The sequence below is a fragment of the Rhyacophila brunnea genome, unplaced genomic scaffold (genome assembly GCF_057557595.1).
Source record: "Rhyacophila brunnea isolate RB1 unplaced genomic scaffold, BYU_Rbru_1.0 scaffold_12, whole genome shotgun sequence".
Taxonomy (NCBI): Eukaryota; Metazoa; Arthropoda; class Insecta; order Trichoptera; family Rhyacophilidae; genus Rhyacophila; species Rhyacophila brunnea.
The window spans coordinates 797,309-912,290 of record NW_028232774.1 but is presented as its reverse complement, the minus strand read 5'-3'; the positions used below and the strand labels follow the sequence as shown (position 1 = coordinate 912,290).

Below are 114,982 nucleotides of genomic sequence, written 5' to 3'. Positions count from 1 at the left end.
GCTTGACTCAAAACGAGGAAAACAAATTAGCTGTCTTCCAGCACAAAATACTCCGCAAAATCTTTGGACCCACGTTGGAAAACGGGAACTACAGAATAAAAATTAACCACGAGTTGGAAGAGCTGATTGAACAGCAAACAATCATAAGGTTCTGTAAGTACCAAAGACTACGATGGGCGGGACATGTGGAGAGAATGCCTGAAGTTAGAGCGCCAAGGATCATAACAAAGTGGCTACCCCAACGGCAGAGACCCAGAAGCCGTCAAAGAAGGAGATGGGCTGACGCCGTAGAAGTGGACTAGCTTCATATAGGAAGACCCGGTAACTGGAGAAGTGTGGCGAGGGACCGGAGTGAGTGGAGAGCGGTTGTGGAGGAGGCCAAATCCCACCCCGGGATGTAGCGCCGTGGAAGAAGAAGGATTAAGAATAACAATAACTAATAATATTCATTTATTATAAACAATGATGTTGTTAGTGGGTAAAATGGCACTTTTGGGTAGAGTTACAATGCTTTTTTGTCAATTTAGAAGTGTCACACTTCAAAAAAGGGCGTGCGTAAATCATGTCAAGTTTATTATTAAAATAATCATCAATTTACTTACAGTTATGGAAAAACACAAATATCAGTAGATTTCATGAATTTCGAAAAAAAATCAAAAATTCAGTATATTGGCAAAAAATATCAGTGGATATACTGAAATTTCAGTAGACATAGCAACACTGTCTGTCACTCAAAAACTTATAATGGTATGACCAAGTGTAAATAATTCTCGATAACAATAATTATGTAAGTATAGATTTTTTTCCGAGACATTAATTTATATTTAATTTTTCATACCAATCTGGCTTGTGGGATATTGAAAGGAGTTTTACCTACCAATAAAACTCTTATTATTCATGTTGACTTTGAAGTCCTTGAGAGAGGGTTTGCTCTTTCTTCTCCGCGTGAGGTTATATTTTACTTATTTATTTTCCTTTTTCTTGTCGTTGGTCATTCCTCCCTTTTTATTTCCTGGTCATACCCGCGCGTCCATTTGTTATGTATGGAGTTTGGGACCCCTTTGTATTCATTTGATATGGCTCAAGGAATCAGGTGGAAGTTACCTGGACTTCAAAGTCAACATGAATAATAAGAGTTTTATTGATAGGTAAAACTCCTTTCATTATTCGAATTTGACTTTGAAGTCCTTGAGATATCTGTTTGATATCACCTGGTGTTGGGTATGCCAAATTCCTGTATGTGACAATGACCATCGTGATTTTCAATGTATATGGTTGAATAGAGAAGTTAATGGGTTCTTTTCCCCTTCTGATGGTGGTGTGTTCATTGTTCTCTGATAGTTGTCGTGAATTGTCGACTTACTACGCCAGTTACCTCTCTTTAAGATGTCATCTATTGGATATATTTACAGTTTAAGGAAGCCACCACTGAGCGGACACTGCCTGGTGGTTCTTGTACCCCTGCTTTCAACAGCACTGACCTTATCCAATTCCCTGTAACTGTCCTGGTGGTTGGTTTTGGTGGTCGTCTTGAAGATATAAATAATTCCGAAATATCCCCACCTTTCTCTCTCCTTGGGTTTGACATGCAGACGAGTTTCCGTAACTAAAATACTGGGTCGATGTTTTGACACGTGGAAGCGCTTAGCTTCCATTCCGATTGACGATGTTTGGCGGTATCTGTATTTGCGCCAAACATTGGCCATACAATTATGTGGTCACTTTTATCCACTATTTCATTGTCTACTATTACTGAGTAGTGTGAGGTCATGAACCCTTCGTCCCGATGCGAGAAGCAGCTGAGAGGTAGCTGTCCTGCGAGACGTTTCGAATAGGTTGTACTCCACCGGTGTTGTTTTCCTAAGATGATCTACCACTCGTCCTGGATCCCAAACCGGTGGTTTGACGGGTTTCGTTTTATGTACCGAAATTGCCTGTAACATATTGTGTTGTACTACCACGTTGATGCTGATATCTATAATGATAATCGGTTTGCAAAATGTGGCTATGGCTGACTTATGCACCAGGATGGTGTTGTACCACAAACCCTCCATGTTGTGCAAGTACCCTAGGTATCTGGCCAATTCCATTGGTTGAGGGCTATTATGATCCATTAGGTTCATGCTTACACCATGTCATTGTCTTCCGTTTGTTCCAAGCTGGTTTGTAAGTTTTTAGAGTCGAAGGCCGCCATCTGGAAGTAAGGAGTGCCCTTTTTTCCACCATTCAATTTGATGTTATTTCACCCCACCCGAAATTATCCATAGTTAAAGGGACAAGTCCTGGGTCCTTGGAGGTGGACGGTTGGTCTCCATACTTACTAGTGTCGTATGTAGGTGAGGCATCGTATAAGGAGGTACTATCGCCCTTTTTCGTAAGTCCACTCCCAAAAAGCATTGTTCCCAGCTCGGTACCACTAGTAAGTACTTCCCTTTTGCTGAGTTCAGGTGCGCTAGGACTCGTGAAAGTAAGTTTGGTGGGGGAAATATCCACGCCAGTCTGAAGTCCTACACTCGGCCGAAGGCGTCGTGAAACCGCGCGCCACTATCTGTAACGTCTCGTGACACATACGTTGTAATGACATGTGCTGTTTCGCTTGCGAATAAATCGACCTCGGGAACACCCCATCTTTGAAACAGGGTTGCGGTATTGATGAGGTGCCATTCGGGTATGAGTTGTCTGTGGGAGAGATGATCTGCCACGCAGTTGTAATTTCTGCGGAAATATTGTGCAGTAAACGTGATGTTGGCTCGACTGGTAAATACTAGTATCTGTTGGCATAGGTTTAGGAGGGTGACAGATTTTGTGCCACCCTCGTTGTTGATGTATGCCACCACTGTTTTGTTGTCTGTCTGCAGAAGCAGATCTGATCCTATGATTGATTGTACCCGAGATTGAATTGCAAACATTTCCTTCCTGTTGGAATGCCATGCCATGCTAACTGATCTTGTTCCCACGTACCTGATAGGTGGTGTTCATTCAGTTGGGCTCCCTAGCCTGTGTCGGCTGCGTCTGTCGTCAGGAAGTGATTGAATGTCGTTCTGTGTGTCAACTCTGAGGAGCCTATCACCTGCAGCCACCACATGATGTCCTGTTGGGCCTGTGGTGGGATTGTCATCAATTGGCGTGGATAGAACCTCGGCCATATTGACGACTGGAGCGTTGTAGCCGTCGGCAATGCAACCTTCCTCGTGGAGGTAGGATGTGAAGTTGAGTCGCCCCAGAAGGGATTGGATATGTGCCTGTCTGAGGGACAAACTGCCTTTTTGTACCTGCATTATCAGATAGTGACGGAGTGCTACACACTTCTCCGGCGACAGAAACCTCCGCTTGTTGTGTGTGTCCCACATGATGTCCAGGAACCCTCATTGTTGGCTTGGGTTCAGACAGGATCTTTCAATATTTATTAACCATCTTAAAGACTGTAGGAAGGTTATCCTGTATTCTACCTGAACCGAGACTGTTTCTCGGATTGGTTGGCTACTAAGAAGTCGTATAGGTAAGTGAATATTCTCAGCCATTCTTTCGTAGGCGTTCGGCGACCCAATTGGTCAGGAATGCCAACATAATCGGAGTGGCTGACAGCACGAACGGGAGACACGTGAATTGTAGGAGCTCTCCTTGGTAGCCTAGTCGAACGAATCGACGATGTTGAGAAGCCATGGGTACCTGGAGGTACGCCTGGCTTAGATCTATTATTACTAGCCAGTCTTCTATTTGTAAGACGGCGGAACCTCGTAATGGTGAATTAGTTTGAATGGCTTTGGCTGACGGAACGCATTTAAACGCTTTCGGTTGAAAACAGGGCATAGGGTCCCGTCTTTTTTCTTGATCAGAAACAGGGTTGAGAGAAAACTGGAGGTTGGACCCGCTTCTTCTAGAACCCCTGAGTTCCTTAAGTCCTCGATCTCGAGAGTGACCTCTGCTGATTGTTGCGTTTGAAATTCTTTCCGTAAAAGTAAAGAAGGACTTACGCGGGCTACGGCTATTATTTTTACCAATGTTGGTGGGGGGGGGGGGGTACACTACGCCATTCAGACTCCCCAAAAGTCTCTTAGGCTGCCCCCAATGTTGTTGGTCGTCCAGATGCGGTTACCTCCGCTTAGAGTACGGATCCCTGGTGAAGCCCGTACCTCCGATGGAGAACTTCCTTCCCACAAGACGTCGCCCCTTGGGAGTACCCCGGCCATAATATGAGGGTTCCGGGACTCTCAGCTCGAAGGAATCCTTGATAGTGCCTCCCGAGTGAAGGTATCTTTCCGCTAAGGATCTGAGTCATGTTCTCGCAAATTTTATTATGCGTTGTCCCCAAAACTCTCTTTGATTTTTTGGTACAGGCTCATCGCTGTTATGATGTTTTGAGGATTGGTTGCCCAATCCACTAACCCTTGCATACACTTTCAGAAGCTGTCCCGTTGGGAAAACATCGCATTCTGGAGGGCGGCGATGGTCCTCTACGTCAGATGGTTAGCTGATGACGAGTGGTCGCACCGACGCAACTTGTCATTAAGACCTAACTCGACGACCGTAGGGGCCACCAAGACTTTTTTTTGGGCGTTGTGCCACTCCTTGCCGGTTCTCCTTCTGAAATAAGGTACGTAACGAGGATACCTCAAACATCAGCATCTTAATCGACGTTCGTAGGTACGTTGAACTTTTCTTCCTGTAGCAGTTCTGCTTCGCCGTTTGGTGTCCGTTGCTTTTAGAATATCCTCCTCACAGTCATTCGGATGTTGCGCCATAATCACTGATCACTTAACGTTTACTTAACTATCACTTAACGTTCGTCCAAGATATTTTTTTGATAGTTAGAATGAACTGTCAAACGCAACATGTAAACAATAAGAAAGCCAAATCCAGAATGAATTCAAAGGGGTCCCAAACTCCATATATAAAAAATGGACGCGCGGGTATGATCAGTAAATAAAAACGGAGGAATGACCAACGACAAGAAAAAGGAAAATAAATTAGTAGAATATAACCTCACGCGGAGAAGAAAGAACAAATCCTCTCTCAAGGACTTCAAAGTCAAATTCGAATAATGGATTAATATTGAAAATTTGTATCTATTATGGTTAATTTCGTGTTAATATTTAAAATAGAAAAAATATTTTTTTTTATCGTGCTAATTAAAATGTATTTATTTTAGGAAGAAATCACAAAATCAATGCAAATAATACTGAATATTAAATTCCACCCTGGCAACACTGAGAAGCATAGATAATAATAATAAACTGACAAGTTCAAGTTCTTTTCACCTGACAGCTAGCGTCGTTTGAAAATTTTTGAAATTTTATGAAGTAAAACTGCCCATATTTATACATAATTTCTTAATTTTTTGTTATAAGTTATTGTGGATATATAACAATGTCAAACAAAAAGTGTGCCGTGGATGGATGTGTTGTTTTTAGACGTAAGTTGTGTACATTGTGTACAATATTACATTTGAATGTATGAGAATTCATACATCTGCACCAATTTCAATGTGGGACTTCGCGGTCCCAAAAAACGTTTCCACATACAATAATACGTCAAGCTTCCTCTCAAATATGAATATTATTCAAAGACCTGTAGAAAAGTCTGTAGGTATAAGCCCCGCTCCGTGGGGTCTCAAAAATATGTAGTAATTTTGTATTATTTTATATTTCAGGTGGAGTAGTGCTTCACAGATATCCACACCCAGAGACAGAAACAGCTAGATTTTTAAAGTGGGTACGAGTCAGCCGTGTCGATATAAAACAATTAGATGCGACTTTTATACGTAAGCACCGTCGGATATGTGATTCTCACTTTGAGTATAAGTATCGAATGCGTAATAATAGACTCAACATATTGGCGATACCAACGCTACATATTCCAGGTAAGAAAAAAATTATCAGTCCTAATTGTGTTGTGCTTCTTTAAGCTATTTGATTTACATTTGTTTCTTTATAAATATCAGATCAATAAATACTGTACAATTCGGCCCCTTAGAGTCAAAGAAACCCAGCGCTCGGAATGGAGCGGAACGCCCCGGAGCGCCGTTCCTGTTCGTGGGATTTCCAAGGATGGCGTTCCTGTTCGTTAAAACCTCGAAAATGGCGTACCGGTTCGTAAAATATCCGACAGACAGCGAGTCGTCTAGTAAAATCCTCAAGCGTCATACTTAATATTATTACGTTCCGGGTTAGATTTAAAATTTACGAAAATGAATTGATAGGTACAAAGGTACAAAAACATAAATAATTTTTTTTATTAAAAAATAATTTTACTGGTTTAGAACCACTGAATTTTCTATGACCCATACATAATGTACTTAAGTTTTTTTGTTTTTTTGAAATAGTGATAGAGTAAGTGTAAGACAACTTGTTTGAGAACTAACCTTTTTTCAAGACAATACTGTTTTCAAAGAATTTGGCCTTGAATGCAACAATAGACAGACCCTTTTTCCTCAATGGTGATAAAACAATAAAAATGTATACAAAGAAATGCACTGGGGCTGAGTAAGATTTATTGCATTGTCCCAGTATGGGACAATAATGTATTTTGAAAAAAAAAAGGTTTTTATGATTGTAAGGAAAGGTTGGAAGCTATTTTACATTGGAATGTAGATTTACTGTAGTAAACTCTTACTCCCAGCTGATTTAGCCTAGCATATTATGCGAAAACTCCCAAGCGTTTTTTGACAAAAAATCGTCGATTTAGTTTTTTTTAAATAACTAATTCTACACATGTTTTAAAAATTTGAAACTTTTTTTGTGTGTTCTCAATGGTGTATAAAGCAATAATAAGTAATAAAATTGATAGTTTACATCAATAAAACAAAAGAAAAAAATAATGTATCAATATTTATTTAGAAATGAACGGATAAAACTATGTTTGAACAACAAAACAAGTGTGACAACATTTTTTTATTTATAATTGATATATCAAATTTTATAATATAATCTATCCTTATGTAGTAACAGAAAAAAAATAAACATATTATTATTTCTCTATGAAATAGAATTTTTATAAAGTAATCAAAAAAAATCGTATACAGGAGGACCTCGACTTTCGCACATAATTGGTTCCTGAAAAGATGTGCGAATGTTGAATGTTCGAAAGTAGAGGGAAGTAAAAAAAAAATAAATTGTGTGTATTTTGAAATATGTATTTATCAAGTAAATATAAGATGTTTAAGAGACATGTTTAAGTGGGGTATGCGGGTGTTTCCATTAAAAAGTTATCAAGAGTTAACTGTTTGCCACTCTTCTTTTTCTTATTTTAAATGGTAAATCATTAACTTTACAATATTGCTTAACTGCTAGCACGAAATGTAAAGTGAACCAATCTTTTAATATTAACGCAGTAAACCCAGGCTTTTTTATTTGATTACTGGAAGCAATTCTTTATCCTTCCCTTTCAATGCTCTGGGATTTTCTGGTTGATAAATTAACATTGGCATCAATTTTAAATCACCAGCCAAGTTTCCACCAATAAGCAATGTCAATCGGTTTTTAGATGGTTTATGCCCAGGGGCAACTGATTCTTCCTTAGATAAGAATGTACGACTAGGCATTTTTTCCAAAATAAACCTGTGTCATCTACATTAAATATTTGGCTAGAGGAATATTCTCCATCTTCAATAATTTTGGATAGTGAGGAAATAAATTCTTTTGCAGCATCTTTATCCGCATCAGCCGATTCTCCAGTGAATTTAATATAAACCAACCGTTACTTGCTTGAAAAATCGTGTTAGAATCTTCTTTTTCTAGCCTTCCAATCTTCGTACAAACTAAGAGCCTTCGCTTGAATAATTGAAATATTCAGAGGCACATCATTTTGATGTTGGTCGTCGATCCATAATGACAAATATTTTTCCATTCCATCCATAACTATGCCGTGTCTTTTGGAAACAACCTTTAAAGATAATATATTTCCACAATTTTGAACGTATTCCTTAAGTTCATTTTTATTTTTCAAAATTGAACATATCGTAGTAGACCTATTTGTATCATACGAACGTCCGATTGAAGCAAAAGATTCACCGCAATCAGAACGTCATGTGAAGTTTATATGTCCTTGATTTCTTTTTGTTCGTATCAACACTGCAGTTTTTTCAATTCTCACTCATGTTTATAAATTTTTAGGGTGAAATATTTCAAATGAAGAAAATTAGCAAAACGCACAACACGACAACGCCTGCACGCGCTCCTGCGCAAGACTAAACCTATCCTAGCTAGCTCACAAGCAAAGTGACGGGTGTGAGCAGGATGCAAGTGACGCAAGAAATGCACTTGCTTGTGAGCGAGCGAGAAGGGGATATCTTAACCCCACGGCCAGCGCGACGTTTTAAAAAAACGATTTTTTTTTTGAAATGTGCGAAATAGCGAATTGTGCGAAAGTCGAACGTTCGTAAGTCGAGGTCCGCCTGTAGTGTCAAGGTATTCAAGAATATTATTCAATTCACGAAATTGCAAGAGAATACGATACAGTATCGAGGACTAACTGATATGGGAATGAAGTAATTTCAAAAAATAAGTCAAAGCACTAAATCATTTATAATAATATTTATATTCATGTATTTTTTCACCATCTTACCAAAAGTACAGTGGCATCCATTGTTAGTTCAAATATTACAAAATTTATTTTGTAATTTGATATATGAATCATAAAACAACTAAAAGAAATAACAGAATTTAAAATGTGTTTATATTAATTAACCGAATTAATAATGTTTTATTATTTTTATGACCCTCTTTGGTCTCAAGTTCGACAGCAGAGCAATTATGACTTGTGAGTTAATAGGGTAAGACATAATTATAAATAAAGCGGACACTAAAATAAATGCTACTCACACCCAACACACAGTGAATATAATGCTTTGTCTACACGAGACGAAATATGACGGGAAAAAATTTGGAATAAATCGTAAATTTGGTTCCAAACTTTCGGCCGATGGATCGGCCCAGATGGAGTTTTCGCATAGGTATGGTGGGCCGAAATATCGGCCGAATGGGAGTAAAAGGGTTAATTTATAAAAGGAGACACTTATTTTTTTGCAAGTTCATACATATTATTTTAACCCTTAACACTCGAGTGCCGCCATATCGGCGGCATTACAAGTTTCCCGTATTACTCGAGTGCCGCCGTAGCGGCGGCACGCTTATAAAATCATTTTTTGTAATATTTTCAGAATTTTTTATAATGCGATTTCAATCAAGTTAGAATGAATAATAATAGGTTATTACATTTATCTGAGAACGAAGTCGGCAAAAGAATACTGCGTGCGTAATTTCAACATAGTATTTTTATCGGAATCTTCTCTTTTTATTCGTAGGTCGTCGCTTTGCAAGCAATGTTTTTTTGTCACATAAATTTTATTTATTGAACGTTCCCAGACTAGAGTGAAGTGTTTGTCACGCATGATTTTGAAGTGTGTTTATATTTTTTATTGGTTCTCGCTTGCGCAGGGGCGTCTCGTATAGTTTACAGTTTTATATTTGAATAGACTGTTTTTGATGACAATACTTACTAGTATATTATGCCGATTCGGAACCTACATAATGTGAAATACTCTAATGAGTCAAATGAAAATTATTACGTATCGATTTATTATTTTTTGAGAAATCTTTTGATAATGTGTACCGCACTGGGATTGAGTTGTTATGAGCCCGAAACTAATTTAGGAAATTTACGAGACAGCCGCTTATATTACAAGTGTATTTGAAGGCAATTCATTTGTATCATATTTACAGTCATGACTCATAACTATATGTTTGGACGATTTACATAGCCACTTCTCTACATACCGCTATTTCATTACGATTCTGTGATAAGCCAGGATTACATATTGGAGATTGCTTTGTGAAATACCACACAATGAAGAATTATAAATAAACTAAAAATAAGTACAGTATATTCATTATAAATCTATTTTACAGAATAAAAAAAAAATTTTCTTTTTTACATTTTTGTCATCAATTAAATGTTTTATATTGAAATTATGCTTTGTACGGAAAAAAGTCTCGAGTGGGTGGTATGTACCTATAAAAAAAATCTCGAGTGGAAAAGGTTAATACAGTTAAGGTTAAGGTTCATGCCTAAATATAGTGAGTTAATAACGTAATAGTTATAATGCTCACTGGAACTTTTAATTTTTTAAATGAAACACATTAAATACATATATTATCTTTACTGTATAAATGACTTAATTAATTTGTTAAATATTGCACAAAAATAACATAGTAAAAATAGTGTGAATAAAACTACGTGCCCTACCTAAGTATCTACCGAGATATGTATACTATATCTGTCCTACCGAGGGTTGAAATTCTTGAGCACGTTTATGATCAATACGGCAGTGGTAGGCAATTTTTCTTTGTAATGAAACTTTAAATTTTGTATCGAGACAACCATAATTGACCGAATTGTCCATTTATCATATTATTATGTTAGCGAAATTTACATGGGTTTGACGCGTTCATAGTTTTTGTATTTCATAATGCAATCGGGGTCGTTCATTGGTCGTTTATCAATATTAAGTTGTATGCAGCCAATGATAAGCGTTTTCATCAGAGGAAGCGACAAAATTATGCTCCTTATTTTTCCAAATTTAATCATTTTAAGTTGTGTTTTTTTGGTTTCCCATTACCTAACCCCCATGCTTTGCTGCTCTACACTAATTTATTTTTTATATTTCTTACATTATTGGTGAATTGGTGAAGTTCAGCGGAAATACTTTGCAGTGAAAAACTAAGTAGGTACCGAGAGAGATGGAATAAAATAAGGGAGGCCTTCATCCAGCACTGGATCGACCAAGGTTGATGGTTTGGGTTCTAAATAATTATTATTGCATACATGAAAAAACCTAACTATTGCAGCTGCTTGCTAAATTTTTAAATTTCCGAAAAACTTGTGCTCTGACATCGTTTAAAAACTCTTTGTAGGTACCTACTTAATAGCTTAAATTGTTGTTTAATAATTTCTAAGGGGGTCAAATATTTCATATTAAATAGTAAATACAGTCATGCTTTTCCCTGTAACCAGAACATACGTATTTGCTGTTTTACCTACCTACTCATCGTTACGGAATCGCCAGTTAATAATTATTTATCCTAATCTATTATAATATTTTACATTGAGTGACAAAAAAAATAAATATCATTTCCTCATATATTTTTATTGTTTTAATTTTATATGGATATTTTTCGGGTTGAATGAACTGTGTTTTTAATGGTTAAACTAATATAATAATACATTTAATAATTTAAATCAAATAATTCCATAATAAATATAGATACATATTCGTGAACATCGTATGCATGTTAAAATTTTTTGTATTGTTTAAGGTACAATACGAAATAAAAATATTTAAATAAATCAATCAGAATCCAATGAGATAAATATATATGAAAAATTTCCCTGTATATAACAATTTCTATAACATTGGAAACCTATTAGAATAATTAATTATCCTACATGTCCACATGATGAAAATATTTTTTTTCTAATAATATGTACCTACACTTCTGAGGTTGTTTAAAATGATTCATATTTAATAAGAATGCTACATTTGTAAATCTTGCGTATTACATACTTTTTTAATTAATTTATTAAAAACCATGCCCTTGCTTTTTCGTATACGATGGATTTTAATTTGATTAAAAATAGTTTACCATAATCAAAATATTTCGAATTTACGAAAAATCAGAGCTTTGAAAAAAGCGGCATGTATTTTGTTTAAACCGAAGTATCTTCACTCATATTTCTATCCACTCCTAGTTGCATATTTTTATTCAAACTGCTAACAAAACCAATGGGAGATTGTGATTAGTTTGTCTATTATTTCATGTATTTTAATAATGTTTCCCACTCCAATTAGATTCATATACGTTTAGTTATTTATATTTGTATAATTATTAATGTATTTTTTAGAAAACGATTTCGTAAACTAAAATGACTCTATATTTGTATGTTACCACTAATTGTTATAGCCGACAGCGTATTGGGCGAAGATGATGATGAAAAAAGTACATCATGTAAAACTAAAAGATATTTTTATGTTACAGATATTATTATATCTAATATCACACATTTTTGGAAAATTGTCGAGCGTTCCCGTTCGTGAAATTTTCCATTTCGAGCACTGAAGAAACCTATCTTAATTTTTAACAATTTTGATTTATTTTCAATTTCAATTTTTCAATTTCAATTTTAATTTATTTTACATATTGTGGACATTACAAATTATAAGTTTAAGACGTTCACAACATGACATTTAGCAACAAATAAATATTATTAAAAAAGTATTATGTAATATTGTAATTATGCAATATTAAGTTATTCTATAGTATAAATGTGTAAATACAAAAAATATGAAGTATATAGGTACAAGGAAGTACACCGGATGAGTTAAGCAGACCCTATTTTAAGAATTTATAAAATAACGTCCACCTATACTCATTCTCACGTAGATGGAATATATCAACATCCGAAGCAATTTGGTTGAACAGAGTTATTGCTCTACCAATTGGCATCACCAATGGCAGGTTAGTTCTGCTCCTCGGGAGAACAAACAACTGATGCTCCCGATTTCTAAGATAGTTATCAGGGACACACAAGTCAATATTACCAAGAATGGCAGAGTTCTCATTCACACCACGTATTAGTCGAAAAAAATACGTGGCCAAATATTGATATCTTCTAGCACTTAAACTACAGTATGTTAGCATACCTAAGAGAAAGTCAGTTGGATAAAGCCATGGATAATATCCATATAACCTCAAATAAAGGAGTCTCAAAAATTTCTTTTGAACTCGCTCCACCATAAGGTCATATTTCAACTGATGCGGGGCCCAAACAATCGACCCACTCTCAAGCCGGCTTCTCACTAAGGAATTATAAAGAATTTTTAATACAGTAACATCCGAAAAGACCCGGGAAGTACGCAAGACGAAGCCCAACATTTGTAGCGCCTTTTTACAAATGATAGCTATATGACCACTAAATGACAGCTTACTGTCAAACGTAATGCCAAGATCCCTTACAGATGGTATTCGCGAAAGAACTCTGCCATTCATCGAATATTGGAAAAATAATACTCGCGAGGCTCCGGTAAATGATAAAATATTGCATTTTTCAATATTGAAGTCCAGTTTGTTACGCCTGCCCCAATCTAATATATTGTCTATATCAAGTTGGAGTTGACGACAATCGTCCAAGGTGACAACTTCCATGAAGAGTTTCAGGTCATCAGCGAACAACAAAAACATAGCATTTTTAATGACCATTGCTATGTCATTTATAAAAATCGTAAACAGCAATGGCCCCAAGTTTGAGCCCTGAGGGACACCAGAAAATGTATTGAACATCTGTGACTGATAGACGCCATACGATACGTATTGTTGACGATTCCTAAAATAGCTCCCGAATAACTTCAGAAAACGATCGGACAATCCAATTAGTTGGAGTTTTTCCAACAGGATGTCGTGATCGACTCTGTCAAACGCTTTTGAGAAGTCATTGTAGGAACAGTCAACCTGATGGCCTCTATCTAGTGCTGACGACACATAATCTACAAATACCATCAGGTTAGTTTCCGTTGATCGGCCAACTCTAAATCCATGCTGCTCATTCATTATAAATGACTCAATTTTTGGATAAATCATGTTATGCATGATCATCTCAAGAACTTTTGCGGGTGCCGAGAGAACAGCCACCGGCCTGTAGTTCTCCACTGATGACTCAGCACCACTCTTATGGATTGGAGTAACCTTTGACATCTTCCACAATTCGGGAAAGATACCCGTCTCCATCACAAGATTAAATATATATGAAAGCGGGCCTTTGATAAAGTCAATACACCCCTTTAAAAAAAATGTTGGGAGATTATCCGGCCCTAAAGATCGTGTGTTCTTTAGCTTTTTAATGAACCTAAACACAATAGCAACATCAATCGGAAGGATATCAATAGATTGGGCACCGCGTGATGGTTTTCTTGACGTTGAGGCAACATCCAGATTCGGACTACTACTTGCGTAGACAGACCTAAAGTGACCGGCAAATGCTTCTGCCACTCCAGATCCGGTCACCTCTTCGCCTTTCCAACTCATTGAATTGGCAAACCCACCATCCCTTCTTAAAGATTTAACATAGTCCCAAAACGATTTAGAATTTTCGCGGATGCAATTTTCTACCGTTTCTATATGCGCTCGATAGGCCAGTCGAACAGCTTGCCGCACTCTTGAGCGATAAAGACTAAACATTTCATAGTCTTGCTGAATATGCTTAGTCTTCCAAGTTCTATGGTAATAATGTTTGACCCTAATGTCCCCGACAATTTCCCGAGAAAACCACCTCGGGTATCGCCTTCCACCACGACATGGCGACTTCCTTGTAAAACACTGGTCAAAAATATTATAAATAATGTTGTAAAAGTGCTGTACCGCGTCATTTACGTCACAAATTTCATACAACTCACTCCAATCTACCTCACCCATTAATGAGTAAAGTAAATCGAAGTTTCCCCCTTCAAACTTCCACCCCCTCTGCAGATTTATTCTGTGTGAGGGAATGTTAGTCCTCTGAATGAGAGTTGGACGAAAATCGTGTAAAAAAGATAAAGTAGGGTGATACGCATCTTCTCGTACGATCGGTGATATACATCGCGAAATCGATATTTTAACGTTGCTAAAAATCCTGTCTAGAAACCCATTAGCAGAGTTAGGAACATCATTGTACTGGGAAAATCCAAAAACAGCACACAGAAATTCGAGTTCGCTCTTGACCCTTTCACTACTGCGCGCTGAATTCAGGTTAAAATCTCCCATTACAATAATCCTTCTATCCCTAATTAAGATGTCGCTAGACAACATTTTCCCAACAAATAGTTTAAACATCTCCAATTCACTCGCTGGAGGAAAATACACGACACAAACATACGTGGTCATTCCGTTACAGGTTAGTTTTACCCAAAGGTCCTCATTAAGAGTCTCCAAAACATGAAAACGTTCGGCCCGTAACCCTTCCATATTTCTAACTCCCAAAAGACAGCCTCCACCCTGCCGGTGGCCTGTTCCGGAGTCTCGATCCCTTCTGAAGACTGTATACTCACTACCAAAATATTCATGACTGAAAACACTGTTATTGAGCCACGTTTCTGTTAATGCTATGACATCATAATCATCAACCAAAACGCCACTCGAAAACTCCACAGTTTTAGTTCTCAAGCCACGGACATTTTGGTAGTAGAAAAACAGCTCATTAGAGCGGTTACTATTCCGAAATCAGCTACTTGGTAACCTCGGGGTTTCCACATTTGCCACCCATTCCTTTATAAATGAGTGACGTGGCCAATTTTCAGCCTTCAGAACAGTATCAGTAACGTCAGAAGGGATACCCACCTTGAATGATGCGTAGTCCCCTCTTGATTTAATCCGTACTACTGTAAATTCAGCGGTACATAACTTTTTTAAAAATGTCAGGAGATCATTGCTAGTAGTGTCTCGGTGAAACGGGTGAAAATGATAGTGTTTCATCACTGGCTTAACCCGTCCTTCGAGACTTCCACGTACGGCGACTCGGCGTTTCCGTGAAATGGTAGCCCATCCGTCGTCTGTTTTTGTTTTTGCTGCTGAGGTCTTATCTGAGGCCTTATCACACGGTTTTTTTATTAGAGGTTGTGAAGATGTTTCTACATTATTTGGCACGGTACTGGACCCTGGTTTAATATATGATCCTTCACATAGTATTTTTGTTTTAATTTTCGATTGCGACCGTGTCGTCCTTGCATAGGTTGGTGGCGGTGTTGCTCGCGGTGCCGGCACAGGAGGCGAGAGCGAGAAGCAAACAGTGTCTTTCGCTAGTGCACGCGCTGCCGGTGTAGGCGATGTCGCTGGCAATGGTGCGTCAACTACAATTGCACTGGGCTTAATTGCAGTTTTTATTGACACTGATTTATTTTTATTATAAATTTGGTGATCGGTTAGAATTTTTTCGATTGATTCTACCTTTTTTAACAAAATGGCAATCATTTCTGACTGCTTTCTTATGATACACAACAAATCCACATTTTCCACGGTATTGACGATGTTTTTAGACATTGTAATGCAGTTTTATAAGTGAATTATTGAATTTAAACTTAGAGCGTGTATGCTTGAATTTAAACTTAGAGCGCTTATGTATGGTACTCGACATTAAATGACATGTTATGTTAAGTGACAAAGAAACTTATCAAAAAATTCAATGGATAAAAGATAAGACAATACATATCTCCTGCAAACACTCTCTTGTTAATGTCTGTGGAATGTAAATTTACTTGTGTTTGAGGTCTTCTGTAAAGTAGAGAAAAATGAAATACGTTTCTTTGACTCTAAGGGGCCGAATTTATACTGCACACTACCAAAATAAGAAGGTATGGTAAACTATTTTTCAACGATTACTAATTATGGCGAACATTGCACGATTTCAGTTGAATGTGCAGAATCATCCTTGACGATGGGGCAACAGCCTCAGTTGCTGCGGCCTAGAACTTCTATTGTTTGGCAAGAGGAACGTGAGTAATATTTTTAAGTAACGTACCTACCAAACGGAATAGTCAGGGCTTGCTTGCCGGATATGCATTCGCAGTTGAACGATAGAAGCGAACCTTCCGGAAATAATACGAAGTACACGGCGGTGCGGAGCTTCTTTGACGTTTCCTAATTTTCACAACCTGTCAAATAGCACCGTACCTACTAAATAGTATGATCCATTCTGTATACACAAGTTAGAATGAATTTTTTTTTCGACCATGTCCGATCCTAATAGGATCATATGAGCCTCCACAGAGTAGAGGTTTGTATTAACAGATTTTGTTTTTTACGAGAAATGGATGTCAGCCACTTGCTCAATCTATTAGGTCAATACCCTGACTCACACACAAATTGAAAAACAATATGTGTACTTGCCAGACCCAGGATTCGAACCTGAGACCCACGGCGTGATAGTCCAACGCTTAAGCCGCGCGGCCACCGTGGGTGCACATAATAATCCGCGAAACAATAATTATGCTACTCAGTGAGTTAAACTTAATTCTATTTAAAAACAAGTTCAAATAAATGTTAAATTTTCAGCATTAAAAATCATGAGTTCTAAAAATGAATACGACCGAGTGTGGAAACTTTTCAAACGATTTGGAGATGAAGCAACATGTTTGAAATGCAATAAAATCATTATTACGCAGCCATTGACAGTCTGTGTTTTTTGAAATCCTATTTTAACCCATAGCCGACCATGCACGAGAATTTCACGTGCGGAATTTTTTTGTCTTTTGTACCAAGCACGAGAAATTCACGCGTCTGAGGAGGCACGTTTTCGTTAATTTTTTGGGACGTCCATAGGCATCTATCGAAAAAATAATGAATTAAATAAGTTTAAGAAGAAGATTTCTGTACCACATAAAATTATGATTAGCAAGGTTTCTTACCAAATAAATAAATTATTGTATTTTTAAATGTATCACCATGAGAAAGTGTCGCTGCGAATAACGTATTGAATTGAGTACCTTTTTAAATATATTTTTTTGTGATTATGTGACATCTATTGTTTAAATTGTTGATCTAATATATTTTAAAACAGCTTCCTATACTCTACAAATCAATGATTAGCGAAGTTTTCAACCAAATAATAAATTTAAAAAATACTTGAAAATATCGCGGGATTCCGAAGACCATTTTTTTTATGAGTTTCGCCCGTCAAGCGTAAACATCTGTCGAAACAGCCACTTGATATGCTATTTACAAATGCTTCGAAATATTTTTAGATGCAGGGTAAAACAGGGAACGTTTTTAAAAATTATCAATTTGTAATATTGATACATTTGAGAACAAAGGACCATACATAAATCATAGTTTGAGAGGATATGGCAGGAACTTCGCGCTCGTATACATTCGATGAAATTGCTCGTTTGGAAGACGCGGAAATTGAAAAATTTATGGAGGATTCGGATAATAGTGATTCGGAGGATATCGGCCTTCTTCTTAATCCACCTATCTCCGATGATTCCTCGGATTCTTCGTCCAACGATGAAAATTCCGACGGCGCAAGTGTGACAGTGCATAACAGTGCATGGCAGTGGAATGCAACTCCGGAAACGGAACTAATTCCATTTACTGGAGTTCCAGGAATTAGCAGGACTGCAGATCTAGCACTGGAGGCTGAGAAAATTGAATACACGGCCTATAGAATCTTCAAACAGCTGCATTTTGGCCTATGATCGCAACTGAAACTAACAGGTAATGATAATAACATATTTTGCAATTATTATGTCATGATACTATAAGTGATGTAAACAAATTGTTATGGTGAATGTATTTATTTATCATAATGTGGTTTCGTTGCCTCAGTTCGTATTTTTATCAATATAAATCGAATTCTAGTGTCTTACTGGATTCTTACTAGGATATTATTAGATCTAATTTTGGGCTGTGAAATAGATAATAAGATCGTATTTTACTCTATTTCCGTTTTTTTTTGTTTCAGATACGCCCAGGCAAGAATTTTACAGAAAGCGGAACCTACCTGGAAGGACACAACAGCTGATGAGCTAGAAGCTCATTTTGCTCTCAGCATTCTGATGGGAACCCAACTGAAGCCGACTGTGTACTCCTATTGGTCCATTAGGAAGTCACCCTTTTTTGGAACTGTAATGCCACGGAATCGATTTACATTGCTTTCTCGGTATCTGCATTTTGCTGATGATGCAATAGCAGCACCGGGAGATCGATCTAAAAAGATTTGTCCTGTTATTGATCATTTGAGGCATAGATTTCGAGAAGTTTATAAACCGGAGGTGAATATTTCACTGGATGAAAGTTTAATGAAGTTCCGGGGGCATCTTTCATATGTTCAATTTAACTGGAATAAGCCCGGTTCGGCATAAAATTTTATAAACTTTGCGAGTCTTCCTCGGGGTACGTGTTTGATTTCAATATTTATACTGGAGAAAAGGTCGGAGATCAGACCCTCCTGTCCAGTGAAGCAATTGTCCATCACCTATTGGCCGGGTATGAGTCTGATGGACATATCCTTTAACTGGATAATTGGTATTCATCTCCCGACCTTTATTTCAGACTAAAGAATGGAAAGACGAACCGCGGAAGTACAGTGAGACCGAACCGAAAAAACATGCCTGTTCAAATGAAAGGCAAAAAGAAGGTAAAACGAGGATCTGCATATTGTTAGTAGTCATGGGCTTATGGCAATACAGTGGATGGACCGTAAACTGGTCACAGTGATCTTCAACCACCATAAAGATTTGTCCATGACTGCGACAGGCAAGACAGATCGAAAAACTCTTCTACCAATCGTCAAACCCCAGGCTATTATTGACAATAATAAATGCATGGGTGTTGTCGATCGGCACGATCAAACTTTAGCTTCTTTTCAGATCATGCGCAGGTATGTTAAAGGCTATAAAAAAAAATTCTATTATATAGCTGATATGGCAATGTTCAATGTCCATCAGATATATAAAAAAAAATTTCAAGTCAATCTGCACTACAATGAATTTAGGGTAAACGTGGCAGAATAAATTCTAGAAAGGGTGACTCTACCAACGCACGCCACAGGTCGTCGCAGTTCAGGGGTCACTCCGATGAGACTAGAGGTGAAAAACTGGGGTCATTTTCCGATTCTCATCGCCAGCACCGTACAAAATAATACAAGTACAAATACAAGACTCGACAGTGCAAAGTGTGCAAGTAACAAAAAAAGGGGAGAAAGGAGTGTCGATGGGAGTGTGAAAAATGCAAAATCGCTCTCCATTTGCCAGAATGTTTTAAATTGTTTCACACCTAAACGGACTCTAATGTATAATTATATTTTTTTAAAGTACTAAACTATTTTTTATTTAGTTTAGCAACTTTAAACTATTTTATGTTTTTTTTTAAATGTCTTGTTTCTCCCTATCTCATTATATATACATATTTTAATGCTGTATATTTAACTATTATTTTATTTAGCTTTTAAATTAATATGTAAAAAAAAATATGTTTGTTAACGTTGAACCTCCCTATCTCATATTATATATGCTTTTTTTAATATTTTATGTGTAAATATAATTTTATTTAGCATAGAAGTTTAATCTGTCATAAAAAAATTAAAATAGGTTTGTTAACTTTGAACCTCCCTATCTCCATTTTCATGTGTTTTATTAATTTTATAACTCTGAAATTATAATATACCATCCTTTTTTTATATATGTTCCAAAAATCAATTGATATCAAGTACATATTCTGAGTTATTGATATTTGATTATTGGAAGTCATTTTACTGTTCTACAAACAAAAATAAACTTGGATTGAATGACCAATGTGTGTTTCGGAAAGTCGGACGCCTATGGGTTAATAAGCAACGTTTTGAATTATTTTTGTCTTCTTACTTATATAAACAAAAAAATATTTTTTTTTGGAATTTGTCTGTTTTTACACTGATTTTAGCATTTTTACAAGTTTTTTTTTTTAATATTCTCGATATCTCGAGAATTCTTTTCTGGAAATCCCGAATCTCGAGATCTAGATTTTCTATGGAAATACCCAAGTCTAGTCATGAGGTATCGAGATTGAAATCCCACCTTAAAATATAATATATATATTATACGGTCGACTATGGCTTGAAAAATATTTTTAGGATTGATTGAGTAAAAATAATTGTTAGGCACCTAGATAATGTTAATTGAATGGATACAAACCAAATTAAGCACCGAAAAGTTGTTAATATTTCATTCATCAATAATAAATTTAGTATTAATTGGTAAACACCCACGGTGGCCGTGCGGCTTAAGCGTTGGACTATAATGCCGTGGGTCCCACGTTTGAATCCTGGGTCTGGCAAGTACACATATTGTTTTTCAATTTGTGTCTGTCAGGGTATGGACCTAGAGCGGAATGCAGAAACATTTGTCATAACTAAAATTTCCTTAGCAGAAAACACTATGCAGAAACATTGTCGTTTTCTATTGAAAATAATATCATATTTAAAAATTCTCTTTCCTATAGTTTAGGTAAATTATTTTATAATTGTTAAACGATGACAAAAATATGACAACTGCATTTTATAAATGCAATAACTATAAATACATATTAATATTTAATTATAATACTCTTATGTTTCCGTTATAAGTCATTATACGAGGGTGGGTCAATAATTCCTTAGAAAAAAGCATTAAAACAGTTTTTATTTTTGGATTTTTTTTTATTTCTCAACATAATCTCCTTGGAGCTCAATACACTTGGTTAGACGTTTCTCAATTTTTTTTAAACCGTCAGAAAAATAAGTTTTCGGAAGGTCCTCAAAATAAGCATTTGTCCGATCGATGACTTCTTCATTTGAAAAAAAACGTTGTCCACTTAGCCATTTTTTTAAGTTTGGGAAAAAGTCACTGGGGGCTAAATCTGGCGAATACGGTGGGTGCTCGACCAATTCGAACTTCAATTCTTCAATTTTAGCCATTGATCGTAAACATGTGTGAACACGGGCATTGTCCTGATGAAAGAGGATTTTTTTCCTGTTTAAATGAGGCCGTTTTTCTTCAATTTTGTTTTTTAGCTGGTCCAATAAAGATGCATAATAATCCCCTGTTATTGTTTTTCCTTTTTCCAAATAGTCAACGAAAATAATTCCACGTGCATCCCAAAATACAGTAGCCATAACCTTACCAGCTGATTTTACGGTTTTCGCCTTCTTTGGACATGGTTCGCCTTTCGCAATCCACTGCTTTGACTGTTCTTTCGTCTCGGGAGTATAGTGGTGTATCCATGTTTCATCTACAGTCACAAAGCGACGAAAAAATTCATCCGGATTGCGTTGCATGAGCGACAACAGGGCTTTAGAGGCCACCACCCTATTGCGTTTATTGTCGACTGTGAGCAAACGCGGCACCCATCTTGCAGAAATTTTTGTAAAATAGAAATGACGCTACCTTTTGAGATCCCTGTAACCTCAATTATCTCACTCAACTTTAATCTTCGGTCACTTAACACCATATCGTGGATTTTATTGATCATTTCTGGTGTAGTCACCTCTACAGGACGTCCTGAGCGTGGTTCATCCTTTGTTGATGTACGACCACGTTTAAATTCATTTAACCAGTTATAAATAGTTGCAAGTGAAGGAGCAGATGTGCCGTGAACTAAATCCAACTCATTTTTTATTTCCTTTGCTGTTAACCCTTTTATATTAAAATGTTTAATAACAGCTCTAAACTCAATTTTCTCCATTTTTGTAAAGCAAATTTTTTTTTTAAATGTACGAGAAACACACAACAACCCGACCAATCTGATTGAAACTTCGCAGCATACTGAATCGGTAGTGCCGCTGCATGAAAACAAACCGCTTACAGTACTAGTCGCGCCACCTGTCGGCTTTTCTAAGGACTTATTGACCCACCCTCGTACATGATTCCACAGGCACCGCAAGATATTTTTTTAACATGGTAACACTAGCGTCAAGTGTCATTCTATCACGGCATCTTGTATTTCTGCGAGCTGGCGTATAAAAGTAAAATAATATTCTGCAAGTACATGCCAAATGAATTAACACTATCAATATCCATATTGAGATACATTGTTAAATGAATTTGAGTGTATGGACTGTTTTATAGACATGCGAATTTATTTTGACAGCAGCTGTCAGTGGTAAATGGTAATACAGAAGGGGGCGTGTTCATAACAAAAGTAGTCTATGGTTAAGGATTCCTTAACTCTATACTCAGGATTGTCTATAGTTAATTCCGCTCTTAATAGGTTGAGCAAGTGGCTGACATCCATTTCTCGTAAAAAAACAAAATCTGTTACTACAAACCTCTACTCTGTGGAGGTCCATATGATCCTATTAAAATCGGACATGGTCGAAAGAAAAAAAAATTAATTGGTTGTTTTTTACGATCAAAATTTTTTATGATCATAAGATACCCTTGTGTAGGAAAAGATGCCCTTTTGGAGTTAAATTACTGGTGAGATCGCAATTTTATCATTGATTCGCGATTTTCTGTGATGGAAAAAAATCATTATAATACCTATAATGATTTTACCTACTAGTATTATAATTCAGGAAAAGATGTTTTTTTCAAAAATTATATAGGTTTATTATACATATTATATTAGTCTTTTTGAAATCTACGACAGGCAATGATGAGTGTAAGTCGTACTGGAAATGAAACAACTACATAAAACACCCAAGCTTTGAGAAAGAATCACAATGCATTGTGATCTTACCGGGTATCGAACCCGCAGTCCGTTGATGAATGCTTACGCACTGGACTATAAGGGATTATAGAAGTAATGTGATTACTTTTTGTAATTTTTCCTCTTGTTCCAAACTATATTCATGCCCAATTACTTTGAATAATCGAGACTCTACCGTACTTACGTTTTCCATGTTTCAAGATGACAATAATTTATATTACTGCGTTAAACATTATTTATATTGACAGCCAATGACATATTAAATGGACGACTCACTTCATACCTGGCGCGCACGAGAAATTGTGCATGAAAGTCGTTCACAGATGTATAGGTAGATGTCACGTGACCATTGACGTATCCGTTTCCATTATGCGATACAAGCTTCGATAATTTATAGTAATATAACCTTTATTGTAATGGCGTATTAGTGTCATGACTCATTGCGTTAGAAACAGATTCTCGGTTACTTACGACTTCTCGGAGATTAAACGCCAGTGAGCTCAGCGAATCACAGGCGACTGACTGTCCAATGGTTCCTGTCATTCAATTGCATTGAATAAACATTCATCAATATCTCAAAATGGCATTTTATAAATAATACTAACACATGCAAAGTGATATCCCATCTTTCTTGGAGTGTTTAGTAGATTTTTTTACAATTTTTAACTAGGCACATTGGCATTTTGTAACACAATAATAACGGTGGAGTCGAAACCTGACAGTCAGAAATTTTGTATGGGCAGACCCAGCGGTGTCGCCAGACCGCTTGCAAGCAGAATGTTCATTTGAGCGTAGGATACCGATATTAAAATATGAATTTCGCCATCCGGCAGACCCGTCACAAAGTGAGTGTCATTTTATTTTCTAGATGCTTCGTCCATATTAATGTCATTGTTGACAGCTAAACATCATTTTTGGGATTGCCTTCTTGCTGTGGTTGATAAACTTGGATAACGGGAATTAAATTAAATCTTACAGTAATGTATGTGCTTGAATAAAAAATGAATTAGTAGCGTCTTACAAAACTCAGTTTCGCAAGACGCCGCCGCGCCGCGCCCGCCAAATCACTATGGCCGAGCACTGAGTTTCGCAAGACGTCCCCGCTCGACCACTACGTTCTTGCACTTATGAATTGCAGGCCAGGCCGTATATTTGGGTTGCTTCACCCGAAAAAAAGTCGGAAGATTGTAATGTGTTCGAGAGATAAATCGTCTGACTTGCGTGCCAGTGGAACAGGGGCATAAAATAATATCAAACGTTTGTGCCAAACCGCCTTCTATGGCCAAAAAAATACCAATAATTCTGTATATTAGTCTATGGATAATTCAAACTGAAGCGACATAAGTTGTTAGTACTTGATAGTCTATGGTCCTCATGAAATGTCATCTGAACGTAGAGAACGAACACAAATTTGTACATTATTATCTAATTGATCATTTAAAAGCACCTCTCTACAGATATATGATTACAATTTTATCCAATAATGTCAAAACTCTGTTGGGTGGACGGTTGTCAAAGGGATCGCGGTAGGTTATCGTACTCAAACGTACTCATTATTAAACACATTATATCCAATGTGTAATAAATATAAATGCAATATTAATTATTATAATATTTCTAATTTCAGACGTAACCTTACATCGTTATCCAAACCCTAAGAAGTTTTATGAACGTTTTGTGACATGGGTAGAAGCCAGCGGCAGAAGTGTTACAGACTTGGAGCCGTTTTTCGTCTATTTAAATCGAAGAATATGCTCACTCCACTTTGAACACCAGCACAGACTGCGTAACTCTAGACTCAGTGTATTGGCAAAACCATGTCTTTTCATCCCAAGTATGAAGACATTGTTAGTTATGTTTATTTGTAATATTGAGTAGCAGACCTATTCGATTGCAGTCGAAAATCTTAGAGCCGTTTCATATGAGACACTGGATATACATATAAATGAATGGGCACCTTCAGTTGGAGCCACTAGTGTCTCGTGCTACAGACACTGTCCCGTCAGTGGCTCATTCCTCGAGCTGCCTAGACCCATTTTGGTAAATGTGCCGCAGATGCCGTCATGAGATTTGATAACTTCCTTTTTAGACCAAACCAAACCTAACCTAACCTAATTTTACCTAATATAATCTTAGTTTGTGATAATGATGCATCAAAATGTATGAATACACAATCCATACTCTGAAAAAAACAATTATCGAAAACATTCCATTAAAATTTTCCAGACCTAGCATTCGAACCCGAAACCCACGATGTTATATGTCGACACGCTACCGCTCTGCTGGGCAATGAAGGCTATGTACCAAATAAATATTTCCAATTATTTTTATGCATTTATATTAATATAATATTATTTATAGGTACTTACATGCAATACTTAAAAATTAGGAAATAAATTCGTTTTTAGCATCTTTATCTGCACTGGTAGCTTCTCCATTGAATTAAATATTATATAAAGAATCTTCTTTTTCTTCGGCCATATCTGTCCCTTAGTTGAAGAAGCATATGGCGGTCATGCGGTGCCTAAAAAAATCCCTGTCACTCGCCAGTCTTCTTGCATCGTTCCAGTTTATACCAATATTCCGATAGATAGTATTTAGCGGCCTTCCAGGACGCCGGAATCCGGTTGGCTTAAAGAACAGGCAAGCCAGGTTGAGGTTCTCATATAAAGAATACCTCACTTAAAATTTTTTCGAACCAGCCATTACTTGCTTGAAATTCCATGTTAGACTTTTCTCTTAATCGAGTCTTCTTCACGCAAACTAAGAGCCATATCTTGAATAATTGAAAAACTCAGGGAAATCTTTTTGACGTTTATCATCAATTCATGATGGTAAAGAACTCTCCATTTCATCCATCACTGTGTCGTGCCTTTTGGAAACAATCTTTGAAGATATATTTCCATCATAGTCAAGTCATACGAATGGCCGATTGAAACAAAAAATTCGATTACTTTCAGAATGCCAAATTATTTCTATCTTTGTCTCGATCGTATGAAGAGAGTCCTTAATTTATTTTTGTCGGTATCAACATTGCAGTTTCTCCGTTTCTCACTCATGTTAATAAATTTATACAGTCGAAATATTTTGAGGAGCAGAGAAGAGGGTAGCGACTGCATGGAAGAATACAGTTTTTTGCATTATTGACAAACATCTAAATTTTAAGAAATGTATGAAATAGCGAATTGTACAAAAGTAGAATGTACGAAAGTCGTGGATCGCCTGTAATATATTTTCTGTGTACTGCTCCACTTTGGCCTTTAAATTCTTTAAAATTATAGATTAGGGCAGTGGTTTCCAAACTTTATGTTACTACGTCTCCCTTTTTAAAAAATCTAATCTTGGCGCCTCCCCCCCCTTTATTTCATTAAATAATCCAGACACCTTTTTAAATAACCAAAAATGTACTACTTAATACAACAAAGAAAAAAACTTAATTAAGTATAAAAATAAACAAGATTTTACTATTAACTACTTTTATTATATTAATTTTTAAATTAATTTGTTTTTCATGCGATGGATGTGCTTGTTTCTTAGCAAAAAAAGCGCATTTTCTACTAAACGGGCTCGATATTTGGATTTCATTGCAGCTAATGCAGAAAATCCCGTTTCACATAAAACTATGATGTTACGAATGGTATAGCAGTACTTAATTTACAACTTGCATTGCTTTTCTTGACAAAGTATAACATTATTTCTTCACTTTGATTCAATCAAAATTGAATTAGGGTTTTTTCAATGAATTATCACACGATAATTCTATCAATTTTTTCCTTTTCAATAGTAGTCAATCCAAATTCATCATCGTTCATTGACAAATGGATTCTATCATGGGCCCCACATCCTGAAGCGGGCCCACCTACCTATAACTGAGGTTAAGGGCAGTGTGGTGCTCTAAAGTAGTGTTTCCTAAATTATTTATGAGAGTTATCATTTAAGTACCTATAGCAATCATCATATAGGTATCACATCAAATTGCAATGCACAACTACATATTTAAAATATTTAATAGTCTTGGAACAAAGTTTTTTTAATGTTATGCCCGGGCCCCAGGATCTTTATAAACTATGCATTTGCAAACTGCAAACCTGTGGCTACATTTGTGATAAACTTTTCGCGCCTCCCTTTGCAACACTCCACGCCTCCCAGTTTGGAAATCGCTGGATTAGGGTTTGTTTTTTAAATAAAACATAAAATTGAACATACATAATTTTCTGAGAAAATATAGTATAACCAATAGAAAAAATCTTTTTGAAAAAAGGAAGACACCCGGCAGGAATCGAACCTGCATCTCTTGGGTTTACGCCCCGTGCGCATTGTCCACTATGCTACTAGGTGACATACTAATTACGACAAATTTTAACTATAGGCCCTTAACCTTTTTACTGCCGGTTAGTGTATGTATGGCAGTACCTTGCGCTCTGCGAGTTTTATTGCAAAAATAAAAAAATTTAATCAATTTACGTTTCAAGTGGTAAAAACGAATTCTGTTTCAATTCTGAGTATGTGACGATATTCCCAATATATGTTGTGTGTTCAACATATTTGTATGTTTAAAATAATTGCTTTACGTTAAATGTTTATGTAAAATCCCGTTTAAAGCGGGACGTCCAAAGACGTCATTTTTGTATGAGTGGCATTCTGTTCACGGAAAAGTTCGCGTTTTAAGACGTCATTGGCCGCCACCCGGTTAATACCTGCTCATCAGCGCTCTTCCAAATCAAGCTACTATTGGCAATTTTAATTAGAATAGTACATTCTTAAATCTTGTGAATTATTCGTTGAATAAAAGAAATAGTTAATTAAAAACATAAAATGATCTTCGTTTTACTTTCATTGATGCAAAGATGTTTTATCATTTCAGAACCGAAGAAACAATCCATCACAAAACCACCAGAATTGCCACAGTCTCTGCTACAATCCGATGATAATTGTACCGAGGAAACAGGAAGTAATAATATATCTTTTATTGTAATATCGACTAGCTACGCTAAAAGGGCAGTGGCGAGGGGTGGAGATAGGCTGTTAAGATTTGACATAAATAGTTCAAAGTAAACTTTGTCAGTCATACTTATTCGTTTTCATGCTGGTTAGTTTTTAAAATTCAATTAAACCCTGTCTAAACTAAGCCATAATAGTTAGGTATGCTGTGGGTGATCCGACAAAAATGGTGCACATTTTTTCATTCATACTTATTTTTTTTCGTTGAATTAAGAATACATATAGGTGGTGTTGGTTAGTTTTTACCATGTTTTTATTAGCTCGTATTCTTGTTTGTCCAGTAAAAAAAATTTCTTGTTTGACCAAGATTTGTATTGGAAGATTTAACTAACTTCCCGACTATCTAGACATTTGAAACTTATAGAATATATCAGAACACGACGACAATGCATTCTTTTAATACTTTTAGTCATCTTTAAGCAGAATTGAATACATTTTAGAGGTGGGGAAACTGGTCGATTTTGAAGACTAAGTATACTTACTACCAGTATTAAAAAATACTTAGTGTCGAAACTTGTTCCAAAATACTTACTAGTATTTGAAATATCGGCTATAATAGAATCGTTAAAAATACATCCGCTTTTCGAAAAGTCCCATTTTCGAGACAGGTACAGCTGGAACTATGGCACTAGTCACACCTGTTTCAGTAGAAAATACTGAAGCATTAAAAGCACTGGTTTCATTTGTCTGTAAAGCATTTTCATTTACAGGTGGAGCTATATTTTGCCTGGCAAATTCAATATGAATAGTTGGGTGCTTGCGCTGTAAAAGTTTCTTCAAATTTGACATTGACTTGTATGAATTTTTTATTTTACAAATATTACAGATGGCATAATTTGTAACTATTTCTTTGGAACGATTCCACACGAAACTTAACCTTTTAGTAGCCATTTTTACACAAATTGTTTATTAAGTATAATATAATTATTATCCATTTATACAATCACGCATACAATTTGAATTCAGTTTATGTTTATAAGTTCCAATTATAACACTAAAAAATCGAGAAACTCAACGTGACAAAACCAGATAAACGCGTAGTCAGTTAGCGTTATCAGAACTCGAATACTAGTACATATTCCTGGACTTGCGACTGACGTCAACTCGATGTAAATGTCATACTCAACTGAAACTAATTCCGTAGTATTACTAAACATACGCGAGTCGCGACGTCCGAGGTGATGATTTCATACGTAGCAAGACTACGAACTAGCTAGCGGACGGCAAGATCTCATACCATGCGTCGAACTTCAGACTAACGCCAACTCGATAAAGTCTCATACTCAACTGAAACTAAAACTCTTAAAACTAAAACTAAGACGAACTGTGTCTAAATGACATTTCAGTATTCTATATTTATTCAGTATTTCTATGAAGTACAAAAAAAAGTATTTATTAATACATAGAATTGTCAAGTTTATATGATTCAACGGAAAATTTAAAAACGTATATAAAAAGTTCTTTTTATCTTGTAATTATTTATATATCATTTAGCCCTGCATATTCCAAACTATTCTTCTTTTCTTTCTTCTTTCGACCATGTCCGATCATGTGGGACTCCACAGAGTCTTCCTCACACTTCACAGACTTCCAAACTAGATTCAATACAAAATATTCTTCTACTTGTCTATAAAATATCTACAATTATGTATGGTTTAATGTTAATGGCATAATTTTATATATTTTGTAGATAAATGAATATTTTTTAATTATTATTATAGGCTCGGATTAAGTCGCACTATAACACTATCTACACATTGTAGTATTAGTTCAATGAAAACAAATACATTCAACTGACAAAGTTAGTGTGCACTATTTATGGTGGATCTTAACAGCGTACCTCCACTCTTTGCCACTGCTATACGATGTCTTTTGTCAACTTCCCAATTATTCACAGTACATCAGTTGGAAAGCTCTGTTAAAGAGGATGGTCCAAGTTGAGATATAGTTTTTTTTTAATAAATTAATTACATAATATTTAAAATAAAAATACAATCTACTTATGTTAATACCAAATTGTTTTATCATTTCAGTTCAGCAAGGTGGACCCCCAGCACCAGCAATAAAATTGACAATGCCATGTCCATGTCTGAAATCTGATGACGCTTGTAACCAGAAAACCGAATCCTTTATAAGGGTTCATTATCAAAGGACTCCGTCATTAACTAATTGTAATTCATGATAATTTAATAGTATTTATATATATTATCACTAGCTGTCAGTGGTGGCCGGCGGTTCTCAAAATTGATTTCAGTGGGAGTGCACAAACAGTTACTTATGTTATTTTAAAAATAAGATCTATTTAATGTTATTTCTGCTTATCAAAACCCTCTACAACACGTAAAAACACCTTACGATTTCCACTGATATCAGTCGAGTCATGCAAATTATCTTTAAAAATTGACTACACTGTGTAAATGATTACATAAAACAGTTTTAAAGTAGCTACAGTACCATCCGTGTTTTAAAAACCGCCGCTATTGCAAACAACCGATAGTCTGTGTTAAAGTTAAAATTCAACATTAACAAACAACTCACGGTCTGCCATGCCATTTATTGTGGCACACCGGCTAAATCAAATTAGATACAACCAAGGCCCGAAAAAAAACGAACCATAAGTGCGAGTGAATAAGCATTAGGCACGCTTATATCTCCGCACTATGCATTAGAGCAGGGGGGGGCAAACTTTTTGGATGAAGGGCCAAATTCAAGAATTCAAAATGAGCGGCGGGCCGCAAGTAAAATACCATTTTTAGATATATACTATTTATTATCACGAAAAATAAACATTACAAAAAAATTAATGAGAAGAATGAAACTGTTGTACATTTTTTTAAATTCAGGTGTTAATTTTGTAGTTGATATTTTCAAAACTGCTTGTAAATGGGCATCGGAGATATTTGATCATAAAGAATTTTTATTGAGGTTCATGATCATAAATGTTTGTTCACATATATAAGTTGATCCAAAAATAACGAATTTGTGTGAATTAATGGTATTGTAAAATTTGGAGATTTCTTCACGACGATGCAAGCAGTGTCACACTGCAGATCAATAATCTCAAGTTGTAGCTCTGTCGGTACACTATCAATATCTATTGAAAATGGATCGCGTACTATTGCTAAACTTGTCTCAATTTTTCGGAAGTCACCAAATCTTTGTGAAAAATCGTCATTCAGAGCTTTAATAATTTTACCATATTCTTTAAATTTATATTCTGATATATTCAGCAACTTCAAAGTTGGAAAGTGGTCCACGTTGTTATTCGATAGTGTTGTCGAAGGAATAACTTGAGTTTAAATTGAAATCCATTCAAACTTTTTACCATATCATGGGCATATATTTTTTTTTCTTGCAACGCGGAGTTAAAGGTATTTAAATGTGTCACGATGTTCAACGTAGAAAATAGTGGTTACATAGTGTGAGACGAGACGCAAGGAAGACGTACTGAGATAATACATTTACGAAACAACAAATTTTTCAAATTTTAATATATTGTCAATTAATGATGGCGGGCCGCAAGAAAATACCCGGCGGGCCACATGCGGCCCGCGGGCCGCAGTTTGCCCCCCTCTGCATTAGAGTAAGATAGAATTTCTACGGCTGAATTAAATATTTTTTGGAAACGTCGCCGGTAAATATGGATTCGACTGATTACATTCATTTAAAAATTGCTAGCATGTGTTGCTGAAATTTATTGTTTTTGTGTTAAATATAAAGTGGTAATTATTTTAGTTATTTTAGTAGAACATGTGGTTAACTATGTTGTTTTTAAATTCGGTTGCCGTACTGAGAAGCAACATGATGGTATAACGTTTCATAGTTAAGCTGATAATAATAAAATTGAGGTTCTACTGTATGTTATATGCAAGAAACACGGCTTCATATTGCCGAACAATAGGTGCTATCTATATATCAGTAAACTGAGGATGCAACAATGAAACAATAACAACATTTTATACACAGGGTTCCGTGAACTGTAATCAAATCTTAGGAATAAAATGCTTATAAGTTTTCATACAGAGCAGTCACATGTTTGAATGTTGTGGTGGTGTGAAACGACTTTTATTTTTGAATTATATATCAATTGTATTGGCTTAATCTTCAGCAACTGTAGTTCCATTTCTGTAATGCCAATGTTTTGTTTATAATTGTGCAAATTTGATGTTTTATCATTCTAGGTCAGCTGGTTCCAGAAATACAATCTCTACAGCCGCTAGTACAGAACAATGCTACTTGTAACCAGGAAACCAAACGTAATTACACATATATATATACAGTCGAACTCGGTTATTACGATCACGGACATAGCGAGATCTCGGATGTAATGAGAAAACATTCGTTGACATTTTAGTTTATGATTTTCTCCATACGTTTATTCACTTTTATAACGAGCTAAAATATTGTCAAAAAATTTTCTTAAAACGTTAATGTGTCGATCGTTTAAAAACATTTCGACCCTAAGCAATAAAATCCGACTGGACAGGATGCCTGCCAGGGTTGGATTACTTTTATGACACTAGTTAAGTGTCTAAGTACCTACCTAATTGGTTGTTTCACCGACAATATTGAAAAAGTATCCACGCATATGGTTGAAATTCCATGTAAAAAATCCAAGGTTTGTGAAGTCGGTAGGTACCTACCAGCGTTTATTACAATAAACAACTTCTTTTGTAGTTTATGAATGCCATGCTTGTTTCGGGGAAAAATTCTGATTGTGTATTTTTGTTTGAATTACGACTTTTTGTGTTATGTGACCGTTCATTTAAAAATACTTATTCTCTCATATAACGAGTAACGCTTAGAATGAGCAAATTCAGTCGGTCCCATCTTCCTCGTAATAACCAAGTTCGACTGTATATCAATTGTATTGGCTTAATCTTTAGCAACTGTAGTTCCATTTCTGTAATGCCAATGTTTTGTTTAAAATTATGCAAATTTGATGTTTTATCATTCTAGGTCAGCTGGTTCTAGAAATACAACCTTTACAGCCGCTAGTACAGAACACTGCTGCTTGTAACCGGGAAACAAAACGTAATTACACATGTATATTATATATGTACAATCGAACTCGGTTATTACGATCACGGATGTAATGAGGAAACATTCGTTGAAATTTTAGTTTATGATTTTCTCCATACATTTATTTGCTTTTAGATTGAGCTACTTATCGGTTATACCGAGCTAAAGTATCGTCAAAAATTTTCTTAAAACTTAATGTGGCGATCGTTTAAAAACATTTCGACCCTAAGCAATAAAATCCGATTGGACAGGATGCTGCCGGTGTCGGATTACGTTTAAGACACTAGTTAAGTGTCTAAGTACCTACATAATTGGTTGTTTCGCCGACAATATTGAAAAAGTATCCACCCACATGGTTGAAATTCCATGTAAAAAATCCAAGATTTGTGAAGTCGGTAGGTACTAATACCTCAAGGAACTCACTGCGGTATGATGAGTGAAGTCCTGGTACTTTGGTGATGAGAGAGACATGTGTGTGTAGGTTTTGATGTCACATAATATTAGGCAGAAATTATAATATTGATAACACAGATATTTGGTTGTATAGCGGTCCGCGCGGACGAGTTTATTCATTGAAAAACATTGGGCATTTACACATAAGGGGTTAACATTGATTCAGTATAACTAAGATAATCGTAATTATTATGGGGCGCGTTTTTGCGCTAAAAACTCTTTGTCGCAAATTATGGAGGTCAGTTATTTAAGGGCACGTGATAATTAATTGGTTTGCACAGCACTGTCACTGAGGGGTTGATTAACCTTTGGGCATGACACTGGGCCACACTTTTTATCACTGAGGGATTAGTTGACTTTTATTTGATTACACGAGTCGCTGATTAGGATTATCATCAACACCGTAACGTTAAGGGGTATCGCTTTTATTAAGGTAGGATAACTATTGTTTGATTATTTTTAACGCGAGAATCCTAACTAAAACACGTCTTGGGAGCCCGCCCTGTCGCGGACGGACAGGGGTTGTTTTTGTCGACTTCACTGCCGAATCGGTACTGACTACTCTGTTATTTTTCGGAAGAACTAGATAAGGGAAGTAATTTGAGAGGGGTGCGGGGGGGTTACGTGAGAAATTTTTGAAACTGAACGGTAAATTCGGCCGAAACATTCAAGGTTGAATGTATTTTCTAAGAAAAGCGTTCAGGTACGTAGCCCTGTGTGAGGGAACACTGTCGAAATGCATGTTCGTTTGCGAAATATTTAGTTAGTGATATCTCTCTGGGGTTGCAAACTTGCGGGGCATATAGTGATTTTACGGGACGGTAGTTGTTTTATGTAAGGTTTCTGATATGGGATTGGCGACGTCTCTTCGCGAGGGGTTTTATTTGGTATCAGTACCTACCAGTATTCATTACAATAAACAACTTCTTTTGTAGTTTATGAATGCCATGCTTGTTTCGGGGAAAAATTCTAATTGTGTATTTTTGTTTGTATTGCGACTTTTTGTGTTACGTGACCGTTCATTTAAAAATAGTTATTCTCATATAAGGAGTAACGCTTATAATGAGCAAATTCAGTCGGTCCCATCTTCCTCGTAATAACCAAGTTCGAGTGTATATCAATTGTATTGGCTTAATCTTTAGCAACTGTAGTTCCATTTCTGTAATGCCAATGTTTTGTTTAAAATTATGCAAATTTGATGTTTTATCATTCTAGGTCAGCTGGTTCTAGAAATACAACCTCTACAGCCGCCAGTACAGAATAATGCCGCTTGTAACCAGGAAACAAAACGTAATTATACATACATATTATATATATATCTTTTATAATATAACAGTGGCGAAGACTCCATACTAGGCAATTATATAAAGCGTACCTTAAGAAAGACATTTCAAAGGTAAAAAAGTATCCATGCATATGGTTGAAATTCCATGTAAAAAATCCAAGGTTTGTGAAGTCGGTAGGTACCTACCAGCGTTTATTACAATAAACAACTTCTTTTGTAGTTTATGAATGCCATGCTTGTTTCGGGGAAAAATTCTAATTGTGTATTTTTGTTTGAATTGCGACATTTTGTGTTATGTGACCGTTCATTTAAAAATACTTATTCTGTCATATAACGAGTAACGCTTATAATGAGCAAATTCAGTCGGTCCCATCTTCCTCGTAATAACCAAGTTCGACTGTATATCAATTGTATTGGCTTAATCTTTAGCAACTGTAGTTCCATTTCTGTAATGCCAATGTTTTGTTTAAAATTATGCAAATTTGATGTTTTATCATTCTAGGTCAGCTGGTTCTAGAAATACAACCTCTACAGCCGCCAGTACAGAATAATGCCGCTTGTAACCAGGAAACAAAACGTAATTACACATACATATTATATATATATATCTTTTATAATATAACAGTGGCGAAGACTCCATACTAGGCAATTATATAAAGCGTACCTTAAGAAAGACATTTCAAAGGTAAAAAAATGCTAACAGATATAAACCTATTCTCTAAGCAGCAAAGTCATCCATCTCGAATAGGTTTCACACACACGTACTGTACTGTGCGTATACTGCACCTATCCATAATCCTATCGAATCTTTTAATAACACGTGGAAACAAGATATTATAATCCAAATTTTTGTTGTACAATCGCTGATGGTGTCTACTTTTAAACAGTGAATGCTTTTACGAAAAAGTTTACCTATCTTTGCGCATTGGCTATGTTATTATGACATCATTTTTTTTTTGTAAAATATCTATTTTAATGCATGTTGTCTTTTTTTAAAGAAATATGTTTTATAAAAAAGTAGAATATAATAGTACGTTCATTAAATTGCATCAGTAAAATACTGAAGATGAAACAAAATTCGACTCCTGTCCAAGGAGTTTTTTTTCAGTTACCTACCACAACCTACCTTACTTCAACAGACACCCTTCGCCACTGTAATATACTTCATATCTTTTTTAATTATCTACTTAAATTTGTAACTTATATTAAAACATTTTGTTAAATAAATTTTTCTATCCATTGTTTGTTTTGTGTAGAAAATCTTATTTAAATAGTTTTTATATTAATTATTGTTATTGTCCTAGAACCAAAACCTGTTGAAAGTGCTCCTGTCGTACGATCGTTGGATGAATTAACTAGAAGGCAAAAGCCACTTCAGCTAACAATCATTAACGATGTAGAAAATGTCAATTCGAAGAAAAAATGCGACCGGGAAAACAAGAAAGATATTATTTCAAGGTTCATTAATGTGGAAACGAAGCTTAAATGCCCAATGTGTCAGACTATGGAAACCAAGAATAAACTGTTGATTCATTATACCAATGTACACAAGTTGAAACTGAAGACTGTCATGAAAAAATTCTCCTCATTGGATGAATTTAAACAATGGAAAAAGAAGATTGAATGTCAGACGGCTTCACGATTCGTAAAAAAATACATGCCCAATTCAGGACTCCAGTTATCGTCACATGAACAATTCGCTTGTCATCGCAATGGACTTTTCAAATTAGGTACTTATTCATTTTAACATATTTTCGTTCATCTAATTTTTTGCCAATTTTGTAATACTTGCTCAAAAAATTCAGAATAATAATACATTTTCCATTAACACCTATCTCAAAATTTGACATTGAAAAAGGTGTATAATTATACCCCATTCACACGTGCATGGATTTACTGCTAACAGTATGTTTTATCGTGGCCATAATAAGAAAATGCACGTGTGAATACGTATTATCGTGCAAGTTGCAAGATTTCATGCATAGATCAAAAAAGTTTCTGAATTTCCACAACACAGTTGAAATTTGTGAGATATCTGCGCCTGCGCAATGGAACAATAGTGGCGGCGAACGTACCAAAAAAAAATTGAACTACACCGCACAAAACATTTTTGACGTTTACCATCATTTGATGCTAACACTGTCTTTTGATCTGTTCTTATCTTCTATCAAAAAAACTGCGATCTTTACCACTAATCGTAAATATTTTATGTTTCGTTTCAAAATGTCTTCAGTTTATTTGGTTTCAATGATTCATTACTTAATGTCTTAATACTTCACAACATAATGCATACTGTGGCTTGTCTTCTCCGTGATCATTAATGCAGGTGAAACGTATCTCTAAAAATGCTTTTTTGTATATACGTTTTGCCATTGTAGGTAGAATAAATTTTAAGAACTTTAATATAAGCAGACTATATAATGGTAACAAAGAAGAAAACGTTATCTCGAAAGAAAAGTTTTGACCACTGCGATTGCGTGAAATGCCAACTTTAAACAGTGTTGCCAGAATATTGTTTTGTTGAGCGACCCATAGGTTAAGAAACGCTATTGCAAGTTGACATTTGAATAAATATGTTGCTGTTTTAGAGACAAATAAAATATTCAATTCATTTTAGGTATTGCAACACTAATAAGTTGTTGAAAAACATGTTCCGGCATAATTTGTATCAAACCTTATCTGATTTCGAATTTGAATGGTTTGTAATGAAACTGTTGTGTTCGATGTGTGGGTTCACACTTTGGGAGTCGTCAATGTATCGTAGGTTATGGTATTGAGGATGATGATGAAGAAGTTGAAGATGTATGAGGTGCGAATTTTATTAGGAATAACGGTTGGTACAATAGTATGTTACAATACTAAACTTATAAAAGGTACGGATCCGAGGTCCGCATCTCGGTACAATCAGATGTTGGGCGAAACGATATAGAGACTGCGATGGTAACAGACTGGAAACGTATATTCGAGTGTCATTTTGATAAATCATTATTCGTAATTTATACAGTCGAAAGTAATACCTAAACATTATATTCTAGTACATAATTATATTAAACGAGTCAGCGGGTTAAATACGAGTAGCTGTGAATTTTATTTATTACAGTCATAATATAATATGGTAATATGGGAATGGACGTTAGACTAATTTTCCATTGCGATACCGTATTTAATATCGCCAATCAATCTGCTGACACAGGTAAACAGTTGTTTACCGGTATATGAATCGCTGGGAATTTATTATTGCGGTCGAATTATTTGATACATTAAAAATAGATATTTGATCATTAATATACTGACAGCTACAAAACAAACCAATTATTACATAAACTAACAATATATCATACACGTACATGTATAATAAATATTGTTTAAATATTATTATGTAATTGTTTTTAGGAAGATCAAGAAATAAATTGAAATATATTGGATCCAACAGGATTGATGGCTATTGTCCAGCTAAGATGCTGGTATATCTGCGTGGCTATGGCAGAGTAACTGTACTGTACACATCAACACATTTGGGTCATACAACTAATTGTAAAAATGACGCAGGACGGTCCAAAGAAGAGACGAAACGTGCATTTGATGCGATTCAAACTGAAGCCATCGATTCCATAACAAATGACTGCGATGAAAATGATAACGATGACAGGTATAATATTTTTTCTTCCAATATAGTATGTTTTCAAATCAAGAAATATACATACATACTATAAATAGAAGGAGCCATATAAATACATTATTTCTGTGATGACATTTGAAATTTTTAATGAACTATTCCTTTTATTCAAAGAATAAGACACAAGATTTCAAAATGTAACATTCTTTATACTGAATATACATAATTTGAAAACATCTCATGCATATGCACACTAGAAAAAATCATTTTTAGTTGTCAGTTAGTAATTAAGAAATTAATTTTATTAATACCTACCTTAAATTAATATACTAAAACCGATAGCCAACATTATAATGCAATTCGATAAGCATTTCATGTAATAAGTACTAGTTAAAAGTGTCGTGATTCAATAAGATTCCCGTAGCTTAATTGGAAAAGCATAGTGACGCGAATCCAGTAGATACAGGTTCAAGTCCCGTCGGATGTCATATTTTTCTACATAATGATTTTTTCTAGTGTGCATATTGATATACATGGGATGTTTTCAAATTATGTACTCTGATTTCGATGGTAACATCCTTTACCCTAAGTTTTTAAGTGAGTCACTTGAATAGTGATGTCTTCATTAGGAGGTCCATTTCTAACATTTATTGAAATAAATTCCAATATATATTTTAACCAATCAGCACTTTGTTGCTTCACAAAAGGCAAACAAGACAAAATGTCTTCCATTTACTTTGCATCCCATTGGATTTTATTTCCCATTTCCCAAAATTTGGAAAATAAATTATTTTGTTCAACGGCTGAAAAAAAACACAACTTCTGACAGCACTATCCGCATACATCAAAGTATATTTTCTTGATAATCTTTCCTTTAAAAGTTTAAAATTTTGACCACTATTCGTTTTTAACGTACCAATAATTAGTTTCATCAATGACACGCCTTTTTTTAGAACAAATAGATTCAGATTTTATGCTCTGAAGAGTAAATAAATATTTATCGCAATAACAAATGGAAATGCCGCGAACGTCCGTAAGCACGAATTGTGTGTACAGTGCCGCAAACTTATCTGAAGAATTGATAGGGGAACCACAGTCGAAAACTACCCAATCAAGACTCGCAACTGGACAGAATCTGACATTGGAATGGCGTCCATATGGGTTCTAGTAGTTCAATTTTTGACCATTATTCAGATAAGTTGGTTGGACTGTATGTCATGTACAGCATAGATATTATGGTATACGGATAAACAGCGTGGAACGCATGATCAGTTTGGACTGTCTACTACCACCTATTGTTAGAATATCAAAGTAATATTTCGTGAGTGCATGCAAAGGTGTATGCCACTTAATTTAAACCCATTTACCAAAAAACAGCATTATCGCGATAACGCTTGTTTTCCGGATATGGGCTCAATTGTTCTTTCAGTTAATGGAAGATTTAAAACATTCAAATTTAACAATTATTGGTAAAATTTGCCTTTAATCATCTTTTGAGTATTTAATATAAAAATCATCGTTTTATAACCTATACATGCGAATGTTTCATATTGGCCTGTGTAATCCTTTACTTGACATAACGTATTCAGGTGCTATTAATGGTCTTTATAGGCATCTTAAATCCTCCAAATCGTGAGGAAACAAAAACCCAATATTGTGCTACGTCAATCGGTCACGTCATGTTCGAACCTGCAACCCGCAACTTCATATTTATACAAAGATGGCAACTGTACGCAATCCTGCCGACATAAAATTACATAAAGTTATTTAAATTTGCATGTAAAAAATAATTACTTTGGGATTCATATTTTTTGTTTTGCCTTTAGGTCTACGCCTCTGAACCAGAGCTATTCAGAAGTGGAATCCACACCTGATGACAATCTTTTTTCTGAAAAGAAAAAAGTAAAGGATGACCTTCTCCGTATCATTAATTATATAGACAAATTAAAATCTGATGCCGATATAAGAATAATTAAGGAAATGCTGGCGCCTATAATGCTTGCTATATGTAATAATAGTCTGAAATCACTAAACATACCTCAGGCCTTAGTGCCATTGGTCGAGAAAACAATATCAACACCGGTACAACAAATTATCCAGCAGGTACATTACCCTGGTGTGCTGGATCATCGTCTGCTCACTGCATCACAACAGTTAAACACAAAGCCAGTTAGAGTAGTATCCGACAATTCAACTGCAGATAATGCAAATTTACAATTAATTTGTGCCCAGTCAGTGCCATTGGTCGAGAAAGCAATATCAACACCGGTACAACAAATTATCCAGCAGGTACATTACCCTGGTGTGCTGGATCATCGTCTGCTCACTGCATCACGACAGTTAAACACAAAGCCAGTTAGAGTAGTATCCGACAATTCAACTGCAGATAATGCAAATTTACAATTAATTTGTGCCCAGTCAGTGCCATTGGTCGAGAAAGCAATATCAACACCGGTACAACAAATTATCCAGCAGGTACATTACCCTGGTGTGCTGGATCATCGTCTGCTCACTGCATCACGACAGTTAAACACAAAGCCAGTTAGAGTAGTATCCGACAATTCAACTGCAGATAATGCAAATTTACAATTAATTTGTGCCCAGTCAGTGCCATTGGTCGAGAAAGCAATATCAACACCGGTACAACAAATTATCCAGCAGGTACATTACCCTGGTGTGCTGGATCATCGTCTGCTCACTGCACCACAACAGTTAAACACAGAGCCAGTTGGAGTAGTATCCGACAATTCAACTGCAGATAATGCAAATTTACAATCCAATTGTGCCCAGTCTGAAAAAAGATTTACAGACACAATCAATAGCTCCAAGACTATTTTAGCAAAAAGTGATACATCAAAGGTCTATAAGAGGAAATGTGTAGATGAAGAATTGCTTCCGAATTCGTTTACAGTGTCAGAACTTCCAGGGGAACAGACTGAAACACCTAATCTTCATAAAGTTCTTTCATCTTCAAATAATAAACAATATAATATAGTCTTCCAAAAAAATAATGCACATATTGTGGATAATAGTGGTCAGAAGATACCTATTATTATTGACCTGCGGAAGGTTTCGAAATTTCCTAAAATTCATGAAGGTCAACCGACCAAATATAAACCGCCATTGTTGCCGTCAGCCACCATGGCCAAAGAAAACATTTGCTCGTTGAATGATAATTATAAATGCTTACCTACTGTTAAAGAAGTTATATCGGGTGTTCAAATCGTCGATCAAGCGGCCCTTGAACGGTTGGCTCCGCAAAATGATCCAGTGGAATCTCGATTATCCAAACTATTTGACGATGAAAGTAGTCAGGGTAGTAACGAATCGGACTACTCAGAAAACAAAAAAAACATACAGTAAAACCTCGTTAATACAAATTCCATGGGATGTATGGGGGGAAAATATTAAAATTTTGAAAAAAAAAAATTTTTTTGATTTTCATTAATTTCATTTCCGATCATAGATGTGCCTACCGAATTGGGTCATAAAATGTCAGGATTATTTTTATTACCTTCATAAAATAAGTAATTTTTGATGTTGTAAGAAAAGTCTGTCACAATTTTCAATGACTGGCTCATGAAAATGTGTACTTTATTTTGATTTATTGAATATTTTTATATGCCAGGACTCTGAAATCATTTCGAATTACGAAATTTGAATTAAAGGTATGGTTTATATGAAAATAATGTTCACGGGACTTTTTTTTCGGGAAAATTTCGAATTAAATTATCAGTGTTCTTACTAACGAGGTTTTACTGTACTCCTGCAATAAATATTTTTTCATACTATTCTTTAAAATAAACACTATTTATTCACGACCAAGTACATAATCTCCCAGATATTCGAATCAATGACTACCTTCTTGAGTGTGTCGATAATTTTGTGTTTTTTGGTTACCTAATAACCAACAAGAATGTCATAAGGGAGGAAATAAAATGGAGAGTCATAACAGCGAACGGGTACTACTTTGGAGCATTTCATCAACCAAATTTAATAGTTTATTTTCAAGGCCTGAACAAAACGAACCATAAGTCCGAGTGAGTAAGCATTCGGCACGCTTATATCTCCGCACTATGCTTTGGAGTAATATAGAATTTCTACGGCTGAATTAAATATTTTTTCAAAACGTCACCGGTAAAAATGGATTAGACTGATTACATTCATTTAAAAACTGCGAACATGTGTTGCTAAAATTTATTGTTTTTGTGTTAGTCATTTATTGTTATTGTTAACACATTTTGCGCGGGCCTCAGTACAAAGGCACAGGTACACGCAGCGGGCGAAAACCAGTGGAAATTGAAATAAAATCGAATTTTACAAAAATCGCTCTATGTTCCAAATTATCAGTTATTTTTTAATGAAATTTGGAATTCACACTCACCATATACTGCTCCTCAGTGCTGTCTTTCTTTTTAGAACAAATTGTTTAAAATAACATAAGTACATGGTGCTAATCACATATTTACAGGGAGGTTTCGTAAAAAATATTCCATTCACTATAAATAAATTCCCGCACAAAAATTATTATTCTAATATTTGGATAAAGTATGATATTTATGAAAACACTCACCCCTGTGTAGGGGGACGTCACAAAATGTACACATATAACTAGTCAAACTTTTCTTTTTGTGCACCGAACACACTCGACACTGTCTTTGTGGGTATTTTTTTTACCATCTGTAACAATTTTTATCATTCGATGCTTCTTCATGACGAATGATCACCTACCAGGGTGATCACTTTTACCCACTCTTCTTGGTCATCGTGATGTAGATGGCCCCGCTTCTTCCAAAATTGCATCGGTTTCAACAATATGGTCGGCTATCCAAAATTTGCTTATACTACGCAAAAACTGTTTGTAAGTTAGCCTTTTGGTCGGATTTAATACTTTATAAACTTTAAAAGAATTAAAAAAAGCACAATTTAACAAATACATGACAACTCTCTTTGTCCATTTTTTTGTTCTTCGTATGATCGAGTAGTAAGAGAGATACTGATCCGCACGGTCAACCCCTTTCATATATTTATTTTATTCTATAACACATAGCGGTTTCCAAATGTGTAGTCTCGTATTCCAATCGATGTTGTGACTCTCTAAAATTGTAGATGGATGTATTGTTGAAATCATTCGAACATCTCTCTTTGATTTCCAGAGTTGTAACAATACATCCTTTCGCCGACGGAACATACTCTGTCCTGCACTAAGATTGACGTGTTTAAAACATTCTGGGAAGCCTCGGTTTATTCGCATTGTTCCACACGTCCTAATTTTATTTTCTAAAAGTGCTTCACTGGTTTTTGCAATATTATAATAATTATCCATATAGACATGATGCCACAAATTTATATACGGACCAAGAAGCAATTGGATGGTGTCTAATAGTGGTCTTCCTTGCCCACTGTAAATGATCAGATTACAGATGTATCCCGTAGTGGCTTCACTGACCATGCGCACTAGGATACCGTATTTTATTATCTTAGATGCATTATAGACTTTAAATACAAGTCTTCCCCGCCACGGTATAATACCTTCATCTAAAGAAAGTTCCCTTTGAGGCTTATAAACCGAAGAAAACCTCGGTATTAGGTATGTCATAATTGGCCTAATCTTTTCGAGGCGATCGCTGGAATCCGTAATGATATCGTTATTTGAAAAGTGCCACGATTGCCAAATTTGTCTAAAACGATCCCGACTCATTGTTTTAGAATATATTGGTGTTTCTATACTCGGATCAGTAGACCAATAATCATCTCTTGTGTCTTTTCGAACTTGTCCCATAAGCAAAATTAGTCCGAGGAATTTTTTCATCTCACCAAGATTTACAGGCTTCCATTTGATAGATTTCTTCATTTTCTTGATTCGGGATTCATTTTGTATGCGGTATCGATTGCTTTCTTCTACCATCATGTTAAGTAAATCATCTCCAATAAATAAACTAACTATATCCATCACATTTTCAGAATTGTTTGGTGCTACGCAAACACCAACGTTACCTAAAAATGGTTCAATATGCGGTGGGTTGTCTATTTCAGACCATTCCATGACTTCCTCTTCCTCCACTTCACTGACTTCAGAATCACTGATTTGTAACGGTATCACTGGTACCCTTCTCGTGCGAGGGAACTCTTCACTATCGCTGTCGCTATCACTGTCGATGCCTAATTCTGGAAAATCTTCACCAGAATAGGCAGACAAATTATCGGCAAATATTTCGTCATCGCTTTCATATTTGTCTGAAGCCATTTTTTAAAGATTAAATAAAATATCGATTACTTAAATATATTTCACTTGTAAAAACACACCCGTTCTATAGCGCCGTATTTAAAGACTGAAAATTCAATACTGATATTCAATATAGATCGTAGTAGATTACAGACATCTAAATAACATTGGTTTCCATTCATTTTATAATTTATTGCTCCGCTCGCATACCAGCGTTATCGCACCGCACAATATCACTTACAACAAGTGCGAAGAATGCATTCCGTCGATCACAAATTGTCGTCTTTTCACTCGCTCACAAAGGATAATATATAGTATGAAAAGGAGGCATAGTATTTATCACACATAAAAATATATATATAATCGCATTCACAGTACAGCGAACAAACCATGTTTAAAGAATACATCGATATTTCACAAAATGTTGTCTTCCTGCTCACCCATCAAAAAATAAACATGTGTAAAAAGAAGACGCATATAGTTTTAGCATTATCGTCAACAGAAATATAGTTCGCTGATTTATTGACTCTAAACAAATTTCCTTATTACGCACAAGCTCTCATATGGGCTGCGCAAGAGTGTGTGTGTAAGTAAATGAATCGACGGTAAATTATTTTTTTTTGTAGATGTGTGTATAGTTTGAAACATTTTCAAGCCGTTGACATAAAATATTCGTATTGAATAATCAGGTAGAAATACCTTTCCCGCACTTCAAGTGGAGCCGGCGTAAAAGGTATTTCTACCCGTCCCGCCGTCGAACACCGGTACGGCGCGCGGGTAGAAATACCCTTCCCGCTCAAAATGTGTTAATTTATGTTAAGTTATGTTATTGTTAATTATTTTTAGTTATTTTAGTAGAACATATGGTTAACTATGTTGTGTTTAAATTTGGTAGCCGTACTGAGAAGCAACATGATGGTATAACCATTGGCGGCCTTAGGCCCGAAAAAGTAGTAGGTCAATTTTGAATATATTATTATTTTAATTTGCCTTTTCGTTGTACACTTAAAAGACGTATTGCAAATTGGCTTTTTATACATTATAGAAGAAGTGCTAGAAATTGTTATAGGTAGATACTTACATACATTTTTCACATCGTTAACCAAAATTGCACACAACACGTTATAATTTTTTGTAAATTAGGTCCACTTGCCATGTCGCCAATGCCACAAAACTTCACAAGAATGTTATAAATCACTAAAAATCAAACTTTGTGTGTCTATTTATTATAACAACTGTACCAAATACTATTTAAATAAGATTAAAACAACTTATTCAACTGTCAGAAGTACGAGTCGTTGTCGCGTACTGTAGTAGGTACCTACTGTACGACCAGGAAACTTAGAAATAATTTTTTTCTGTGTGTACGATATAAAATATGCCTCTTCCATTTTCGGAAATGACCGAAATGAAGCCTAATGGTGCGGCAAAATAATATGAAGAAAAAAATGCTTTGAGCTTTCTCACCGTCTCACATATAAAAAGAGAGAGAAAGAAATAAAAAATATTTCCGGCAGATTGTAAATTGACCCAAGCGCGTTGAGATGAGAAGTTGGACGTTGCGTGCGAGACTTGTGTGTATTTTAACTACGTACACAATATGCATTAGCGTGCATCTAACATTGACGCTTTAGCGTAGCCGATAGGTAATAATAATTATTACTAGCTGATCTTCGCCAGCCTGTCTCGCTAGTAATAATTATAATCGACATTGTATAGATATTTTTGGAGGGTCAATGACCATTTGACCTAAAAAGCCAGCCGCCATTGGGTATAACGTTTCATAGTTAAGTTGATAATAATAAAATTAAGGTTCTATTGTGCGTTATACCCAAGAAACACGGTTTCATTTTGCCGAAAAGTAGGCACTCTATATATATCCATTACTGAGCTTATTTTCTTTTTATTTTATTGCCGTCTGGCATATTTTAGCCAATGACAGTTGGCAACATTTGACCTTATGGGTTGAGCTAATGGTTTACAACCGTTCTTTGTAAAATAACAATGTGTTAAGAAACCTCCGGTCCAGATCTATACCGGATTGACCAGTTTACTTGAATTTGAGTAGTTTTCTACTTGTTTATTTTATTATTTGATATTGTGAATAATCTTTCTATTTCACTCGTTGTTACCTGTACACTGTAAATTTGACTAATATATAAAATTGTACATAACAAATACATCTTTTTGTAAGTAAATGTTTGCTTTTTTTTCACACCAGTGTGTCTATTCTATACACAAGACTGCTTTTCGGCCTTTACGGCAGCTATCTAGAGTAGGTTTGTATCGACTTATAAGCACTTATTGTAACAATTACAATAAATTAGTTGTAACTGTTAGAATAAGTGCTAGGTTTTAACAGCACCTCTCTTGGCTGTGTTAACTTTAGAGCAAGATAGACAGTTTTGACTGTTTAGACAGACGGCTAACTTATTGTAACAATTATAATACCTCAATACATAAATATGTAAAGTGATAATATTTATCATTTTAGTGCTCGATAATCAGCCTTGTGTATAGAATAGACCCACAGATTCATTAACTATTAACCCCCTCCCCCCCAATCTGATGTGAAACTGCAACCCTAGTTGAAATGGCAGCCCAAGAGAGGGACCCGCGACACGTCATGCATGGGTATCTTTGATTTAATAAACAAAAACCGATTGCCAATAGTAACTTGATTTGGAATGGACGCTGATGAGCAGGTATTAAAAAGGCCAATAGTTAAAATTTGTCATCATTAGTATGTCACCTCGTAGCATATTGGATAATGGACGGACGGGGCGTAAACCCAAGAGATGCAGGTTCGATCCTGCCAGGTGTCTTACTTTTTTCAAAAAGATTTTTTCTATTGGTTATAACATATTTTCTCAAGTGTTTTTCTAAATTATGTATGGCTTACTTATTGTTATTAGTATTGTGCCAGCCTATTTGTTTCTCATCTATCTCTACAATCATACCTTCGCCGCCAATCATTATCTTCATTTGCTCTATTCTCCATACGCAAACTTCCCTCAGGCTGTGGTTCCATGTGACGACCGATGGCTGCGACATATTTAATTCTACTGAGCAGAATTTTATGCTCGTTAATTCAGGGACCAGCAATAAATAAAATGGGCCAAGGTCTCCAATGGGAGTCTCGAATATTACAGCGACGTGCCCTGCCATGCTCCGTTGGCGGTCCTACACAACTGTTTATGGCAGTGGTTTCCAAACTTTATGTTACTACGCCTCCCTTTTAAAAAAATCTAATCTTGGCGCCTCCCCCCCTTTATTTCATTAAATAATTTTTTAAATAGCCAAAAATGTACTACTTAATACAACAAAGAAAAAAAATTAATTAAGAATAAAAACAAACAAGATTTTACCAAGTACTTTTATTATATTCATTTTTAAATTAATTTCTTTTTCATGTGATGGATGTGCTTGTTTCTTAGCACAAAGTGCTCTTTTTCTACTAAACAGGGTCGATATTTGGATTTCATTGCACCTAATGCAGAAAATCCCGTTTCGCATAAAAATATGATGTTACGAATGGTATAGCAGTACCTACTTTACTTACAACTTGCATTGCTTTTCTTGACAAAGTATTATATTATTTCTTCACTTCGATTCAATCAAAATTGAACTAGGGTTTTTGTTTCAATGAATTATCGCATGATAGTTTTATCAATTTTTTCCTTTTCAGTAGTAGTCAATCCAAATTCATCGTCGTTCATTGACAAATGGATTCTATCATGGGCCCCACATCCTGAAGCGGGCCCCCAGACCAAAATCTTTGGTAAGCCCACCTACCTATTGATGAGGTTAAGGGCCGTGTTGTGCTCTAAAGTAGTGTTTCCTAAATTATACACGGGAGTTATCATTTAAGTACCTATAGCAATCATCATATAGGTATCACATCAAATTGCAATGCACAACTACATATTTAAAATACTTAATAGTCTTGGAACAAAGTTTTTTTAATGTTATGCACGGGCCCCAGGATCTTTATAAACTATGCATTTGCAAACTGCAAACCTGTGACTACATTTGTGTTAAACTTTTCGCGCCTCCCTTTTTCCCTCCCAGCTTGGAAATCGCTGGTTTACGGCATCGCCAAGACGGCTCTCCACTAAAGCTTCATCTCGTGACCATTGTGCATATATTTTCTCGCGGTATTACATCCGGATTGTTGAAAAATTCTACAGCGGTTTCATCGTTATATACTTGTGTAAATAGTGTTTTCAAATTCAGTCTCGGTAAAAAAAATGCACATAAAACTATCATAATTATTGGACACCACTTTCACGTGACCACGTCACGGCGCATGCGCAGGATGATTCGGTATATAATTACAGCGGTTCGCTGCAAGTCTCTTTGCCCGTGCTGTAGTGTTTTTAACAAGAAGTACCAAAATCTCTGTCTGAATATAAAGATTTATTTGTTTTTATCTAAACTGTACATTCAGGTACAGTAAAGCATTGGTTTGTAAAGACAAAGTTTAGCACCAAATCTCAGTGGACCTATCTCATAGAAAATCACTTCATTTTGATTGAAAATAATTAATAGTTTCTACTATTTTTTTCTCAGGTTGTGCTTCGTGTCAAATGATTTAATCGTAATATATAAAAATCTGGTTATTTTCAAACTTTGTGCTTGGCTTTATATTAAAGATTGGCTATGTTACTGACATTCTAATTTAAATTTAGGCAAGTATGTTATTTGGATTATTTGGATTAAATTCATTATATAGAACTAACACATTCATAATCTTTTGACTAGCACATTCCGCATCAAATGTTTTCATTTTAGTCAGCCGTTCTTACACAAATTTTCCTATGTGTTGAAAATTAGCACTGATTTCATATTTATTTGTCGATTCGGATTTAACTGGATTTAATATGTTTGATAGGCTGTCTAACACTTTATCACAGGATATCATCAGTTCGTTTTCTTCCGGTTTTATCTCCTTGCTGTTTGATTTATCGACATCAATCATTGTACCGACATTGTAAGATTCCACGTGTGCAGGATCATCATTAGAAATTGAGCCGCTAGGACTGGGTATATCGTCGAAGGAATCGTCAAAATTAATTATCTGTAATGAAAAAATCATAACAATTTAGTTAGTTGATAGTTTCAGCACAAACTGAATAATTTAGGGAGACTGGTGGTTTTGGGTATCCTCCAGGGTTACATGTAAATTGTACGTAAAACAGTTCGCTTTGAGCTTTGTTATCGGAGAGAGACGACTGTATACTATACGGTGTCCAATTTTATTAGATTCAATATGAACATTAATACAACTTTCATAGCTGATTTTGGCAAAATTCAAGAATGAAAACCTAAACAAACAAATAATTCAGTATATCGGCTATTTTCAAAATTTGTTTGCTGCTGGCTTTCTGTGTAAACCGACAAGAATCGTGTTTTATTTAGACACGAATTTTATGTCAGTAGTAAAAGGTAGGAAACCTGGTTGATTTTGAAGACACTTTAGTCTTCAAAACTTTTACTACCAGTATAAAAAAATACTTGGTATCGAAACTTGTTCCAAAATACTAGTATTTGGAATGTTATATAGAGCGTTTGGCGTCACGCGAACTTGTCACCATTTCTGTTCTTCACTATACCAACTTTACAACTGGGGAGTAAGAGAGAGCAATGACAGTTGAGTGTATTACGGCTCGACATACGTGTATTATGCTATCTCGCTCGCGCGCATTTAATGTCAATAGTATTGAAAGTCTACCAACATCAACTAGCGAGTCCCGATGATCTTACCATATGCGTTCGAACAAGTTTCTAGGAACAAGGCTTAGGCCACACGTACTGAGTATGGGTAGTTTCATGCCGAGACTTGAGTACACAAACTGGTGACAGTATTTCCAACTCACCTCTAGTCAGTACTATACGACCCAAAGAAGTTGGACCACAGAACAGATAATAAATAGAATACCGATAGGCTACATTCAATACGTTTGAATGTGTGAGTGTCCTACGAAAATGAAGCACGCATTATGCACGTGCAATAGTGTGTGTAATATACCTACATTAAATGAGCGTAAATGCATAAACCGAGAGCAGTTTTCAGTATTCGACGTACAATGTATTTTTGACATGTGTGTAAGTTTAACCCGGATTCTTCCTCACTCGAGTCAGTCACCTGCTATCGCCTTACCCGTTAAGTATTTCAGTTCCCATTATTTCTGAGTTCCCTGGGTTAGACAGTCTTTAATATACGGCCATATATTTCGGTTACAACATTTCATGGCGAACTACATATGTGCAAGTTTCCGGACACGATCCTCCAGGGAAGGCGAAGCTAAGGAAGAGCGTCGAGGCACTGAAGCTACTAAGTGAAGGAGCTTACTAGGGACAGTCTTCACTCTGCCCTGAGTGAAGTGGAGGACCACGAGGGTTTTGGTCGCCCAGAAGATGACTGAATTTCAAGGTGGTCACGATCCTCAGCTATGCTATGAGGGAACCACCAACAAGAGAACTAACACTCTCAGTTTGCAGTGTTTAAAATTATACACAAGATAGTATTTATAACGGTTTTTGTTTTTTGATGATTCAAAGAATAATTTTTGGATAATGCTTTAGAGAATTTGGGATCATTTATCTAAATAAATAAATATTCTGAGATCAATAATTTACCTCATCATCATTTTCTTTAAACCCTTGTAAATCACCGTCTTTTGAATGACTGACTTTCTTTTGTTGATTCTTTCTGGGTCTATTTCTTTTGTCTATATTTGCATCCAGCATGTAATTACAAGATTTCCAAAGATGCCAGGCGGGGGTGTAGTCTTTTTTAGTGACTTTTTTGTGCCAAAATATTTTGCGTAAATTGCTGCTAAAAACGCTTCGAATATTTGTCCATCTGTGTCTCACGGTGTAATGAAATAAATATTTAATTATTTAAAAAGATTTTTCGTTTAAAAAAAGAGACAAAAGTCAGAGAGGGATTTAAAAGATCATTTTTTCGCATGACCGAAAAATTCTATGTAAACAGTTCACCATGAGCTGTCGCGTTGGAAAAAATGGCCATATGATTGACATGCAATCAAATATATATTGAATTCTGTATAATTCAAAAGTAAGTAGGTGCTCATATCAAATCTACTGATCAAATACTAAATTAACGTTTTTATTGAATATAATGAAATTGGAATATTAGTGTTTGCGAACAAGTGTCACGTCTAAATGGTTTTGTAACATACGTTGTAACTTACTTCACGGGCAATGCGTCATTTTTTGATCTCAATGCTATAACAGAGATATATAGAACAACCGTTCACGGTGAACTGCATGCATACAATTTACATGTAGCACATTTTTGTGTGATCGTTTATGACTTATTAAATTAAAGTAGATCCTCGATATGTCAGGCAAAATATCCGGTCAAATGTTTAAATCCGAGTGTCACCGCTTGTAAACAATGTTCTGCGCATGATAATCACGTCATACCTCACACTCGAATTCGAATCATAATGCCGTCCTGCTCGTAGACTGAACGCAGTACTGACATTTGTAACGTTGGCCACTAATTCACATAGCTGTACAGCAGAATTTGTTTACTTGAATGAATGGATGCATTTATTACTCTATTCAATAAGTTTACAAAGGTTAAAAGTAGATGAAGGCGAGCCCAGGTAACACATCATGACTGAGTTTCCTAATTTTAAGAAACAGGAGACTTCAAAAGCGCAAACAGAACTTCTTTTTTCAAAGCAGGATTACTGAAAGCGACCGCGTCGACATCGAACATTAACGTCACTCCACAACGGGTGCGTCTGGATACACCATCTGAAGACGAATAAACAGGATTTTGTTTGTTTTTATATAATGAAATTTTGGGTTTAACGGACACCCCCTCACCCGCATTAATCAGTTATATCGAAGTTCTACTGTACCTATTATAAAGGAAACACTCCGATCCATGTTATTAAAGGAGAGACGTTAGATTGATGTTTTTAAGATGTGGTGTTGTCTGCGGCATAATTACCATACATTTTTGTGATGTCTGGATGATTCAAACAAGTGATGGACGCTACGGGCATCTCAATACTTTCATAGACATAACTGAGATATTTAAAAGGAGTCGCTATCCTCAACAGTGAGTGACACGAAAACAAACTATTTCATTCAAGTGGCCCATGGAGACTTTGATTTGTGATTATATTTCACCTTACATAAGTTTTGTTGTATTTTCATTGAACATACCGGTGAGATCATTATTATATTTGACGGCGAAGTCTTTATAAGCAGTTTCGATGAGATTTCTATCTAAATAATCCGGATGATTGAAATCCCAAATACATCTTTGTGTACTCATAAATTCTACTAAATTGAGATCTATCTTTTTGGGCCACCAAAGTTTTCCTATCGGAGTGGCGCGAGGTTTCTTTTTTGACGGCATTTTAATTTAATTAATGTGTTATTTGATAATACAATATAAACATAAACAAACACGCGGATTCAAAATGGAATATTATGAAATTAGAAATGTCAACATTTGACGGAATGTCAAAGTAATTGCTAGCATAATAAAATATGGCTTTGATTTGAAAATAATTTATTTCGTACTAATTATATTTTTGTTCCATAGAGGTTGGAGTTTTATAATAATTTAAACAGTGAAGATGTTTGTATAATTTCATGCTACCTAATTTGATTTTTATAATAAACTAGCTGGAGTACCCGGCTTCGCACAGGGTCGGTTTGTGGTTATATTTATCTTAGATATTTACAAAATAATAAGAGTTAATTATTTTTTTAATATTAAAATATCTGTGTTATACAATATGGCAATATGAAAATAATTCTAATAGGAGTAAAAGTCAAACAAAAGACCACTAAATTAAAATCGAATCCAAAATATGCAAACGTTATTAATATGTAGTAAAAAAAAATCAAAATTGCATGGAACAAATAAACAATAAACGTTGTATTTTATATAATACAAATTTAGAAACCTTTGCAGGTGTGTGCATAACAACTGACAAAAGTTTCATCGCAATCGGATGAATGGTATAGGAACCATACGAATAATGTATAAAGTATAAAGAATAATGTATAACGTACAGGAACCATAAGATATAATAAAGAAGAAGAAGAATATGGTTGTACTAATTCAGAAACCTTCGCAGGTATTGGCACAACCATTAACGAAAGTTTCATCGCAATCGGATCAATGGTATAGGGACCATACAAATAACAGAAGATAGAATGATGAAGAAGAAGAAGAAGATAGTTGTACTTATTCAGAAACCTTTGCGGGTGTTACCACAACAACTGACGAAGGTTTCATCGCAATCGGATGAATGGTACAGGAACCATACGAATAAAAGAAGATATAATGAAGAAGAAGTAGAAAAATATGGTTTTTCTAATTTAGAAACCTTTGCGGGTGTGTGTACAATAACTGACGAAAGTTTCGTCGCAATCGGATGAATGGTATAGGAATCATACGAATAAAAGAAAATAGAATGATGAAGAAGAAGAAGATGATAATTTTTCTAATTCAGAAACCTTTGTAGGTGTGCGCATAACAACTGACAAAAGTTTCATCGCAATCGGATGAATGGTATAGGAACCATACGAATAGTAGAAGAAGATGATTTTCTAAATCAGAAATCTTCGTAGGCATGCGCATCACAACTGACCATACGAATAAAAGAAGATAGAATGAAGAAGAAGAAGAATAAGATGGTTGTACTAATTCAGAAACCTTCGCGGGTGTTGGCACAGTTATTGACGAAAATTTTATTGCAATCGGATGAACGGTATAGGAACCATACGAATAAAAGAAAATAGAATGAAGAAGAAGAAGAAGATGATGATTTTTCTAATTCAGAAACCTTCATGGGTGTGCATACAACCACTTACCAAAATTTCATTGCAATCGGATGAATGGTATAGGAACGCATACGGGACAGACACACAGACAGACATTCATTTTTATATATTAGTATAGCCTATACTCTTCCCGCAAGTGCAAGCAATAAGTTTACAAAGTTTTATCGCAATCGGATGAACGGTATGGCTGCGCATTAAATACGAACAAACAAACACACAAATATTAATTTTTATATATTAGATAACTGCCTCTAAAGTCTAAGTATATTTCTGTTTCCAAATTTCCAGGTCCATTTACCTGGATCACCCAATGTTAAAACTCCAACTTTTTTGGGTGCATTTGTTTGTGCATCGTTAGTGAACGTTTGTGCATTTTTTTTTCGTTTGTGCACCTATAATAACCGAAAAATTTTAATTTCAAATTGGGTGTTCCAGCTAAACATTGGGTCACCCAATGTTAAAACTCCAACTTTTTTTGAGTGCATTCGTTTGTGCATCGTTAGTGCACGTTTGTGCACGCTTTTTTTTCGTTTGTGCCCGCTCATCAAGGGGGTTATTTGCATTTCAATTTGGGTGACCCAGCTAAATGCTGGATACTTGTGTCACTAAACTTAGATTTTTTTAAAAATTTAAATTATAAACTCTTGTGCGTCGGTAGTAAACGTTAGTGCACGATTATTTTTTGCCTTTTCACCTATATTGAGCGCGCTATTTGATTTTAAAATTTGTATGCAAAACCTGACTGCGTGAGTTTAAAATATTTTTTTTAGTGAATTCTCCTGTCACATAACTAGTGGGAAATTCTGCATACTTTTTATTTTTTTTTCTCATATAGTTCGTGAGATATTTGATGAACGTTAACTAGAACCACCCAACAAACTTTTTTAACTTTTTATTAGGTCATTAATTTGTCTATTATTGGTTTACGTTTGTGCACGTGCTTTTACGCCTACCGCGCATGGACGATTGCATAACCGGCCGGTAGCATTCGGACAATCGTTGTTTTGCTCGCGCATGATCCAAATTATTATCGGCCAGCAGTGTTGCCATCTTTTTCTATGCTGATTATAGTACAAAAGCGTAAAAATTATAGTATTTCTGATAAAAATATAGTACAAGAACATTTTTCATCTTGAATCCTTTAAAATTATAGTATTTTGGCATATTTGGCGTAAAATTATATTATTTTACATTTTTCGCCGAATCAAAATTATAGTATTGTACTATAATTATAGTACAGTTGGCAACACTGTCGGCCAGTATGTTTGAGCGCGCATGGCGTGATATAGATCGGAGGCAATGCGCGCGCACTGAAAATATGTGTCCGCACCGAAAAATGGCGGACGCAATATAAGAAACGTCAAAAAGAATTTTGTAGAGCTTATATTATATAATATATAGAGGTTTTGTATAGATTATCAAACTGTTTTAAAATGTGGGTGTATATATTATTAATTTATGAAGAAAGAAACTGAAAAAATGGGACTGGTACGCGCATGCAAAGCCAATAGGTACGCATCGATGAACTGTCAAGTCAAATGTGGATCTCATAACGGTTCGATGTATGCGTGCGCCCTATACGTCCGCGTCACTTGTGCGTGCATGCATGAGTGCATAGACTAATATACTTTTACATGAGTGCACTCTCGGCCGGCCATGAATTGTCATGCGCGATGAAGGTAAGCACGAGTGACTTTGTGTCAAAGGTTACTTTATAATTATTTAAATTTTATGAAATGCATTGGCGAACTCTAATATGCTATACTGATTTTTGAAAACGGCGAATTTTATTAGGTACCTAATTGAAAATGTTTGAATTTTATTCGTTGTAAAAGATTTTTATATTTGTTCTTATTGTCTACGCTTATAATAGCGTTTAAGCCATATTATAATAGCCGTAATAATAATTGTATTGTTAATTAGGTATTAAGATAATTAATATTTCACTGTTATCTGTGACCGTAATTATTGTCTTCGCTTATAATAGCGGTTATTTTTATTGTCTACGATTATAATAGCTGGATAGCCATGGTTGTCTATGCTCATAAAATGGCATTTAGATACTTTCAAGTGTATAATAAAAAAAGGGTGGGAATTAATCGCACAATGCGATATTCAAAATTCACAAAAAAAAGTAACTTTAACATTTGGAAAGTAGTTTTCACATATATTAAATGATTTCACAAATAAATAGATGAAATCACATAAAATAGTTTGTTTCACAAAAGAAAAATCATAAATCACTCATTGTAAATATAAATTCACTCAATTTTGACAACTGCACACATTTGTAAAATTGTTTTCACCGATAAATAATATATCGCACAAAGAAAAGGTAGAAATTCACAAATGTCAAACTAATAATTGTAGCAGCAATACAATTTATTAGAAGGCAATCGCAAAAATGATGCTTAGGTGTCAATATAATTAATGTTTAACGCAGTAATATAAATATGTATATATTCATGCTGATATCGTTCATATATTATTTGATGTAAATCTACAACCAAATAACACCACCTAGGTATATCTTTTTCGGTTCATCGATATAAATTTTGGTAAATGTGGCGCAGATGCCGTCATGAGATTGTATAAGTATCTTTTTTGAACTAAACCTAACCTAACCTAATCTAACTTAACCTTACCTAACCCAACCTAACCTAACCTAACCTAACCTAACCAACCCCAACCTAATATTACCCAATATAATCTTAGTTTGTGATAATGATGCATCAAAATTTATAAGCATTTTAAATTAACAATTATTGGATCGTAAAACCTATCCGCCGACAGAAAAAGGTATTTATTATAATTGTCTACATGGAATAAACTGTTTCCGTAAAAAAAAATCATAAAAGCTCATACGGCATCTGCGGCACAATTACCTAAATTTAATTAACGCCACTTTTTAAATAGGTACCTACTTACTTATAGTATTATTTGAATCTGAAAGTAGGTACCTAATACATACTTATGTTTTGGCAAAATATTGTTTTAAATCATTAAACATAATTTTCTTCGTGTTTGTATTCTTTTACTATTACTTGGTTACAATAGTATATTGATACGTGAAGACTACTTTTTCCTTAGTGCAAATCGATCATTTGAGTGATGTAGTTGATTTGTGAATATCATCCATTTCCGATGTGACGAACATCTTTTTAAATGTTGTCAGCGCTTTGTGAAAACAGTCTATTCAATTGTGCGAATATATATTCCCCATAAAAAAATCTGACGTTAACCAGGGTGAACGGTCGTAACGTAGAGCCGAAAAAACATTATTTTTTTTATCGTGCTAATTTTAATGTTTGTATTTATTTTAGGAAGAAATCACAAAATCAATGGCAAATATTACAGAACATTAAATACCATCCTGGCAGCACTGACAAGTATAGATAATAATAATAAACTGGCAAGTTCAAGTTCATCTGACAGCTAGCATCGTTTGAAAATTTTTGAAATTTTAGATGTTAAACTGCCCATATTTATATATAATTTCTTAATTTAATTCAATAAGTTATTGTGGATATATGATATATTAAAATGTCAAACAAAAAGTGTGCCGTGGATGGATGTGTTGTTTTTAGACGTAAGTTGTGTACAATGTTACATTTGAATGTATTAGAATTCATACATCTGCACCAATTTCAATGTGGGACTTCGCGGTCCCAAAAAACGTTTTCACATACAATAATACGTCAAGCTTCCTCTCAAATATGAATATTATTCAAAGACCTGTAGAAAAGTCTGTAGGTGTAAGCCCCGCTCTGTGGGGTCTCAAAAATATGTAATAATTTAGTATTATTTTATATTTCAGCTGGAGTGGTGCTTCACAGTTATCCACACCCAAAGACAGAAACAGCTAGATTTTTAAAGTGGGTACGAGTCAGCGGCGTCGATATAAAACAATTAGATGCGACTTTTATACGTAAGCACCGTCGAATATGTGATTCTCACTTTGAGTATAAGTATCGAATGCGTAATAATAGGCTCAGCATATTGGCGATACCAACGCTACATATTCCAGGTAAGAACAAATTTATTAGTCTTAATTGTGTTGTGCTTCTTTAAGCTATTTGATTTACATTTGTTCCTTTATAAATATCAGATCAATAAATACTGTACAATTCAGCCCCTTAGAGTCAAAGAAACCTATCTTAATTTTTAACAATTTTGAGTTATGTATGGTGCTCGACATTAAATCACATGTTATGTTAAGTGACAAAGAAACTTATCAAAAAATTCAATGGATAAAAGATAAGACAATACATATCTCCTGCAAACACTCTCTTGTTAATGTCTGTGGAATGTAAATTTACTTGTGTTTGAGGTCTCCTGTAAAGTAAAGAAAAATGAAATACGTTTCTTTGACTCTAAGGGACCGAATTTATACTGCACACTACCAAAATAAGAAGGTATGGTAAACTATTTTTCAACGATTACTAATTATGGCGAACATTGCTCGATTTCAGTTGAATGTTCAGAATCATCCTTGACGATGGGGCAACAGCCTCAGTTGCTGCGGCCTAGAACTTCTATTGTTTGGCAAGAGGAACGTGAGTAATATTTTTAAGTAACATACCTACCAAACGGAATAGTCAGGACTTGCTTGCCGGATATGCATTCGCAGTTGAACGATAGAAGCGAACCTTCCGGAAATAATACGAAGTACACGGCGGTGCGGAGCTTCTTTGACGTTTCCCAATTTTCACAACCTGTCAAATAGCACCGTACCTACTAAATAGTATGATCCATTCTGTATACACAATTTAGAATGAATTGTTTTTTTTTTCGACCATGTCCGATCCTAATAGGATCGTATGAGCCTCCACAGAGTACAGGTTTGTATTAACAGATTTTTTGTTTTTTACGAGAAATGGATGTCAGCCACTTGCTCAATCTATTAGGTCCATACCCTGATTCACACACAAATTGAAAAACAATATGTGTACTTGTCAGACCCAGGATTCGAAACTGAGACCCACGGCGTGATAGTCCAACGCTTAAGCCGCGCGGCCACCGTGGGTGTAAACGTATACGTATATGTAGAATGAATTGGTGGACATAAACTTTATAACAAAACTGGTATGATAAACTGTTCTTCAACGACTATTAATGATGGTGAATATTGTACGATTTCAGCTGAACGTGCAGAATCGCCAGAATCCGTGACGATTGAGCAACAGCCTCAGTTGGAGAGGAATAGCACTTTTGCTGTTCGGCAAGATAAACGTGAGTAATATTTTTTTAGGTGCCTTGAAGCACATAAGTAGTGCTGATTGACGGAAATCAATCATATCCATACAATTAAAAAATACCAAAATTGGCAGGTGGACTTTTAACCATAGACTAATAGACTTTTAACTATTAATCGCCATAAATGTTATGATAAAACAGCCAGGCTCAAAAAAGAAACAGCAAGAACAATCTACCAGCTACCTGCTACCTACTGTATTTATTTTCTTGGTACGTATTTATTTATGGTTCACTGTTTCTAAGTTTTTACTGCATAATGAAGTATTTTCTTCAATTAATTAATTGTAAAATAAATAATGTTATTAATATTTTATATTGCGATCTCAACGTGACCATCCAAAAAAAAAAAAAAATACTGATAATTATTATTACTCCATTAACGAGCCAAAAATACATTGATAATACAAAAGTCGACGACAATAAGGCTGCAAATACATCACCATCATTCTTGCAAGTAGTAAGCTCTCACACAAAGTGTGGTATGTAATTTTTCTTGGTATTTTAATAACGTTATCAGACTGAGATATTAGGTAGCATCATAGATACCATCTCGTAACACATTTTGAATGGGGAATATATTATATTCGCACAATTCCATAGACTGTTTTCACAAAACGTTGACAATATTGAAAAAGATGTTTGTCACATCGGAAATGGATGATATTCACAAATCAACTACAACTGTCAAATGATCGATTTGCACTATGGAAAAAGTAGTCTTCACGTATCAATATACTACTAATTAATCTAATGATATCTAATTAATCGTAATCGAATATCGTAAATCGTAAATAGGTTTGATGATTTTAAACAATATTTTGGCAAAATATAAGTATGTATTAGGTACCTACGTTCAGATTTAAATTATACTATATTTAAAAAGTGACATTAATTCAAAGTTATATCGATGAACCGAAAAATATATATTTAAGTACCTAGTGTTATTTGGTTGTAGATTTACATCAAATAATATATGAACGATAGTAGCATGAATATTCCATTAACAATTTGTTAGAGATATATCCCTATCCTATTTAATTTTTTTTTTTGTATAATTAAACAACCAACAAAAAATCGATACCTGCATGTTTTCGGTTTGAATAATATGTACCGTGTTAATGGTACCTACATATTTCAAGTTCACGGTACTGATTAACGGACGAATTTCGGCGGCCCGAGGATTAAAATATCAAGATATCAATAAATAAACCAAATGAACCCTAGTTTACGTATTTTTTCTATGACCCTAGTCATATTTTAGAACGCAAGCTTGATGATCTATGTGTCAAAAATGGATGTTCTCGAAACCTTCTGGTTTGCTTGTCATGAGTAGAGTTGGGTTTCGGGAATTCTCGAGAAATTTTCGAAATTTTCCATCCCGAATCTCGAGAATTGAAATTTTTAACATTTCGGGAAATCCCAGATCTCGAGATTCGGGATTTCTTTATTATCAAATATTAATTGAAAAAAAAGATTTAAATTGAAATAAATTAACAAAAGTGTGTGATTTAAGTTCTATAAATAGATATATGATTAAGTACGTCTTTTCTTACTCGGCAACGACGACACATTTTGTGTAACGTCATTAGCTAATTTTCATTTTGAACTCAACAAAAAAGGTGTTTTCGTCTATCAGTGAGTTAAACTTAATTCTAGTTAAAAACAAATTCAAATAAATGTTAAATTTTCAGCATTAAAAATCATGAGTTCGGAAAATGAATACGACCAAGTATGGAAACTTTTCAAACGATTTGAAGATGAAGCAACTTGCTCAATCTATTAGGTCCATACCCTGACTCACACACAAATTGAAAAACAATATGTGTACTTGCCTGACCCAGGAATCGAACCTGAGATCCACGGCGTGATAGTCCAACGCTTAAGCTGCGAGGCCACCGTGGGTGTAAACGTATACGTATATGTAGAATAAATTAGTGGACATAAACTTTATTTCAGTACTGCTCGATTTGTTAACTGGTATGATAAACTGTTCTTCAACGACTATTAATGATGGTGAATATTGTACGATTTCAGCTGAACGTGCAGAATCGCCAGAATCCGTGACGATTGAGCAACAGCCTCAGTTGGAGAGGAATAGCACTTTTGCTGTTCGGCAAGATAAACGTGAGTAATATTTTTTTAGGTGCCTTGAACACATAAGTAGTGCTGATTGACGGCAATCAATCATATCCATACAACTAAAAAATACCAAAATTGGCAGGTGGGCTTTTAACCATAGACTAATAGACTTTTAACTATTAATCGCCATAAATGTTATGATAAAACAGCCAGGCTCAAAAAAGAAACAGCAAGAACAATCTACCAGCTACCTGCTACCTACCGTATTTATTTTCTTGGTACGTATTTATTTATGGTTCACTGTTTCTAAGTTTTTACTGCATAATGAAGTATTTTCTTCAATTAATTAATTGTAAAATAAATAATGTTAATAATATTTTATATTGCGATCTCAACGTGACCATCCAAAAAAAAAAAAAAAATACTGACAATTATTATTATGGCTGGCGCTCCATTAACGAGCCAAGAATACATTGATAATACAAAAATCGACGACAATAAGGCTGCAAATACATCACCATCATTCTTGCAAGTAGTAAGCTCTCACACAAAGTGTGGTATGTAATTTTTCTTGGTATTTTAATAACGTTATCAGACTGAGATATTAGGTAGCATCATAGATACCATCTCGTAACACATTTTGAATGGGGAATATATTATATTCGCACAATTCCATAGACTGTTTTCACAAAACGTTGACAATATTGAAAAAGATGTTTGTCACATCGGAAATGGATGATATTCACAAATCAACTACAACTGTCAAATGATCGATTTGCACTATGGAAAAAGTAGTCTTCACGTATCAATATACTACTAATTTATCTAATGATAACTAATTAATCGTAAATGAATACAAACTCTAAGAAAAATAGGTTTGATGATTTTAAACAATATTTTGGCAAAATATAAGTATGTATTAGGTACCTACGTTCAGATTTAAATTATACTATATTTAAAAAGTGACATTAATTCAAAGTTATATCGATGAACCGAAAAATATATATGTAAGTACCTAGTGTTATTTGGTTGTAGATTTACATCAAATAATATATGAACGATAGTAGCATGAATATTCCATTAACAATTTGTTAGAGATATATCCCTATCCTATTTAATTTTTTTTTTTTGTATAATTAAACAACCAACAAAAAATCGATACCTGCATGTTTTCGGTTTGAATAATATGTACCGTGTTAATGGTACCTACATAGTTCAAGTTCACGGTACTGATTAACGGACGAATTTCGGCAGCCCGAGGATTAAAATATCAAGATATCAATAAATAAACCAAATGAACCCTAGTTTACGTATTTTTTCTATGACCCTAGTCATATTTTAGAACGCAAGCTTGATGATCTACGTGCCAAAAATGGATGTTCTCGAAACCCTCTTGTCATGAGTAGAGTTGGGTTTCGGGAATTCTCGAGAAATTTTCGAAATTTTCCATCCCGAATCTCGAGAATTGAAATTTTTAACATTTAGGGAAATCCCAGATCTCGAGATTCGGGATTTCTTAATTATCAAATATTAATTGAAAAAAACGATTAAAATTAAAATAAATTAACAAAAGTGTGTGATTTCAGTTCTATAAATAGATATACGATTAAGTACGCCTTTTCTTACTCGGCAACGACGACACATTTTGTGTAACGTCATTAGCTAATTTTCATTTTAAACTCAACAAAAAAAGTGTTTTCGTCTATCAGTGAGTTAAACTTAATTCTATTTAAAAACAAGTTCAAATAAATGTTAAATTTTCAGCATTAAAAATCATGAGTTCGGAAAATGAATACGACCAAGTGTGGAAACTTTTCAAACGATTTGAAGATGAAGCAACATGTTTGAAATGCAATAAAATCATTATTACGCAGCCATTGACAGTCTGTTTTTTGAAATCCTATTTTAACCCATAGCCGACCAAGCACGAGGATTTCACGTGCGGCATTTTTTTGTCTTTTGTACCAAGCACGAGAAATTCACGCGCCTGAGAAGGCTCGTTTTCATTAATTTTTTGGGACGTCCATAGGCATCTATCGAAAAAATAATGAATTAAATAAGTTTAAGAAGAAGATTTCTGTACCACATAAAACTATGATTAGCAAGGTTTCTTACCAAATAAATAAATTATTGTATTTTTAAATGTATCACCATGAGAAAGTGTCGCTGCGAATATCGTATTGAATTGAGTACCTTTTTAAATATATTTTTTTGTGATTATGTGACATCTATTGTTTAAATTGTTGATCTAATATGTTTTAAAACAGCTTCCTATACTCTACAAATCAATGATTAGTGAAGATTTCAATCAAATAATAAATTTAAAAAAATACTTGAAAACATTGCGGGATTCCGAAGACCATTTTTTTATCAGTTTCGCCCGTCAAGTGTAAACATCTGTCGAAACAGCCACTTGATATGCTATTTACAAATGCTTCGAAATATTTTTAAATGCAGGGTAAAACAGGGAACGTTTTTAAAATTATCAATTTGTAATATTGAAGCATTTGAGAACAAAGGACCATACACAAATCATAGTTTGAGAGGATATGGCAGGAACTTCGCGCTCGTATACATTCGATGAAATTGCTCGTTTGGAAGACGCGGAAATTGAAAAATTTATGGAGGATTCGGATAATAGTGATTCGGAGGATATCGGCCTTCTTCCTAATCCACCTATCTCCGATGATTACTCGGATTCTTCGTCCAACGATGAAAATTCCGACGGCGCAAGTGTGACAGTGCATAACAGTGCATGGCAGTGGAATGCAACTCCGGAAACGGAACTAATTCCATTTACTGGAGTTCCAGGAATTAGCAGGACTGCAGATCTAGCACTGGAGGCTGAGAAAATTGAATACACGGCCTATAGGATCTTCATCACAGCTGCATTTTGGCCTATGATTGCAACCGAAACTAACAGGTAATGATAATAACATATTTTGCAATTATTATGTCATGATACTATAAGTGATGTAAAGAAATTGTTATGGTGAATGTATTTATTTATCATAATGTGGTTTCGTTGCCTCAGTTCGTATTTTTATCAACATAAATCGAATTCTAGTGTCTTACTGGATTCTTACTAGGATATTATTAGATCTAATTTTGGGCTGTGAAATAGATAATAAGATCGTATTTTACTCTATTTCCGTTTTTTTTTTGTTTCAGATACGCCCAGGCAAGAATCTTACAGAAAGCGGAACCTACCTGGAAGGACACAACAGCTGATGAGCTAGAAGCTCATTTTGCTCTCAGCATTCTGATGGGAACCCAACTGAAGCCGACTGTGTACTCCTATTGGTCCATTCGGAAGTCACCCTTTTTTGGAACTGTAATGCCACGGAATCGATTTACATTGCTTTCTCGGTATCTGCATTTTGCTGATGATGCAATAGCAGCACCGGGAGATCGATCTAAAAAGATTCGTCCTGTTATTGATCATTTGAGGCATAGATTTCGAGAAGTTTATAAACCGGAGGTGAACATTTCACTGGATGAAAGTTTAATGAAGTTCCGGGGGCATCTTTCATATGTTCAATTTAACCGCAATAAGCCGGCATAAAATTTTATAAACTTTGCGAGTCTTCCTCGGGGTACGTGTTTGATTTCAGTATTTATACTGGAGAAAAGGTCGGAGATCAGACCCTCCTGTCCAGTGAAGCAATTGTCCATCACCTATTGGCCGGGTATGAGTCTGATGGACATATCCTTTAACTGGATAATTGGTATTCATCTCCCGACCTTTATTTCAGACTAAAGAATGGAAAGACGAACCGCGGAAGTACAGTGAGACCAAACCGAAAAAACATGCCTGTTCAAATGAAAGGCAAAAAGAAGATAAAACGAGAATCTGCATCTTGTTTGCAGTCATGGGCTTATGGCAATACAGTGGATGGACCGTAAACTGGTCACCGTGATCTCCAACCACCATAAAGATTTGTCCATTACTGCGACAGGCGAGACAGATCGAAAAACTCGTCTGCCAATCGTCAAACCCCAGGCTATTATTGACTATAATAAATGCATGGGTGGTGTCGATCGGCAAGATCAAACTTTAGCTTCTTTTTCGATCATGCGCTGGTATGTTAAAGGGAATAAAAAAAATTTCTATATAGCTGATATGGCAATGTTCAATGCTCGTCAGATATATAAAAAAAATTTTCAAGTCAATCTGCACTACAATAAATTTAGGGTAAACGTGGCCGAATAAATTCTAGAAAGGGTGACTCTACCAACACACGCCTCAGGTCGTCGCAGTTCAGGGGTCACTCCGATGAGACTACAGGTGAAAAACTGGGGTCATTTTCCGATTCTCATCGCCAGCACCGTAGGAAGGAAAAGATACAAGACTCCACAGTGTAAAGCAGGGAGGGGCAAACTGCGGCCCGCCGGGTATTTTTTTGCGGCCCGCCATCATTAATTGTACTTCTGATTACTTGAATAACTTTTTTATAATTTTTTAAAAAATATTGACAATAGATTAAAATTTGTTTAGCAATAGAAGGTACGCGATCCATTTTCAATAGATATTGATAGTGTCCCGACATAGCTACAACTTGAGATTATTGATCTGCTGTGTGACACTGATTTAAGAGAATCGCATCGTCGTGAAGAAATCTCCAAATTTTACAATGCCCTTAATTCAGTCAAATTCGACCAACTTAAAGATTATGCAAGAAAAATGTTCGTTATTTTTGGATCAACCTATATATCGAGTGCTTAAAGTCAGACAACGTTATCTACAAAAAAGTGTTTTTTTTTTTTTTTTAGATAACGTTATTTTACATTTACGGCTACATGATAGTCAAACAACGTTATGTCAATCTTTTCTAATTTCTTATTAAATCGTCAGTAAAGTTTAACGCTAACTACATAAGTTACCCTTGTTTTCATATTTTTTTAAAACTATCCCTATAAATTTTAACATCATCATAAGCAAGATAAATGTACAATACACAATAAATTATAAAATATTAACATTAGGTTTTAAATAAACATTTCACTTGTTGAGTTACAAGAATCTAAAATAACGATTTTTGGCTCTCCTGTAAAGTTGCACTTTTGTAGATAGTGTTGTTTGACACTAAGCCCTCGATATGTGAACAAACATTTTCGATCATGAACCTAAATAAAAATTCTTTACGATCAAATATCAACGATGCCCATTTACAAGCAGTTTTGAGAATATCAACTACAAAATTAACACCTGAATTTAAAAAAAATGTACAATAGTTTCATTCTTCTCATTAATTTTTTTGTAATGTTTATTTTTCGTGATAATAAATAGTGTATATCTAAAAATGGTATTTTACTTGCGGCTCGCCGCTCATTTTGAATTCTTGAATTTGGCCCTCCATCCAAAAAGTTTGCCTCCCCCTGGTGTAAAGTGTGCAAGGAATAAAAAAGGGGAGAAAGGAGTGTCGATGGGAGTGTGAAAAATGCAAAATCGCTCTCCATTTGCCAGAATGTTTTAAATTGTTTCACACCTAAACGGACTATAATGTATAATTATATTTTTTTAAAGTACTAAACTATTTTTTATTTAGTTTAGCAATTTTAAACTATTTTATGTTTTTTTTTAAATGTCTCGTTTCTCCCTATCTCATTATATATACATATTTTAATGCTGTATATTTAACTATTATTTTATTTAGCTTTTAAATTAATATGTAAAAAAAATTATGTTTGTTAACGTTGAACCTTCCTTTCTCATATTATATATGCTTTTTTTAATATTTTATGTGTAAATATAATTTTATTTAGCATAGAAGTTTAATCTGTCATAAAAAAATTTAAATAGGTTTGTTAACTTTGAACCTCCCTTTCTCATATTATATCTGTACATTAGAAGATAAACCGCGGAAGTCCAGTTTTTACCGTTTCTGAGTTAAATATGCAGAAAATTTTCTTTTATTTCATTGCACAAATGAACGAAACACTGAAGTCCATTAGTAGTAAATTAACCGATATAGCTAATTAAAAAATCACTGAAGTCCAATTCACTTTAGTGCATAAACAACGGGTGTCCTTTTCGATGTTGATGCTCTAAGAAAAATGTTAATAAACCATTATAATTCCATAAACACGGAAGTCCAACAAACGTTAGGTAGGTAAGTATTATCATAATTTTCGTTTTTCTTTGTAAAAATCCACACGCGCAGTCGGATTTCGACAAAATTTTGACAGTAGATGGGGGCTGACGAGCCGGAGTGCGTGGTTGGGGTCTCAAATTTCAGATTTAACCCGTTGCAACCCGGGGACAGTTTTACGGTTTTTGCGGAAAAAAGGCCCCGCGTACAAGGTCTTGAAACGCGGAAGTTAATGCTGCAACCCCAATTTTTTATTGAAAATGTCGCTAGAATGTGTAGATTTAAAAAATATTGGCGTTTATTTCAGTTTGATCGGAGGTTAAATGGCACAGTTAGATTAGAAAAACTAATCACCGCCAGGATGGCGCGGGCGACGTGTTACGCATAGATCGGAATGCTTTACTCACGGACAATAATTGTATGTAGTGGTATCAGAGCCGGAGTGCGTGGTCGGAGTCCCGAATTTCAGGTTTAACCCGTTGCACCCCGGGGACGCATCAGAGCCGGAGTGCGTGGTCGGGGTCTCGAATTTCAGTTTTAACCCATTGCACCCCGGGGACAGATTTATAATAATAAATAGAATTTGTACTACTTTTTTAGATATTTAAATACAATAAATGTACAAAAAAATAAAAATCTAAAATATTATATTTTTTTACTTTTTTAAATTCAATCCCTTGCACTCTACGTAACTCCCGGGCAGCGCCGGGTGATACAGCTAGGTATACATAAACAAGTATTACAAAAATGTTTGATTTATTCTTCAAAGAATATAACCACATGAATGAACCCAAAATTGTGTCTCTATCGCCATATACCTATTCAAAATGGATTTTCAATTAAATAAAATAAAAATTTAATTCGAGTGTGATTTGCTAAGCAATGATACCTGTGACGCTTGCGATAGCCCTAAGATGAGTCTTAAAGGTGTCAATATTTCTTTTGAAGAAAAAGAAATTCAAAGACACCTTTTGGAAGACCACATACAGGAAGCAGCTGCAATTAAATAAGATTGATAAAACTCTTGCAACAGAAAAAATTACCAGTATGAAAGTAATAATGGTTGACTTGGAGAAGTGTTTACCTACTCCATATAGTTTCCATCTGAGAAAATTGTGGACTCTGAATTTTACAATTTACGATGATGCAAGTGGTGAGTGAGACACAACACTGATGTGGATGAAATAAAAAGTGGAAGGGGTGACAATAAGATCGGCTGCTGCTTGATGAAATGGGCATCTAGCAATATTTTAGCAAATATTGAAGAGCTGACGATTTAGTATGATAATTAATTGCCCTGGCCAAATAGGAATATCATGATTGTTTTTTCATTTACCTGGTTTCTGAAAACCATTCCTACGCTTAAAATCATAAATCACAAATTCCTATTACGAGGCCATACACACATGGAGATAGACACTGACCACTCTATAACAGAACGTCAAAAAAGATGTTGAACGGTATGCAGATTGTTACTCCATGGGATTGGGTTCAGTTTGTAGGGACATGTAAAAGACACAAGCCTTTTAAAGTTATTAAAATGGAGTTATATGATATAAACAATTATTGCTCTTTGTATGCATCATCTTCAGCTCTTTTTGTGGCTCGAAAAAAGAATATTGATGGCACACCTTTTTTTTTCTTTTTTATTTATATCTTAAGATGGCGCTGGTTATCTACGTTATAAGGCAAAGTTCTCCATGAAGATTTCCAAACTGTGGACCTCCGACTTTCTCGCTCGCCGTAAAACGCCGCAAACTTTTTAAAAGCTGACAAATTTTTCCCCGTAGATACCAAGTCGCAATGGCCGATCGGTCCAACTGAAGGTTGAACCGACTTGAGAAGCTCTTCCCTTTCAACCGATATAATATGGGGACACTCCCAGAGGATGTGATCTGCATCCTGCAATTCGGCACATAAGCAAGTCGGAGATTCTATTAGGCCAAGAGCTTCGAGGCAAAACCACCGTGTCCGGTTAAGATCTGCAAACTATGAAACAATAGATATCTCCAGAATTTCAACAATTTTATGATAGAATTCCACATAATTCCTCATCGGCTGATGTCCCGGAGAATGACCAGGAATAATTCTCATTGCGTTGATTTTTTTCTAGAGCAATAATAAATTTCAAATAATCTTGTACTTATGTAAATTAAAAAATATATAATTCCTTTTCATATTTAGACTTACTGAAATATTTGTGTATTTATAATAAAATAATTATTAATAATATGATGCACAGGAAATAAAAACCTACCTATATGGACTTCCGTGTATTATCTATAGGTGAAGTATTGCTTAGTGGTACTTCTACATTATGTGTTAGAACATAAAACACGGAAGTCCATTAATTTATTAGTTCTAAACAATTTGGTATTTCTATCTATACTATGGTCAAAAATAAATTTAATTATGAATAATACCGTTTACAGAACCTAATTACTTACTATAGTTCTTTAAAAAGTTATAGAGTTTCAAACATTTAACCTACACTAAAATCAGGAGGTGAACAAAAGTCCAAACGTGACTTCCGTGGTTCATCCTCTAATAGTCTAATGTATTGATATATTATTATGTTTTTTTAATATTTCATATGTAAATATAATTTTATTTAGCATATAAGTTTAATCTATGTCACAAAAAAATAAAAAAGTTTTTTTTTTTTAACTTTGAACCTCACTATATCATTTATATACCGTTTTTTTCTTTTATGGCTTTAAAATAATAAGAAATTAATTAATTTATCGATCCTAATAGGATCATATGGGCCTCCACAGAGTGGAGGTTTGTATTAACAGATTTTGTTTTTTACGAGAAATGGATGTCAGCCAGTTGCTCAACCTATTAGGTCCATACCCTGACTCACACACAAATTGAAAAATAATATGTGTACTTGCCAGACCCAGGATTCGAACCAGAGACCCACGGTGTGATAGTCCAACGCTTAAGCCGTGCGGCCACCGTGGGTGCACTTAATCTGCGAAACAATAGTTATGCGAACTTATGTCAAAATGCTTTTTCACTCAGTGATGCACTATTTATATGTAATTTCTGGTTAAACAAAGTGCTTCTGAGATATCTTTCACAAATTCTCACGCCATATTATTATATCATTTCCCGAAGGAGACGCTCGGGCCTTGACATCCAAAGTAAGGTTCTAATAGCATTAATGTTACTACCTACAAGCGTGAAGAGTTTACAATGCGAAAAAATAAATATGGGTGTTGTATAGCCTAAAATTTATTAAAGACGTAGATGTTTGTTATATTTTGAAACATGATGTTTATAATATATTACCCATAGAGAATTAATAAGTCGTAGGTATTTGAGACGGACATAACCTTACCTAATTTCTATTAATATCACTTTATTGAAGCTTTTCCTTTCTTTTGTTCGACGAAGGACGTAAATTCATGTATTTCCCGATTTACATGTTTATTTTGATATCTCGTTTCGTATATGACGGTGACATTGAAAATCAAAACGTCAAAATGAATTAGTATCGCTCACGGAAATTGGGAGATACCAATTTATAAACAATAAAAATGCCAAATTATATTCGCAATGTTACTTAATATCTTGAGTTCTATTATGTTAATGATTTATAATGGTTTGTAATGAATAAATACCTACATAAAAATACTATATGTTATTGAAGGCACTGTGTTTATTTTGTTAAATCTTGTTTTACAGTGTAATAATATAATATATATGGTTTCTCATTTATGTGAGGTTATTTTCTACGTACATTTACTATAGTAAATCAATCGAATATTATAGGTATTATACACAAACATAACCAACAAAAATAATGATTTCGTTTGACTTTTGACAGTTTTGACGTTTTATCTCGTACCATAGACATCGATTTTTTCGGTTTTGTTGGTGTCGCCAACTGGTCACTCGCGAGTTAAGTCCAGAGTCCTTAGCAGTGCTGCCATCTTTTGGTACCGAATTAAAGTACGCGGTCCAATAAATTATAGTACGAGTTGTCATTTATTATTATGGAGAAAATGCATGGATTTGAGAAATTCCTAGACCTCTTTTTATTTATGTTACTCTTCTGACCAAAAACGCTTACCGATGAATTCAAGAAATTTCATTTCAAAGCAGTCAAATGGCCCTTTTTACGTTTTTTGAGATTTTTTCTCCAAATTCTCTTATATTGCAAAATTATAGTATTTTGCATCAATTTATAGGACGGAAATATCTATTTTTTTTATCTTTTGCGTATTTTTCCCGATATTCAAAATTATAATATTTTGGGGGCACTATACTTCTTTTACTTTTACGCAGACGAAAATTATAGTACAAATACTATTATGGTACGGTTGGCAACACTGACTCCTTAGCTAGTGGCTACCAGAATTAATAGAATGATGTTATCTTAAGGGGACGTTCTATAGAATTGGCCTTGAGAATTGAAAATATGATTTTTTAACGTGTGGTCCATAATATCTGGTCTACTAGTTAATATAAAAAGGTCGCGTCCAAGTTGTTTGTGTCATCAAACTTGCTCGACGACTCGATCGACTCATATTTCATATTTATTTAATCAGGGCTGTTTGTCATAATTTTGAATTTTTATTTATATTATATATTATTTAAGTTTTGTGCATCTAATGCCGGGTCCACACTGGCAACATGTTGCTGGCAACCTCGTTAGATTTTACGATAATTATGATAATTATCGTTTTTTTTTTCCCCCTACCTTTTCTTCTAACTGAAACCTTGTGAGGTCTGAGAGGCAGACCTCGGTTTCCTGACTATTATTTCTAGGGTTGGGTCTTGTAAGTACATTAATGCCCTTTCCCGCATGTAATCTAGCTAAGTATTGAGCTGTTGAATTTACATTTACCTTCGCTTTTCAAACAAGTCTTTCGAGGGAAAACAGTTAAGAAAAACCCTCTTCCGAATATTGTCCTTATGGGTCCAACAAACAAAAAGTTCATCCTTTAGCGGGATGTTCGGCTTGAGATTATGATCTTGTGTGGATCATTTTATAACATCAAAGATGTTCGCCCAGTCCCTAGGGGGTATACCCCGTTTTCTGTTTTCCACAAGTTTAGCTCTCACCTGGGCTTTGAGCCCGAGTCTCATTCTGATGTACATTCTAAAGCTACCTAGTTTAACTCTTAGGGCTTCCAAACATTCTTTTACCTCTACCGCTAGACCCTGGAAGGGATCCGGCGGGGTCAGAGTACTGCCGGCCGCATCCGCTGTGGAAGAGGTACCTGTAATTGAGTGAGGAGGGGGTGGATCATCAGGATTTGGAGAGTCAGGGGGCATCATCTTATGACGGAGCCTAGCTTCCTTGCGCTTGTGCTTAAAATTTTGAATTTTGTTGGCAAATAGTGTAGGTTTCTTATGAGGCCCTTCTGTCAGTCTATTCAAGAATGTCTCTCTGTATTTAGTTATGGTTTCGGCAATGTCGATTCCATCGTGTTTAGCATTGATGCGTTTGATGCTATGGTGAGGCTTGAGTTCGTAGACGATTCGAAGGCATCTGTTCTCTATTGTTTGCAGCATATTTAAATTGGATTTGGTGATGTCAGTAGTCCAAATTGGGGATGCATACAGCATGGTTAGTTTAATAACCATGCTTTATAGTGCCTTTTTGTTTTCTTCTGAGAGACAACTTCTACGGTTGAAGATGGGTCTAAGAACCCCCATCGCCATAAAGGCTTTTCGCCTGGCTTCTAATAGGTGAGGTGTCCAGTTCAATCTATGGTGAAGGTATACCCCGAGGTATTTCACAGTGTTACTGAATGAACAGGGGATGTCACAAACAGTAATTTTTCCTTTATAGGATTTTTGGCTCCGCGAGAAGAGAATCGCCTCCGTCTTCTCCGCGTTAACTTTAAGTCTCCAGCGACTGAAATAATCAGTTAGCTGTCGAGTGCCCTTTTCTAAGTTCCTAATCGCCGTGTCAGTCTGGCGGCTGGTGGAAAGGATGGCTGTGTCATCTGCATATAGCGCCAGTGTGCAGTTGGCGGGATTTGGCATATCACTTATGAAATGATTGAAGAGCCTAGGCCCCATCAAACTGCCCTGTGGTACCCCTGCATCGATAGTGCGGTGAGATGAATTCTCCCGTTTGACCACTGCAAAAAGCGCTCGACCGCTCAAGTAGTTCTGGATGATTTTTGTGATGTACACGGGCATGTTTGTGGTAAAAAGTTTGTGGATTAGACCGTCATGCCAGACCGTATCAAATGCCTTTTCGAGGTCCAACAGAACCATACCAGTGGTCTTGCGTTGCCTCATATCGGCCATCACAATCCCGGTAATTCTGGAGAGTTGTAGGGTCGTTGATAGACCCTTCCTGAAACCATGTTGGGTGTCCGGGAGGACTTGATTGTGGGATTGGAGAAAGCGTCGAAGGATCACTTTCTCGAAAAGTTTGCTTATGCCATCTAGTAGACTTATAGGTCTGTAGTTTACAGCCAAAGAGTGGTCTTTCTTGGGGTTTGCTATAGCGACAACGTGAGCCGTTTTCCAGGTCTTTGGAAAGTATCCGCGCAGCAGACATGCATTGAAGATCTTAGTAATTTGTGATATTGTCTCGTCCGGGTGCCTTTCTGGCGATCAAGGTATTGATAGATCTATAGATCTCGCGCGGTTCAACAATTTTAACATCATCGGGATCGACGTCTTCTTTCGCAAGTGCAAGAATTGAGTTGTTCACCAAGGCTTTAGTAGCTGAATCGGTGTCCGACTGGATTTTAGTATTATTGACGAACGCATCGGCAAGTGCGTCTGCTTTTTCGAGATCTGAGTACACGAAATTTCGACTAGTCGCATTCTGTCTGAGGGGCTTTATAACAGACGGGCCCGTTTTAATCGCCCTGGATAGTGCCCAGAGCGAGTTCTGCGGGTCGTCTGTATAAATTTTGCAGTCCTTGAGTTTATTGTCCCAATGCTCGGCTTGTAGTTCTGATACTATCTTCTTGATTTTACCTTGCAAAGTATTGATCTCACGTTTGATGAAGTGATTTGTGCGTCTAGCTTTGTTCCAGTCCTTGCGTAGCTGGTTTCTAGTATTGATGAGCTCTCTGGCCTCATCATTAAGATCCACCCTGATGGGATTTTTCTTGATTTTCGGAATTTAGCGACGTCTCGCTGTGAGAATAGTCTCAGTGAGTTCGACGGCCGCTGTCTCTATCTCTACTTCCGTTTGAAAGGTTCTAGGCGTGAGATCAATGCATCGATTAATATGCCTCTTGAATAGGTGCCATTTGGCTTTAGAGTAGTCAAATTGGATTTTACTTTCTTTATCGTATTCGCCTCCAACTTCGAAATAAATTGGCAGGTGATCCGACTTCAGAGCATTAACAACTCTCGGGACACCGGTTTCTGGGGAGTTGTTTGCTATCACAAAATCTAAAACTGCTGTGTTGCAACGAGCTTGGACACGAGTCGGCTCGTCAGGATGTGAGATTGAGAAATCATATTTCTCTGTAATCTTTAAGAGGGCATTGCCACGGGCGTTGTTGGAATGGCAGTTCCAAATCTTATTATGTGCATTAAAATCACCTGCTAGGATGACTGAGCCTCTGAGGTTGGCAAGGTAGACCACCTCTGCCTCGCTCATTTTTTCTTTGGCGTGCCCATATACCGAAATTATGGCATGTAGGCGTCCATTTAAGTTTACTTCAACTGCCGTGGCTTCAAATCCAATGAGAGGCTTAATTGGGATGTGAGCATGTTTTAAGTCTTGATTGACTAGTATCATGACACCCCACCCTTCGCTGGGAGAGGGCGGTCCTCACGATAACAGTCAAAACCGGGAACGGAGAAACGGTCTTTTGGTTTAAGGAATGTCTCCTGAATTAAAGCAATGTCCACGTCTAGCACCCGGAGTAGGTCAGTCAACTCCGGTCGCTTATCGCGCTGAGCAATGCTGCGGGCGTTCCAGGAGATTATTTTTAGTGGGCGTGTGTTAGCCATTTAGGGCAACATGCCGCATTTAATATGCAGAGATTCGGCTCTGTCAAGCCATTCCTCCATGGACAGGGTAGGCTCTGCTCGGATAGAGCGAGTCATTTTGATACATTCCAGTATGGCTGGAATGTCATCAATGGTGACACCATCCTCTCCATGAAGGAGTGAACTCAGTGCTTCCACCAGAGTTGAAGTAATGGTCCTACTGTGGGGGCTTGACTGATTGGCTGCTGCGGAAGCAGATGTTTGCGGTCCCGTGAGAGCTGCCGTGTATGATAGTATTTGGGGGTCTGCCGCTCGGGAGACTGATTTGTGCGGCATGGCTTTGGTCTTAGGAGTCGCTGAGGCTGCTCTGCGAGCTGCTATTGCCTTAGCGTAGGCAATACGCTTAGGGCATTGCCTGAAATTGGCTGGGTGGTCCCCGCCGCAGTTGCAGCACCTGACTCCTGGGGAACCTATGGCACTACCTTTAGGGCGGGGGCATTCCTTTGATGCATGAGCATCCATACATTTGACGCACCTTGCGTCTCTATTGCTGTTGTGGGCCGAATAACCGAACTGTTGGCATCTATAGCACTGAGTGCCACCATTGTTTGACTTGCCCCTGAATTTCTCCAGGGACACCTTGACATGAAAAATTTCTCTAACCTTGTTTGACATAAACTGCATGTCGAAGCCAGGGGGCATTTGCACCAGGAAGAGGGGATTTCTGGTGGTGGTCGGATTTTTGGATCTCATTAAAGAGACTGATATTACCTCAAAGCCTCTCGCTCTGAGGTCCTCCGAGATTTCTCTCGGTTCTATGTTGGGAAGTCCCTTTATAACTACCTTGCATGTTCTATCCTCTGCAAGGGTGAATGTGTGAAAAACGGCTCCAGAATCTCTTAGACCGTTAACAAGAAGTTTGTGCGCAACTACTGATTCCGTTTGCACGGAGTAGTTTGGTCCTCTAATTTGGATGGAGCATTTATTTTCACCCAGGAATGTATTGAGACGGTCTATTACCGTCTTATGGTTTTCTCCCATTACTGAGAGAATGACAGGAGGGACTCGGGTTTTGCGAGCCTTGGGAGGATTTGCAGAAGAGGGGGGGAGTTTTGGTGGGGCAGTTGGGAGTATTTCCTCTGGGTTAAGTGCCATAAATTTGTTCGCTGTTGGCACAAATGTTGGGGAAGTCGAGAGCGGCCGTTTTGGGGCCTTTGCAGTGACTCTCTGCCACTTAAAAGGAAATTTTGGAATCTGAAGTTCCGGAAATTCCGTCTCCATATCCTGGGAGAGGTTATTGAGGGTGACCTCAATAGCGGTGTCCTCAGTGGGGGCTAGAGACCTTGACAAAAAAGTAGGGTTTATGACTCTATCATGGGGTTTTATAAGAGGGGGTATTTGGAGGGGTTTTCGCACTGAAGATGCTTGAAAGAAAGGTGAAGAAAGTGCTTTTTTCATATTTTTCTACATCGTAGTTTTTAGAGATTTATCCTAACCGGCAGGCTAGGCAGGCTACCGGTGAGGGCGAAAGGGGGGAGGAAATGTGCCCCTTCAATTTTTTGATTGTGCCTGTTTACTTATGGGAAAATAAGAATAATTTGGTTTGTTTCTTACCACACTCCTCCGCTCGTCCTAGTCTAGGCCTGGTATTACCGTGGGCCAGTTAAGTAATTACACGTTCTAAAACGTGCAATTACCGAACTCGCGCGGTCAGACCAGGTCGTAACCAGTACTAAGAAGAAGTGTTGTCCGGGATAGGATGAGTTGACGCGCGATAACTCGAGCGCACGTACAGAGCGTAGCCCGGTCTCGAGTGTGTTAATGCGCAGCTGTCGGCCTGTCCGGCCAACTACCTGTTACGACTTGCAGGATTTCTATTGTTTGCTCAAGGGTCAGCAGACTTTGAGATGTGAGTAAACAGTGCACTGGAAGCAGAGATGAAATGTTAGGAATGTTTTATAGATAATTATTATGTATAATATTCGTAATTATAATAATATTGTTTGATTATGCGATTTGGGCGTGCCACCGCTGTAGTTACGCCTTGAAAAAGGCACTTGTACAGATGGGGCAATCTACCGCACAAGAAGTTCAGTTTTAGATCGATTTGCGAGCGAAGCGAGACAAATCGCAACCTCACGCGTCAAAATCTCAAACGGAAGTGCTAGTCATATAATTATCGTAAAATTTCTTAAGCAATTATGGTAAGTATCGTAAAATTTAATGAGGTTGCCAGTGTGGAAATGGCTTATTGTCCACTGTGGTTCACGTAGTGGCATGGACCTGGGGTTAACTAATTCAGGAAGTCAACACACATGATAGAATTTTTTCCAGTTTTGGTTGCATTATATTCCAAAACTCTTCTGTAAAAATCGTTTCCGATTTTATAAATGGAAATTTCTCGGTGTACATAGTAAACAAACCTACGAATAAAAAAAGACAAGAAAGAACATACTGATTCATCGCAGTAAAATCTGGCAATCAAATTCGCCATTTTGAAAAGCGACGATTTTTCGTAAACAAATATCACGTGGTCTGTACGTGTGCGGCAAACTTCGAATGTGTTTGTAATTTTGTGTATTTTATGTTTGTGTATCACGCAATGTCGGCCATATTTGCCGGCCTTTCTGATTGCCGTGATTTGTACACATCTTCCTTCCTGTCTTTTTTTATTCGTAGAAACAAACAATATTTTTTATTAGTTATATGAAGTTGGCCTTGAATCTGTAATAAAATAATACACAATTAAAAGATTTTGAAATAGAAAAAAACATATTTCCAAGCTTTCAGCCGTGCTCACTCATGAATGTCATTCCTCATTTAGATAAGTATATACACATTTTGATGTTATCTTGCAAAGTGCGAATGTAATGTTTTCAAATAATTGATATGGATTAATTATACCATCGTCTTATTTTCTTGAAATCATAAACATACTATAATAGTATTTGAGTATCAACCTATGTTCAATTTGAATTGGGTTATAATAATAATATACCCGTATATATATCAATAGTATGTTTGCTACAAAATCCACCCAAGTTATCAGTACGTACTTGCACAGGTTTGATTAAAAACTATGATGAAATTAACATTTTAAAAATATTATATTACATAATATTATTTTGACAGCCCTGTTTTCTGATCGGCGTATATCTTGCAGGTGTTTATAAAATAATAATGATGTTCAGCGGCAGACAATATCAAAAATTATAATAATGTTTCTTGAAATAAAATCTCCGATGATCAGTGATTTTTGCGAAAAGGTCGATTTAAATTAACGTACTTACGACGCCGAGGTCCTTTTTATACTAAATTATATTTGAATGTCGAGCTCTTCAGCGGCCCCTTAAACGACATGAAACGGGCGATAACTTGTCATGTCACGAGGCAATCGTTAAAATGCTCAGCCGTAGTGGTTTGGCGGGCGCGGCGCGGCGTCGTCTTGCGAAACTCAAACGTTTAACCGTGTGTATTATACCCCAAAAAAGACACTGTCTACGAACATTTTACACACGGTTATACGTTTGAGTGCAAGAACGTAGTGGTCGAGCGGGGGCGTCTTGCGAAACTCAGTTTCGTATAACCGTGTGTATTATACCCCAAAAAAGACACTGTCTACGAACATTTTACACACGGTTATACGTTCTTGCACTTATGAATTGCAGGCCAGGCCGTATATTTGGGTTGCTTCACCCGAAAAAAAGTCGGAAGATTGTAATGTGTTCGAGAGATACATCGTCTCACTTGCGTGCCAATGGAACAGGGGCATAAAATAATATTAAACGTTTGTGCCAAACCGCCTTCTATGGCCAAAAAAATACCAATAATTCTGTATATTAGTCTATGGATAATTCAAATTGAAGCGACATAAGTTGTTAGTCAGTGTTGCCAACCGTACTATAATTATAGTATTTGTACTATAATTTTGGTCCGCGTACTATGTACGATATAAAATAGGTATAGTACGCCCAAAATACTATAATTTTGAAAATCGTACTATAATTTAATAAAAAAGTACTATAATTTTGCATTTGCCATTTCGTAATCGAGTGGTCATCGAAAATTTGGAAATCTGCGGCCTGCGGCGAAATATTTTTCCTAAAAAAAACAAGCCGACCATGAAAAATTGGGAACCTGCAGCCCGCGGCGAAATATTTCTCCTAAAAAAAACGAGCCGACTATGAAAAATTGTGAAAATTTTCATTTTCAACAGATGACAACGCGTACTATATTTTATCCCCAAATACTATAATTTTGGAGGCTCTGTACTATAATTCCACTTTCAAAATATGGCAACACTGTTGTTAGTACTAATAGTACTTGATAGTCTATGGTCCTCATGAAATGTCATCTGAACGTAGAGAACGAACACAAATTTGTACATTATTATCTAATTGATCATTTCAAAGCACCTCTCTACAGATATATGATTACAATTTTATCCAATAATGTCAAAACTCTGTTGGGTGGACGGTTGTCAAAGGGATCGCGGTAGGTTATCGCACTCAAACGTACGCATTATTAAACACATTATATCCAATGTGTAATAAATATAAATGCAATATTAATTATTATATTTCTAATTTCAGACGTAACCTTACATCGTTATCCAAACCCTAAGAAGTTTTATGAACGTTTTGTGACATGGGTAGAAGCCAGCGGCAGAAGTGTTACAGACTTGGAGCCGTTTTTCGTCTATTTAAATCGAAGAATATGCTCACTCCACTTTGAACACCAGCACAGACTGCGTAACTCTAGACTCAGTGTATTGGCAAAACCATGTCTTTTGATCCCAAGTATGAAGACATTGTTAGTTATGTTTATTTGTAATATTGAGTAGCAGACCTATTCGATTGCAGTCGAAAATCTTAGAGCCGTTTCATATGAGACACTGGATATACATATAAATGAATGGGCACCTTCAGTTGGAGCCACTAGTGTCTCGTGCCACAGACACTGTCCCGTCAGTGGCTCATTCCTCGAGCTGCCTAGACCCATTTTGGTAAATGTGCCGCATATGCCGTCATGAGAATTTATAACTTCCTTTTTAGACCAAACCAAACCTAACCTAACCTAATTTTACCTAATATAATCTTAGTTTGTGATAATGATGCATCAAAATGTATGAATACACCAGTGGCGAAGGGTGGAGGTAGGCTGTTAAGATTCGCTATAAATAGTTCACACTAAACTTTTTTAGTCATATGTATTTGTTTTTATTGAACTAAGACTACAATTTACAGACGGTGTTAGTTAGTTTTTAAAAATCAATTAAACCATGCCTAAATGAAACCATAATAGTTTTGGTCTAATTTGGGCAATACGAAAAAAATTGTGCACACTTTTTCTTTCATAGTTATTTGTTTTCGTTGGATTAAAAATACATATTACACACATTGTTGGTTATTTTTTTAAATTCATTAAGCCCTGGCTAAACCAAACTATAATAAATAAAAAATATTATTCTATAAGTATATAAAATATTGAAAGTTATGTATGATTTAATTGTATAATGTTAGATATTTTATAGATAGACATGTATTTTTTGACTATTATCTATTATGGCTTGGTTTCTCAGGGTTTATTAAATTTTAAAAACTAACCAACACTATCTGTAAAATGTAGTCTTATTTCAATGAAAACAAATATGTATGTCTGAAAAAGTTTAATGTGCACTGTTTATGACGGATCTTAACAGCCTACCTCCACCCTTCGCCACTGTAATACACAATCCATACTCTGAAAAAAACAATTATCGAAAACATTCCATTAAAATTTTCCAGACCTAGCATTCGAACCCGAAACCCACAATGTTATATGTCCACACGCTACCGCTCTGCTGGGCAATGGAGGCTATGTACCAAATAAATATTTCCAATTTTTTTTATGCATTTATATTAATATAATATTATTTATAGGTACTATCACTCCCCTCCATTTTGGTAAGAGAATTTCTCAACTGTCACTTTGTGTTTTGTTTTCTTTATTATCGTCTGTATTTGGGATGAAGGTGGATAATTATGGCACCGGAATTGTTATCAGAAACGGCGAGGTTTATTTACGTTTATTATACTATATGGTTACATTTTTTTATAATTTAATTCTACGGAGGGCCAAATGTACGCGTTCGCGATTTTGCTGCTTGTCGCGATCTCCGCGCCATCTTGTGATTTTTTCCAACGAGAGCCGTTGGCGAGAGAAGGCGACGTTGCAAATCGTCAACGGTTAAAATTATGGCATTGTTGCCAGCAGATATTCAACATTATTTATTTTCGTAATCAGCGCTTTATTATTTGCTGGCTTCGATACCGATTCGGGCCTCTTCAGATACACAAAGACATCCCCAAATGGGGACCATACGGGGGTGTCACAAGCGCACCTCTCCGGAAAGGCCCGAATGGGGATCGGGCCAACTAAGGGCTGATTACGATAGCGTGTATAACTGGACAGTGCGGCGGCTTGATAAGGGGTGGTTGTGTCTCTAGACGTTGAAGGATCGAAGCCCTCCCGGTACGTCGGCGGCTGGAGAGACTCGGATGCAGCACTGTAGCATAGTGGTTCGCGGTTCCCAGGCCTACCGTAAAGCTGCTGAGAGAGGAGGGCGTCGCGCCCAGCCCTCTCAACACCCTCGGACCGTCGGCAACCGGAGAGTTTCGGATGCAGCACTACGCCGCTTTGTGGGCGTAGTGGTTCGCGGCTCCCCATGTCTACCGTACGGGCGGATGCTAAGAGAGGACGTCGCACCCAGCCTTCCCAACAGCGACCGTCTGAAAATCAGTCGATCCCTCACGAAAATGCATACCGGCGCATTACTCGACCCCTTTTTGCTCGCTTGCCCTGCCGCGGCTATCGAATTACACGCACTGCACTGATATTATACTAATATAATATGCAGAAAACTTAATTTAATACTTAAAATGGCTTTAGAGTTTATAAAAATAATTTTAAAAATATATCAGGGCCCGAAATGGACCGGAACGCCATTCTGCCTCATACAACCGCTCCGGGTTGTAAAATTTTCCACTTCGAGCACTGAAATAACTTATTATGCATCGCTTCCAAACACAAAACACTTAAAACTAACTAATCTATGATGCTAATGGCTGAGGATGCTGCTTGGCTGCTATCCGCTGATAGAGGCTGCTTTGCTCAGCTGAAGAAGGCCGCTTTGTAGCTCTCTTCATCCTGGTGCATCTGGGCCAGGGCTGATTGCAAGGCTCACAGACACGCTGCTGTTGACGAAGAGGGCTCAAGCGGCTGATGATGCAGGGCATTTGATGCCGTTTTCCCTCGTTGGAGTCAGGGTCTTGCCCGATACACTCGTCCGTGGGCCAAGTTCGCTGGCGGATGCAGTTGGTCGGGAGTACATCGGGAGCCATGACTTCGCAATCCGGGTGTTTCTGCTCTTTTCTTCACTGGCTTGGCTTTGGCAGCATCCTCTTTCTACTGCTTTTTATTATACTTTGTTGAGCGCCACCAGAGGCAAGCCTCTGGATGTTTTTTCCTCGCCGTTTCCTATTCCGGTGTTTGGATCTCAGGGTGTGTGTCCGGGTGAAATAAATTTCACCTGCTTCTTGATTCCAGACGATTAAAATCAAGAAGCGTAGTCCCACGTTGACTGGGGCCACTTATCACTCCCCTCCATTTTGGTAAGAGAATTTCTCAACTGTCACTTTGTGTTTTGTTTTCTTTATTATCGTCTGTATTTGGGATGAAGGTGGATAATTATGGCACCGGAATTGTTATCAGAAACGGCGAGGTTTATTTATGTTTATTATACTATATGGTTACATTTTTTTATAATTTAATTCTACGGAGGGCCAAATGTACGCGCTCGCGATTTTGCTGCTTGTCGCGATCTCCGCGCCATCTTGTGATTTTTTCCAACGAGAGCCGTTGGCGAGAGAAGGCGACGTTGCAAATCGTCAACGGTTAAAATTATGGCATTGTTGCCAGCAGATATTCAACATTATTTATTTTCGTAATCAGCGCTTTATTATTTGCTGGCTTCGATACCGATTCGGGCCTCTTCAGATACACAAAGACATCCCCAAATGGGGACCATACGGGGGTGTCACAGTACTTACATGCAATACTTAAAAATGAGGAAATAAATTCGTTTTTAGCATCTTTATCTGCACTGGTAGCTTCTCCATTGAATTAAATATTATATAAAGAATCTTCTTTTTCTTCGGCCATATCTGTCCCTTAGTTGAAGAAGCATATGGCGGTCATGCGGTGCCTAAAAAAATCCCTGTCACTCGCCAGTCTTCTTGCATCGTTCCAGTTTATACCAATATTCCGATAGATAGTATTTAGCGGCCTTCCAGGACGCCGGAATCCGGTTGGCTTAAAGAACAGGCAAGCCAGGTTGAGGTTCTCATATAAAGAATACCTCACTTAAAATTTTTTCGAACCAGCCATTACTTGCTTGAAATTCCATGTTAGACTTTTCTCTTAATCGAGTCATCTTCACGCAAACTAAGAGCCATATCTTGAATAATTGAAAAACTCAGAGGGAATTCTTTTTGACGTTTATCATCAATTCATGATGGTAAAGAACTCTCCATTTCATCCATCACTGTGTCGTGCCTTTTGGAAACAATCTTTGAAGATATATTTCCATCATAGTCAAGTCATACGAATGGCCGATTGAAACAAAAGATTCGATTACTTTCAGAATGCCTAATTATTTCTATCTTTGTCTCGATCGTATGAAGAGAGTCCTTAATTTATTTTTGTCGGTATCAACATTGCAGTTTCTCCGTTTCTCACTCATGTTAATAAATTTATACAGTCGAAATATTTTGAGGAGCAGAGAAGAGGGTAGCGACTGCATGGAAGAATACAGTTTTTTGCATTATTGACAAACATCTAAATTTTAAGAAATGTATGAAATAGCGAATTGTACAAAAGTAGAATGTACGAAAGTCGTGGATCGCCTGTAATATATTTTCTGTGTACTGCTCCACTTTGGCCTTTAAATTCTTTAAAATTATAGATTAGGGCAGTGGTTTCCAAACTTTATGTTACTACGCCTCCCTTTTTAAAAAATCTAATCTTGGCGCCTCCCCCCCCCTTTATTTCATTAAATAATGCAGACGCCTTTTTAAATAACCAAAAATGTACTACTTAATACAACATAGAAAAAAACTTAATTAAGTATAAAAATAAACAAGATTTTACTATTAACTACTTTTATTATATTAATTTTTAAATTAATTTGTTTTTCATGCGATGGATGTGTTTGTTTCTTAGCACAAAGTGCTCATTTTCTACTAAACGGGCTCAATATTTGGATTTCATTGCAGCTAATGCAGAAAATCCCGTTTCATATAAAACTATGATGTTATGAATGGTATGGCAGTACTTAACTTACAACTTGCATTGCTTTTCTTGACAGAGTATAACATTATTTCTTCACTTTGATTCAATCAAAATTGAATTAGGGTTTTTGTTTCAATGAATTATCGCATGATGATTCTATCAATTTTTTCCTTTTCAATAGTAGTCAATCCAAATTCATCATCGTTCATTGACAAATGGATTCTATCATGGGCCCCACATCCTGAAGCGGACCCACCTACCTATAACTGAGATTAAAGGCAGTGTGGTGCTCTGAAGTAGTGTTTCCTAAATTATACACGGGAGTTATCATTTAAGTACCTATAGCAATCATCATATAGGTATCACATCAAATTGCAATGCACAACTACATATTTAAAATATTTAATAGTCTTGGAACAAAGTAGCGCCGAAGGCGACTTTTTTAAACTATTACATTAAATTTGTGATGTCTGTTATGCCCGGGCCCCCAGGCTCTTAAACTATGCATTTGCAAACTGCAAACCTGTGGCTACATTTGTGATAAACTTTTCGCGCCTCCCTTTGCAACACTCCACGCCTCCCAGTTTGGAAATCGCTGGATTAGGGTTTGTTTTTTAAATAAAACATAAAATTGAACATACATAATTTTCTGAGAAAATATAGTATAACCAATAGAAAAAATCTTTTTGAAAAAAGGAAGACACCCGGCAGGAATCGAACCTGCATCTCTTCGGTTTACGCCCCGTGCGCATTGTCCACTATGCTACTAGGTGACATACTAATTATGACAAATTTTAACTATAGGCCCTTTACCTTTTTACTGCCGGTTAGTGTATGTATGGCAGTACCTTGCGCTCCGCGAATTTTATTGCAAAAATAAAAAAAATTAATCAATTTACGTTTCAAGTCGTAAAAACGAATTCTGTTTCAATTCTGAGTATGTGACGATATTCCCAATATATGTCGTGTGTTCAACATATTTGTATGTTTAAAATAATTGCTTTACGTTAAATGTTTATGTAAAATCCCGTTTAAAGCGGGACGTCCAAAGACGTCATTTTTGTATGAGTGGCATTCTGTTCACGGAAAAGTTCGCGTTTTAAGACGTCATTGGCCGCCACCCGGTTAATACCTGCTCATCAGCGCTCTTCCAAATCAAGCTACTATTGGCAATTTTAATTAGAATGGTACATTCTTAAATCTTGTGAATTATTCGTTGAATAAAAGAAATAGTTAATTAAAAACATAAAATGATCTTCGTTTTACTTTCATTGATGCAAAGATGTTTTATCATTTCAGAACCGAAGAAACAATCCATCACAAAACCACCAGAATTGCCACAGCCTCTGCTACAATCTGATGATAATTGTACCGAGGAAACAGGAAGTAATAATATATCTTTTATTGTAATATCGACTAGCTAAGCTAAAAGGGCAGTGGCGAGGGGTGGAGATAGGCTGTTAAGATTCGACATAAATAGTTCAAAGTAAACTTTGTCAGTCATACTTATTCGTTTTCATGCTGGTTAGTTTTTAAAATTCAATTAAACCCTGTCTAAACTAAGCCATAATAGTTAGGTATGCTGTGGGTGATCCGACAAAAATAGTGCACATTTTTTCATTCATACTTATTTTTTTTCGTTGAATTAAGAATACATATAGGTGGTGTTGGTTAGTTTTTACCATGTTTTTATTAGCTCGTATTCTTGTTTGTCCAGTAAAAAAAATTTCTTGTTTGACCAAGATTTGTATTGGAAGATTTAACTAGCTTCCCGACTATCTAGACATTTGAAACTTATAGAATATATCAGAACACGACGACAATGCATTCTTTTAATACTTTTAGTCATCTTTAAGCAGAATTGAATACATTTTAGAGGTGGGAAAACTGGTCGATTTTGAAGACTAAGTATACTTACTACCAGTATTAAAAAATACTTAGTGTCGAAACTTGTTCCAAAATACTTACTAGTATTTGAAATATCGGCTATAATAGAATCGTTAAAAATACATCCGCTTTTCGAAAAGTCCCATTTTCGAGACAGGTACAGCTGGAACTATGGCACTAGTCACACCTGTTTCAGTAGAAAATACTGAAGGAATAAAAGCACTGGTTTCATTTATCTGTAAAGCATTTTCATTTACAGGTGGAGCTATATTTTGCCTGGCAAATTCAATATGAATAGTTGGATGCTTGCGCTGTAAAAGTTTCTTCAAATTTGACATTGACTTGTATGAATTTTTTATTTTACAAATATTACAGATGGCATAATTTGTAACTATTTCTTTGGAACGATTCCACACGAAACTTAACCTTTTAGTAGCCATTTTTACACAAATTGTTTATTAAGTATAATATAATTATTATCCATTTATACAATCACGCATACAATTTGAATTCAGTTTATGTTTATAAGTTCCAATTATAACACTAAAAAATCGAGAAACTCAACGTGACAAAACCAGATAAACGCGTAGTCAGTTAGCGTTATCAGAACTCGAATACTAGTACATATTCCTGGACTTGCGACTGACGTCAACTCGATGTAAATGTCATACTCAACTGAAACTAATTCCGTAGTATTACTAAACATACGCGAGTCGCGACGTCCGAGGTGATGATTTCATACGTAGCAAGACTACGAACTAGCTAGCGGACGGCAAGATCTCATACCATGTGTCGAACTCCGGGACTTCAGACTAACGCCAACTCGATAAAGTCTCATACTCAACTGAAACTAAAACTCTTAAAACTAAAACTAAGACGAACTCAATAGTATTACTATTAAAACGAACATGTGACCATTTCTGTCCTTCACTATACCAACTTTACAACAGAGGAGAAAGGGAGAACAATGACAGTTGAGTATAATATTACGGCTAGACATACGTGTATCATGATATCTCGCTCGCGCGTATTTAATATCAATAGCGTTGAAAGTCAACCAACATCACGGAATGGCGAGTCACGGCGATGATAATATCATCGAATGCGTTTGAATTCGAACATCTCATACGTTTCAAGTTTCTTGAAACAAGTTTATTGGGCCACAAATATTTAGTATGGGTAGTTTCATCCGAAACTTTAGTACACAAACTGGTGACGGTATTTCCAACTCACCTCTAATACATTTTCAGTTAATTCTGTTTTGTATGGAAAGTTATTTCGGAAAAAATTCGTAAAAAGTAAAACACTATTATTGGTTGCTAAGGTGGTTCTAGCAACTAAATTTTTAATATATACATGCGTTACTATGGAAATCAATATGAAATGTCTAAATGACATTTCAGTATTCTATATTTATTCAGTATTTCTATGAAGTACAAAAAAAAATATTTATTAATACATAGAATTGTCAAGTTTATATGATTCAACAGAAAATTTAAAAACATATATAAAAAGTTCTTTTTATCTTGTAATTATTTATAATTCATTTAGCCCTGCATATTCCAAACTATTCTTCTTCTTTTCTTTCTTCTTTCGACCATGTCCGATCATGTGGGACTCCACAGAGTCTTCCTCACACTTCACAGACTTCCAAACTAGAATCAATACAAAATATTCTTCTACTTGTCTATAAAATATCTAAAATCATGTATGGTTTAATGTTAATGGCATAATTTTATATATTTTATAGATAAACGAATATTTTTTAATTATTATTATAGGCTCGGATTAAGTCGCACTATAACACTATCTACACATTGTAGTATTAGTTCAATGAAAACAAACACATTCGACTGACAAAGTTAGTCTGCACTATTTATGGTGGATCTTAACAGCGTACCTCCACTCTTTGCCACTGCTATGCAATGTCTTTTGTCAACTTCCCAATTATTCACAGTACATCAGTTGGAAAGCTCTGTTAAAGAGGATGGTCCAAGTTGAGATGTAGTTTTTTTTTAATAAATTAATTACATAATATTTAAAATAAAAATACAATCTACTTCTGTTAATACCAAATTGTTTTATCATTTCAGTTCAGCAAGGTGGACCCCCAGCACCAGCAATAAAATTGACAATGCCATGTCCATGTCTGAAATCTGATGATGCTTGTAACCAGAAAACCGAATCCTTTATAAGGGTTCATTATCAAAGGACTCCGTCATTAACTAATTGTAATTCATAATAATTTCATAGTATTTATATATATTATCACTAGCTGTCAGTGGTGGCCGGCGGTTCTCAAAATTGATTTCAGTGAGAGTGCACAAACAGTTACTTATGTTATTTTAAAATAAGATCTATTTAATGTTATTTCTGCTTATCAAAACCCTCTACAACACGTAAAAACACCTTACGATTTCCACTGATATCAGTGGAGTCATGAAAATTATCTTTAAAAATTGACTACACTGTGTAAATGATTACATAAAACAGTTGTAAAGTAGCTACAGTACCATCCGTGTTTTAAAAACCGCCGCTATTGCAAACAACCGATAGTCTGTGTTAAAGATAAAATTTATCCAAAGAATCTTATTTCACACAACTTTATAATGTGTAATTGAAGTTTTTGGTGGACCAACCTTTTATATTTTAATCATCTCTTCGAAGGAATTCTTGATTCTTATGAATAAAAATAACACACATTGATTGATGTTTTAAAAATTGTAAGGGACTGCTGTGCACTTGGATGATGTTTTAGCAGCCACCACTGCTAGCTGTATAAGAATCACATAGGCATTTAATTAATGCTTAATGCCGACATCATCCAAACTCAGATTTGCTGCAAATTGCACACAGACGTGATTCAATTAATAGTGTCAAAACATTGGCAGAAAGTAGGGTAAACAGTAGGGTTTCACATTCTTGAAGGGACTGACAAAAAATACTGCCGGATAAAACACTCTCTTGGTTTTCTCTGGCATGATACCATTTAAGTTTTTTATTACATCAATGCAATGGTGCACAACTCGCGGTCTGCCATGCCATTTATTGTGGCACACCGGCTAAATGAAATTAGATACAACCAAGGCCCGAAAAAAAACGAACCATAAGTGCGAGTGAATAAGCATTAGGCACGCTTATATCTCCGCACTATGCATTAGAGTAAGATAGGATTTCTACGGCTGAATTAAATATTTTTTGGAAACGTCGCCGGTAAATATGGATTCGACTGATTACATTCATTTAAAAATTGCTAGATGTGTTGCTGAAATTTATTGTTTTTGTGTTAAATATAAAGTGGTAATTATTTTTAGTTATTTTAGTAGAACATGACGTGGTTAACTATGTTGTTTTTAAATTCGGTTGCCGTACTGAGAAGCAACATGATGGTATAACGTTTCATAGTTAAGCTGATAATAATAAAATTGAGGTTCTACTGTATGTTATATGCAAGAAACACGGCTTCATATTGCCGAACAATAGGTGCTATCTATATATCAGTACTCTGAGGATGCAACAATGAAACAATAACAACATTTTATACACAGGGTTCCGTGAACTGTAATCAAATCTTAGGAATAAAATGCTTATAAGTTTTCATACAGAGCAGTCACATGTTTGAACAGTAGCGCACCCAGGGGGGGGGGCCAAGGGGCCTTGGCCCCCCCCAAAAACATTGAAATTGAAAGCCAATAGATTAGACAAATAAAAACACGGCAAAAAAAATATTTGAAATTCTCCAGCACCCTCTAGAAAAATTTCTTAGATTTTAATTTCTAACACAAAAATTTCGAAACACTAATGTCGGGTTGTTTTAGAAACTCAATCTCTAATGGAAATGTCAAAAAATTCTCGGTGTCAAAAATAGACAAAAGTCCGATAAACGAGAAATTAGGCTGTGTTCTGTTGGGTAGGTTTGTGCACCTATAAGTTAAATGCAATAATACTTTTTTTCCATTTTCAATTAATATTTTGGAACTTCACTATTAAAAAACCCAAAATCGACGATAAAAATTCGGCGATAAGTACGACTACACCCACCACCATGGGCTGACAGGGCTATAGCCTGGGGGCCCGGGCTTAAGAGGGCCCTGCGTGGCGGCTCGTCTAATTGTGAGATAAACACACACCAGAAATTTGTTATATCATAAAAAAAAATCACATGTGGCGCTATAGATACTACTTCATCAAAATTAACATAAAAAATATGAAGTATGATGAAAATAATATGATATACGTAACTACATGATAATAATTCACGTGTATCATTTTATATTACAATTATTTTTAGTGTTTCTAGAAAAATAAAAATGTTTATTTATCCAATATCGATGGGTCGAATGCAACTTGGCTACCACAAGAGGGGGTCGTGACCAGTGGTCTATAGTATGATAACGATCGATAATATGATATGAGGTCCGACAAATCAAGAATTCAAGGGAATTATTTAACAATATAGATAAATCCACGGAATACCATTTGGGAACACTACTGTAGAACATCACATTCCCCTAAACCCTGGTGATAGGTAAGGGGGCCCGCCAAACATTCATGATGTGGGGGCCATGCCCACCACAGTCAGTGGTGGTGTAAATTAAAAAAAAAAACATTTTTTCGGTGGAATTCAGCATACATATTGTGGCTCTTAACCGGTGCACCGCTGGCTTGTTGCATGTGCACCGCGAAAATAATGATAAAAGCAGAAAAATCCGCGAAATAGCGAAAACCGAAAAAGTCCTTCGTGAAATTATGAAAGCCGATGAAAGATCTAATGTGATTTCGATGTTGCCGAATCGATCGCACGCGTCTAAAATCTAAAATATCATGGAGGAATTTGTATGGATGGTGCTCCGTCAATGTTAGGCTCATTTAAAGGATTTGTTACCCTCGCAAAGACAAGAAATCCTAACATTATATCTACGCACTGTTTTATTTACACAGGGAATCTATAGTTTCGAAAACATTACAGCAGTGCTAAAACCTGTACTAGACCAATATTTCATCTAATCCAGACCTTTAAAAACAGGCATTTTAAAAAAAAACTTTGCATTTCTATGGAAGCTAAGTACGATTGTTTGCTTTTCCACACTGAAGTGAGGTGGTTACAGTGGCGCACCCAGGGGGGAGGGGGGGGGGGAAAGGGCCCTGACACCCCCCAAACATTAAAATTGAAAGCCAATAAGCATTTGGGCTTAGACAAATAAAAACACTGGCAAAAAAAACACAAAAATTTCGAAACACTAATGTCAGGTTTTTTTAGAAACCCAATCCCTAATGGAACTGTCAAAAAATTCTCGGTGTCCACCCGAATTCTGGAGTGGTGTAGGTCATGGCTGAGGATGGCTGACAAGGCTCTAGCCTTGGGGCCCAGGCTGTGGGGGGCCCGGCGTGTCGGGTTGACCAGATAAACACACAAAATAAATTAGCTTTAATAGTAAAAAAAGTCGCCTGCGGCGCTAATTTACTTCTTGGCCATGAACATTTTCAATTAAGTACTTATATAATTGTGCAATATATTTTTTGATTATTATGTGTCGATACTCAACAGCTCCATTATTAAAGTGGATGTATTGAAAATCGCCAATAATTCTTATGTATAAGTACCCTTAATTTGAACTAAAACACAATTTGAAAAACGTTAATGTAGTGTTTCACACTGCCTTTAATCTTAGCGGTAGGTAGGGGGGCCGCCAAGCCTAGCATGAGGGCCCGTTTCAGGATGTGGGGACCATGGTGTAGGTACACCGAGTGCAATAGACAAGAGAAATTAGGCTGTTTTACATTCTCCTCCTTGGGCCCCCCCCAATATTAAATCCTGGGTGCGCCACTGTGTTTGAATGTTGTGGTGGTGTGAAACGACTTTTATTTTTGAATTATATATCAATTGTATTGGCTTAATCTTCAGCAACTGTAGTTCCATTTCTGTAATGCCAATGTTTTGTTTATAATTGTGCAAATTTGATGTTTTATCATTCTAGGTCAGCTGGTTCCAGAAATACAATCTCTACAGCCGCTAGTACAGAACAATGCTACTTGTAACCAGGAAACCAAACGTAATTACACATAATATATATATACAGTCGAACTCGGTTATTACGATCACGGACATAGCGAGATCTCGGATGTAATGAGAAAACATTCGTTGACATTTTAGTTTATGATTTTCTCCATACGTTTATTCACTTTTATAACGAGCTAAAATATCGTCAAAAATTTTCTTAAAACGTTAATGTGTCGATCTTTTAAAAACATTTCATTTTTTTATTGCTTTTAAAAGCAATAAAATCCGACTGGACAGGATGCCTGCCGGGGTTGGATTACGTTTATGACACTAGTTAAGTGTCTAAGTACCTACCTAATTGGTTGTTTCGCCGACAATATTGAAAAAGTATCCACGCATATGGTTGAAATTCCATGTAAAAAATCCAAGGTTTGTGAAGTCGGTAGGTACCTACCAGCGTTTATTACAATAAACAACTTCTTTTGTAGTTTATGAATGCCATGCTTGTTTCGGGGAAAAATTCTAATTGTGTATTTTTGTTTGAATTGTGACTTTTTGTGTTATGTGACCGTTCATTTAAAAATACTTATTCTCTCATATAACGAGTAACGCTTATAATGAGCAAACTCAGTCGGTCCCATCTTCCTTGTAATAACCAAGTTCGACTGTATATCAATTGTATTGGCTTAATCTTTAGCAACTGTAGTTCCATTTCTGTAATGCCAATGTTTTGTTTAAAATTATGCAAATTTGATGTTTTATCATTCTAGGTCAGCTGGTTCTAGAAATACAACCTTTACAGCCGCTAGTACAGAACACTGCTGCTTGTAACCGGGAAACAAAATGTAATTACACATGTATATTATATATGTACAGTCGAACTCGGTTATTACGATCACGGATGTAATGAGGAAACATTCGTTGAAATTTTAGTTTATGATTTTCTCCGTACATTTATTTGCTTTTAGAATGAGCTACTTATCGGTCATACCGAGCTAAAGTATCGTCAAAAATTTTCTTATAACTTAATGTGGCGATCGTTTAAAAACATTTCGACCCTAAGCAATAAAATCCGACTGGACAGGATGCTGCCGGTGTCGGATTACGTTTATGACACTAGTTAAGTGTCTTAAGTACCTACATAATTGGTTGTTTCGCCGACAATATTGAAAAAGTATCCACGCACATGGTTGAAATTCCATGTAAAAAATCCAAGATTTGTGAAGTCGGTAGGTACTAATACCTCAAGGAACTCACTGCGGTATGATGAGTGAAGTCCTGGTACTTTGGTGATGAGAGAGACATGTGTGTATAGGTTTTGATGTCACATAATATTAGGCAGAAATTATAATATTGATAACACAGATATTTGGTTGTATAGCGGTCCGCGTGGACGAGTTTATTCATTGAAAAACATTGGGCATTTACACATGAGGGGTGAACATTGATTCAGTATAACTAAGATAATCGTGATTATTATGGGGCGCGTTTTTGCGCTAAAAAGTCTTTGTCGCAAATTATGGAGGTCAGTTATTTAAGGGCACATGATAATTAATTGGTTTGCACAGCACTGTCACTGAGGGGTTGATTAACCTTTGGGCATGACACTGGGCCACACTTTTTATCACTGAGGGATTGGTTGACTTTTATTTGATTACACGAGTCGCTGATTAGGATTATCATCAACACCGTAACGTTACGGGGTATCGCTTTTATTAAGGTAGGATAACTATTGTTTGATTATTTTTAACGCGAGAATCCTAACTGAAACACGTCTTGGGAGCCCGCCCTGTCGCGGACGAACGGGGGTTGTTTTTGTCGACTTCACAGCCGAATCGGTACTGACTACTCTGTTATTTTTCGGAAGGACTAGATAAGGGAAGTAATTTGAGAGGGGCGCGGGGGGGTTACTTGAGAAATTTTTGAAACTGAACGGTAAATTCGGCCGAAACATTCAAGGTTGAATGTATTTTCTAAGAAAGGCGTTCAGGTACGTAGCCCTGTGTGAGGGAACACTGTCGAAATGCGTGTTCGTTTGCGAAATATTTAGTTAGTGATATCTCTCTGGGGTTGCAAACTTGCGGGGCATATAGTGATTTTACGGGACGGTAGTCGTTTTATGTAAGGTTTCTGATATGGGATTGGCGACGCCTCTTCGCCAGGGGTTGTATTTGGTATCAGTACCTACCAGTATTTATTACAATAAACAACTTCTTTTGTAGTTTATGAATGCCATGCTTGTTTCGGGGAAAAATTCTAATTGTGTATTTTTGTTTGCATTGCGACTTTTTGTGTTACGTGACCGTTCATTTAAAAATAGTTATTCTCATATAAGGAGTAACGCTTATAATGAGAAAATTCAGTCGGTCCCATCTTCCTCGTAATAACCAAGTTAGACTGTATATCAATTGTATTGGCTTAATCTTTAGCAACTGTAGTTCCATTTCTGTAATGCCAATGTTTTGTTTAAAATTATGCAAATTTGATGTTTTATCATTCTAGGTCAGCTGGTTCTAGAAATACAACCTCTACAGCCGCCAGTACAGAATAATGCCGCTTGTAACCAGGAAACAAAACGTAATTACACATACATATTATATATATATCTTTTATAATATAACAGTGGCGAAGACTCCATACTAGGCAATTATATAAAGCGTACCTTAAGAAAGACATTTCAAAGGTAAAAAAATGCTAACAGATATAAACCTATTCTCTAAGCAGCAAAGTCATCCATCTCGAATAGGTTTCACACACACGTACTGTACTGTGCGTATTCTGCACCTATCCATAATCCTATCGAATCTTTTAATAACACGTGGAAACAAGATATTATAATCCAAATTTTTGTTGTACAATCGCTGATGGTGTCTACTTTGAAACAGTGAATGCTTTTACGAAAAAGCTTACCTATCTTTGCGCATTGGCTATGCTATTTTAGACATCATTTTTTTTTGTAAAATATCTATTTTAATGCATGTTGTCTTTTTTTAAAGAAATATGTTTTATAAAAAAGTAAAATATAATAGTACGTTCATTAAATTGCATCAGTAAAATACTGAAGATGAAACAAAATTCGACTCCTGTCCAAGGAGTTTTTTTTCAGTTACCTACCACAACCTACCTTACTTCAACAGACACCCTTCGCCACTGTAATATACTTCATATCTTTTTTAATTACCTACTTAAATTTGTAACTTATATTAAAACATTTTGTTAAATAAATTTTTCTAACCATTGTTTGTTTTGTGAAGAAAATCTTATTTAAATAGTTTTTATATTATTGTTATTGTCCTAGAACCAAAACCTGTTGAAAGTGCTCCTGTCATACCATCGTTGGATGAATTAACTAGAAGGCAAAAGCCACTTCAGCTAACAATCATTAACGATGTAGAAAATGTCAATTCGAAGAAGAAATGCGACCGGGAAAACAAGAAAGATATTATTTCAAGGTTTATTAATGTGGAAACGAAGCTTAAATGCCCAATGTGTCAGACTATGGAAACCAAGAATAAACTGTTGATTCATTATACCAATGTACACAAGTTGAAACTGAAGACTGTCATGAAAAAATTCTCCTCATTGGATGAATTTAAACAATGGAAAAAGAAGATTGAATGTCAGACGGCTTCACGATTCGTAAAAAAATACATGCCCAATTCAGGACTCCAGTTATCATCACATGAGCAATACGCTTGTCATCGCAATGGACTCTTCAAATTAGGTACTTATTCATTTTAACCCTTAGACTGCGTATGGCATGTAAACATGCCATAGACTTTATCTCGTATTTTTGACCAAACTAGAAGAGACACTTGTGGATAATATGCTTTAAAAATTAGTTCAAACCTTTAGGTAGACATATCAGGCAACAGATCATAAAAATGTCAAGTAAAACACAAGGAAATATATTTTTGAAAAGAACACTCGTTATTCAGTTGTTTGAATCGCGCGCCATTGCGAAGACGGGTGTACTAGATGCGTCACCAGGGTTATCAAAACAAAACATTGGTCATGCATCGAAAAGTGTGCATCGATAATATTTTTATTTACCTTTTAATTAATTATTATGATTACGTTAGTGATATGTATTTTTTCTTAGTGATTTGTGATCTCGAAAGAAACATATTGAAGATTTGTTTTTAGTATTTTTTGTCATTATAAATATATGTGAAATAATTATTTCACCCGCCAAAATGTCACTACCACATAATATTATCGAAGAAATAATGCTGGAAAATATTTTATCGATGCACAGCTCTCCAGTTGTTTGGCTTTGTTCATTGTTCCATGTTTGATATTTACATTATTATAATGGGTAATAATTTATATTTTTTATGTGCCACGAAACTGTGTTAGCTCTGTTCACGTGCCTGGCGATTATTCGACAGGCCCTTTGTACAATTAAAAAGCCGATGGCGCCTCATAAATTATATTATAATAGTATTTTAGCAGTGCGGTAATTATTTTTAGTGTTTTATTCTCCAAAACATCCTAATGAATAAGTGGATGACAACATTATTTTATGGTGACGAAAATAAATATAGTTTCAGAATTTGAAACGGTAATAAAATTTGAGTTTACGACTTACTAAATGCTATAAGCGATAACCCACTGATTATTCCACAAGTGATTTAGTAATATATCTGTCATAGACCGTAACCAACTACACGGCAGCATGTATACAACACAGCCCTGTGTATAACAAATACAAACGCGTCGAATTGCTCGGTAGTATGTGTAGAAACCATGTATGTGAAGACTGGACGGCCGCCATTTTGAACGCGCGGTCAAAGCTTGGATAATTTTTAGCGTCTTCACTTTCTTCGATTTATTTTAGTGAGAATGTAACGAATATAGTTTATTTCTTGGTGCATTTGGAATAACTGATATATAGTTCATCTAGTAATCTATTTTTTAATTTTGGAATCGATCTGTTTTAGCTGTAGTGACCGTTTTAACAGATCAGTTGACTGAAAATAAATTCCCGCGAAAATGGCTCGCAGCGAAAGGGTTAACATATTTTCGTTCATCTAATTTTTTGCCAATTTTGTAATACTTGCTCAAAAAATTCAGAATAATAATACATTTTCCATTAACACCTATCTCAAAATTTGACATTGAAAAAGGTGTATAATTATACCCCATTCACACGTGCATGGATTTACTGCTGACAGTATGTTTTATCGTGGCCATAATAAGAAAATGCACGTGTGAATACGTATTATTGTGCAAGTTGCAAGATTTCATGCATAGATCAAAAAAGTTTCTGAATTTCCACAACACAGTTGAAATTTGTGAGATATCTGCGCCTGCGCAATGGAACAATAGTGGCGGCGAATGTACCAAAAAAAAATTGAACTTCACCGCACAAAACATTTTTGACGTTTACCATCATTTGATGCTAACACTGTCTTTTGATCTGTTCTTGTCTTCTATCAAAAAAACTGCGATCTTTACCACTAATCGTAAATATTTTATGTTTCGTTTCAAAATGTCTTCAGTTTATTTGGTTTCATTGATTCATTACTTAATGTCTTAATACTTCACAACATAATGCAAACTGTGGCTTGTCTTCTCCGTGATCATTAATGCAGGTGAAACGTATCTCTAAAAATGCTTGTTTGTATTCACGTTTTGCCATTGTGGGTAGAATAAATTTTAAGAACTTTAATATAAGCAGACTATATAATGGTAACAAAGAAGAAAACGTTATCTCGAAAGAAAAGTTTTGACCACTGCGATTGCGTGAAACGCCAACATTAAACAGTGTTGCCAGAATATTGTTTTGTTGAGCGACACATAGGTTAAGAAACGCTGTTGTAGACAATGAGCTAAAGCGCGTTGGATTTTCGTGACAAGTTGACATTTGAATAAATATGTTGCTGTTTTAGAGACAAATAAAATATTCAATTCATTTTAGGTATTGCAACACTAATAAGTTGTTGAAAAACATGTTCCGGCATAATTTGTATCAAACCTTATCTGATTTCGAATTTGAATGGTTTGTAATGAAACTGTTGTGTTCGATGTGTGGGTTCACACTTTGGGAGTCGTCGATGTATCGTAGGTTATGGTATTGAGGATGATGATGAAGAAGTCGAAGATGTATGCAGGTGCGAATTTTATTAGGCATAACGGTTGGTACAATAGTATGTTACAGCAGTTATGTTACAATACTAAACTTATGAAAGGTACGGATCCGAGGTCCGCATCTCGGTACAATCAGATGTTGGGCGAAACGATATAGAGACTGCGATGGTAACAGACTGGAAACGTATATTCGAGTGACATTTTGATAAATCATTATTCGTAATTTATACAGTCGAAAGTAATACCTAAACATTATATTCTTGTACTTAATTATATTAAACGAGTCAGCGGGTTAAATACGAGTAGCTGTGAATTTTATTTATTACAGTCATAATATAATATGGTACTATGGGAATGGACGTTAGACTAATTTTCCATTGCGATACCGTATTTAATATCGCCAATCAATCTGCTGACACAGGTAAACAGTTGTTTACCGGTATATGAATCGCTGGGAATTTATTATTGCGGTTGAATTATTTGATACATTAAAAATAGATATTTGATCATTAATATACTGACAGCTACAAAACAAACCAATTATTACATAAACTAACAATATATCATACACGTACATGTATAATAAATATTGTTTAAATATTATTATGTAATTGTTTTTAGGAAGATCAAGAAATAAATTGAAATATATTGGATCCAACAGGATTGATGGCTATTGTCCAGCTAAGATGCTGGTATATCTGCGTGGCTATGGCAGAGTAACTGTACTGTACACATCAACACATTTGGGTCATACAACTAATTGTAAAAATGACGCAGGACGGTCCAAAGAAGAGACGAAACGTGCATTTGATGCGATTCAAACTGAAGCCATCGATTCCATAACAAATGATAACGATGACAGGTATAATATTTTTTCTTCCAATATAGTATGTTTTCAAATCAAGAAATATACATACATACTATAAATAGAAGGAGCCGTATAAATACATTATTTCTGTGATGACATTTGAAATTTTTAATGAACTATTCCTTTTATTCAAAGAATTAGACACAAGATTTCAAAATGTAACATTCTTTATACTGAATATACATAATTTGAAAACATCTCATGCATATGCACTAGAAAAAATCATTTTTAGTTGTCAGTTAGTAATTAAGAAATTAATTTTATTAATACCTACCTTAAATTAATATACTAAAACCGATAGCCAACATTATAATGCAATTCGATAAGCATTTCATGTAATAAGTATTAGTTAAAATTGTCGTGATTCAATAAGATTCCCGTAGCTTAATTGGAAAAGCATAGTGACGCGAATCTAGTAGATACAGGTTCAAGTCCCGTCGGATGTCATATTTTTCTACATAATGATTTTTTCTAGTGTGCATATTGATATACATGGGATGTTTTCAAATTATGTACTCTGATTTCGATGGTAACATCCTTTACCCTAAGTTTTTAAGTGAGTCACTTGAATAGTGATGTCTTCATTAGGAGGTCCATTTCTAACATTTATTGGAATAAATTCCAATATATATTTTAACCAATCAGCACTTTGTTGCTTCACAAAAGGCAAACAAGACAAAATGTCTTCCATTTACTTTGCATCCCGTTGGATTTTATTTCCCATTTCCCAAAATTTGAAAAATAAATTATTTTGTTCAACGGCTGAAAAAAAACACAACTTCTGACAGCACTATCCGCATACATCAAAGTATATTTTCTTGATAATCTTTCCTTTAAAAGTTTAAAATTTTGACCACTATTCGTTTTTAACGTACCAATAATTAGTTTCATCAATGACACGCCTTTTTTAGAACAAATAGATTCAGATTTTATGCTCTGAAGAGTAAATAAATATTTATCGCAATAACAAATGGAAATGCCGCGAACATCCGTAAGCACGAATTGTGTACAGTGCCGCAAACTTATCTGAAGAATTGATGGGGGAACTACAGTCGAAAACTATCCAATCAAGACGCGCAACTGGACAGAATCTGACATTGGAATGGCCAGATTATTCAGATAAGTTGGTTGGACTATATGTCATGTACGGCATAAATATTATGGTATACGGATGAACAGCGTGGAACGCATGATCAGTTTAGACTGTCTACTGCCACCTATTTTTAGAATATCAAAGTAATATTTCTTGAGTGCATATGCATGGGTGTATGCCGCTTACTTTAAATCCATTTACCAAAAAACAACGTTATCGCGATAACGTTGTTTTTTCGAACACTTGATATGGACTCAATTGTTCTTTCAGTTAAGAGAAGATTTAAAACATTCAAATTTAACAATTATTGGTAAAATTTGCCTTTAATCATCTTTTGAGTATTTAATATAAAAATCATCGTTTTATAACCTATACATGCGAATGTTTCATATTGGCCTGTGTGATCCTTTACTTGACATAACGTATTCAGGTGCTATTAATGGTCTTTATAGGCATCTTAAATCCTTCAAATCGTGAGGAAACAAAAACCCAATATTGTGCTACGTCAATCGGTCACGTCATGTTCGAACCTGCAACCCGCAACTTCATATTTATACAAAGATGGCAACTGTACGCAATCCTGCCGACATAAAATTACATAAAGTTATTTAAATTTGCATGTAAAAAATAATTACTTTGAGATTCATATTTTTTGTTTTGCCTTTAGGTCTTCGCCTCTGAACCGGAGCTATTCAGAAATGGAATCCACACCTGAGGACAACCTTTTTTCTGAAAAGAAAAAAGTAAAGGATGACCTTCTCCGTATCATCAATTATATAGACAAATTAAAATCCGATGCCGATATAAGAATAATTAAGGAAATGCTGGCGCCTATAATGCTTGCCATATGTAATAATAGTCTGAAATCACTAAACATACCTCAGGCCTTAGTGCCATTGGTCGAGAAAACAATATCAACACCGGTACAACAAATTATCCAGCAGGTACATTACCCTGGTGTGCTAGATCATCGTCTGCTCACTGCATCACAACAGTTAAACACAAAGCCAGTTAGAGTAGTGTCCGACAATTCAACTGCAGATAATGCAAATTTACAATTAATTTGTGCCCAGTCAGTGCCATTGGTCGAGAAAGCAATATCAACACCGGTACAACAAATTATCCAGCAGGTACATTACCCTGGTGTGCTGGATCATCGTCTGCTCACTGCACCACAACAGTTAAACACAAAGCCAGTTGGAGTAGTATCCGACAATTCAACTGCAGATAATGCAAATTTACAATCCAATTGTGCCCAGTCTGAAAAAAGATTTACAGACACAATCAATAGCTCCAAGACTATTTTAGCAAAAAGTGATACATCAAAGGTCTATAAGAGGAAATGTGTAGATGAAGAATTGCTTCCGAATTCGTCTACAGTGTCAGAACTTCCAGGGGAACAGACGGAAACACCTAATCTTCATAAAGTTCTTTCATCTTCAAATAATAAACAATATAATATAGTCTTCCAAAAAAATAATGCACATATTGTGGATAATAGTGGTAAGAAGATACCTATTGTTATTGACCTGCGGAAGGTTTCGAAATTTCCTAAAATTCATGAAGGTCAACTGACCAAATATAAACCGCCATTGTTGCCGTCAGCCACCATGGCCAAAGAAAACATTTGCTCGTTGAATGATAATTATAAATGCTTACCTACTGTTAAAGAAGTTATATCGGGTGTTCAAATCGTCGATCAAGCGGCCCTTGAACGGTTGGCTCCGCAAAATGATCCAGTGGAATCTCGATTATCCAAACTATTTGACGATGAAAGTAGTCAGGGTAGTAACGAATCGGACTACTCAGAAAACAAAAAAAACATACAGTAAAACCTCGTTAATACAAATTCCATGGGATGTATGGGGGGAAAATATTAAAATTTTTTTTTTTGATTTTCATTAATTTCGTTTCCGATCATAGATGTGCCTACCGAATTGGGTCATAAAATGTCAGGATTATTTTTATTACCTTCATAAAATAAGTAATTTTTGATGTTGTAAGAAAAGTCTGTCACAATTTTCAATGACTGGCTCATGAAAATGTGTACTTTATTATGATTTATTGAATATTTTTATATGCCAGGACTCTGAAAGGGCCGAAATTTGAATTAAAGGTATGGTTTTATATGAAAATAATGTTCACGGGACTTTTTTTTCGGGAAAATTTCGAATTAAATTATCAGTGTTCTTACTAACGAGGTTTTACTGTACCCCTGCAATAAATATTTTTTCATACTATTCTTTAAAATAAACACTATTTATTCACGACCAAGTACATAATCTCCCAGATATTCGAATCAATGACTACCTTCTTGAGTGTGTTGATAATTTTGTGTTTTTTGGTTACCTAATAACCAACAAGAATGTCATAAGGGAGGAAATAAAATGGAGAGTCATAACAGCGAACGGGTACTACTTTGGAGCATTTCATCAACCAAATTTAATAGTTTATTTTCAAGGCCTGAACAAAACGAACCATAAGTCCGAGTGAGTAAGCATTCGGCACGCTTATATCTCCGTACTATGCGTTAGAGTAATATAGAATTTCTACGGCTGAATTAAATATTTTTTCAAAACGTCACCGGTAAAAATGGATTAGACTGATTACATTCATTTAAAAACTGCGAACACGTGTTGCTAAAATTTATTGTTTTTGTGTTAGTCATTTATTGTTATTGTTAATTTATGTTAAGTTATGTTATTGTTAATTATTTTTAGTTATTTTAGTAGAACATATGGTTAACTATGTTGTGTTTAAATTTGGTAGCCGTACTGAGAAGCAACATCATGGTATAACCATTGGCGGCCTTAGGCCCGAAAAAGTAGTAGGTCAATTTTGAATATATTATTATTTTAATTTGCCTTTTCGTTGTACGCTTAAAAGACGTATTGCAAATTGGCTTTTTATACATTATAGAAGAAGTGCTAGAAATTGTTATAGGTAGATACTTACATACATTTACATTTTTCACATCGTTAACCAAAATTGCACACAACACGTTATAATTTTTTGTAAATTAGGTCCACTTGCCATGTCGCCAATGCCACAAAACTTCACAAGAATGTTATAAATCACTAAAAATCAAACTTTGTGTGTCTATTTACTATAACAACTGTACCAAATACTATTTAAATAAGATTAAAACAACTTATTCAACTGTCAGAAGTACGAGTCGTTGTCGCGTACTGTAGTAGGTACCTACTGTACGACCAGGAAACTTAGAAATAATTTTTTTCTGTGTGTACGATATAAAATATGCCTCTTCCATTTTCGGCAATGACCGAAATGAAGCCTAATGGTGCGGCAAAATAATATGAAGAAAAAAATGCTTTGAGCTTTCTCTCCGTCTCACATATGAAAAAGAGAGAGAAAGAAATAAAAAATATTTCCGGCAGATTGTAAATTGACCCAAGTGCGTTGAGATGAGAAGTTGGACGTTGCGTGCGAGACTTGTGTGTATTGTAACTATGTACACGTACATAATATGCATTAGCGTGCATCTAACATTGACGCTTTAGCGTAGCCGATAGGTAATAATAATTATTACTAGCTGATCTTCGCCAGCCTGTCTCGCTAGTAATAATTATAATCAACATTGTATAAATATTTTTGGAGGGTCAATGACCATTTGACCTAAAGAGCCAGCCGCCATTGGGTATAACGTTTCATAGTTAAGTTGATAATAATAAAATTAAGGTTCTATTGTGCGTTATACCCAAGAAACACGGTTTCATTTTGCCGAAAAGTAGGCACTCTCTATATCTTCTATTATCTACTTGTTTATTTTATTATTTGATATTGTGAATAATCTTTCTATTTCACTCGTTGTTACCTGTACACTGTAAATTTGACTAATATATAAAATTGTACATAACAAATACATCTTTTTGTAAGTAAATGTTTGCTTTTTTTTTCACACCAGTGTGTCTATTCTATACACAAGACTGCTTTTCGGCCTTTACGGCAGCTATCTAGAGTAGGTTTGTATCGACTTATAAGCACTTATTGTAACAATTACAATAAATTAGTTGTAACTGTTAGAATAAGTGCTAGGTTTTAACAGCACCTCTCTTGGCTGTGTTAACTTTAGAGCAAGATAGACAGTTTTGACTGTTTAGACAGACGGCTAACTTATTGTAACAATTATAATACCTCAATACATAAATATGTAAAGTGATAATATTTATCATTTTAGTGCTCGATAATCAGCCTTGTGTATAGAATAGACCCACAGATTCATTAACTATTAACCCCCCCCCCCAATCCGATGTGAAACTGCAACCCTAGTTGAAATGGCAGCCCAAGAGAGGGACCCGCGACACGTCATGCATGGGTATCTTTGATTTAATAAACAAAAACCGATTGCCAATAGTAACTTGATTTGGAATGGACGCTGATGAGCAGGTATTAAAAAGGCCAATAGTTAAAATTTGTCATCATTAGTATGTCACCTCGTAGCATATTGGATAATGCGCAGACGGGGCGTAAACCCAAGAGATGCAGGTTCGATCCTGCCAGGTGTCTTACTTTTTTCAAAAAGATTTTTTCTATTGGTTATAACATATTTTCTCAAGTGTTTTTCAAAATTATGTATGGCTTACTTATTGTTATTAGTATTGTGCCAGCCTATTTGTTTCTCATCTATCTCTACAATCATACCTTCGCCGCCAATCATTATCTTCATTTGCTCTATTCTCCATACGCAAACTTCCCTCAGGCTGTGGTTCCATGTGACGACCGATGGCTGCGACATATTTAATTCTACTGAGCAGAATTTTATGCTCGTTAATTCAGGAACCAGCAGCTAGACAAAATAATTATAAAGCCATTTAACAGAATAGGAGTGAGGACCTGATCGAAGGATCCCCTTCTAGAAGAGAAGAGGCGATATGACAGCGAGTCGCAGTCAAAGCCTCGGTAAAATCACAAAAAAAAAAAAAAAAAAATGGGCCAAGGTCTCCAATGGGAGTCTCGAATATTACAGCGACGTGCCCTGCCATACTATGTTATCAACTGTTTATGGCAGTGGTTTCCAAACTTTATGTTACTACGCCTCCCTTTTAAAAAAATCTAATCTTGGCGCCTCCCCCCTTTATTTCATTAAATAATTTTTTAAATAGCCAAAAATGTACTACTTAATACAACAAAGAAAAAAAAAATTAAGGATAAAAACAAACAAGATTTTACTAAGTACTTTTATTATATTCATTTTTAAATTAATTTCTTTCTCATGTGATGGATGTGCTTGTTTCTTAGCACAAAGTGCTCTTTTTCTACTAAACAGGGTCGATATTTGGATTTCATTGCACCTAATGCAGGAAATCCCGTTTCGCATAAAAATATGATGTTACGAATGGTATAGCAGTACCTACTTTACTTACAACTTGCATTGCTTTTCTTGACAAAGTATTATATCGTCACCGTTCAGGCAAAAGTCACCAACCCTAAAAACATAGTTTTGAGATATCGCAATTTGAAAGTTTGAAAATGCAGGAAAAATCAGATTTAAATGTTTTTAAGGTTTTATCTACATTACATTATTTTCTCATGTGTTCTTAATAATTTCTTTAAGGTAATTTTACTTTTTGATGCTAATTAAAACATCTAGAAGGTTTTGAAGGAGGTAAGGTAGCTCAATTATGGTTTGGTGACTTTTGCTTGTTAATAATCTGACCAAAGCGATCTTATTATAACAAGGTAAGGTCATCTATTCCTGTTTGGTTATTTTTGCGTATTTCAGACAAGTGTTAGAAGTTTTCAAATGACAAATTAGTAAAACTCACCATCCATAGTATAGTGACTTTTGCTTGTATATTTATAACGAAGGATTTATTTTTTTAGAGTCAATAATGTCTATTCACCTATAATGACTTTTGCTTGTTAAGATTTTATCGAAAGTCATTTAGTGGAAAACAAATAATTCGGATTTAAACAACATTTTACTAACTAATGTACCGTGGTGACTTTTGCATCTTAAAGAACATAATTTTACGCTTCGTGTGACATACTCAACTCAAAACTGCCATTTTCAGGGTTGGTGACTTTTGCCTGAACGGTGACGATATTATTTCTTCACTTCGATTCAATCAAAATTGAACTAGGGTTTTTGTTTCAATGAATTATCGCATGATAATTTTATCAATTTTTTCCTTTTCAGTAGTAGTCAATCCAAATTCATCGTCGTTCATTGACAAATGGATTCTATCATGGGCCCCACATCCTGAAGCGGGCCCCCAGTCCAAAATCTTTGGTAAGCCCACCTACCTATTGATGAGGTTAAGGGCGGTGTGGTGCTCTAAAGTAGTGTTTCCTAAATTATACACGGGAGTTATCATTTAAGTACCTATAGCATTCATCATATAGGTATCACATCAAATTGCAATGCACAACTACATATTTAAAATATTTAATAGTCTTGGAACAAAGTTTTTTTAATGTTATGCCCGGGCCCCAGGATCTTTATAAACTATGCATTTGCAAACTGCAAACCTGTGACTACATTTGTGTTAAACTTTTCGCGCCTCCTTTTTTCCCTCCCAGCTTGGAAATCGCTGGTTTACGGCATCGCCAAGACGGCTCTCCACTAAAGCTTCATCTCGTGACCATTGTGCATATATTTTCTCGCGGTATTATATCTGGATTGTTGAAAAATTCTACAGCGGTTTCATCGTTATATACTTGTGTAAATAGTGTTTTCAAATTCAGTCTCGGTAAAAAAAATGCACATAAAACTATCATAATTATTGGACACCACTTTCACGTGGCCACGTCACGGCGCATGCGCAGGATGATTCGGTATATAATTACAGCGGTTCGCTGCAAGTCTCTTTGCCCGTGCTGTAGTGTTTTTAACAAGTACCAAAATCTCTGTCTGAATATTAAGATTTATTTGTTTTTATCTAAACTGTACATTCAGGTACAGTAAAGCATTGGTTTGTAAAGACAAAGTTTAGCACCAAATCTCGGTGGACCTATCTCATAGAAAATCACTTCATTTTGATTGAAAATAATTAATAGTTTCTACTATTTTTTTCTCAGGTTGTGCTTTGTGTCAAATGATTTAATCGTATTATAAAAAATCTGGTTATTTTCAAACTTTGTGCTTGGCTTTATATTAAAGATTGGCTATGTTACTGACATTCTAATTTAAATTTAGGTAAGTATGTTATTTGGATTATTTGGATTAAATTCATTATAAAGAACTAACACATTCATAATCTTTTGACTAGCACATTCTGCATCAAACGTTTTCATTTTAGACAGCCGTTCTTTCACAAATTTTCCTATGTGTTGAAAATTAGCACTGATTTCATATTTATTTGTCGATTCGGATTTAACTGGATTTAATATGTTTGAAAGGCTGTCTAACACTTTATCACAGGATATCATCAGTTCGTTTTCTTCCGGTTTTATCTCCTTGCTGTTTGATTTATCGACATCAATCATTGTACCGACATTGTAAGATTCCACGTGTGCAGGATCATCATTAGAAATTGAGCCGCTAGGACTGGGTATATCGTCGAAGGAATCGTCAAAATTAATTATCTATAATGAAAAAATCATAACAATTTAATTAGTTGATAGTTTCAGCACAAACTGGATAACCTAGGGAGACTGGTAGTTTTGGGTATCCTCCAGAGTTACATGTAAATTGTACGTAAAACATTTCGCCATGGCACAATTCGCCTTGAGCTTTGTTATCGGAGAGAGACGACCGTATACTATACGGTCTCCAATTTTATTAGATTCAATATGAACATTAATTCAACTTTCATAGCTGATTTTGGCAAAATTCATGAATTCAAGAACGAAAACTTAACCTAACAAATAATTCAGTATATCGGCTATTTTCAAAATTTGTTTGCCGCTGGCTTTCTGTATAGTGTAAACCGACAAAAACCGTGTTTTATTTAGACACGAATTTTATGTCAGTAGTAAAAGGTAGGAAACCTGGTCGATTTTGAAGACACTTAGTCTTCAAAACTTTTACTACCAGTATAAAAAAATACTTGGTATCGAAACTTGATCCAAAATACTAGTATTTGGAATATTATATAGAGCGTTTGGCGTCACGCGAACTTGTCACCATTTCTGTCCTTCACTATACCAACTTTACAACTGGGGAGTAAGAGAGAGCAATGACAGTTGAGTGTATTACGGCTCGACATACGTGTATTATGCTATCTCGCTCGCGCGCATTTAATGTCAATAGTATTGAAAGTCTACCAACATCAACTAGCGAGTCCCGATGATCTTAACATATGCGTTCGAACAAGTTTCTAGGAACAAGGCTTAGGCCACACGTACTGAGTATGGCAGTGTTGCCATCTTTTTCTATGCTGATTATAGTACAAAGGCTTAAAAATTATAGTATTTCTGAAAAATATATAGTACAGGAACATTTTTCGTCTTGAATCGTTTAAAATTATAGTATTTTGGTTTATTTGGCGTAATATTATAGTATTTAACATTTTTCGCGGAATTAAAATTATAGTATTGTACTATAATTATAGTACGGTTGGCATCACTGGAGTATGGGTAGTTTCATGCCGAGACTTGAGTACACAAACTGGTGACAGTATTTCCAACTCACCTCTAGCCAGTACAGCAGTAGCAGTAGCATATACCGATAGGCTACATTCAATACGCCGCATGCTGATGCAGGGTTTTTGAATGTGTGAGTGTCCTACGAAAATGAAGCACGCATTATGCACGTGCAATAGTGTGTGTAATACACCAACATTAAATGAGCGTAAATGCATAAACCGAGAGCAGTTTTCAGTATTCGACGTACAATGTATTTTTGACATGTGTGTAAGTTTAACCCAGATTCTTCCTTACTCGAGTCAGTCACCTGCTATCGCCTTACCCGTTAAGTATTTCAGTTTCCATTATTTCTGAGTTCCCTGGGTTAGACAGTCTTTAATATACGGCCATATATTTCGGATACAACTTGTACATATGTAGCGGCGAACTACATATGTACAAGTTTCCGGACACGATCCTCCAAGGAAGGCGAAGCAAAGGAAGAGCGTTGACGCACTGAAGCTACTAAGTGAAGGAGTTTACTAGGGACAGTCTTCACTCTGCCCTGAGTGAAGTGGAGGACCACGAGGGTTTTGGTCGCCCAGAAGATGACTGAATTTCAAGGTGGTCACGATCCTCAGCTATGCTATGAGGGAACCACCAACAAGAGAACTAACAGTCTCAGTTTGTAGTGTTTAAAATTATACACAAGATAGTATTTATAACGGTTTTTGTTTTTTGATGATTCAAAGAATAATTTTTGGATAATGCTTTAGAGAATTTGGGATCATTTATCTAAATAAATAAAATATTCTGAGATCAATAATTTACCTCATCATCATTTTCTTTAAACCCTTGTAAATCACCGTCTTTTGAATGACTGACTTTCTTTTGTTGATTCTTTCTGGGTCTATTTCTTCTCTCTATATTTGCATCCAGCATGTAATTACAAGATTTCCAAAGATGCCAGGCGGGGGTGTAGTCTTTTTTAGTGACTTTTTTGTGCCAAAATATTTTGCGTAAATTGCTGCTAAAAACGCTTCGAATATTTGTCCATCTGTGTCTCACGGCACCAACTGTAATGAAATAAATATTTAATCATTTAAAATGATTTTGTGTTTAAAAAAAGAGACAAAAGGGGAGAGAGGGATTTAAAAGATACCCAAAATCATTTTTTGGCATGACCGAAAAATTCTATGTAAACAGTTCACCATGAGCTGTCGCGTTGGAAAAAATGGCCATATGATTGACATGCAATCAAATTTATATTGAATTCTGTATAATTCAAAAGTCAGTAGGTGCTCATATCAAGTCTACTGATCAAATACTAAACTAACGTTTTTATTGAATATAATGAAATTGGAATATTGGTGTTAGCGAACAAGTGTCACGTCTAAATGGTTTTGTAACATACGTTGTAACTTACTTCACGGGCAATGCGTCACTTTTTGATCTCAATGCTATAACAGAGATAATATAGAACAACCGTTCACGGTGAACTGCATGCATACAATTTACATGTAGCACATTTTTGTGTGATCGTTTATGACTTATTAAATTACAGTAGATCCTCGATATGACAGGCAAAATATCCGGTCAAATGTTTAAATCCGAGTGTCACCGCTTGTAAACAATGTTCTGTGCATGATAATCACGTCATACCTCACACTCGAATTCGAATCATAATGCCGTCCTGCTCGTAGACTGAACGCAGTACTGACATTTGTAACGTTGGCCACTAATTCACATAGCTGTACAGCAGAATTTGTTTACTTGAATGAATGGATGCATTTATTACTCTATTCAATAAGTTTACAAAGGTTAAAAGTAGATGAAGGCGAGCCCAGGTATCACATCATGCCTGAATTTCCTAATTTTAAGAAACAGGAGACTTCAAAAGCGCAAACAGAACTTCTTTTTTCAAAGCAGGATTACCGAAAGCGACCGCGTCGACATCGAACATTAACGTCACTCCACAACGGGTGCGTCTGGATACACCATCTGAAGACGAATAAACAAGATTTTGTTTGTTTTTATATAACGAAATTTTGGCTTTAACGGACACCCCCTCACCCGCATCAATCCGTTATATCGAAGTTCTACTAACTGTACCTATTATAAAGGAAACACTTGATCCATGTTATTAAAATAAATGTTAAAGTTCAGCTGGTTTTCTCCATCTTTCTTTATGGTATTAAGATTTGAACCATAAATAAAAAGGAGAGACGTTAGATTGATGTTTTTGAGATGTGGTGTTGTCTGCGGCATAATTACCATATATTTTTGTGATGTATGGATGATTCAAACAAGTGATGGACGCTACGGGCATCTCAATACTTTCATAGACATAACTGAAATATTTAAAAGGCGTCGCTATCCTCAACAGTGAGTGACACGAAAACAAACTATTTCATTCAAGGGGCCCATGGAGACTTTTATTTGTGATTATATTTCACCTTACATAAGTTTTGTTGTATTTTCATTGAACATACCGGTGAGATCATTATTATATTTGACGGCGAAGTCTTTATAAGCAGTTTCGGTGAGATTTCTATCTAAATAATCCGGATGATTGAAATCCCAAATACATCTTTGTGTACTCATAAATTCTACTAAATTGAGATCCATCTTTTTGGGCCACCAAAGTTTTCCTATCGGAGTGGCGCGAGGTTTCTTTTTTGACGGCATTTTAATTCAATTAATGTGTTATTTGATAATACAATATAAACATAAACAAACACGCGGATTCAAAATGGAATATTATGAAATTAGAAATGTCAACATTTGACGAAATGTCAAAATAATTGCTAGCATAATAAAATATGGCTTTGATTTGAAAATAATTTATTTCGTACTATTTATATTTTTGTTCCATAAAGGTTGGAGTTTTATAATAATAACAGTGAAGATGTTTGTATAATTTCATGCTACCTAATTTGATTCTTATAATAAATAACTGCCTCTAAAGCAGGGGAGGGCAAACTTTTTGGATGGAGGGCCAAATTCAAGAATTCAAAATGAGCGGCGGGCCGCAAGTAAAATACCATTTTTAGATATATACTATTTATTATCACGAAAAATAAACATTACAAAAAAAATGAATGAGAAGAATGAAACTGTTGTACATTTTTTTAAATTCAGGTGTTAATGTTGTAGTTGATATTCTCAAAACTGCTTGTAAATGGGGATCGGAGATATTTGATCGTAAAGAATTTTTATTGAGGTTCATGATCGAAAATGTTTGTTTACATATATAGGTTGATCCAAAAATAATGAAAATTTTTCGTGCATAATCTTTAAGTCGGTCGAATTTGTCTGAATTAAGGGCATTGTAAAATTTGGAGATTTCTTCACGACGATGCAATTCTCTTAAATCAGTGTCACACTGCAGATCAATAATCTCAAGCTGTAGCTCTGTCGGTACACTATCAATATCTATTGAAAATGGATCGCGTACTATTGCTAAACTAGTCTCAATTTTTCAGAAGTCACCAAATTTTTGTGAAAAGTCGTCATTCAGAGCTTTAATAATTTTACCATATTCTTCAAATTTATATTCTGATATATTCAGCAACTTCAAAGTTGCAAAGTGGTCCACGTTGTTATTCGATATTTGTTGAAGGAATAACTTGAGTTTTAATTGAAATCCATTCAAACTTTTTACCATATCATGGGCATATATTTTTTTGCCTTGCAACGCGGAGTTAAAAGTATTTAAATGTGTCACGATGTTCAACGTAGAAAATAGTGGTTATATAGTGTGAGACGAGACGCAAGGATGACGTACTGAGATAATACATTTACGAAACAACAAATTCTTCAAATTTTAATATATTATCAATATTTTTATAAAAAATATATAAAGAAGTTATTCGTAATCAGAAGTACAATTAATAATGATGTCGGGCCGCAAAAAAATACCCGGCGGGCCACATGCGGCCCGCGGGCCGCAGTTTGTCCCCCCCTGCTCTAAAGTCATTTCTGTTTCCAAATTTCCATTGTATATAATACATAAATTTTTCACCAAAATAATCAACATTGAAATTCATTATTTGTAATAAAATTGTATGTGCATATTTAAATTAGGGAATTGGATAATTATTATTTAAATATTTCCAGACATTATTTAATTGCGGGCTTTTTATTTTTAGTCTGGCAATTTTATTATTTTGACAGCCGAAATTTTCTTCAATTTTCAATTTCAATGTTTTGATTCTGATTTAGGTTATCGTGGCCTATGCTAAATGATTTATAATACTTTATCTGGTTTATCTGAACGATATATATAAGATTTTGATTTAAAATGTCTGCAAAATATAAAAAGTCAAAGGATGAAGCGTTGGTTTGGAACAAACAAATGGATTTAGAATTGGTAGAATTTATGTACACAAAAAGACATGTTTGGGATTGCCGCCATCGAGATTATGTCCGTACAAATCTAAAAAAGCGGGCTTTTGGAGAATTCGGCTCTAAATATAACTACGATGTCACGGGTATGTTTTTACTTCAAATTGATAAATTATTTTTTACACTTTTATATAGATACCTTCCGGGAGCATTAAGAGTCTGTGAGAATGAGATGAGCAACCAAAGGAGAATAATAATTATTGTGTGATAATATAATTAATAAACAGTGAGGCACTCTTTCAGTGCTTGTTCATCCATATGTTGCACTTGACCGGCCCATCATAGACATTAGGTTTAGATAAATCTGATGACATCGGGGTCATCAAAGACCTTACAGAGCTCATGATTATAGCAACGTCGCCAGATACCCTCGTAGATTGACTCAAAGATTTTTCTCAGGATTGTGCACTTAAACACCTGTCACTTCTGAACATCACTAACAGTTAATATCCATGTCTCTGAATCGTAACACATTACTGGTTAATTTAGGCATACTTTTGTGTTCCTTGATAGTCCGGTGGATTTATGGATACAAGTAATATAATATGCAACTTGCAGTCAGCCTACCATCCTCTTGGTCTTATGTTTCTCCCATTACAGGTAATTCTGTAAAACATAGATGGAAAAACATTCGAAGTGTGTTCTCAGGAAATCTCCGCAAAATAAAACGACTCAAAAGAGCAACTGGTAAAACACATACTCCCAAATGGCATCTATGGAAAGCGTGTCAGTATCTGATGGATCAGTACACCACGCGTAACCCCAACGAAGGAATTGATCCGG

At 35.6% G+C, this 114,982-nt stretch overlaps 5 protein-coding genes across 14 annotated transcripts in view; 3 read left to right on the top strand and 2 right to left on the bottom strand.

Annotated features, from left to right (window-relative positions):
- Positions 1 to 5,216: 5,216 nt before the first annotated feature.
- LOC147077620 (uncharacterized) lies at positions 5,217 to 42,075 on the top strand. 6 transcript variants are annotated; one of them, XM_085960596.1, is made up of 13 exons: positions 5,217 to 5,413; positions 5,651 to 5,860; positions 16,433 to 16,516; positions 28,051 to 28,137; positions 30,221 to 30,358; positions 32,369 to 32,443; positions 33,147 to 33,221; positions 34,878 to 34,952; positions 35,450 to 35,524; positions 36,252 to 36,677; positions 38,341 to 38,596; positions 40,390 to 40,852; positions 41,225 to 42,075. In XM_085960596.1, the coding sequence occupies exons 1-13, from the start codon at positions 5,368 to 5,370 to the stop codon at positions 41,924 to 41,926; spliced, it is 2,712 nt and encodes a 903-aa protein (XP_085816722.1). In that variant the 5' UTR covers positions 5,217 to 5,367; the 3' UTR covers positions 41,927 to 42,075. The 6 variants fall into 6 exon arrangements, with proteins under 6 accessions (XP_085816722.1, XP_085816723.1, XP_085816724.1 ...); XM_085960597.1 differs by lacking the exon at positions 35,450 to 35,524 and adding an exon at positions 24,814 to 25,020 and having other exon boundaries at positions 5,219 to 5,413; positions 40,390 to 40,716; positions 41,276 to 41,981; XM_085960598.1 differs by lacking the exon at positions 35,450 to 35,524 and having other exon boundaries at positions 5,219 to 5,413; positions 40,390 to 40,716; positions 41,276 to 41,981.
- Positions 41,834 to 53,320, bottom strand: LOC147077619 (uncharacterized). 3 transcript variants are annotated; one of them, XR_015072218.1, is made up of 3 exons: positions 51,432 to 51,652; positions 49,532 to 49,869; positions 41,834 to 41,895 (listed from the first exon to the last, which is right to left on the bottom strand). XR_015072218.1 is itself a non-coding variant. In XM_085960605.1 (3 exons), the coding sequence occupies exons 2-3, from the start codon at positions 51,540 to 51,542 to the stop codon at positions 49,594 to 49,596; spliced, it is 387 nt and encodes a 128-aa protein (XP_085816731.1). In that variant the 5' UTR covers positions 51,543 to 51,657; positions 53,001 to 53,320; the 3' UTR covers positions 48,159 to 49,593. The 3 variants fall into 3 exon arrangements, 2 of the variants coding, with proteins under 2 accessions (XP_085816732.1, XP_085816731.1); XM_085960605.1 differs by lacking the exon at positions 41,834 to 41,895 and adding an exon at positions 53,001 to 53,320 and having other exon boundaries at positions 48,159 to 49,869; positions 51,432 to 51,657; XM_085960606.1 differs by lacking the exons at positions 41,834 to 41,895; positions 51,432 to 51,652 and adding an exon at positions 53,001 to 53,320 and having other exon boundaries at positions 48,150 to 49,869.
- Positions 53,321 to 58,026: 4,706 nt separating this feature from the next.
- On the top strand, positions 58,027 to 105,156 carry LOC147077618 (uncharacterized). Of its 3 annotated transcripts, XM_085960599.1 has the most exons (13): positions 58,027 to 58,224; positions 58,453 to 58,662; positions 59,108 to 59,191; positions 59,778 to 59,867; positions 61,926 to 62,015; positions 86,621 to 86,707; positions 89,302 to 89,439; positions 93,187 to 93,261; positions 93,980 to 94,054; positions 95,712 to 95,786; positions 96,508 to 96,933; positions 99,924 to 100,164; positions 101,931 to 105,156. In XM_085960599.1, the coding sequence occupies exons 1-13, from the start codon at positions 58,179 to 58,181 to the stop codon at positions 103,093 to 103,095; spliced, it is 2,802 nt and encodes a 933-aa protein (XP_085816725.1). In that variant the 5' UTR covers positions 58,027 to 58,178; the 3' UTR covers positions 103,096 to 105,156. The 3 variants fall into 3 exon arrangements, with proteins under 3 accessions (XP_085816725.1, XP_085816726.1, XP_085816727.1); XM_085960600.1 differs by lacking the exons at positions 58,027 to 58,224; positions 58,453 to 58,662; positions 59,108 to 59,191; positions 59,778 to 59,867; positions 61,926 to 62,015 and adding exons at positions 80,320 to 80,485; positions 80,584 to 80,790; XM_085960601.1 differs by lacking the exons at positions 58,027 to 58,224; positions 58,453 to 58,662; positions 59,108 to 59,191; ... (1 more) ...; positions 61,926 to 62,015; positions 93,980 to 94,054 and adding exons at positions 80,325 to 80,485; positions 80,584 to 80,790.
- A 1,295-nt stretch (positions 105,157 to 106,451) lies between these two features.
- On the bottom strand, positions 106,452 to 112,556 carry LOC147077617 (uncharacterized). The gene is made up of 4 exons (XM_085940115.1): positions 112,285 to 112,556; positions 110,624 to 110,868; positions 107,327 to 108,811; positions 106,452 to 106,677 (listed from the first exon to the last, which is right to left on the bottom strand). Exons 1-3 carry the CDS (start codon positions 112,478 to 112,480, stop codon positions 108,419 to 108,421), a joined length of 834 nt encoding a protein of 277 aa, XP_085796241.1. The 5' UTR covers positions 112,481 to 112,556; the 3' UTR covers positions 106,452 to 106,677; positions 107,327 to 108,418.
- A 1,422-nt stretch (positions 112,557 to 113,978) lies between these two features.
- Positions 113,979 to 114,982, top strand: part of LOC147077616 (uncharacterized) — a 3,038-nt gene continuing 2,034 nt past the window's right edge. Inside the window, exons 1-2 of the mRNA XM_085960602.1 lie at positions 113,979 to 114,285; positions 114,800 to 114,982. The exon at positions 114,800 to 114,982 is cut by the window's right edge and continues 26 nt beyond it. Of these exons, the coding sequence (XP_085816728.1) occupies positions 114,096 to 114,285; positions 114,800 to 114,982 (373 nt within the window). The 5' untranslated portion in view covers positions 113,979 to 114,095. The remainder of the gene's footprint in view (positions 114,286 to 114,799) is intronic.

Coding starts and splice junctions, on each gene's coding strand:
- LOC147077620 (XM_085960594.1), top strand. CDS start 5,368: ATGTCAAACAAAAAGTGTGCCGTGGATGGATGTGTTGTTTTTAGAC. Junction 30,359..32,368: donor GACTCCGTCATTAACTAATT/GTAATTCATGAT, acceptor TTATCATTCTAG/GTCAGCTGGTTCCAGAAATA. Junction 36,678..38,340: donor CAATGGACTTTTCAAATTAG/GTACTTATTCAT, acceptor AATTGTTTTTAG/GAAGATCAAGAAATAAATTG.
- LOC147077619 (XM_085960605.1), bottom strand. CDS start 51,542: ATGCTGGATGCAAATATAGACAAAAGAAATAGACCCAGAAAGAATCAA. Junction 49,870..51,431: donor TTAAAGAAAATGATGATGAG/GTAAATTATTGA, acceptor TTTTCATTACAG/ATAATTAATTTTGACGATTC.
- LOC147077618 (XM_085960599.1), top strand. CDS start 58,179: ATGTCAAACAAAAAGTGTGCCGTGGATGGATGTGTTGTTTTTAGAC. Junction 58,663..59,107: donor ACCAACGCTACATATTCCAG/GTAAGAACAAAT, acceptor GCTCGATTTCAG/TTGAATGTTCAGAATCATCC. Junction 59,192..59,777: donor TATTGTTTGGCAAGAGGAAC/GTGAGTAATATT, acceptor GTACGATTTCAG/CTGAACGTGCAGAATCGCCA.
- LOC147077617 (XM_085940115.1), bottom strand. CDS start 112,480: ATGCCGTCAAAAAAGAAACCTCGCGCCACTCCGATAGGAAAACTTTGG. Junction 110,869..112,284: donor ATATAATAATGATCTCACCG/GTATGTTCAATG, acceptor ATTTCATTACAG/TTGGTGCCGTGAGACACAGA. Junction 108,812..110,623: donor TTAAAGAAAATGATGATGAG/GTAAATTATTGA, acceptor TTTTCATTATAG/ATAATTAATTTTGACGATTC.